The 137,556-nt window shown below is 34.3% G+C and overlaps 7 protein-coding genes across 9 annotated transcripts in view; 4 read left to right on the top strand and 3 right to left on the bottom strand.

Annotated features, from left to right (window-relative positions):
- The window catches only part of LOC134258431 (sodium/calcium exchanger 3-like), a 55,758-nt gene extending 41,582 nt beyond the window's left edge, over positions 1-14,176 (top strand). The window contains exons 4-9 of one of the 2 annotated variants that reach the window (XM_062740978.1): positions 380-409; positions 1,324-1,439; positions 1,650-1,749; positions 8,095-8,202; positions 11,307-11,465; positions 12,840-14,176. In XM_062740978.1, coding sequence (XP_062596962.1) covers positions 380-409; positions 1,324-1,439; positions 1,650-1,749; positions 8,095-8,202; positions 11,307-11,465; positions 12,840-13,210 — 884 coding nt within the window. In that variant the 3' untranslated portion in view covers positions 13,211-14,176. The remainder of the gene's footprint in view (positions 1-379; positions 410-1,323; positions 1,440-1,649; positions 1,750-8,094; positions 8,203-11,306; positions 11,466-12,839) is intronic. The other variant, XM_062740979.1, reaches the window with a different exon arrangement.
- A 13,122-nt stretch (positions 14,177-27,298) lies between these two features.
- Positions 27,299-30,306, bottom strand: LOC134258436 (trans-L-3-hydroxyproline dehydratase-like). The gene is made up of 4 exons (XM_062740985.1): positions 29,801-30,306; positions 28,961-29,113; positions 28,481-28,620; positions 27,299-28,107 (listed from the first exon to the last, which is right to left on the bottom strand). Exons 1-4 carry the CDS (start codon positions 30,264-30,266, stop codon positions 27,847-27,849), a joined length of 1,020 nt encoding a protein of 339 aa, XP_062596969.1. The 5' UTR covers positions 30,267-30,306; the 3' UTR covers positions 27,299-27,846.
- A 9,307-nt stretch (positions 30,307-39,613) lies between these two features.
- Positions 39,614-46,821, bottom strand: LOC134258435 (trans-L-3-hydroxyproline dehydratase-like). Its single transcript, XM_062740984.1, has 4 exons — positions 46,356-46,821; positions 42,078-42,230; positions 41,601-41,740; positions 39,614-40,123 (listed from the first exon to the last, which is right to left on the bottom strand). The coding sequence occupies exons 1-4, from the start codon at positions 46,819-46,821 to the stop codon at positions 39,863-39,865; spliced, it is 1,020 nt and encodes a 339-aa protein (XP_062596968.1). The 3' UTR covers positions 39,614-39,862.
- Positions 46,822-50,169: 3,348 nt separating this feature from the next.
- Positions 50,170-81,612, top strand: LOC134258349 (uncharacterized). The gene is made up of 7 exons (XM_062740874.1): positions 50,170-50,736; positions 58,863-59,148; positions 68,971-69,038; positions 72,964-73,507; positions 74,527-74,785; positions 76,288-76,410; positions 77,619-81,612. The coding sequence occupies exons 1-7, from the start codon at positions 50,558-50,560 to the stop codon at positions 77,804-77,806; spliced, it is 1,647 nt and encodes a 548-aa protein (XP_062596858.1). The 5' UTR covers positions 50,170-50,557; the 3' UTR covers positions 77,807-81,612.
- Positions 81,613-86,027: 4,415 nt separating this feature from the next.
- Positions 86,028-94,309, bottom strand: LOC134258424 (tight junction-associated protein 1-like). Its single transcript, XM_062740970.1, has 8 exons — positions 94,159-94,309; positions 93,923-94,014; positions 93,118-93,158; positions 92,722-92,886; positions 92,307-92,373; positions 88,313-88,420; positions 87,988-88,071; positions 86,028-87,861 (listed from the first exon to the last, which is right to left on the bottom strand). Exons 2-8 carry the CDS (start codon positions 93,974-93,976, stop codon positions 87,424-87,426), a joined length of 957 nt encoding a protein of 318 aa, XP_062596954.1. The 5' UTR covers positions 93,977-94,014; positions 94,159-94,309; the 3' UTR covers positions 86,028-87,423.
- Positions 94,310-94,435: 126 nt separating this feature from the next.
- LOC134258348 (F-box/WD repeat-containing protein 7-like) lies at positions 94,436-114,655 on the top strand. Its single transcript, XM_062740873.1, has 13 exons — positions 94,436-94,535; positions 95,571-95,748; positions 96,913-97,037; positions 97,323-97,475; positions 102,367-102,485; positions 102,681-102,832; positions 104,901-104,973; positions 105,268-105,379; positions 106,202-106,243; positions 106,376-106,410; positions 108,989-109,064; positions 110,248-110,363; positions 113,013-114,655. The coding sequence occupies exons 2-13, from the start codon at positions 95,588-95,590 to the stop codon at positions 113,139-113,141; spliced, it is 1,293 nt and encodes a 430-aa protein (XP_062596857.1). The 5' UTR covers positions 94,436-94,535; positions 95,571-95,587; the 3' UTR covers positions 113,142-114,655.
- Positions 114,656-123,495: 8,840 nt separating this feature from the next.
- LOC134258432 (extracellular tyrosine-protein kinase PKDCC-like) lies at positions 123,496-135,936 on the top strand. Of its 2 annotated transcripts, XM_062740981.1 has the most exons (8): positions 123,496-123,711; positions 124,277-124,475; positions 126,495-127,267; positions 128,589-128,711; positions 132,486-132,694; positions 132,968-133,221; positions 134,456-134,632; positions 134,913-135,936. In XM_062740981.1, the coding sequence occupies exons 3-8, from the start codon at positions 126,728-126,730 to the stop codon at positions 134,993-134,995; spliced, it is 1,386 nt and encodes a 461-aa protein (XP_062596965.1). In that variant the 5' UTR covers positions 123,496-123,711; positions 124,277-124,475; positions 126,495-126,727; the 3' UTR covers positions 134,996-135,936. The 2 variants fall into 2 exon arrangements, with proteins under 2 accessions (XP_062596965.1, XP_062596964.1); XM_062740980.1 differs by lacking the exon at positions 123,496-123,711 and having other exon boundaries at positions 124,028-124,475.
- Positions 135,937-137,556: the final 1,620 nt, after the last annotated feature.

Genomic DNA, 137,556 nt, shown 5'->3' with positions numbered 1-137,556 from the left:
CAAATGCACTTTAACAAAAGCACATCTTTTCTTTGGAATTAGTTCTATCATGCATCATGTTAGTTGATTTTTAAGAGAGTACTTAATTGGTAATTCCTGAATACATCATTCATACCATTGCAGACTCTGAATGCGATTAGGCACTGCCTCTGTCAATCATTTGTATACAGTATTCAAACTTTGTTCTAATTCTTAATTTCTTTGTTTAATAATAATGCTTTCAGGAATAAAAATCAAACTGTGAACCTATAAAACTTATTAGTAGTAAATTAATTAATATGTTAATTGGGCTAACTACTTACTAGTATAAATAAAAAGATCTTATCATTAGCAGTAGAAATGAAGCATGATGATTTTACAAACACTAATTAAATTTTAGAGAATGAGGATGACTTAGAACCAGAGAGAGATAAGTATTCAGTGTATTTCTGTGTTTGTATGTACATTTATTTTAATCAAGTCTACATGTAAAGGCCATACGGCGGTTTCCACTAGTTTTTGCAGCAGCTGAATCGACAGAGAAATTTGTTTGCCTTGCATGTCTGCAGTACTAATGGTAGCATAATTTTAGCCATGGCTAATTTACAACACTAATTTTATTAAAGAAGCAAGTCATGAACAAGTTTTTATTTTCATGTTGTTATTTATTTTTTATCTGAGAGATGTATTTTTACACACATTTTAGTTAAATGGGGAATGATGTGTATTTTCTAAATCTAGTTGTTTTTTGGTACATTCTGTGTGTATGTATTTCATACAGTTAGTGGGTTTGATACCTTTTCATCCAGCTTTTTGAATAATTTGGAAAATGAATTGTATGTGGACAATGTGTTTCCTTTTTTAGTACAGTTTCCATAGATTTTGGAGCTTATAAGGATAACAGCAACTGGCAGAACCCAGAGTGATTTAGAATAACAAATTTTACTGGCTTTTTGTCCTCCATAAATATTATTTGTATTTCATAAAGTGAATTAGATTTAGATAGAATGTTTTCCTTCAGAAGCAACATGTGTGATTCATATAGATCCCCAAAAGACCTGTATGATTTAGATAGAAAATAACAGGGATTGTGATAAAAGCTGACAAAGATAATCAAGTCAAAGAAAAATATTGATTCTCTGGTTTATGACTGGAATTCAATTTATTTTCATTCCCTTATACAATTTTCCTTGCCATTAGATGGCTACAAAATAAATGGAAGATTTTTTTTTGGTTTATGGGGGAACACTTTCAATTTTATGAAGCAAATTAAATTTTCATTAAAACTGGAAAGTCATGTGTATGTTTGAATTGATATTCACTGTCACTGTGATGCTTGGTTACTAGGGAGACGTGAGTCTGAGGCCCAAGAAGAGGAGCACTTGTCAGAGTTAGCCAAACCACGTCTAGGGGATATCCAGACTCTCTGTGTGCACATCCAAGAAAGCTATGAGTTCAAGGTCAGGTAGTTTACTGATAATTAACAAATCTATTAAAGTCCCAGAAGTAAATGGACAGGCTGGAAATACTTAAATTGGCTTTTATCAAGTAAGGATTGTCTGAAAGTTGAACAAATAAAATTGGCCATATGCTCATCAGACATTATTCTTTCATTCATCTTGCCATAAAGAATTCAATATGACAATGTCTTGGGGTTTTATTGTTTACAGAATGTGGTAGACAAGTTATTGAAGAAGGCCAATGTCTCCCTGGTGGTGGGTACCTCCTCTTGGAGGGAACAGTTCCTGGAAGCCATCACTGTTAGTGCAGGTAGGTTAACTGTCTCGGATCAAGCACTGGAAAGCCCCTCCCCTGTTCCTCCAAGTTTTAAGTTAAATTTTCTCAATGAAATGTTAATATTGAATAGAAAACAAAGGCAAAATGTTCCAGATATTTCTACAGCAGTGTTTGGTTGAACTCAAATGGTGCATACAATGATTTTTTTTTCATTTCTTTTTTTACAGCAACATTCTGACAAATGTTGCTTTATATTCTGTTATGTGGAGATAGTTCGAAATTTTCAGTTGCTCCTTTGTCCCAGAACCTTTAATTGACTGTCAGATATGTCTGTTAGACTATATTAATTTAAACTTTAGATTCTCATCTTTCTTTTTTAAAAATTGGGGCAGGTGAGCAGATTTTGTCACTAAGGATGAGAAATATCAACATGATGTTCTTAAAAATTTTACATTGTTATTGCCAATATAAATATGTTATATTGTGATTTTTTAAAAATATCTACAGAAGATTCTTTTAAAAAAAATATTCACATCGTTAATGAGTACCAGTACACATATGACACATGCCATACACACGTCAGCCAGCTATAATGCCAGTAAATGGTAAAGTTGTTGCTATTGTGACAAAGCTTATTATAACTCTTAGTTTTGCTTTTGCTGAATTTTCCATACTGGCCTTCATTTAAATGGCTTATTTCCCTTTAACACATCCCCTGTGCTATATCAAATAGTACCAATGAACTTTAAGTAAAGGGGGAGTTAGTCTGAGTTACTCTTAAACTACCCCGGTACAGTGATTGATGCCGAATGTTTTCAGCTCATTTGAGCCAAAGGCTCAAATGTGCGTTTTTTCATGAAAATTTGTTTGATGCTGTTGTTATTAACTTTTTATATTTTCAACTTCTCCAGAGCAATAGGGTTAATTTCAACCAAACTTGATACAGAATTGATAACCGGGTTCACAAGTGCATAAAAGTCAGTCAGTATATCAGGTCTCAATAGCTTTGTGGTTGCTGGGTTTGATTCCCAATTGAGACTTGATTGTTTACCACCTGTGACACAGAGTATCTTTGGATAAAGGGGAATCAAGATTGTTCAATTGGAGGGCCACAACCTCATCAAAGGGGAATAAGTAAAAAAAATTGTGAAAATTGCATTGGATCATTCAAAAAATCTATAGAAACCACTGGGCTAGAATAGATGAACACTATGTGAAAAATTCCTGACATAATTAAGATTCAACTTTGTTAAAATCACGACCTGTATGGGATAGGTGGACATAACAGGGGAGGAAATTTTTATGTAGGACTACTTAGGAAAAATCTCCTCCTAGAATATCTTCTCTTAGAATATCAAATCCATGATAAGTCATGTTTGGTTGAATGTATCCTCTAGTAATGTAGATTCAGACTGGTTGAAATCATGATTCCATTAAGACAAAGGAGGTGACAGAATATGTTATCAAAGTTTTACAAAGGAATATGTAGAGAAAAAATCTGCAGATGTAGAAAAGAATGGGTATTAGTGACTCAGGTGAGCTTTGTGTGCCCATGGACCTTGAGTAGAATGTACTTTTAATTCTTGTAGCCAAAAAAAATTATTAATAAAGAATGAGATTGGGGACTTGGAGAGGGACAAAAGATTGATGATGAGAATCTAAAATTTAATTTGATCTGGCCTTAACCTAGTGTGTATGATCATTTCATTGTTGCAGTGTGTTGACTGACTTGTTATTTGCTTTACATTTGCCTGCAGACAAAGAATCAGGTAATGTTTTGTGTCCATAACATGGTCTGTCTGTCTGTCAGTGTGTCTAACCCATCTACTGTAGGATCTAACCATTGTGTGCATTTAAGTAGAGTTTTTATGTTCTAACAAACCACATTTGTGCTTCAGTACTGTTTGGTAGCTCATATATTCTGTTTTCTTTATAACTGATTACATTAGATTCCAATTAAAGCAGTTGGTCATTCTGGAGATCTTAGATGTAAACCCAAGTGTCAAATCAGGAACTTAACAGTCACTCAGTTTCATGTGTGTGGGTACACAAACAATAATTACATGCATTAGAGATTAAGGGTGTAATATATTAAATCCAATATTGATATACTTATATATACTTGGATTACTAAATGTTGATCAAAGTTTATATTTTAAAAATTACATATATTTTGCTCATATATCCCTCTCCCCGTTTAGCTGGATCTTAATATAACAATTCATAAAATATATAGAACCCTGATTTATTCCAAGGTTTAAGATACTATGAACCCCCTTTCAGATACCGCATAGTGGGTTTTCTTGGCGGGTGTAATATTTGGCATAGTTGCCTGCTCAAAGGTATGCCTATAATTTTGGCATTATTTATTTTAGCACACTAAGAAGAGTACTGAATAATTTTAGCGATTAAAATTTTAGCAGGCTACCATCAAAACGCCAAAATACGCCAAAATTAGCACCCCCACTAAAATAACCCCCTATACGATATTATGCCATTAAATAGTGAACACCCTTTCCAATTCCTTTACTTTTTGCTATTCTCACAGTAATTATAGTTATCTATGTAATATATATGTATAGAAATCAAACTTTGGAAGGGAGACAAGTACCAAATCTTGCTTGAAAGTATAGACTAAGACCGAAATAGTAATGCGTTGAGTGCACAACACTGATGAATCTGACTAAAATACAATTAAATCTGACTGACACACGAATGCGAAATCCAACAAAGAATCTAATTGGTGCATTTTTAATATCCGCCCGAACCGAGCCAAGTACTTTCCTCTGGTGAAAAATTAGGATGATGCAAATCTGATGTATGTTTCACTTTGTTTTTTTTACCAGCTTTTTTTTTTTGAAATACTAGTACTCAATATAATAACTCATTTGTGACTTTGAGTGCACTGAAAAGTGGCACAGACTGTTTGATTTAATGAACACCCGAAAATTAAAAATGCCCTACAGAGGAAACTGGCAGAAATACATTTAGGATGAAATTAAAATGTGTGCCATTGAGCAGTATACATGTACTGTCTGTGATAGGAATATTACTTGCTGAAATGTGATTTCTTATTTTTTTAGTTCAAAAAGTCAACAGTAAGTTTCGACCATCAAATGTAGCTATTCTCTGGGTCATTGGACACTTTCCAACTATATATTGGCAAAGGCTATCACACAAGTGGGTGGGTCCTAATCAACCAATTAAAACACGTTTTATAGAATGTAACCTGTGTTTCAAATTGTTCAGATGTCAAATCCAATAGTGTCAACTCTCAATGTAACATTTTTTCAGTGGAAGTGTATACTTTCAAGCGAGATCTGCGATAAAGTGTACAGATTAATACATGTGTGTATAATATACAAATACCTATCATAATGCAGGTTTTTTCTGTGTTTGTTTTGTGGTACTCTCCTAACACAAGATACAGAATATAAGAATACCTCAGAATTTTTCTTTACAAATTATAGATATGCTTGTTTGTCTCTATTCATAAAAGCATTCATGATAGCAATATTTTGTAAATTTTGTTCATTCATTAGAAACATGGCCATTCACAAAAGCCCCCAGTTCTCTGACAATATAAAGGACTGCAGCATTAAGTTGTATTGATTTACGTTTGTTATCCATTATAAAATGAGACTTGTCCATTCAACTCAGTAATAACCAGTTTTTTCTAATGTTTAATATCAGGCAACTAACAACTGGGCATCCAAACTCTGCCAAATCTTCAGATGGATCACTTTATACCACAGATAGACCAAGAGGGCTGGCAGTTTTCTCTGTTCTCCCATTGCAGACTGAAAATTTCATTATTTAATTAAATTCTAAGATAAATTTTGATTTTTACTGACATTTAAGACTGAACTCTAATGAAATATTTAAAAATCAATGAGAAAAAAAATAGTTTAATCATGTTCTATTAAAATTGATGTTTCTAGCTGTCCCCGAGGGTATAGAGTGTAATTAGTCCAATTCCTTTGAAATAAGTAAAAGAAAATTCAAAATAAAAAAGATATATGAACAGAAATTTTAACAAGAATTCGATTTTTGCATTATTAGGTTGAGTTCTGAAATCACTAAAATTGAACACTGCTAACAACTATTCTATATGGGTTGTTATAGCTGTCTTTCTTAACATCATGAAATTGCTAAACTTACTTCTCACTTAAAATATATACTGATTTTTAGCTCAACTGAACCAAAGGCTCAAACTTTTCACATTTCATCTTCTTCTAAAGAACCACTGGCCCAATTTTAACCAAACTTGGTACAAAGTATCCTGGGTGAAGGGGATTCAAATTTGTTCAAATGAAGGGCCATGTCCTCTTGCAAGGGGGGATAATTATGAATTATTGAAAAATTAATGGCATTTTTTATTTTTTAAATCTTCTTCTCAAGAACCACTGGGCCAGGAACCCCATTCAACAAGTTGCAGGAGGTATTATGTTTTTGAACCCATCAGTCAGTTCTGTTATTTTTGTCAGCGCAACTCTTCATAAACTGCTGCACAGAATTTCGCCAAACTTTGCAGATATTTAAGACACAATGTGTAGATGTGTATATTACCAGGAAATTCCAGTTCCTTTATTATTTCTGAGAAATTTGGCACTTTTCAACTTAGATTTTTTGCCATACCTTAAATATAGAGATGAACAGTTTGTCAGCGCACAGAATTTTGTCAAACTTTGCAGACATTTAGGACACAACTTGTAGATGTGCAAATTATCAGGAAATTCCAATTCCATTATTTTTGTGCCATTCATTACGTGTTGCATTGTCGAGTTTAAGGTATGTGAGCTTTCTCACTTTTTCTTTCATCACTAATTGAATCTGTAAAAAAAAAAAAAGTAAAATTTTATGGATTTCTATGATGATGATACATGTACTGTATAAGTTGAGAATTTTTAGCAAAACCAATACTTTGTGATTTAGTCTTTAAAAAAATCTAGAAGTAATTTTATCAATTTTATAATATCTTGTTGATAACTTCTACCTTTTTAGTATTGAATGAATTGTTAGTGATATTCAATTTTTCAATCTCAACACCTGGATGTATTGATAATATTTCCAAAATTGAATCCTTGCTAAAATTATGGTATGTTCATTGAATAGATGTTTTTTCTGAATATATTCTCCAATAATAAATACTTACGGCTCGAGTGAGCTTTTCTGATTAATTTGTCCATTGTTTGCTGTTATAGTTGTCATACACTTTTCACATTTTCTTCTTCATCTCCAGAACCACTGGGCCAATTTCAACCGAACTTTGCAGTGAGTTTTCTTTGGTAGAGGGGATTCAGGTTTTTTCAAATGAAGGACCACACCTTCTTCTATAATTAAGAAATAGTGAGAATAGGATGGTGGTATTTAGAAATCTTCTTAATAATCTGTATTATGCCATTAAAGATAAATCTACTTGAAAGCTTTCTGCTGAAATGTAGATTCAAGTGAGTTCAAATCATGAAAAAATCTGTTGATAAAATGGGCCAAAGTTACTCAGGTGATCTTAGTGGCCCATGGGCCTCTTGTTTATGAGAAGTTCAATATTTTGAATAAGATAATAATTTAGTTAGAACACATTTGTACAAATAAAAAAATGGCTGAAGAAAAGTAACAGCACTGTTTATTTCTCAAATTGTTACTATATACAACTTTTATTATTCATAAAACTGTGTTAAAAATTTTGTTTAACTCCAATCTTCAGTAGCCACAACATATTAAAACTAGGAACAATGCTAGTGGTCCCACCAAAAAAAAAGCTAAAATACAGTTGACACTATAGGCAACTCCAATATACATAAGATCACTTCAAAAAATAAAGATGATGTATATTTAGATAGGGCAGGTGTTTAAAACATTATAAATGTGTTTTAGTGAACATGATTCTGCTCAAATTCTTACTTGCCCACCTCCAATTGATGAAAGAAGGCAATGAACTAGGTCTAGTTTAAATTGAATAGGTATAAATTTATTTTACTAAACTGTCATCTCTTAAAATATATATTTTAATTTCTGGGGAAAATGTCCTTATTAAGTGTCCACTTTTCCTTCTAAAACATGTTGAATGCTAAAATATCCAGAAGAAATGGGCAGCACTAAGGATAATTATATTGTGTAGAGGTTAATTTCATTGTTTAGAGGTTATTTACTACATGTAGAGGTTAATAACTACATGTAGAGGTTAATAAGTTAATAACTATGCAAAAAGGTTAATAACTACATGTAGAGGTTATTAAATACTTGTAGAGGTTAATAACTACGTGTAGAGGTTATTAACTACTTGTAGAGGTTAATAACTATGTGTAGAGGTTAATAATTACATGTAGAAGTTAATAACTACATGCATAGGTTAATTACGACGATATTTTGTTTTAGGTGATGAGGAGGACGAAGAAGAAGAGAAGCTTCCGTCCTGTATGGACTACGTCATGCACTTCCTGACGCTCTTCTGGAAAGTTCTCTTTGCCTGTGTCCCCCCTACTGGTAGGTGCTTTTGTCTACACATATGTCCTGTAATATGGACATTGTGATTTTCATTTTATTAAAACTTCTAGCTTGTGATCATTTTGGCAATTAAGGAAAATCAGATTCATCATATGTAATATTAGATAGGGTAAGAATATTTCACTTTGATGTGACTTTTGCAAAGCCAATGGTTTGCCTATCACCACATTCGCAAAAAATGAGCCCCCACCCCCTAAAAATGAATATTTCCACTACCCATTACCTCTTTATCAGGGGTGTACAACCATTGCCTGTGTTAGAAAGACAGACTGAGGGTTACACACAAGACCAAAATGGGAAAAAGCAAATATGATGCGAGGTCAAATGAAAATGCTCAAGGTGATTTGAAAAGAAACATACCATAGTTTTCTTGGGTCTTTTAAAAAAAAAAAGATTCTTGTGTCAAAAAAAGCAATATGAGTCTGTATATGTCAAAGCCAAAGGTGTACAGATAATTATGTCTGGAAAACCATGGCGATATATTATTTATTCCAAGCTTAGACCCTTGGCACTATAGACAAGACAGCTGTCATGTTGCATTATGTCCTATAAAAAAGTAAGGGACAAACATTCCGACTATTGGCCTCTCTATATTTACTCACACATTATATCCCCACTTCATCTCCATTCTCTTCCTTTACTTTTTTGTTCATATTATTTATTTCTTGTTTAATGGATACTGAGCTGCTGTTTGAAAGCTTTTGACCTTCAGGGATTTAATTTCACTTAACATCAGCAGTGGAGGTGTGAATATACTGGGGGGAGTGGAGGAGCATGTCCTTGTGGAAAATTTAAATAAATGTGGCAAATACTGCATTCTGAAAGCTTATGTGGGGATTATAGAACTTGCATAAATTAAAACACATATTTAAAATCCTGCATGTATAATATAGCAATAAGTGGATACTTCAATAATAAATACAGTATTAAATGGATACAGTACAGCATTAAATGGTTGCATTTATAATACAGCATTAAGTGGATATCTGTATAACTGTAATACAGCATTAAGTGGATACCTGTATAACTGTAATACAGCATTAAGTGGATACCTATATAACTGTAATACAGCATTAAGTGAATATCTGTATAACTGTAATACAGCATTAAGTGGATACCTGTATAACTGTAATACAGCATTATGTGGATACCCATGTAACTGTAATACAGCATTAAGTGGATACCTATATAGCTGTAATAGATGTGCAGCATTAAGTGGATACGAGTATGACTGTAATACAGCATTAAGTGGAACCTGTATAACTGTAATACAGCATTAAGTGGATACCGTTATGACTGTAATACAGCATTAAGTGGATACCTGTATAACTGTAATACAGCATTAAGTGGATACCTGTATAAAACAGCATAATAATATAGCATTAAGTGGATACAGGTATAATATAGCATTAAGTGGATACCTGCATTACTATAATACAGCATTAAGTGGATACCGGTATAACTGTAATACAGCATTAAGTAGATACCTGTATAATACAACATTAAGTGGATACCTGTATATACAGCATTAAGTGGATACCTTTATAATACAACATTAAGTGGATACCTGTATATACAGCATTAAGTGGATACCTGTATAATACAACATTAAGTGGATACCTGTATAATGCAGCATTAAGTGGATACCTGTATAATGCAGCATTAAGTGGATACCTGTATAATATAGCATTAAGTGGAAACCTGTATAATATAGCATTTAGCAGTTACCTGTATTATATGTATAGAGCCACGACCTAAGTGGATACCTGTATAATATAGCATTTAGCGGTTACCTGTATTATATGTATAGAGCCACGATGTAAGTGGATGCCTGCTAGAATTGGCTGAGACAATAACTATAATTAACTGTAAACAACAGGTGTGCTAGGGCTGCTGAATCTATTGATGTGACACGAGACGTAAATGATAGGTTTAATCGGCATAAGAACCATAGAACCATTACCGTTCTATAATTCTCAAACAGACTGGAAGCTTCAGGGGATAGCTTTTATTATGATGCTAATAATAGCCTACATCTGAAGGACTGCTGTACATATTTTGTCTCTCCCCTGATATTCAATATAGAGCAATATCAAGACTAACCCCCAGGGTGCCACTATTTTCTCTGGCAAAATCAATCACAGTAAATGCTGTGCCTATGGACACAAGATATATTGATACATCTGAAAGCTAGAATGTCATATTTTGTGCCACGTTTTAATCTAATATTGTAGTACAATGACACGTGTAAAAAATGGGTGGGCATGCTAGACTGATATTGAATAACCGCTTACTGGGCAGCATCTACATAGAAAAAACTGGTTTACATGCATCTTCTCCAATGCCTTTATGTGTTTTGACAAACGTGTTTCAGGATATTTTAGTACTATTGTACAAACATATAGGGTTACTTTTGCCATATATCACACTTGCGTCTGGTTTAATTAGAAACAGTCATGATAAAAGAAGGATAACTCCATCCATTTATATTTGCCCACTGACAATGGTAGCAAAAGTAAAACCGGGATCAAGTCCCTGTGAACAGTTAGGAAGACGTATTAAACAAAAACCCTGCTGATACTGCAAACTTCTTTTATATTAACATATACTTGGTTATAAAGTACCAGTATATCTCCACATGCAAAGTAGCCATTCCGAAGTCCCGGCAAAGTGTTTATATATTTCATTGTAAAAACACCGCTTACAACATATTTGTAGATAACGTAGTAGCACTTATAAAGTATTAAAAATTTGGTCCCGTGATATAATTCCACCTCATAACATATTCTGACACCTGGGTTCACAGCTTTTCTCTCTATCAACTTGGTGATTGCAGATTAGTCACGGATTGGTGTTGGACCGAGAATTGTCAAACTTGGTCAACTAATGCATCTTAGTTTAAGTCTTTTATAAATTTTGAACATTTTGCTGCCATTTATGAGTACGAATCCTCCTCTATCACAGAGATGATGAAGATTATCTTTGTCATAGAGATGTTTGTTACATTGTAGATTATTTTGGTCACCGAGATGTTTGTTACATTGTAGATTATCTTGGTCACAGAGATGTTTGTTATATTGTAGATTATCTTGGTGGTTGGGCCTGCTTTACTGTCAGCATTATTATGATTGGTGTGCTGACTATGTTTATCCAGGACTTGGCTACAGAATTTGGTTGTACTATAGGACTGAAGGATGCAGTGACTGCCATCTCTGTGGTAGCTCTCGGTACAAGTGTACCAGGTAAGCCAAGAAAAACAACCGAACAGCATCGAATAGCAAAAGATACAAAGAAAATGTTGAAATAACAGGCGCAAATGTACACCTGTATATGAAATACAGTAAAACGTATTTATAGTGTACACTCTTATAATGATTTGGAACTTAGTGATTTCTCTCCCAGTGGCTTAAAGACGTACTGTCAGTGAACTTAATTTACTATATTTACATTCAGTGTAATTTTTTTATGAAATCCATCAGAAATGCACTGCATTCAAATCTCTATAACACACGCAAAACCTTGTCACCGCGCGTTAGAATACACAGAAAGGACTATATGCATTTTCAATACTTTAGGAACACCAAAATGTACATTGTTTTGACACAATTTTATAAAACAAATTAACTTTGTTAAATTAACATAAAAATACAACAAATGTGCATTTAAAATTAATTTGTCACTTTTTTCCTCACAATGTACGTTTGAGTTATTTAACTTTGCAACATCACAAACGGCTCTTACATCTATAAAGCACACCAGGTCTGAAGGGCGTTAAATTTTAATACCTGAAAGATTACTGAAATAAACAATTATGAAAAGAAAAATTAGAGAATGTAAATATAGCTTAGAATTCATATTTTGGGATGTCTTCGGTCCTATAACACACCTGGTCGTGCCGACAAATTATCATACCGTGCTCGGCAATGCCAGGTGTGTTATAGGACCGAAGACATCCCAAAATATGAATTCCAAGCTTAAACATTATTTTATAGTGATTGTCTGTGCCATGCACTTTTATATACCGGTAAGCATGATTTACTGTACACTAAATTTAAGGACTGAACAGGAGGGCCAATTTTGAAATTCAAATTGCAGTTTTTTAATTTTAGGTCATCAGAGGCAATGGTTTAAGTAAGCTTTTCTGAGACAGCTTATATGGGGACATTACATTGTCTACACTTAATGTATATAAATCAAAACCAATTTACATTTCTTGGGTAAAAAAATGGAACACAGATATAAATTTATTTTGAACAGGGGTCATATGACACACACATGTGTTTACGCATATATACATTCAGCAAGTTTCACCCATCAAGTATTTGTCAGGCAGTTGTCTACAACTCAAAATTAAAATCGTTGCAATTTTATACCATAAAATATGAAACCAAACGTTTTTCAGCATACCTGTTTCAAAGATATGTATTGAACTTCTTTGGTGGTTAGTGTTTCTTGAATTGAAAATTTAAGATATTCTTTGTCTTTGTTCAATATTAATTAGTTACTATAGAACAAATTTTCAATACCTTGACTCATGACTTTGAGGTTACTTTAAAAAATGACAAAATTATTAACAGACATATGATTAAAGGTGTAACCCTTTGTTGTTCTTGCAGATACATTTGCCAGTAAAGTAGCAGCTATCAATGACAGGTACGCTGACTCCTCCATCGGGAACGTCACAGGAAGTAATGCGGTCAATGTTTTCCTGGGTATTGGGTTAGCGTGGACAATTGCTGCTGTATACCATGCAGCGAATGGTCAGCCTTTTGAAGTGGATCCAGGAGCACTAGCTTTCTCGGTCACCATCTTCTGTATCGAGGCTGTTATTTGCTGTACGATTATTGTGGTGCGTAGGAAATTTGGAGGAGAACTGGGTGGTCCAACTAAGCTTCGGATTCCAACCGTTATTTTCTTTGTTTCGTTATGGTTGTTTTACATCATAATGTCATCACTGGTTAGCTATTGTATCATTCCGTCATTCTAATCAGACTCTGTAGTTATATTGAGCACTCTCTGCTGCTCCATACCAGCTATTTATTTATGCAGGACAGGCAGAGTCATGGCAGATTTTGTTGCAGGTAGAAATGCTCAAAGTTCTCTTGTTGTCTATGCAATCTTTTGTTATAATCCAAAGATTATGTGACCAGCAATGAAATGGAAATACCGGATCTGATGTTAACTGCAACTCCCAAACCCTGAACGAGAGAACTGTGCAGTCTTGTCCTTAAAAAATTGAATTTTTCAGGGTAGATTTTGTTTTTAAGGATGTTTTTTCCTTGCCTAATATGAAGGATATTTGTAAAGACCAAAAAAAAAAAATTGAAAGGTATTCAAAATTTTAAAATTTCCCAGAAATAACTAGTTGAAAGAAAATCTTTCATTACAATGTTTCTTCTTCTTTGAAAGAAAGTAATATGTATAAATTAAGATATAAAGGTGAATAAGCCTTGAACTAAAACAGAAATATATACTTGAACTTTGTTATCGCAAACATCAGTATCTTCAATACCAAGAAAATGTTAAAGTGATTTGGCAGTTCTGACAATTTTTCTTTACATAATTTAATCTGATTTGTGACATTTTACCCTAATTTTATCTCAAATCCTTGGTCATCTCAAAGATTAATCTCTGTCTCATTGAGATTGAGACATGGAGCTCTGACTGAACAGGTGTATCTATATATTTGTTATGTAGTTATCTGCAATTATTGCAATTCTCTAATGAAAATTACATGGCAAATGTAATATAATAAAAAAAGAACATTTCAGGCAGGGGAAAATTTGAGATATATCAGAAAGGGAAAAGTTAGAAATAGTGACAGATATAAATAATTTCAGTGTTATTTCTCCTTGGTCTGGCTTTTAATATCGGGTAATAGGTTTATTTATTTACTTGATCCTCTTTTTGTATTGTATTTTAAAAGCCCCTGAATGAAAAATGGTGCATCTTGTTTTTGTTTTCAGTGGAATTATCCCTTAATTCGATTTATTTCTTTTTTTTTTACATTTTTTTTAACCATCCAATCTCATGAATTAAAGAGTAGTTTTCATTTTACAAGTGTGTATAGTGAACAGGTACATGACAAACCTACCTCTTTTGTGCGTGTTACATTTGTGTTTTGCTTTCAAAGCAAGTTAATTGAAATGGCCACATGACCTAGAAATAGGCATTCTATCTCTGTTAGGGTGGGTTATACCAGGTTGTTTTGCTTACCGTAAGAATCACGAGCATGCACAGTTTTGCATCGTAGTGATACATGCATTTCACCTATACCTCAGAGCTTGGGCAGTAAAGCATGTGTCATTGTCTTTTTTGGCTGGCGGAATCAAAGATAATTTTTTAAATGCCTTCGGCGTTTTCTTTTTAAATTTTTTATGGGTGAAAAATTATTATTTATGAATAAGTAATACTCATTTGCAAACAAGTGTAAAACCTTCCCAAATATTTATATTTTATGGGGAAGGGGGGATGTCAGGATACAATTTATTTAAAGATATCACTGATTAAACAAGATAAAAACATACGCGACATGCTAATTGAAACATCTCACCTTTCTATTCATATTTTTCGTGTTTTTTTTTGTTTTTTTTTTTTTTGTGAAAGATCATGCAGAACTATATTGTCACTATAAGGGGATTTCTTTTGTTTTATTTCTATGTTTTGTTTGTTGTTATTTTATTATTTATTTATTTTTTAAGTTTTTTATGTGTTACCCGTTTGGTATCTCATTTATACACGACTGTACATTTACATTGCGTGAATGTGAAATATGCAAGCATACGTTAAATCAAAGTCTGCACTGCCAGTAAGATCAAACAGGACCCATTAGATCAAACAACAGATTTACAGGCTAATTTTACAAAGAACGTTAATCCTACATGTATGGATTAGTGGATCAGAACTGGCCATATAAACTTTCTATGCATTTACATGCATTTAATGGACTGTGTTTGATTTTAGTTGAGGAAAAATTACTTGATTTTATTTTGTGTATAAAAATATTCTTTTTTTTTAACACGGTCTGTTTTGACTATCTAAAAGTATACACATGTTGTATTTAGTACCCATTTTGTTCAGTACAGTACCTTCATAGTCGTACATTACAAAATGACCTCCAACTCAGTCAATTCTCATTCTCATGAAAAGTATTTTCATTGCTAGGAACCGACAATTAAAAAAAAATATTTTAAAAAAATGGATGTATGAAACAGTTATATAACTCGGTTATTGTTAATGATTTTGCAAGTGTTATGGGCTATAAATGGTACGTCATATGTAGACCATGGGAATCTGAAGACCTCACAAGCATTGTAGCTTGGTTGTACATTATTCCCCCTCATTCTGACATATCCATGCACTCGTACAAAATCAGAGATTATGTGTGTGATTTGAATGTCCAGTAAGTAACCACATATTATCTATTAGAAATCCTTGAATTATTGAAGAATTGTCTCATTGTATATTGACTATTAATCCTCCCAGTTTGATTAACAGGAGGCATGTATTTTAGTTATATGCAGATTTTCTTTTATACTATGTACCATCTGATATATTGTCTCCTGTCTCAACATCTTTTTCCCATGCTTTGTAAATACATCATTATTCCAAATCTGACCTACATTCCCATCACCGCTGGTTACCATCAGTCCTTGACATGTTACCGTGGTAACCAGGACTCCAAGGATTTTTGGTGGTGATCCTTGAAATGGAGTTTATAGAATCTCCAATGATGTCACTTTGGTCAAGATGTAAATCAGAGATTGAATTTAAATGTCATCAATTGAGGTTTTAAGTTATATAAATTATTCTTTGTATCAGTTTTTTGTTAAGGTATGTATGAAATCTGTTACAATATAGAACCCATTTTTCTGTGATACTAACATGTAAATAGGCATAATATATTTATGAAAGGCATTGCAAAGTCATTCAACTGTTTTTGCATACACTACAGTAGTTGTGAATAAGTTGTTGATTAGTTTTTGTTTTGCACATGGACATGTAGTATTTATTTAAATTTGAATGAAAAATACAAATATATAGCATCAGCTTTCTACATTTCTTGTAAACCACCACCAAATGGTTATGACTTTTTAGTGTGATAAACCCTATCAAAACAATCCCTGGCAGTATAGCTCTGGTTTTGTGTTAGTTATTTCCTCAGTGTAAATGAGCAATGAAACAGGTTGCTTCCTTGTTGAACCCCATTCCAGTTATTTAATTTCCATGTTTAGATATTGTGTTGTTTTTGCATTCAATAGATATATTGTTTCAAAGTTTGGTTGTCATTTGAATAAAGGGTTGAATAAGATAGGACATTGAGTGTTGTTTTTTATTATACTCTAAACATGTACTAGTATATTGTCATTGATAATTTGCCATCCTTCTATCTATTGGTCCATCAACTTTCCATTAATTTAGCCAAAGAAAAGGGATATGCACAAGCTGTCTTCAGTGTGGCTTTGCCTCATTGTCTATGAGATTATTAATATATCCCTATTATTATATAGTAACAAAACATAATAAGTGATTTATTTTGTTAAGGACCATTATATGAGAGGCAAACCCATGAACATGTGACGTTTTAGTTGATGGAAAACGATGTTTACTTAAGATAGAAGTTAACTCTTACATCAATTTGACAAGTCTTTTATTTAAAAAAAAAACAGATTTTTTCCATGATTTCATACACAGATATGATTAAGAGAAAAAAAATTGTGAAATTATGGACCACAGAATTCTGGTGAGCCTCTAAGAGAAGTAGTCCTGTTAGCTATTAATCATAGTAAATAATGTAAATGGATAATTGATAAGTCAATTAAATTAGTAAACAAAATTTTTTACTGTATAATGCAAAAAGCATTATTGTAGTTTTTATGGTCATGTGCCTTTGTGATTAATTGCAGACCTGCAAGCAATATGAAATGAACAAGATGTGTTTGTAAAACACTATGCGCCTGGCAGCAACAAAGTTAAAAAAGACTATTTTTATGCCCCGCCATGAATATGGCCAGGGCAGATAGTGTTTGGCATTTCCGTCTTCCATCCTTCCGTCTGTCCTTCTGTCACATTTTGCATTTAGCTCTGTTCAAAGCTAAGTTTCAAAGAAACTATCCAAGATATTTTCATCAAACTTCATATGCTGATAGATATTGATGAGAGCTATGCAACTGCATCAACATTTTTGACCATGACCTTTCCTTTGACCTTGACCACACTTTTCTTATATTAGTGTTTAGCTCAATTTTAAACATACCATTCAATAGGGCTGTGCAATATTACCGGTATATCGGTATATTGCGGTATTGTCCACCACGATAATATATCGCGATATGAAAATCAGATACCGGTATTTCACGATATTTATAAAAATATATAAAAACCTCCTTTATTGTAGAAACTGCTGAAATAATACTTGTAACTTCCCCAGGCCTTTTCAATCTAGTTTAAAAAAATACTTCGTCAGCTTTCAGAGGCAGATAGAGAGAAAAGAGAGAGAGATCGAGGAAGCTTTTCATTCACCGTCGCAATTTTAAATATCTTACTTTAAAATAAAATTAATAATTAATTAAAAGACTTTTAAATAAAATTATTAAGAAAGAAAATATATAAAACATTTCTACAGGGATTATACCATGTGTACTGTGGTTCTCAAAATCTCACGGAATCTACATGATCGACGATGAATGTTAACATGGTTAAGTTCAAGATACATATTACAAATAAATGGCCATCCATGTTTTCACTTGATAAAGTGTTGCTTTTTATTATTTTTTAACAAGTTTCATGCCATTTTAAACACCTTCACGCTATACTAGGAGCATGTATATTAAAACAATTCCCCATTTTCAAAAGTGAGTTATCTCCCCTCAAAATCGGAACTCTTCTACACTAGCACAACTTCCGCGGACTACACCAACAAAATAGTGATCAACTTACACGCTGCATTAAAAATTTTAAAAGAAGGAAACGGTTTGCAATTTTTTTTTAGATAATAAGCGATTTTATAAAGGGTCTGTTGCCCCCCCCCTTTCTAGAAAGCTATACGAATTAGCCAGGCACGTATCATCGTCTTTAAAAGTGGGGGGGGGGGGGGAGCAGCCAAAGAAATATGTTTTTTCTTACCTGGAAAAGTTGACAAGCAAAGAAAAACCTTGCCCAAAGTCGAAAAGCTACTTATATCAGTACCAGTTCCTTGGCATACAATACTACATTTCCCTTCTATAACTTTACTGTAGTATAAACTGTGTGTGTGTTGGGGGGGGGGGGGGGGGTTGGCAGCTTTCAATGAACATTTTCAATAGAAAAAGTAAAACATGAATAACACTTGAGAAAAGAATGTTTTCCGTTAATTAACAAGAAATACGCTAGGAAATTATTGTATCAATTTCGTGTTTCTGCTGTCAATTCTCTGATCTAAAACAAAATGTGTATTTTCCTCGGGAATATGCATGTACATGTATATGCTTAGATCCTGCACTAAAACTTTGATTAAATGCAGCTCAGACTTTATACGACATATGTAACACGAATTTAGGTCGATGCTATTTTAATTAGTCTTTCTTCGTTACATGAGCACATGAGATTAAATTATTCATTTAGAATTCCATTCAAAGTTTTTAATACTATGCATGCAGTGAATCAATTATTTTACAAATAAAAAATTCTGGAAACACGGTTAATTCAAATGAAATAGGCCTTTAATTGTCACCAAATGTGTTCTTGTAAGTAAAAGTTCTATTTTATGACATACAATCGAGCAAAAACGCAGTTTCTTGGTATCGGTCGCGGAAGACGAACTACTGCTGTATATGCAACAATTTCAGGGGTAAAACTGTAAATGGACATGTCATCAGTCTCCAAAAAATTCCTAGAGATGCAGAGAAGAAAATATGGCTGCAGCATGCTAGATTATTCGTAAAAACTAAAAATTCTTACATTTGTTCTGCACATTTTGTAAATAGTGATGATCCGTCTGCAGAACATCCACTACCGAAAATTTGTTTTTTATTTTATTTATTTATTTTTATTTATTTTTTCTTTTAAATAGGTCTATTCGAATATGCATCAGCATTTTATCAGTAATTTGTTTCTTTTCTGTTTTTTGTAAGAGGAGGGGGGGGGGGCTCACACAGCGCCTTATTATACTACTATACAGATTAATACAAATCCAGAAAGAGACAATGAGTGGGCAATTTAAAAAAATACGAATCATTTAAGATTTCTTTTTATTCACAAACACAATAACATTTTTCCATATGACAGAGGCATTACACCATGTTTACATCAAGAACGTCCGCGGAAGTGACTTTATTTATAGCGCATGCGTATTAAACACAGTAAAAGAGTTCCCTTCAGGGGAAATAACTCACCTTTTGAAAATGGGGAATAGAAACAGGCCAACGCAGTTCCTGATCGTATGTCATAATGTGAAATTAGGTCGGGTCAGACTAAAACACCAAACGCCCGAAAATAGGTCACAATTTCTTTCTGGCTTTAATTTTGTTCTGTGACCAGATAAAATTTCCATATAGTATGTATTGTTTTAATCATCAAGTTACATTTTATGCTATTTCAATCAAACACCCCCCACCCCCCAAAAAAAAAAAACGTATAAAGAATATACTATGCATAAACTTTTTTTTCAATTTGAAAATACATCGTATGAGTACATTTTGTTTTAATATTTTACCTGATATAGTTACTATAATTATGTGTGCGATTAATGTCTTATTCCCCGCCCCCTTTAAAATCATAGATAAATTCAAATAGTCTTTTGAACTTGACAGCATTTTAAACTTCACACGTTGATACATATTGATGAGAGCTATTCAACTGCATCAAAATTTTTTACCTTGACTTTCCTTTGACCTTGACCTCGCTTATCTTTAATTAGTGTTTTTGCTCAGTTTTAAAGATACCATTCAAGATATTTTTATCAAAGTTCACATATTGATCCATATTGATGAGAGCAATTCAACTGCATGAACACTTTTTACCCTGACCTTTTCTTTGACCTTGCCCCCATTTTTCCTAAATCAGTGTCTTCATAAACTTCATATGCTGATACATACTGATGTAAGCAATTCAACTGCATCAACATTTTTAGCTCTTCTGAGCCAAAGGCTCAAAGAGCTAATGCTATGGCCATTTGTGCGGTGTGCGTCGTGCGGTGTGCGGTGTGCGTTAACTTTTTAGAATATGGGCCATAACTCAAGAACCCCTTGGCCAATCCGTGTCAAATTTGTCACAGGGTATCCTTGGCCTAAGGGCTACCATTTATACTAAAATAAGGGTTGGGACCCTGAAACAAGGGGAGATAATCAGGAAAACAAAACCAAAAGTACTGGTTGCTAAAAAATCTTCTTCTCCAGAACCACCAGGCAGATTTTCACCAAATTTACATACAAGGATCAGGATATGTTGAAGATTAAAAATTGTTCAAGGCATGACCCTGGGGCAAAGGGCGTGGCTTCAAGGTCACTTTAAAGTTGACCTAAATTTACAATTAATAAAAATGTTCATATTTTGCTTACTATAAAGGACTAGGATCATCAAATCTTGTAAGTTGATGCATCTTAGGACTTCACATCATGTTAACTCAAAAGTAGGTCACGGTGACCTACTTTTTAAATTTTGCGGGCATTTGTTTTCAAATTGATTTAAAGGCATATTTTGGATACTTTAAGGCCTATGATCATCAAACTTAGTCAGTTGATGCATCTTGGGTCCTTGAACAACGTCAACTTAAAAGTAGGTCACCGTGACCTACTTTTTGAACTTTATGACTTATCCTTTTTAAAACATTTAATCCCATTATTTCAGGCACTGAAAGGGTTAGAATCATCAAATCTTGTAAGTTGCTGCATCATGGGACCTTAAAACATATTTAAGAAAAAGTAGGTCACTGTGACCTACTTTTAGAATTTTGCAGGCATTTGTTTTCAAATTGTTTAAAAGCCATATTTTGATTACCTTCAAACCTACGATCATCAAACTTGGTCAGGAGATGCATCTTGGGACTCTGAAAAATGTCGACCAAAATGTAGGTCACGGTGACCTACTTTTGACATTTTATGGCTATATTTAAGTATCTTAGGTATTTATTGGCTTAGAATCATCAAACTTTGTGTGTTGATGCATCTTGGGTTTTCGGAGAATGTCGACCAAAAAGTAGGTCACGGTGACCTACTTTTGACATTTTATGGCTATATTTATGTATCTCCAGTACTTATTGGCTTAGAATCATCAAACTTTGTCAGTTGATGCATCTTGGGTTTTCGGAGAATTTCAACCAAAAAGTAGGTCATGGTGACCTACTTTTGAATATCTCAGGTATTTATTGACTTAGAATTATCAAACTTGGTCAGCAGATGCATCTTGGGACTCTAAAAAATGTCAACCAAAATGTAGGTCACAATGACCTACTTTCAACATTTTATAGCTATATTTAAGTATTCTCCGGTACTTATTGGCTTAGAATCATCAAACTTTGTCAGTTGATGCATCTTGGTTTCTTTTCGGAGAATGTTGACCAAAAAGTAGGTCACGGTGACCTACTTTTGACATTTTATGGCTATTTTTATGTATCTCTAGTACTTATCGATTTAGAATCATCATACTTTGTCAGTTGATGCATCTTTGGTTTTCGGAGAATGTCGACCTAAGAGTAGGTCATGGTGACCTACTTTTGAATATATCAGGTATTTAATGGCTTAGAATTATCAAACTTGGTCAGCAGATGCATCTTGGGACTCTAAAAAATGTCAACCAAAATGTAGGTCACAATGACCTACTTTCGACATTTTATGGCTATATTTAAGTATCCCTGGTACTTATTGATTAAGAATCATCATACTTTGTCAGTTGATGCATCTTGAGTTTTCTGAGAATGTTGACTAAAGAGTAGGTCACAGTGACCTACTTTTGAATATCTCAGGTATTTATTGGCTTAGAATTATCAAACTTAGTCAGCAGATGCATCTTGGGACTCTGAAAAATGTTGACTAAAATGTAGACATTTTATGGCTATATTTAAGTATTTTAGGTATTTATTGGCTTAGAATAATCAAACTTTGTCACTTGATGCATTTTGTGATTTCCAAGAATGTAGACCAAAAAGTAGTTCTAATTGGCTAAGAATCATCAAACTTTGTCAGGTGATGCAACTTGGGTCTTTAATAGGATACTTAGGGTTAGAGGCTTCAAATACAAGTGATAGGTTGTACAATTTATCAGAAGAGCGATTCAAGGCCCTTGGGCCTCTTGTTGACCTTGACCTTTTATTTGACCTTGACCTTTCCCTTTACTTTACTCATCTTTAATTTGTGTTTAGATCAGTTTTAAAGATACCATTCAAGATATTTTTATCAAACTTCATATGCTGTTACATACTGATGAGATCAATATTCAACTGCATCGACATTTTTGACCTTGACCTCTGACCTCACTTTTCCTAATTAAGTGTAAAATTCATATTCTGATACATATTGGTGTAAGCAATTCAACTGCATTAACATTATTCACCTTGACCTTTTATTTGACCTTTACCTCACTTTTATCAAATTGTGTTTAAGTCAGTTTTAATTCAAGAAATCATTCATGATATTTTTATCAAACTAAGTATGCTGATACACACCAAAGAGAAATATGCAACTGCACCAACATTTTTGACCTTGACCTTTCCTTTGACCTTGACCTCACTTTTCTTAAATCATTGCCAAACTTTATGTGATGATACATACTGATGTAAGCAATTCAACTGTATTAACATTTTAGACGTTAACCTTTCATTTGACCTTGACCTCACTGTTATCAAATTGTTTTTAAGTCTGTTGTAAAGAAACCATTTATAATATATTCATATGCTGAAACATACTGATGAGAGCTTTTTAACTGCATCAACATTTTTTGACCTTGGCATTTCCTTTGACATTGACCTCATTTTTAGGAAATTGGTGTCAAACTTCATATGCTGATGTATAAAGATGTAAGCAATTCAATTGAATCACTATTCAAGATATTCTGATCATATTTCTTACACTAATAATCAGAAGCCTGGAAGGCTTCAATGGCGTCGAAAAAGAAAAACAATTTCAAAAGATGTGAAGATAGGTCAAGTGAGTGACTCTGGTAACATAATAATAAAATATTTAATACAGTTACAGTGAAGGGCCTCATGTCCTGGTCTGAATGATTAGCAGAAATGTTCATGCTCAATATCAAACTATTTTATAATTTCTTTTCAGTCAATCGAAGACATATGAAGGGTTACATAAATTCATATATTATTTTTTCTAATTGCCATTGTCAGAGCGTTGTTCTACAGTGTAGTGATTGCATTTAAACCATGACTCTAAATGTTACAAGTATGATTGAGTTACGATAGGGCGCGGTAAACAAATAGAGGAAATGGATAAATATATAACAGTAATACTACAGAGGCCTGTTCAGCAGAGCGAACGTTCGCGAGCGATCGCCAAAATTAATATTGGAAATATAAGGAATTTTGGCGTGCGCTCGCGAATTCGCTCTGCTGAACAGGCCTCTGGTCAATATCAGCGGTTGTTCGGATAAAGTTGGATTTAAGATTGTTAAAGTAAAGCTAAGATTAAGAAATTCAATCTTTATAATCTTATAGTATTCGTGTTTATTTTGTAATTATTTTACAGTCTTGAAGGTTGTTTGTATTACAGTAATCAGTCCCAAAATGTCATTCATGTCAATGTCACCCTCTCTGTACTCTGTAGAAATTCATCCACAACAACCATAACATTTTTCTTGCGTAAAAATTAAACACAATATCGTTGTTTTGTAGTAGATTTAATGGACACAATTTGATGTAATTTTATATTCAAGCTATTATTCATTGTGAGCGTTTTCAAAGAAATTGGTTTATAGCTGTTGCTATTTTCTATTGCGGATGCATATGCAGCCACCGACACATTCGGTCGCGTAAATCTGACCGATCACTAGATGACGCTCGAGCTTCGCTCGACGCCATAAAAATGTTCATGTTGCATTACTAATATACCCTCGGCGGGGCATTTATGTCCTATGGACATATTTCTCGTTAGAATATAGATCACAGTTAAAGCCACAAGGTCACTGACCTTGGTGTCATTTAAAAGAACTTAATTAGTGGAGAATGCACACCAAATATGAAGTCTCTGTCTCCTATGGTTCAAAAGTTATGGGAAGGTTCAAAAAGACTATTTTTAGCTTATAGGTAACAGTCAAGGTAACAAGGTCATTGGCCTTGGTGTCATTTGGAAGAGTAATCAGTAGAGTATGCATACCAAATATGAAGTTTCTGTCTCTCATGGTTCAAAAGTTATGGCGAAGGTTAAAGTTGACAACAGACAGAAAGACAAACAGACGGACAGGACAAACACAATATGCGCCCCCATCTATCGATCCGGGCGCAAAAAATCGTAAAAATAGTAAGAGCTACAGATTCATCAGACTCGAGAAACACTGGGCTACTGAGTAATCATGGTACTGTAAATCACTTTTTATTCACGAGAACTTAATTTTCGCGTAATTACGTGAGACAATGCGTTCGCGAAAATTTAATTCTCGCGTATAAAAGTATTCCTTACGTTTGTATAGAGGAATAACAACTATTCGTGAAAATTATGTCTCGCTTACAAAGAGTCAATGACAATCTTGCGAAAATAAGGTGTCGTGAAAATTTAGTGATCTACAGTAATTAAGTTGAAACTTGTGTGAAAGCTTCCTAAGGTAGATTATGTTTTATTGGACTGTTTGTTTGTTGCCTGTGGTCACGGCGTCACGGCGTCAGGCTGTATAAGGATTGATATTTGCAAGATCCGAAACTAATAGATCATACCTAGAGAGCTAGATTTTGTACAAGCTGATTTACACTGGAAATCTTTACCTGCATTTTAAAAGAAACAGTTTTCAGAAAAAAGAATGATATTACTGATGCAAAATACTTAAGTGTTTACTTCCTTAATCTTTTTGCATGGAACAATTATTTCATGTGATTCGCCGTTTCAACATGTCCGTGTGTCCTTTTTTCTGCATTTCTAGACTACTGGATCAGTCCATTTATATTCTACGAAAGGGGTGAATCGCTCTTTTTGCGCCATATGTCAGTTAGTAAGCTCGTGACGTTTCCTTGGATTGTTCTATTGTGTGAATGGGTGTGCTAACTTTTATGGAATTAAATAAAGTTTGTCCTTTTAACCTCCTTTTAATACTTCAGAAATTCTATCTATAAATTTTATCTCAAAAACATATTGTATATATCAGTATATGAACAAGCAACACTAAATAATTGATTTTTTAGACGGGCTCACGTGACCCCGTCTATTAGTTTACTGTCAAAGCCCTCAAAACGTAAGCCGTGGTGATAACGCTCGGAACTACTCGGATGTCTCGCGCACTCGACAATAACCTCGGACGTAATACGATGGCATCCATTAAGGACTACTTTCAACCTCGTTTTAAAAATGGTTGGAAACATGTTTGAATGGAGCGAAGCGGAGTCAGCCGAGGATTGCCGATTGTGGTGATAACACATGAAGTAAATCTACGCTATATCAAAGAGTGCAGAAGTAGTTTTGATAAAAATATAAACATTCTGTATGAAACTGAAGGAAGTGATATAAACTTTCTAAATCAAATTATTGAAGCATTCTGTAAATGTAAACTCAAAATATTAATTGTAAACTCAAAATATTAATTGTAAAACACACTAGTAAACAAAGTACTCTTCTGCGTACGCATCATCCATTGCTTATTTCTAATTTGTTTCCCGATCCCGCAGTTGGACTAGTCCAGTAATACACAACACAGTTCAACAAGTCATGGTCTCCAGATGCATGAACATTTGTATCCCCGTTTCAGATGCACACAATAGATAAGAAACCAGTACAAAATCTTAGATTTTTCTTTCCACAAAGGCCTAAATATTGAATTTTCTTATTTCATTCTCAATATATGCATTAAAGTGGCACAACCCCCCTTCCTTTTTAAGAGAAAAAAATGAATAAACACATTGTTACTGTTTACTTCAGTGGAATAACTGACAAAATGTGTATTTTTAATTATATACATCTTTTAAAATTTCACAATGCATGAATTCATTACAGATATTATTGATATTATATATACATGTAATAATAGGTGTAATGTACAGTGTAGCTTTCAATTTACATCCAAGGGCAGAACACTCCAATTGCAGACCCCCCCCCCCCCCAACAGAATATATAACAACTCTTTAGTATGCAGTGTAGAGATTATTTTTTTGTAACAGTAAGTAAAATAAAATCAAGGATTTCATTAACACAAGGTTTTCAAAATATAAAGTAAGGACATATTTTAAACCCACAAAAGTATTACTCAAAAGGTTTATCACTCCTCATGCTGATATTTATGGATTTAGTCAGGCAAGCTTTTTAAAAAGCTGTTAGTTGTTACTTTTGGTATTGAAAAGTACAGGCAAGTAAATAAATCTTAGATAACTATATGCATCGTCATGGAGTACTAGATTATCTGTTGGTCTCTGTTCATCCTATAATTCTGTTGCTTTTGGGCAACATACATGTATCCTCGTCCATTAGTTTGTATTTGGTTTATTTTATTCCTTTGTGGGTCCTTAACCGTACTTTATTATACTCTGATGACCGTTAAGACCCTTGAGTTTTTTTTAAGAGTTTGAGGCACCAGATAAAGATTTAAAACATCATGTCTCACGAGTAAAATAATTTCCATTTTCAACTAAACATTTCATTTTATGGTTATTACTTTTTCTTTGTTTTTTTTTTTCTAACTCTTTTTCCTAATTAGCCATTTTTGCGTAATGGAGTGATGTGGTAGATAGGCAGCTGTGGTCAGTTTGAACATGGCTCTTCCTGGTCATCTTACCCTGCATGGAAAACTGTGTAGAATGTAATTAGTTAGGTTTTGACCTCAAATTGTCCTCAGCTTGCATTAATTAAGCTTAGGAATTTGGAATCAATAGACCCCTTTTTATAGATAGTAGTATCTTTATTGGCGTATACATTGCATATATTGCCACATATAACATTACTTTATATACATGTACATACATTGGTTAAAAGGTGTTGCACAGGTACTATTACAAATATGTAGAAAACTAAAAGAAAAAAAAAGTAGCAATGCAGGTGTCTTTTGTACTATTAATGCTGCTGAATGGTAGCGTTTTCCCTCTTTTTAAAAATTCAAACACATTTCCCAAGTATTTTAAGAAGAATTGGAATTAAGTAATTCAATAAATTTTGCCATACTAGGTCACCGTCTTACATAATAATATTTTTTAATATATTTTTACACATCTTTCGACTATGTGCCTCACCTAGTCTTGGCATTAATTTTTCTTATTTTGCAGATTTACACAAATATTATTGAGGTTTATATCTTTCACACAAATATTTCATAAGAACATTTAATGGTGCAGGAAACTTTTGATCCAGAATTGTGATGTTCATGATTTGTACATCTATAATAATTTATTTCACAAACATTACATCCATTCTTCCGGAAGCATTATAATAAAACTTAAAATTTACTGTTTTACTTTCCTAACAATTTGTGTAACGTTTATTGATTCAAGCCGTGGACAAGACACAGTAATTATTTTAATAAAAATCCTCTGCCTACAGCGTCACTTTCTTCCAGTGTAAATGTAGAATTTCCACAGAAATAACCTTGACCTTTCACCTCAGTGACCACGGCCTTGTGATTTCCACAGCTGACCTCCTTGGCGACTTTTGCCGTGAATACTTCACCAGAAGGTCCACGAAATGTCCTGGGCTGACCAAGCTTGATTTTATTTTTATAGTATTGAAGAGCGATTCTAGCAGATGTCCCTGACCCACACGGAGATCTATCTACCTGGAAAATTGACCAAAAAATCGTGGTTAAGAGGAATTAAAGTTAGTGCGTTAAAAAAGAAATTGAATCAGAATACTAGTATGAGAATTTTCACTACTAATGATAATGGCAAGATGATCTCCCCTTTTTAAAATTGTTACTGAGATTTTCCATCCCTTTGATTTATTAACCGATCTGGTGCATTATTTTCAACGTCGATTGTTTAATACAAATCTAACATATAACGTTTATGCATCAGTTTAAATATTTATCTTCTTGAAATTACATGCTTAGGATATCAACTGAATATAAAAATTATTTGGGCCAAGGAAAGGTGTAAACTAAATGGAATTTTATGGTGACCAGTGTCTAATCCACAGAACGCGATACTAACCGCTCTCTCAGCATACACACACATAGTGTCTGTTATTTCATCTGAATGGCCATCGTTTCCGTCCGTCAGAATCGTACCATACAGAAAAGACACGCCTTCAGTCTCGGGGTGCTCCAGCAACAGCTGCCCTCTCAAAATGTCTTGAAAAAGAAATTTGCAATGTCAAAAAAAAAAAAAAAATAAAAAGACAGATAAATAAGAAAAAGTCGGCAATAAATAAAATAATATTCAATGTTAATTTAGTGAAAATCATGAAAATTCCAGGGACCTCCTCCCTCGATACCCCCCCTTTTAGTATATCCGCGCATGCAAAGGGGCTTTAAGTGGACAAAAAGCCACCAACAATGTATTCACTTCACTATGACGACACAAGTTGTTTTCCACCCTTTCAGTCTCAATACCTTGGTTCAATAATGTTTCCCCTCATTTCTACTACAGAACTCCGCCACTGTTCAAAGGTCTGCCCCCCCCCCCCCTTACCTGTCGTGGCTCCAGCCGCTGCCCTCAGCTCGGACACTCGTGAGTTTCTGACGTCCAGACCATATTGTCCAGCTGACAAAATGGCATAGAAAGCTCCTGCATACACAATGTCCACCGTTATTTTACCGTGGCCAGGAACATCCACGCTCAGATCTGGAAAATAATACGCCTTTCTTCCAACAGTGCATCGTGGAATCGGTTATAATGAATGATCCGGTTATAAAAAGTCCATAGCTTGTCTTCAAGGTCAGACGAGACGTTCCTCAATATCTGTTTGTGTATCTTCGTAATGTATGAAAAATATTCAAAATTTCAATAACATTCTGATTTTTTAAACCAGCTTCTAAACGTTTTTAAAAATCCAAACACTGAAACATTTGAAATTGGAAAATTATTTTTCTTCCCAAAAGGATTATATAAGAAAAACTACCCCTGGTATCTTTCAGAAATGCCTGGTAAGGTGCCTCAATTTTTTGTGAGTAAACAATGCAATGGAGACTAAGATGAAATTATAATGTTGAGAATGTCTTTCCTTGGTATGCAGGCAATTTGTTCAGAATCATTTATTTTCCGAGATTTTTTCAGTAATGAAGTTTTCGGACTTTGTCTAAAACAGCCCCAGGAAGGACCTAATGTATTTTCACCAAAAGGCATCATTCTATATTAAATACCATATCGATTCTTTATGTTAGATAATAGTACAGAAAAAATTAATTCGGTGTTGTTTCCAACGGCTTAAACAACTGCTAAAGGTTCAAGATTAGAAGGGGGAAATTCAGCCTCTATAGCTAAGTTTGCATAGTTAGTGCTGGAAAAGCTGAAAGTTTTATGTATGCCTACCTGGTTTAAAGACGAAGCAAGGCACACTTTGGAACCTCACAGCGCCGGTGTTCCTCCCATCATATGTCACGTAAGCAGCCACTGGCCCACAAGGACATTGAATATTTATCTGAGTCTCTGGAACAGTGACGTTTTTAACGAGCCCCTTTTCTATGGCATAACGTCCTAATGCAATCACAGCGTGCCCACACATGGTAGAGTATCCCTCGTTATGAATAAAGATTGAAGCAAAATCACACGTTTTTATATCTGAAGGCACGACCAGCGCTCCATACATGTCATAGTGTCCCCGCGGTTCCCACATTAACAATTTCCGGTACTCGTCCAAGTCACTTTTGAGATAGTTCATTTTGTCCAGAAGTGTTCGACCTTTGATTTCTGGGTATCCCTTTTCTATGATCCTTAAGGGTTCTCCACCAGTGTGCATTTCGGTTGTGGATATCGACACAGGATAAACAAGAGGCATGGTTGTCCTGTCCTTGTAAATGACCCAGAAAAAGTTTAAAAAGTTTATCTTGCCTTTAAAAGAAGCTCCTTCCCACGGAAGAGAATACAGATATGCACTACTTGTGAAAGCCAAAAATACCAAGGGGTGCCCAACGGGTAAACTTATCACCAGAAAAACAATCAAAAGTAACACGAGTTCAACAAGTATGCTAGAGATTGTTTTGCCCTCTACATGATCTGTAATGGCGATAGTTCATACATATCTGATGTGTTTGATAAATCTAAGCAAGATCATCCTAGCGAACGTCCGACGCAAGTGTTTATCGAACTACGATCGCTAACTCAATTCGTTAATGCAGAGAGTGACCGAACTTGAGAAAGTACAGTCCTCATATGTCAAGACCATAGAGTCTCTCAAAAATTCATTCAATGAGTTAAAATCAGAAAATGAACCGCTTTCCAATATAACCAACAAAATACAATCAGATTTTGTCTCACATGCAACTGGATGTGAAACTTCTCGCAAAAATACCAAAGCACATTTGAAAAAAAAAACTCGATTGTCTTGACTTCATTGAATATCAAGCTGTGAACAAGAAAATGAATGAAGAAATATCAAGAGTATCCAAAGTGTGTGTTAATTTACAAAAACAAATTTCTAACACAAAAACACAAAAATCATATGCTTCAGCTATTTCCCCGCAGAGGACCCCTTCTTCAGCCGAGGTGGAATTTAAAGGGAATTCACACCTGAGCGAACAAGCTATCTATTACTATACAGACAACGCTGATTGTTCCATTGCCCGTCCACCCACACACGTCGATAATATACCTGGCCCGTCTGCAGCGATCAGTCCAAATACACAAGAGTTAGCCGACCATTCACACAAAACGACCCTGTCGTTAGCAAAAATACTAGTTGTAGCAAAACTACATATGCCGCAAATCAGTACACACCTTTGGGTAAGAAAGTTGTGCACGTCAATTCTTGTCAAAACAAGAGTAACACCATGCCTGACTCAGTTTCTATGTCGTCTAAGAGTGTTCGATCATCTGATCAACCTTTTAACAATGCAAATTCGGCAAACCAACAGTATAGTTACAAAGTGGATGCGAGTTACTCGACAACGGATGCTACAGCGCCTAACTAAACCTCACCTGAAATGTCTCCGCCCAACGAGGGTGATAATGACATCTTTGAAGGTGTAACGTACAAGCGCAATGCCAGATACTACATATCAGGAATCGGTAACAGGCCTCGGGGTGGCCATAAAACTTAGACGAGCTCACTTTTGATCTCAGTCTCACTTTTACTAAAGGAATTAATAGTGGAAAAGTGAGACTTAGATCAAAAGTGAGCTCGTCTAAGTTTTATGGCCCCCAGGCCTGATCAACGCAACCAGGCATGCTTAACTTCCTCAAACGTAAAGGAATATCTGTCTCACACTGTGTGTTTTTTAAACCGAAATACCCTGGGTCTCGTCGCAATGCAAAAATTAATGTAGCTCTGTCTGACGCCCATATCGTGGAAGCACCTGGATTTTGGCCTCACAGATCTCCTGTCGATTGTGGATAAGTGAAAAGGAGTGGGAATCAAAGATGGTGCAAAGCAGACCTACTGAAAATGGTACCTCAGAGGAAGAAGATGGGAGACCGAACACTCCTGAATCACTCGTTCTGCAATAAAAAGTATTTTTTATATCATTAAATGTCTAACTCCATAAATATCTTGACCTGGAATGTCCGTGGTGTCATATCGTCGTCACTTTGTTTATCAGAACTCTTACTAAAATCAAAGTGTGACATTGCAATAATAACAGAGCATAAATTAAAATCAAGCTGTGACAATTATCTGGACTCCATATGTTCAGACTACTGTAGTCTCACACGTATAGAAAAATTCACTAACGAAACTATCCGACATTTGTCGCTTTCTGGGCAAGGGTGGATTCTGTATAATGAGAAGAATATGGAGATAACGAACAGTATTCAATCTCAACGTCCATTAAACAATATACAAAATAAGAGCAGAGCAACCACGGACCTCCGAAACATCAGAGGTGGGATCAGGTGCCATGGAGGAGTGAGCATCCCCTGCCGACCGGTCACACCCGCCGTGTGCTCGTTGTCATGATCAGGAAATAACGGAAAAATCCGTCGGCAATTCAGTGTATAAATAATGGACTAACAATTGGTATGAAAAACGTCAGTCAGCATTTGACTCAATGATAAATTGTATTTGCTGACAAGGTCATTGTATCGACCATAGAATTTACGAAATGATGACTTTAAACGAGACTGTTGATATTCTTGTTTCATCAATTTGCTTGTCAATAATTTATCTCGTTTTAGAAATTGTTCATACGTAGAGCATGCTCTTGCGTATATCGAATCAACTGAGATACTCCGTATGCAGGTGATGAAGGTATATTGCTGCATAAGTAAGGGAAGTTGACGATAGAAAAGTTAAAGTCATCACGTTTATCATATAGCTTGGTTGTTAGATTACCATTAGTGTCTTTTTCAAGTAAAATATCCAAGTATGAAGCAGAAGTGTCGGACTCTGTGGTATCTTTTATCTCAAGCTCACCAGGATATATCGTATCGACGTAGGAATGGAAATTATCATTATTAATTGACAATACGTCGTCGATATATCTAAATGTCGAGTTGAAGGCCACAGCAAGTGTTTTCTTCTTTTCACGCATAAGATTTTGGATAAATTCTGCTTCATATGAATATAAAAATAAGTCTGCTAATAACGGAGCGCAATTTGTACCCATGGGAATTCCAATAGATTGTCGGAATACCTGGTCTATAATGTACAAGAAAGGTATCCAGTTCTCAGTTGTCGAAATCACTGACATTAGCTCTACTCGCATTATCGGCGTAGAGCTCAAGCGCTACAATCGAAAGTCGTTGTTTATTTTTGGTGTATATGAGTCATTTTCAAAATTTGTCCAAATTCCAACACCAGTATTTTGCAAAAATAAATGTGGCAATCTAAACTTTTTAAAGTTTTATTTTAGCATTCAAACATCATAGATGCATAAACAATGTTAAAGCACAAAGAATTCTATTAACATGTACTAAAAAAACATTATATGTACATGGACCCAACAATAAATGTCCATGGTGTTACTTAGTTAAAAGTCATAGTAAAATCATAATTTAAAAAAAAAAATTAAGGTTTTTAGAATAACAATCTCAACATAGTGATAAAATTATTCTATTGAATCAAACTGGAGCTTCATAACAGAAAATTATCAGATAAAGTATAGCTGGAAGTTGTAAGTGTTGTAACTTTTGTATATATCTTACACGTTTACTTAAGGCATACATCATTTACCTCAGCACAAAATACTTACTTTGCAAATAAACTTAGTATTAGAAAACGACAGTATTGTGTTGCAAGTTTCGATAAAATTGTATAAAGATTTAGAACATAAATATAGGAAAAATGTGTTAGTAACACCAAGGATATTTGCATAACACAAAGGACATAAAGGTTACACTAAGGATATTTTGTGTAATACTTAGAAAGAAATAATAAAGTTGTTCTCCTTCCTTCCGAAAAGGATAGTAATGAAATTACCCTAGAGGTGAATATAAGAGTATATGGTTTTAACATAAAAAATTGGCGGGGGATTTCTTTCATTATACATTTTGAGTCTGACTAGTAACACCAAGGATAAAACAGTAACGACATAGACATAACTATCCAATCATAAAATATATGACAGTAGAAAAATGAAATCAAATTGTTATGCCCGAATAATAAATAATTACTATCACATGACTTTGAATCAATGATCAGTACTTGTTAGTGTATTTACATATCCAAGCAGAAGCTGTAACACCAATGACAAAAAATAACACAAAGGACACCTTTAAAAGATTCAAAGGTTTACATAGATGAGTCTTAGATCAGCTAGAACTAATTTTTAATGATGAAATAATTGTGAAACTAGAACATGTACATGTATTTGTAAATGACCAGATTTCAAATAAATAGAATGCATTAAGCTTTTTATGGATTTTACATTTTCATTTCATTTATATACAGCTAGCCTCTTTCCACAATGAGCTCTCTACATAATACACATCTACAATATATGATGGTGACAATATTATTAAAACATTAGCAATGCTATACCAGCTTTTCTCTTTTACAGTTTTTGGCCTGTTAAAAAGGAACATGGTTTTAGGTTCTGTCTAATCCCGTGCATACATTTAAGTACATTTTTTCTGTATCTTTATCCGGTCTCTCTTCCAAAGGATCTGATTTCTCTTCATCTGTAGTCTGATGTTCATTATTGACTCCAATTCTTTCTCTTCCAGGGTGTCAGTCTTTTCAGTTTCTTTAGTCGGATTTCCTATCAGGAACTCTTGACCTTTTTTAATCTGTACTCTTTTTCATTTTTTTCATTGATATTTTCTGCCCTTTTGCTCTTGCATCCACTGATCGTTTGCCAAACCTTCATTGACAGTTCTTCAGGGTAACAATCCAACAAAGTGGCTTGAAATATAGTGGTCTGCCACCACATCTGGCCTTGTTGTTGTCCAATGCTGCCTTGACTATATAATCTTCACCACCACTTTCCAAAAGCTTATGTACATCCAAGGTTAAAAACTTCTTTCAGCACCAACTTTTACAGGATGTAGAACAGTCATGAAGGATTTCAGTTGGACAAATCTGAAGAACATCCTCAACTAAATGCAAAACTGTATTCTAGGGTAATGACTGGTACATTGTCTCCTTAAAAAATCTTTTGAAATCCTTTTAGAACAGTTATGAACAATTTGTGACTTTTTCATCTAAGGGTTTACATGATTAAAGGACTTTAAATGCATTTGCAAAGAAATGTTCCGTATCTGATATAACTTTAAAGGTATTTTCAATCCAATGATATAAATCTATCTTTTACGTCTTGGATTCTATTGGCTTCATTGCAACTTTTTAATGTGTCTTGTTTACATCATCTTCATCAAGAGAACATAACTAGAATCCTCAGACTAAAGAAAACAAATCATATTCTGCCTTATTTCACATTCCCTTGTGTTACCTAAAACTTCCTTTGTGTTACCATTTTTAACCATCATATATTTTTAGCCCTTCATTATTTATTGTTACTTGAATTGCAATATCCCACCACATTTGTTTTCTGCAATACAATGAACACAATTACCACTCCATATGCAATACGCTTGTTTCATTTTTCTATCTTTAATCCTTGCTGTGTCCCTTGAGTAACTGAATTTGTCTATGGTGTTACCATAGGTTACTTTAAAGAGCATAAAAGGGGATATGATTGCATTACATAATGAATTTTTATATTTCAATTTATTCAAAAGAAATAAAAGTTGTATATTTTCCTACAGAAACAAAAGAACATGCAAGAGTATATTAATAACATAAATATTTAATCGTTTTTACATCCATTGTGTTACCAAACATTGTCCTTTGTGTTACTCAAATTATTTATTGAATTAATTTATAGCTCATGGAAACATAATATGAATAAAGTGCCCCGCCACAGCATGATACGCCCGTCAAATATATTGTTCAATAATCATAAATTGGTTAAGGTGCAAGAAAATCAGATAACCTTGATTAACAGATTGACACAGATTTCAATGATCTAATTTCCATTTCTTATCATGTTTAAAATATTGTACATACATAAGTGACTTACAGTGTAGGGATTAATTATAACAAATAATACATCATATAATTCTAAACTGGCTGTGTTAGAACTTAAGAAATATCCATCTGCAGCTTAAATTGTTTATTGCATATTTAATGGAATAATGGAAATGCTACAGTTTAATAAAAAAAATCAAAAATAAATTATTCTTTAGACTGTAAAATTGTGAGGCATGGTGACTGCAATTTGTTGCAAATATATAAAAATTGAAATGTACCCCGGTAATTTTATTTCAATGAACACATGTATAATTAGTTTCCATAATATTATACAATACTAATTTAGTTTTAATCATACATTAAACATCAATATGTTTTAATTACGTTACACCAATTGAAAGATCTTTATCTTGACTATAGCCATCAAGAACTCTTAATTAACACAAGCAACTATGAGGTCATTTCTTTTTGCCCAACTCCCAAAAGATAAATTAAGATGACAGCTGCTAATCAGAGATGTTCTTAGACTACCAGTTAGGTCCTGACAATAAAGTCATTAATTTCTCTCTAATTTGACATGTAAATTTCTGCTATCAAAATTCTTCTTGACCAATGCTTGATAATTATGCCCATGGGACAAACTGAATTCCTCCTCTCAAAACATTAACATTTGTTACAGATTGGTGTTAAAGTATATGATGAAAAAATTAGTTTTTACTTAATTTAACATCTTTTCATAAGGATTAGTTTTAATTATATTATACAATATTATATTAGTTTTTATCATACACTGTATTTTAAAGCATCAATTTGTTTTAATTACATTACACCAATTGAAAGATTTTTTTCTGAACTAGCCATCAAGAACTCTTAATTAACACAAACAACTATGAGGCCATTTCTTTTTGCCCAACTCCCAAGAGATTAAAGATAAAGATGACAGCTGCATTTTCAGAGATCTGCACTACCACTTAGCGCCTGACAATAAACTCATTAATTTCTCTCTATTTCTGCTATCAAAATTCTTCTTGACCAGTGCTTGATAATTATGCCCATGGGACAAACTGAATTCCTCTCAAAACATTAACATTTGTTACAGATTGCTGTAAAGCATATAATGAAAAAATAAGTTTTTACTTGATTTAACATTTTTAAACAAGGATACAACTATATATTTACATTTTTTAGGATTATGAAATTTAAAATTTAAAAGACTTAGTTTTTTTTTAAAAATTCACTTAAATTAAAGGTCACAGTGACCTTGAAATAGGCCACGACACACCTTCTACCTAAGATGCATAAACTGGCCAAGTTTGATGACTCTGAGTCTAATAGTTTTCTAGTTATGGGCCGGAAAGGATTTTTCCATATTTGGCTATAACTTCTTAATTAAAGGTCAGAGCGACCTACTTTTTGTGCCCGACACACCTTCTACCCAAGACGCATCAGATGACAAAGTTTGACAATCCTAGGCCTAATAGTATTAAAGTTATGAGCCGGAAACGAAAAAGCTAACAGACGGACAGACACGAAGCCTATAACATAATACGTCCCGTCTGAAGACGGGCGTATAAAAATAAATGCCAATTTGATAAAAATATTTCTGTTATTTTATATTGTAATAAACTTTACACAAATGTTGTATTAAAATTGGGAATTTAAAGGGTTTTTTTTCAATTGGTCCGCGGAGTTACCCAATTCTGTCCTTTGCATAACCAAGACTGCAAAATCATATGATTTTCAAATGGTAAAAACATTTAGTAAATAATTTGGCATTTTAAAACAAAATTAGTTACTGGATAGTTTTAAATAAGGGAGGAAAATAAAACATATGACTCCAACTTTCATTCTTTTTAATTATTTTCTATGTAAATTGTCCATGGAGTAACTAGATACATCCTTAGAGTAACTTTTCTTGCAGTAACAAAATGGACAGTAACACCAGGGAATTATTATATAAATAATTGGAAGTATAAAAGCAATAACTGACTTATGAACATAAAGCACACTCCTAGATGATAGGTATTTTGTTATAAACTTGCTCAATGCATCAAAGAAATGGCAAATTAATTTATCATCACAATATCGAAGTAACTCATAGGACTCAAAAATAAATTACTATTGCAATCAAACTTGCCTTCAACCACATATTGTGCCTATGGTATAAAAGATCTGTGTAAAGTGTCTCATGATATTTTGGCGGGAACAAGACCAAAAGAAGGAGGCTGATAGTGAAGAGTTTCTTTAGGAAAGATAACTGTTACAGATAACTTTTATGTCCTGGTAACTCCAAGGACACGGCCAAAATAACACACACTTAACTTTAAAAAAATCATATTCTTACTCTTTTTCAATCACATTTTAGCATGCATTTAGACAGTATCAAACATGTACAACACAATAAAGGTCATTTTACACTGCTTAATTATATTTACTACATCAATAATCAGAGCTGAAGTCAAACATCCGGCCAAATCACAAGCAATTCTCTTTAATTTTACTCAGGTTGAAGGACTTTTTTCAGTATTCAAGTCAATTTTTAATCGCACTTAATTTTTTTCTACACTTGTAGATTGTTGTTAAATTCATCGGGTAAAACAAATTTGATTTTTATTGCAAAATTTTCAAAAAAAGCTTGTATAACAGGAATTTGGACATTTTTTGAAAATGACCCTTATATCTTCCGTCGGAGAGCAATACACAATCTTATGTTGATGAGATAAACTTACTTGAAGCACCATATAACCTCTACTCTTCATATGGTGATGTGCTTATTGGGGTGATTTCAATGTTAGTCTTTATACCAAAGACTACTCGCACTGCAATTTGCAGAAATCAAAAATCATGAATGTACCACTCGAAGCAACCTGGCATGCCCGAACATAGACTTTAAAACAAGTGGATCAAACTACACGTTTAATACGACACGAACTACATTAGACTACATATTATGCAGCAAAACTGTGCAATTATGTCGTAAACTATCATGTCTATGAAGAGGGATCCTTCAGCTCTACTTCCGACCATCTGCCAATCTGCATGGAACTACAAACCGACATCAAAACATGTTCTATGCAAACCATCTGCCTCGCTTCCAGCCTGACATAAAGCCAAACTAGACCAAATAAAGGAATACGAAAAATATATCCATAATCATGCAAACTTCCAAAGCATAAGTCTGAAAACTATAGATGATAGATTATTAATCCAAACAGTAAGTCAGAAGTTGTTTTGTTATAAAATTTCAGAGAATAACTTGAATGAAATCAACAAGATTTTTTTCCGTGTTGGTTACTTATCATAGTTATGTACATTCTGCATGTAAATTAAAGTAAATATAGTAAGAGAATGCCATTTTTATTACATTGGAAATATTGCAATACATATCGCAATACATTTAAAAATATCGCAATACGAATTCTCGGGCCAATACCCAGCCCTAATTACAAATATGTAGTAAACTGAAAGAAAAAAAAGTACCAATGCAGGTGTCTTTTGTTCTACTAATGCTGCTGAATTGTAGCGTTTTCCCTCTTTTTAAAACATTCAAACACAAACTTCCCAAGTTTTTTTAAGTATACTTTCAGAATTGGAATTAGGTAATTCAATAAATTTTGCCATACTAGGTCATACAAAATAATATTTTTAATATATTTTTATACATCTTTCGACTATATGCCTCACCCAGTCTTGGCCTTAAATTTTCTTATTTTGCAGATTTACACAAATATTGTTGAGGGTTATATCTTTCACACAAATATTTCATAAGAACATTTAATGGTGCAGGAAACTTTTGGTCCAGAATGGTTATATTCATGATTTGTACTTCTATAATCATTTATTTCACAAACATTACATCCATTCTTCCGAAAGCAGTTTATAATAAAACCTTTAAAATTTACTGTTTTACTTTCCTTACAATTTGTGTAACCTTCCAATTGATTCAAGCCGTGGACAAGACACGGTGATTATTTTAATAAAAATCCTCTGCCCACAGCGTCACTTTCTTCCAGTGTAAATGTAGAGTTTCCACAGAAGTAACCTTGACCTTTCACCTCAGTGACCACGGCCTTGTGATTTCCACAGCTGACCTCCTTGACGACTTTTGCCGTGAATACCTCTCCAGAAGGTCCACGAAATGTCCTGGGTTGACCAAGCTTGATTTTATTTTTATAGTATTGAAGAGCGACTCTAGCAGATGTCCCTGACCCACACGGGGATCTATCTACCTGGAAAATTGACCAAAAATTCGTGGTTAAGGACCCTCTCTACACGACTAGTATGAAAATGTTCACTAGTAATGATAATGACAAGATGATCTCCCCTTTTTAGCTCACCTGAGCCAAAGGCTCAAGTGAGCTTTTCTGATCAAAATTTGTCTGTTGTCTGTCGTTGTCGTTGTTGGTGTTGTCGTCGTTGTTGTCGTCGTTGTCGTTGTTGTAAACTTTTCACATTTTCATCTTCTTCTCAGGAACCACTGGGCCAATTTCAACCAAACTTGCTACAAAGTATCCTTGGGTAAATGGGATTCAAATTTGTTCAAATAAAGGACCACGCTCTTTTCCAAGGGGAGATAATTATGAATTAGAAAAAAAATAATGGCATTTTTAAAAAATCTTCTCAAGAACCACTGGGCCAGGAAAGATGAAACTCATAGTGGAATCATCCTCAGGTAGTATAGATTCAAGTTTGTTCAAATCATGACCCCAGTGGGTAGGGTGGGGACGAAATGGCCGATCAAAGTTTTACATAGGAATATATAGGAAAAATCTTTAAAAATCTTCTTCTCAAGAACCACAGGGCCAGGAAAGATGAAACATATGTGGCATCATCCTCAGGTAGTGTAGATTCAAGTTTGTTCAAATCATGACGCTCAGGGGTAGGGTGGGGCCAAAATGGCTGATCAAAGTTTTACATAGGAATATATAGGAAAAAATCTTTAAAAATCTTCTTCTCAAGAACCATTGAGACAGGAAAGATGAAACTCCTGTGGAATCATCCCCAGGTAGTGTAGATTCAAGTTTTTTTCAAATCATGACCCCCGGGGGTATGGTGGGGCCAAAATGACCGATCAAAGTTTTACATAGGAATATGAAGGAAAAATCTTCTTCTGAAGAACCATTGAGACAGGGAAGATGAAACTCCTGTGGAATCATCCCCAGGTAGTGTAGATTCAAGTTTGTTCAAATCATTACCCCCCAGGGGTAGGGTGGGGCCAAATGGCCGATCAAAGTTTTACATAGGAATATATAGGGAAACCTTTTAAAATCTTCTTTTCAAGTACTTTAAAGCCATTCTTAGTGATATTTATAGGGAATCATCCTCAGGTAGTGTATTATGACCCCTGGGAGGTTAAAATTCAAGCCCCCCCCCCCCTCAGTAAACTTTCAGTTCTGATCTGATATGTGCTTTTTCCTAGCCAATTGCTCAGGTGAGCGATGTGGCCCCTGGGCCTCTTGTTAAAATTGTAACTGAGATTTTCCACCCCTTTGATTTATTAACCGATCCTGGTGCAGTATTTTCAACGTCGATTGTGTGATACAAATCTAACATCTAACGTTTATACATCAGTTTAAATATTTATCTTCTTGAAATTACACGCTTAGGATATCAACTGGATATATAAATTATTTGGACCAAGGAAAGGTGTAAACTAAATGAAATTTTATGGTGACCAGTGTCTAATCCACATAACGCGATACTAACCTCTCTCTCGGCGAAAACACACATAGTGTCTGTTATTTCATCTGAATGGTCATCATTTCCGTCCGTTAGAATCGTACCATACAGAAAAGACACGCCTTCAGTCTCGGGGTGATCCAGCAACAGCTGCCCTCTCAAAATTTCTTGAAAAGAAATTTGCAATGTCAACAAAAACTTAATAGATAAATAAATAAGAAAAATTTGGCAATGAATAAACAAATATTCAATGTAATGAAGTGAAAATCATGAAAATTCCAGGGACCTCCTCCCTCGACCCCCCCCCCCTTTTAGTAAATCCGCGCACGCAGAGGGACTTTATTATAAGTGGACAAAAAGCCACCAACAATGTATTCACTTCGCTATGACGACACAAGTTGTGTTTTACCCTTTCAGTCTCAATACCTTGGTTTAATAATGTTTCCCCTCATTACTACTACAGAACTCCGTTGTTCAAAGGTCCGACAACCCCCCCCCCCGTACCTGTCGTGGCTCCAGCCGCTGCCCTCAGCTCGGACACTCGTGAGTTCCTGACGTCCAGACCATATTGTCCAGCTGACAAAATAGCATAGAAAGCTCCTCCATACACAATGTCCACCGTTATTTTACCGAAGCCAGGAACATCCACGCTCAGATCTGAAAAATAATACGTCTTTCTTCCAACAGTGCATCGTGGAATCAGTTATAATGATCGGTTATAAAAATTCCATAGATTGCTTTTAACGGTCAGGCGAGACGTTCCTCAATATCTGCTTTGTATATCTTCGTAATGTATGAAACATATTCAAAATTTCAATAACATTCTGATTTTTAAACCAGTTTCTAAACGTTTTTAAAATATCCAAATACTTAAACATTTGAAATTGGAAAATTATTTTTCTTCCCATAAGGATTAATTAAGAAAAACTACCCCTGGTACCTTGCAGAAATGCCTGGTAAGGTACCTCAATTTTTTGTGAGTAAACATGTTTAAGGGACTCCGACCCTCAGCTAGGAAGGACAACTCTTTAATCTATAATTTAATTCAAAAAGTCTTTAAATGAAGCTTGAGAATTAAATCTTTTCATGCAACAATTTTCATTATATGCCTCTCAATGTGCTTCAAGGTTCTTTGAACTTCTCAGAAAGGTCTAATTAAATTAAAAAGTTGTCCTTCCTGGCTGAGGGTCGGAGTCCCTTAAGTAGCAATACTTCAATGACATAGTCTTGGAAAAATTTATCTATTATTAAGGAACGTCTCGTCTGTCATTAAATAAATGAAGGGGAAAAGAAGAACTGTTTTTAAAAAATACATTTATAGCTATTTTTTACTTGCCCTTTCTCCTTCTTCAATGGCATAATGCAATGGAGACTAAGATCAAATTATAATTTTGAGAATATCTTTCCTTGGTATGCAGGCAATTTGTTCAGATTTAATCATCTATATTCCGAGATTGTTTTCAGTAATGAAGTTTTCGGTCTTTGTCTAAAACAGCCACACGAAGGACCTAATGTATTTTCACAAAAAGGCATATGGAATCATCCTTTATTAAAGACCGTATCGATTCTTATGCTAGACAAGTAGAGCTTTTCAAAAAAGCTTACCGTCTTTAGCAACAATTTTAAACAGTAAACAGATCTATACTTAATTAACAGGCCGTATAATTCTTTTGAATTTCTTGATTTTGTATTTCTAAATTAGCTTTTTACGGGCATTAGCCCTACCATGGTTGTCGCTCGGTCATCTCCGTAAACTTTGACTGGCCGAGAGCTTTCGGCAAACCTCGGCTGATTCCCATTCACTCTTCAAACAAGAAAGGGGAAAAGAATAATAACAAATTGTAAAACCTGCAAGCAATAACTATCAAATTTTATTTAAAATGAAATTAAAGAGACCTTTTTATTTATTGCTATAAAAAATATCCTGTTATTAAGAAATAATTACTGATGATTTTGTTGTTCGTTTTGTCATTTTTTTAAGATTGGAAATCTTGCAAAATTGTTAAGTCGTACGAAAAATAGATCATCAGAAAGTTATTTCCCTTGCCTTGAACAGCATTTCAACCAATGAAATAATTGAAAATTTTCTCATCATACAATTTCTACCAATCACAAAAGAGAGGAAGTGCATAGTCCGAAGACTGTAAAAAACTTCAACTATACAATACCGTCTTCCAAGGAAGACGGTAATAATAGTAGAGAAAAAATATGAACGCCTTATTATGTGTCATTTAGAAATTATCACCAAAGTTGATTTTTAGCTCTACTGGTCAGAGACCAGAAGAGCTTATGCGATAGTAATGCGTCCGGCGTCCGTCCGTCTGTCTGTCTGTCTGTCTGTCTGTCCGTCTGTCTGTCCGTCTGTCTGTAAACAATTTTTCAAAACGCTACTCCTCCTACAATTTTAGTCTGATTTCAATATTACTTGGCACACAAGTAGACTACATTAAGATACATAGAATAGTGCATCGGTTTTTGATTTCAAGGAACGGTGTTGCCATGGTTACTAAAAATAGAATTTTCTGTGAAATTCCTTTAAAACGCTACTCCTTCTACAGTTTTGGTCTGATTTCAATATAACTTGGCACACAAGTAGACTACACTAAGATACATAGAATAGTGCATCGGTTTCTGATTTCGATGAATGGTGTTGCCATGGTTACTAAAAATAGAATTTTCTGTGAAATTCCTTAAAAACGCTACTCCTTCTACAGTTTTGGTCTGATTTCAATATAACTTGGCACACAAGTAGACTACACAAAGATACATAGAATAGTGCATCGGTTTTTAATTTTGATGAACGGTGTTGCCATGGTTACTAAAAATAGAATTTTCTGTGAAATTCCTTAAAAACGCTACTCCTTCTACAGTTTTGGTCTGATTTCAATATAACTTGGCTCACAAGTAGACTACACTAAGATACATAGAATAGTGCATCGGTTTCTGATTTCGATTAACGGTATTACCATGGTTACTAAAAATAGAATTTTCTGTGAAATTCCTTAAAAACGCTACTCCTTCTACAGTTCTAGTTTGATTTCAAAATAAGTTGGCACACAAGTAGACTACACAAAGATACATAAAATAGTGCAATGGTTTTTGATAAGTACAAACCAGTAGAGCTACAGTCTCGACAGAGACTTCTGGTTCTTTTTAAAAATATAAGGTTAATCGTGAAGGCCAAGGCATATGAAAGCCCTATCTCTTCTCAATCAAAAGTTAAAAGGAACAAAATGCGTTTGTGAAACACTGATGATCCCGTATTGCAACATAGCGAAGATTAAACTTTCCTTAAACGCACACATCGTCGAAAACCCACGGTCGCTCTCGCTTCTCTTACCTTTGAGGTAAGAGAAGCGAGACCGACCGTGGGATTCCGACGATGAAACGCACATTGAATATATTGGTACCCGAATTTTAAAAAGTAGGTCAAACTCCAATGTCAAGGTAAAAGGGTCAAAGTTCTTGGTATCCAATGAAGGTCTTCTCACAAGGATTAATTATGTAAAGTATGAAAGCCCTACCCTTACCATTCAAAAGTTATGGCCAAAGTTAATGTTTTTAAAAAATAAAGTCAAACCCCAAGTTCCAGGTCAAAGGGTGTAAGTGCTAGATATCCAATGAAAGGACTTGTCACGAGGATTTAATATTTGAAGCACGAAAGCCCCAGCCCTAACCCTTCAAAAGTTACGGCCAAGGTGAAAGTTTTTAAAAAATGGGCCAAACTCCAAGGTCAGAAGGTCAAAGTCCAATGAAAGTTCTTCTCACAAGGATTACATATGTGAAAGTATGAAAGCCCTAGCCTTTACCGTTTTAAAGTTATGGTCAAGGTTAAAGTTTTTTTATAAGTACAAAATCTCCAAGGTCAAAAGGTCAAAGTTGTTGATATCCCATGAAAGGTCTTACTACAAAAAATACATATGTGAAATAAAAAAAAGCCCTAGTATCTACCTTTCAAAAGTTATAAAAGTAAAAACATTTTTGTGTAAAAGTGGGCCAAACTCCCAGGTCAAGGTCAAAAGGTCAAATTTGGTGGTACCCAAAGACAGGTCTTGTCACAAGGAATGCACATGTGAAATATGAAAGTCATAGCTCCACTAAATCCACGAAAGCGGGGGGCAAAAAGTAATGCGGTGTTGTTTCCAACGGCTTAAACAACTGTTAAAGGTTCAAGATTAGAAGGGGGGAAATTCAGCCTCTATAGCTAAGTTTGCATACAATGAAGCGCATTGAAGTGGTAAAATTTTTCGTTCGAATGGAACGTTTTGAGCTATCTTTAGAACGTTTATTGTCATCTTATGACACGCCCATTTCTTTAGAAATGGATAAAACGGTCAATTTGTTTATTCGGATACCCGTAGAACAGGTTTTCCATAAATATAATAGCCAATCAAATTGACGGTCTAAATAAACACCGAGTAAACACGTGTTCGACCGAAACATGTGTTGTGGTAACTTTAATAGACATGATAAGTTCAAAAATATGTACATATTTGTTGCAATTTGAGTTTTACAGAAGCGGGGAGTCTCTAATTCTTTCTTCTAATTTTTTTAAAGCTCCATTTCGGTGTAACTCATGTTGCTTGTCACGAAGAGCGGGGTGTCCTTGGACATTACCACGAATATTTCTTTTTCGTTTCTAAAGAAATGGGCGTGTCATTATGTTATAATTGACGTTCAAAACATGACTCAGAACGTTTCATCCAAACAGAAAATTTTACCACTTCAATGCGGTTCATTGTAGTTAGTGCTGGAAAAGCTGAAAGTTTTATGTATGCCTACCTGGTTTAAAGACGAAGCAAGGCACACTTTGGAACCTCACAGCGCCCGTATTCCTCCCATCATATGTGACGTAAGCAGCCACCGGCCCACAAGGACATTGAATATTTATCTGAGTCTCTGGAACAGTGACGTTTTTTACGAGCCCCTTTTCTATGGCATAACGTCCTAGTGCAATCACAGCGTGCCCACACATTGTGGAGTATCCCTCGTTATGAATAAAGATTGAAGCAAAATCACACCTTTCTGTATCCGAAGGCACGAGCAGCGCTCCATACATGTCATAGTGTCCCCGAGGTTCCCACATTACCAATTTCCGGTACTCGTCCAAGTCGCTTTTCAGATAGTTAATTTTGTCCAGAAGTGTTCGACCTTTGATTTCTGGGTATCCTTTTTCTATGATTCTTAAAGGTTCTCCACCAGTGTGCATGTCGGTTGTGGATATCGACACAGGATAAACAAGAGGCATGGCGATTGTCCTGTCCTTTGTAAATGACCCAGAAAAGTATACCAAAAGAAAAGTTTATCTTGCCTTTAAAAGAAGCTCCTCCCACATAGTTTAATTTCTATCCCGACCTTTTATATTATATATTATATTCCCGCTTGAAATGTGAAAGGGTATAGATAAGATAAGATTTATTAACACGATTTGGAGCCCATCAGGAGAACTATAATAGAGGTATTGTGAGCAATTAATTAATAATAACACACTCCTCCCCCGCCTCCCATATGATTATAATGACAAAGTCCATGTTTTGTTCTGAGAGACCCGAGATAAGCGTCAGATAAAAAGGTAAAGTAGAAGGTGCACAATGTAATAAAGAATCTGTGAAAGTATCGTGAAATTTTATTCAGTGGTAAAGGAGGAGTGCGGATAAGAAAAGGATAGTTCTCTAACAAGCAAATTCAAAGAATTGCGGTCCCCCGCTTCCGGTGTCTTTGTGGGAGAGATGTTATTTTTTTATGACATATTTGGCCGGTTGCGTATCTATGTCTCAGATAAGTACAGCTCAGTGGTTGATCCGTGGATCACGTAAGTCTGGTTTAAACCTCAGTTGAGTCGGGATTACCTGAGTCGCATTTCTGTTGCACGCTATAAAACTGAGTAAGGTTTACCTAATCTTGACTTACTCATATAAGATGTTGAAGGATAATAGGTTTCCTCATATTACAGCACTTCAAAACAAGTTTTAATACTAATAACTGGTTGAAAATTAAAAGGATATATTTAAAAACAAAGATATATATTGATTTAAAATTGTAAATTTAAAATTCCGAAAAAATGCAATACAATTTAATTCAAATAAAAAAAAACATATAAGACATTATTTTTGAGAAAACACATATTAGCTATTTTTCTAGAGAATTTTTTACAGCGGCAAAATGATAGGGGACGAACATGCCCTCCCTCCCCCGGTTCCTACGGCCATGTAGATAGCCTGATTAATCAAAACTGAAAGACTTTTTATCCTTAGGAAATTCGGCATTATTAGAAATTATTGGAATGTGTATCATCATCAATTCGTTAATTTGATTTAATTTTTTTAAAAGAAGGTCAAACTACTCCAAGGTCAAGGTAAAAAAAAATCAAATTTCTTGGTATCCAATGAATATTCTTCTCACAAGGATCACATATTTGAAGTACAAAAGCCCTAGCCCTTACCGTTCAAAAGTTATGGTCAAGGTTAAAGTTTTTTCTTAAGTACGTAAATTTCCAAGGTCGAGGTCAAAAGGCCAAAGTTATTGGTATCCAAAGTCGGGCGTCATATTGCAAATGTACACATGTTTTTGTTCTCGGAGATGGCTGGGACAATCTTCCTGAGACTTTCCTCAAAGAAAGACCACTGGTTGTAGTTGTGCTGTGTGGTCAATCAGTTTCAAAATGGCTACCGTTACCGTTCTTTAACTCTGATTTTTAAATCAAAGTACTGATAGTACTGATACGAGTTGATGGTTGTCCAAGCTTAGCTACCTGGTATTGCCTGAATCAGGTCAGTTTAACTACCGATGTAATGGGATAATTTGCATCAAATGTATAACCGGAAATCAATCTCTTTTGATTGTTATACATAACTGCTGGTTATACAGACGATCGAGTAGCAGGTGTGGTAATGTTTCTGTCAGATGAATTGGATTTTCTATCTTTCAAAAATGCATCCTCACAATGTCAAAGGTGTGTGATGATTTCTCGAACTCCACACAAAGAAGTTTGTGTGGAGTTCGAGAAATCACAAACCCTTGACATTGTGAGGATGTCAAAAATGGTGTGTGAACGCTACCAATATAGTAAAAAATATAAGACACTGACAAAAATATTAATTTGTATGATGCTTGACAAAGTGCATACATTCATTGTTGCAGGCATATTTGAATATGATAAAGCCTGCTTAAAAATCTGCAATATTTGCTAGGAACTTTTGCGATTTATTTATTCGACAGGGTATGTGTGTCATCGTTACCTTAGCATTGATTTTGAATAAATGCGACATGATCTCAGAAAAGACTGCTTGTTCGAAAGTTCTACTGTGTCAGCGGATAAGAGAATGCAAAGAGGGATTCCGTAGGAATGAAACATTTGGTAAGTTTTTGTCCCTGCGTAAAAATTTCACTCACTTATCCAACGAAGCGATGGAAAATGGCGGATTCTTTTTACTGACGTTATCCTGGTGATGACGTAGATTAGCAATACAAATATGACCAATCATTTGCTATTTCTGAGAAAAAAAAACGAATTTTTCCTTTATATTTCCATGGAAAAATTTCATTGTCGATTGTGGTCGCGCCCTTTCCCTGGGGTTCATGAATTGAATAAGCTTGAACCTACACTACCTGGGGATCCTTAAATATAAATATGACTAATCCTGGCCTTGATGTTCTTGAGAAGATTTTTCAAGATTCTTCCTTTACTAGTATATTCCTATGCAAAACTTTGATCGTCCATTGTGGCCCCATCCTACCTTCGGGGGTCATGATTTGAACAAACCTGGAACTACACCACCTGAGGATGCTTCCATATTAATATGAGACCAATAATAGCTTTGCTGTTCTTAAGAAGAAAAGTTTTGACGATTTTTTCCTAACTCCGGGGGTCATGATTTCATCAAAGTTGAATCTACAATCCCTGCAGATGCTTCCATACAAATATACTCCAGTAACCAATCATTGCTTTTCTATTCTTGAAAAAAAGATTTTTGAAGATTTTTCATATATTCCTATGTAAAACGTTGATCGTCCATTGTGGCCCCACCCTATCCCCTGGGGTCGTAATTTAAACAAACTTGAATCTACACTATCTGACGATGTTTCTATATAAAAATGACCAATCATGAATTTTGCTGTTCTTGAGAAGATTTTTGAAGTTTTTTACCTATGTATTTCTATGTTAATCTTTGATCCCCCTGATTGGCCTCACTCTACCCCCTTCCCGGGGGTCATGATTTGAACAAACTTGAATTTTTACCATCTGAGGATGATCCCACAAGAGTTTCATCTTTCCGTGCCCAGTGGTTCTTGAGAAGATTTTTGAAAGATGCCATTAATTTTTTACTTATTCATAATTATCTTCTCTTTTAAGAGGACATGGCTCTTTATTTCAACAAACTTGAATCCCCTTTAATTAAGGATACGTTGTGCCAAGTTTGGTTGTTATTGTTCAAGTGGTTTTTGAAAAGAAGATGAAAATGTGAAAAAAAGTTTAGGACGACAGCAACAACAACGACGGCGACGACAGACAACGGACAAATTTCGATCAGAAAAGCTCACTTCAGCCTTCGGCTCAGGTGAGCTAATAAATTTTTCAACCCGGAAGAGATTTTGTTTCAACACGAAGACAGTGTCAGAACAGTGAAAGAGAATCGAAACCGCAGCAAACATAATCTGACAAAATGAAAGAGTCTTCAGGGATATTTGGATTGATCACTTGTGTTTATTTGCTCTTTTGTTTTCTTGTTGTACACTCAGAAAGACATAAAGGAACGTGGTCGTCAAGGAATTTTCTTCTGTCTGTGTCAAAATTTGGTGTCCAGAAAACCGACTTGAAAAATGAAGACGCGACACAAGGATTCTTTTACGGAAATATAACAACGAACAGTAATTCACCAAACTCGTTAACACTAGTTGTTGTTGATAGTGAATACTTCTCTCATATTTTTAGAACTGTTACATTAAATTGAAACAAACAACATAAAACCAACATTTGTAAATCTATGTTTAAAACAATTGATGTAGTGGAATATGATAAAGACTGCAAACCAGATGGGACAAAAGACTACCTTCGTAGAGTTCCCTGTCCTAAAAATAAACTCTGTCTTGATGAAGATACTCCATCAAATGTAGTTCCAAACTATCAATTTACATACAAAATAATGGATAAACAAATACCAAGGTATGTCATTTTTAGCTCACCTGAGCCGAAGGCTCAAGTGAGCTTTTCTAATCACATTTTGTCCGTCCGTCTGTTAACTTTTCACATTTTCGACTACTTCTCAAGAACCACTGGGCCAAATTTAACCAAACTTGGTACAAAGCATCCTTTGGTAAAGGTTTAAATTGTTAAAACTAAGGGCAAAGTCCCCTCACAAAGAGAGATAATCAAGAAAAGACAAAAATAGGGATGGGTCATTAGAAAATCCTCTCAAGAATCAATTCTTCTCAAGAAAAATTTTGAACGGAAACGGCCTACGCGCATTGATAACGGTTTTCCGTCCAAAGAGCTATATGCGGTATATATTGCATATCTTTGCCCCCACAAAATTCAAATTTTGAAAAATTCTTGAAATGTGCTGAATTCTATAAATTCTATGAGAAATATAAATTTAAAAAAAAACATATTATAGTTTCAAAGTAGTTTATTGACAGTTTTTGATTTTATGACGTCACAAAATAGTCTGATTTTATATCATTTTTTAGAAAGAGGACAAAAATTCAACAATTTTATCTTCAAAATTTATAGAGCGCAAGTTTGCTCAGGAACAATATTTACGTATTCCATTGATATTATCATTTTACACATTATATCAAAATATTGAGCCTGATCAGAAATGCGCTCGGTGACTTTTACTCAAAATATCGACGTAATATATACATTTATCTGTAGAAATCATAGAAATGTTAAATTTACGTCTTTTTCGTAATGTCATTTCAAACATATGTCGTCATTGCTTATGAAAATATTTAGTGCTTTGAAGGCAGCATATATCCCCCTGTTTAAGAAATAATTAAATACTTCTCCGTCAAAGTTTGATTTTGGGGGCAAATATTGGTTATGTAATGTGTAATTGAGTTCTTTTTAGCTAACTTTGTTTAAAAATGATAAATGGCAAACAATTTTTCTCAATCACTTATTAGATTTATATTATTCATTAAATATCCCTTCTTTGGGTCGAAATCAAATACAACTAGCTAACTACAGCGAAGGTAAACCTAAACTTCTTATAAAATAGATCTATACACAAGTACCAAGGACAGGTCGGCTCTATTCGGGCCCCTAACCCTGATACCTGTGATCTTCCTGACAAATAGTCAGACCTTTGGCTTATGGCTTGCCAAACTATATCATACAATTGAGCAGCTTCGGCTCTATTCGGGCCACTGATCAATTGTATGAGTCCAGAAGTTTAAACTAGAAATAAATATTACCTATCTCCTTCTCCGCTGTAACAGGAATCACACTGTCTCTCAGCGTCTCTAACTTTTATACTAGTTAGACAGTCTATTAGAAAATGTTTCTTAGTAGGGTCTTCCATTATGTTTCTTATTAGGGTCACGCCTCTGGGTACATTCGTCCCAAATGAAAAAAAAATTATCTTTTTATTAAATGGTTTTATTTTCAATTAAACAATGAAACAAAGGACCAAAAGAACCATACTTTGGTTAACACTATCTGTGTTGGACATGGTTATATACTCTCTAACATAAAACAAATTTCTCAACAGTAGTTTCTTCAATATCAACTGGACCCTCTCTAAATTTCTTTACGGTTTTTACTGAAACTTCCTTACAAAACTCAGTTTGTGTGCCAATGTCAATCATAGTTTTCTTACTCTCAATCAGTTGTTTAGCATCATCATTGGATGGACGTTTCCCCGGAAGCATAGGAGATGTTTTCTTGCGAAAAACCCGCCCAACCATAATAACAGATTCTGGTCTCTTTACTGTTTCTGTAGATGCACTTTGACCACTGGCACATGCTGTATTGCTCTCATTGGATTCCGTCAAAAGTAAATCACCTGGGTCTTGTGACAATTATTCTTCTTTCTCTGAATCACTTTCACTTGACAAATTAGTGTTGTATTCTTTTTCTGGGTTTTCTGGTTTGCCTTCATTTGCTAGGTCAATCTTCTGTTTCAAAGTTACTGGACTTTCCAATAAACCTGCATGTGCTCTCTTCCTATGTCTCTTTACATTACATTCTTTTTGTGATGTAAAATCACAAAATTCACAAGAATGTTCTTTCATGGCACATTGTACAACATGCATGGAGAACTCGCTGTCTCCTTGAAACAGTTCGGCACACATTGTGCACTTCCTTGTCCCAATCCGTCTGGTTAACTTTGTTTTCACCATGGTTTTGCGTGATCTGAAATAGACAAAAGTATATGATACTCTAAAATACTTCTAGTACTCAGTTTCATAATCTTTTAACCAAATTGGAGGTCTTCTACTTCTAAACTGTCGTGTAGGTAACTCTTCATTACCAACAGAACCTATCTCATCAGTACTACCCTGATGTTCATCAATAACTGTATCTTTTGCAATTGCTTTCTCGTCATTTATGTCATCAGTCAGCGATTGGTTTTTGTCAAGAATTCTGTCGTCTCTCTGTTCTACAGCATCTGGAGTTTCTCCAAACAACGTTTGATGTCGTTTCAGTCTCATTCTGTCGACGTGTATGACCTGATTTGACCCATGCTCCGCAATTCACCATGTACGTTACATCAGACATGACCTTAATGACTTTGTATGGTCCACGCCAATAACTCGTGAATTTTTTGGGGTTTCCTGTCTTAGTTCTAGAAAAGTACATGTAAACCTCATCATTTTCCTTGAACTTTGCCCAATTTAATTTTCTGTCATGATAATCTTTCTGAACCATGGCTTGTTGTGTATTTATGCGTACAATTCTATGTGCATTTTCAAGCCTTTCGTGTAGTTCTCAAACCCATTTATTTTGAGGTACTGGTTTAATAGCAGAGAGAACATCATACACGATGTCTAAAGGAATGCAAACCTCCCTTCCAAGCATCAATGAATTTGGAGAAAATGGTTTCATGGATTGTGGTTCTGTATGCCATCATGACATAATGTAAATGCTCATCCCAATCCGTGTGATTGTCGTTAACAAAATTGCTGAGCATAGTTGTGAAAGTTCGATTGAAACGTTCCACCATACCATCCGATTGGAGATGATATGGCGGTGTGTGTGTCTTTCGATCTACACATTTCGGAGAACATTCTTTCAAACTGCAAAGTACATATCATTTATGCTATGAGAACAGTTGCAAAACTTTCAGCTTTCAAACTGTATTTGTTTCCATTCTTTGTGACTGGTAGCTCTCCTAAAATGTCTGTCGCTATTCTCTCAAAAGGATAACCAGAATGCACTACCTTCATGGGTGCACACTTGGTCACATGTCGCACATCACGCTGTAACCCAGGCCAGTAATATCTATTGCGAACTTTAGACAATGTCTTTTTAATACCAAGATGACCTGAAGTTTTCTTATCATGGTATTGTCTAAGAACATTACGGCGCTCAGAGTATGGGACTACATACTGATAAAGTATCTGCTTTGATGACAATTCTTCCCACTTTTGACAGATTAAATGATCTTTAATGCACAGTCTGTCAAACTGAGAAACCAATGATTTAAGAAAATAGTTTTCTGGTGCCACTTTCTTAGAACCAGGGGAGGAACCTTCCTCAATCCATTCACGTAGCTTCTGCAGATCATTGTCATTTTTCTGAGCTAACTGTAGTGATTGACATTGCTCGATCTGGTTACAAATATTAACATCGGAGTCCTCTTTTTCAAGTGTACTGTGATAACCACATTGCTTACATGGAAGCCTGCTCATTGCATCAGCATTTGTATGTAAACACCCTGGACGATGTTCAATTCTGAAATTGTAAGTTGACATAACATCTATCCAACGTGCAAACTGTCCCTCAGGGTTTTTAAATTGCATTAACCCCCTAAGAGAACTACATGTATGATCTGTCCTTACAAGGAATTCTTTGCCGTACAAGTAATGTTTGAAGTACTTGACAAAATGTATCACTGCTAAGAGTTTCTTTCTGGTAACGCAGTAACGCCGTTCAGATTTGGACAAGCACCTACTAGGATATATGCACAAACTCTCTCCTTGCCTTCAGTTACCTGCGAAAGTACAGCACCAATGGCTTTATCGCTCGCATCAGTGTCTAAGATAAACTCCATTTCAAAATCTGGATGTGCAAGAATTGGTTCCGAAGTCAGAATCTGTTTTAGCTTGTCAAATGCAATCTGACATTCCTCTGTCCATTTAAAGGGTTTCTCTTTGGACGTCAAGTCATGCAAAGGTTTTGCAATAGAGGCAAAATCCTTGACAAACTTCCTATAATAACTACATAGAACAATAAAGGATCTTACTTCTGTAATATTGGATGGCGTATTCCAATCTAGAATTGCTTTGGTCTTATCTGCACTTGTAGCTATCCCATTTGAAGATACAACATGGTCCAAAAACTCAACTTGTCTGGCAAAAAGAGTACACTTTTTCGGTCTCAGTTTCAGTCCTGCTTCTTCCAGACGGTCAAACACTTTTGAGAGATTTTCTATCATATCTTCAAAATTCTTTCCAAAGACTATAATGTCGTCAAGATAAATAAGACAGATTTCAAATTCCAAACCGCACAGCACTGTTTCCATAAGACGTTCAAATCTTGCTGGCGCATTGCAAAGGCCGAATGGCATCACTGAAAATTCATACAAGCCTTTTCTTGTTGTATAAGCTGTTTTCTGCTTGTCTTGAGAGTCAACGGCCACCTGCCAATACCCTGAACATAAATCTAACGTAGAAAACCAGGTGGCACACCTAAGCTGATCAAGAGAATCGTCTTTTGGCAAAGGATATGCATCATGCTTCCTAATTTTATTCAGCTTTCTGTAATCTGTACAAAATCTGGTGGTACTGTCTTTCTTCTTTACTAACACTATATTGGACGCCCATGGGCTATTTGAAGGCTCAATGATATTTCGATGTAGCATATCATTAACATGCATGTCCACCTCCTTTTGCATATGCTCAGGTATTCTCCTTGGAGACTGCTCAAAAGGCTGGTTGTCTCCAGTACTAATCTTGTGTTGAATAATATTGGTTCTCCCTAAATCTTGGTCAGACTTTGCAAAAGATGACTGGTAACGTATTAGTAACTGAAGTACAGCTGGCTTGTTCTCCGGTGACATACCTGTACTTGACCTTACATATAAATCTTGCAAATGATCTAAAAGTTCTAAATTTTCCTTGCAATCTGCCGCCCTTTTGCTCGTGGTCGCTGTCAAAACATTTTGAACCGAGTTCAATTCAGCAATGAATGTGCCTTTCTTACCTCATTCTGTACGTTCATAAGACGCACTGGCACTTTGCTCTCTTTGTTGCAGGTTACAAGTCTTCTTGCTACCAATGCTCTATCAGAATCATTAAATTGCTTACAAGGTTCTACTAAGCTTACTTCAGAGAATCTGGAATCACTTTGGTTATCCAGGTTATGGACATCGCAATAAGTCAAAACTTCACTCTTTGGAGGTATCCCCAGATCTTAACACAATGTTACTCGGAAACAAACAATTTTTCCCTTGTATTGACAAGCAACTGACTTTCTTATTTGACCAAATTCAGCATACAACTCTCCAGGTCAAGTGAACATTTATGAGCTCTTAAGAAATCTAAACCTAATATTCCATCAACGCTTAAGTCGGCAACTACCATAGCATGTTCAAAGAGCATACACTGTTTGGAAAACTTCATCTCATGTGTTCCATACACTTTCAATGGTGTGCTATCTGCTATTAAATTATCTGTACTTAATTAATTGTTTCAGTGGCTTGTTTGACAAAACATTGGCTTTCATGCCCTTTTACACAATGGAAACTTGCTCCTGTATCTATCAAGAATCTCAACGGTATATCATGAATTCTTACTTCAGTGAAAATACCTCATCCACCAGCTTTATTTATGTTCTCTGAAGCTCCACAGCTAAGTTATATAAGGTTTCCTCGAGTTTTATAACTAGTATCTGTACTGGAAAATTTACTCGGTCGACTAGCTTGTTTCTGGGTTTGTTTCTGCCCAGATTGAGAAGCCAAGTATTCTCTACACTGCTTTTTCGTATGACCTTGCCTGCCACAATAATAACATTTGAATGTTCTGTTTTGCAGTGCATTTGGATCAATCTTGTTAAACTTTGGTCGGAACGACCCTACATTGGGTTGCCTTTCTTTCAAAGATTGAACCAACTTCTTTTTGCAATGAGGATAGTGCATCTGTGATATCCTTTAATACCTTATCAGTTTTATTTCCTTTTGTAGTATTGATGTCCTTTTCCATCGCCCTTACGTATCTTTCATTTTCTTGCATCTTTCTGTCAGCACTCTGAAAAGCCTGTAACTCAAGTGCATGGCGAACCGCATTGTTCAAATCTACTGGACGCGCTTGCTTTATCCTAAACCTCATGTCAGGATCTCGCAATGTATCTATAAACTGCTCCTTTGCCAGTATTTCTTTGAGATCTTCTGTTGCGGTCGGGTATGCCAAATTGGTCAACCTTCGAATGTCTTGTCCTAGCTCTGGTAAAGACTCTACTGCTTTCTGTTTTCTTTCACGAAGTTGAGCCCTATAAAGTTCAGTTTGGTTTGTAGGCGCAAACCGTTGCTGAAGTGCTTTACACAACACATCATCATATGATCATAGTTCCGTTGATCATTCGATGGCAAATTACCTAAAACACCCTGTGTATTTCCTCTTAGGGACACCGCTAAATACATGCCTTTTTCATTTAATGACCAACCATTTAACTCTGCACAAACCTCAAAGTGAGACCGAAAATCACTCCAAGAAGTAGTACCTTCATAAGTTTATGGTTTTACAAAATTTCGTTTTTGGCTGACAATTAGAGACCTACCAGCATTATTTGATTCAACACCAGACACGTCACTTGCAATCGCATTGTCACCGTTGTGTGCCACAGTTCTACTAATACGTCTGTCCTGTGTTATTCGACGTCTGTCAGGCTGGTGTGTCATACTATTATAATGTTCCCCTTGGCGTGCCATACCTCTCTGACCTGCCAAATGTCCAGCCAAATTTGAATGGTCTGCCAAACGACTAGCCCCCTCCCTTTGGATTGCCGTCTTATATTCATACAGTCCGGTCATCACAATTTGGCGAGGCGTATGGTCTGCCAAATGTCTATGACTTGTATGACGTTGAACTAAAGGTGTTGAGTGCCTGTCCCTTGTCAATTCAAATTCTATTCTATTTATTTCCTCTTCGAGAAATTATATTTCATTTGCAATCAAATCATTCGCGCAAGACCCCATGTCAAACAATATACCCGTGGCATGCAATAAAGTCATATGAAGAATGTCAAACAATAAAATTGGTCAGCAAAAAACAAAACAAAGAAGCGCACACCGCTGCCACCAAATAATGTAATGTGTAATTGAGTTCTTTTTCGCTAACCTTGTTCAAAAATGATAAATGGCAAACAATTTTTCTCAATCACTAATTAGATTTATATCATTCATTAAATATCCCTTCTTTGGGTCGAAAAGAATCAAGTACAACTAGCTAACTACAGCGAAGGTAAACCTACACTTCTTATAAAAAAGATCTATACACAAGTACCAAGGACAGGTCGGGTCTATTCGGGCCACTAACCCTGGTACCTGTGATCTTCCTGACAAATAGTCAGACCTTTGGCTTATGCCTCGCCAAACTATATCATACAATTGAACAGCTTCGGCTCTATTCGGGCCACTGATCAATTGTACGAGTACAGAAGTTTAAACTAGAAATAAATATTACCTAACTCTTTATCCGCTGTAACAGGAACCAGAATGTCTCTCAGCGTCTCTTACTTTTATAATAGTGAGACAGTCTATTAGAAAGGGGTGTCAGGTTATTCCATTATGTTTATTATTATGGTCACTAAAACGTTTGAAGTAATAGATCAAAAATATCAAAGTTATTACCGAATAAAGTTCTTTTTTCTTTGATACTTCGATCAAAAGAAAAAAAATATTACATTCATTTCTTAAATCAAAAGATTTTTTTTCCAATTAGAATCAAGTATTGTATAGAAATTAAATGATTAGTCTTTCTAGTCAACGACTAGCTAATCTATAAAACCATAATGCTACAGTTCTACAGCTAGGTATACTGGTATATATGAGGATAATCATGCACCTGCTAGTTTTGGGGTATTTACATATTAAGAAATAACAAAAAGTTGTCTGCATCGTTTTCCAGGTTTTGGTATATGACTATAGTTGCCTGCTACAGAAATACGACCAATAAAAACTGTTCCTGGGTCAGTTCTGATGATGACATCACAATAGATTATGACATCTGGTTGGTTAACGGTGATGCCATTTACAAGAAATGGAACCCAGTGGAACGTCAGTTTTCGTATGAGGAACATGGTATTTTTGAAAGTATCGGCGGTCAACGCTCATTAACGCTTAATTGGTCTACAATGAAAAAAAGACCCCCCAAAAGACGGCCAACCTATAATCAACCTCCACGGAAGTTCAATGTTCTTTAATTTTTTCACATCACACGAGAACCAGTTGCTATATATGCATTTTACGTTTTATATGCCTGCACTTAGCATGTTTTTTTTTTGCATTTCACGTATAAACAAATATTCTTATTTGTAATTTTCAACCACTTTCACTCTCATTTAATGAATAAAATATGAGAAATTATCCGTGTAAGGCTTATTGTCATATGTTTGTATATCAAAACAGCATTGTTGTATATTGTATTATAACTTTGAATTATTATGTAATGTTATATTCAAAATTACATGTATTATATATAATTGTTTACTAGAAATGAGTGGAACTTTGGGACTGAAGAACACTTGACCTGCCCCCCCCCCCCCCATTTTAGACTCATTGAGAGTCATTGTTTTATATGTTTTATGTACTATTTGTAATTTTGTAAACTGATGAGCTGTATTGCCCAAAGTTATATTCTGAATAAACTATATTGTTATAATTACACTTTTTGGATTAAGCCTTGTACATTTCAAATGTGCTTATTTCAAAAAATTGTATGCTTAATCAAATTGAAGATGAAGAACATTTCCTTATTCGCTGTAGCAAATTTAAAAAGGAAAGGGAAGACCTATTCCTATTTAAGTTATTTAACCTGATCTCATCTTAAGTAAAACATTTTACAATATTGTCTGATAAACAAAAAATATTCTAGATTTCAATTGTGAAGAATTACCTAGTAAATATATTTGATTCTCTTGGAATATTTTTTTTTTTACAAAAATTGAGCATTACCGTAAGTTTTAGAAATGTGACATTTTTGATGAACTATGTAAAAGTATAGTACTTTCAAGTAAATATGATTTAGTAATGTAACAAGCAAATTCAAACAAATGTGGTCCCCAGCTTTCGGTGTCTTTGTGGGTGAGATATATGATATATTGTGTCAAAATAAACGTCCTATCATATGTCATTTAGAAATTATCATTGAAGTTGATTTTTTTTTAAATAAGGTCAATCGTGAAGGTCAAAGTCAAGGGGTCAGAAATCATAGCATGCTCGGAAATATCTTGTCACAGGTAATGCACATGTCAACTATTCTTAAATGCAAATTAAGTAGGTCAAGGTCAAGGTCATTCATGGTATCCAATGAAAGTTCCTGTCACAAGGATTAAATATGTGAAATATGAAAGCCTTAACCCTAACACTTCAAAAGTTATGGTCAATGTTTGTTTTTTCTTAAAGTAGGTTAAACGTCAAGGTCAAAGGGTCAAAGTTCTTGGTATCCAATGAAAGGCCTTCTTACACGGATTACATATTTGAAGTATGAAAGCCCTAACATGAGTTATGCGAGCGGATCTAACATCTAATTTTAATCAGATTTCACTACCTGAGGATGCTTTCATATAAATATCATCAATCCTGGCTTTGATGTTCTTGAGAAGACTATTTTTCTACGTATTCCTATGTAAAAATTGATCATTCCTTAAAATTGTGGTCCCACCATACCCCCGGGGGTCATGATTTGCACAAATTTGAATTTACACTATATCTGAGGATGCTTACATATAAATATTACCAATCTTGGCTTTCCTACTTTTGTGTAGAAGAATTTAAAATGATCTCCCCTTGAATGAGGGCTTGGCCCTAAATTCATTTGAACAAAATCCCCTTCACCCAAGAACACTCTGTGACAAGTTTACTTGGCCAATTTCAGCCAATTTGCTGAAATTGGCCCAGTTGTTCTTGAGAAGAAGATGAAAATATGAAAAGTTTACGACGACAACAACGACAGAAAACAGAAAAAATTTTGATCAGAAAAGCTCACTTCCAAGAACCTTCGGCTCAGGTGATCTAAAACTGCGGCGACATTTTTTGAACCTTAATGTATTGAGAATGAGTGAAAATACTTGTTTTTATTTTTTTTTTTTTTTAAAAAGGTAAATCTAAGATTTAATTCTTATTTTCAACAAGCAAATTCAAACAACTGTGGTCCCCCGCTTTCGGTGTCTTTGTGCAATGTCATTTTTTTATGACATATTGTGTCAAATATAACGCCTTTCTAAATGGCGTTATTACGCCTCTCCGTTCTAAAAGGCGTTATTACGCCTTTTTAAAAGGCGTTATAACGCCTTTCCAAAAGGCATTATTACGCCTTTCTAAAAGGCGTTATTACGCCTTTCTTAAAAACGTTATTACGCCTTTCAAAAAGGCGTTATAACGCCTTTCCAAAAGGCGTTATTACGCCTTTATAAAAGGTGTTATTACGCCTTTTCAAAAAGCGTTATTACGCCTTTATAAAAGACGTTTTTACGCCTTTCCAAAAGGCGTTAATACGTCTTTATTTTGAATACATGACTGAACATATTTAGCCCAACTAAGGGGCGGAGTGTTGTGGGGGGGGGGGGGGGGGGGGGTCAGAAATCTTACCTTTGGGAAATGAATTTCACAATTTGATATATATGATGGCATATTTCTTCCCCCTACATGCAAGGTAAATTATGTTAACATGCAAGAAAATTATGTCAACATGCAAGAAAATTATGTTGACATGCAAGATAATTATGTTGACATGCAAGTTCCACATTTTTTAGGGGAATTTGATTTAAGTATGGGTAAAATCCTGTGCTGACGCCCTGACATCGAAGATGCAAGACGCAGCATAATTATGAGAAGATGCGATTTACTTAATATGTTAACATGCGATATAATTATCTTGACATGCAAGATATTTATGTCAACATGCGAGTAAATTATATAGACATGCAACTTATTTATGTCAACATGCAACATACTTGTGTTAACACGTGAGATACTTATGTTAACATGCGACTTATTTATGTTAACATGCAGAATATTTATGTTCACATGCAACTTATCTATGTCAACATGCAAGATAATAACTTGCATACAACTTACATATCTACGGAAACGTATAACCGCCTCGTGTTGTTGTTTTAGAACGCGATATCATGATATAAAAATGTTGCCAAATACAATTACTTAAAGGTTTGTCGATATAATTATGACAACAATCTCTGATGAATGCTACTTTTCTACTATGTTTTAGACGACTTATGAGCTTTGATGTATCCAAGTTAAATTCCTAAATGTCGCACATAAAATAATGTGTAAATATTATGTCGCTAAAACTAGATATCGCAGACATTAGTGCAATATAACTTAAATGAAGACTTTGCTTAGACGACTTGATTTAATCAAAGAGAAAAATTCAAAAAAATTCAAACGACTTATAACATCAGATTTATTGCCTGACGTCACGGCGTCAGGCTGTATAAGGATTGATAATTGCTTGATCCGAAACTAATAGATCATACCCTGAGAGCTAGATTTTGTGCAAGCTAATTTACATTGGAAATCTTTTACCTGCATTTTAAAAGAAACATTTTTCAGGGAAACAATGATTTTACTGATGCAAAATAATGCAGTATTTTCTTTGTTTACTCTGTTTGCATGAAACAGATTATTCCATGTGATTTACCATTTCAAAGTGTCCGTGTATCTTTTTTTCTCCATTTCTATACTACTGGATCAGTCCATTTATATTCTACAAAAGGGGTGAATCGCTCTTTTCGCGCCAAATGTCACGAGTAAGCGATCTTCGCGCCTTTTCTTGGATTGTTCTATTGTATGAATGGGGGTGCTAACTTCCATGGAATTAAATAAAGTTTGTTATTGTAACCTCCATCTTCTTATGATTCAGAAATTCTCTCTACAAATTTTATCTTATTCCTTAAAACAAAAGATGAATCATATGTATCAGAAAATGGACATGCAAAACAAATGATTTCTCCAATTTGTTTCCCCTCTGTTGGTTTATTCCAAATTTTAATGGACTAGTCCAATCACCACAAACGATCGACGCAGTTCAACCAGATTCCAGACGATTTGGCGAAAGAAATTACCTGTGCGAAATCTTGGATTTCTTTTCCACAAAGGCCTTAATGTTGGTTTTACCTATTTCGCTCAAAAAATTATAGTACCCACCTTTCAGAAAAAAAGATCAATGAACACAAACTACTACTTCATTGGAAAAAATACTTTCCTACATTAACATATGTATTTAACATGTAGTTATATCCATTCTCTAAAATGTTCACAATGAATGATTTGACAACAGATTTCAGAATAGATGTAGGTTTAAATTTAGATCCAGGGGTAGATCAATCTACTTGCACGGAAAAGTCAATCGCATCATCTCGGATCTTTTCGTCAGAGGTCAAAAAACAAACTCGAATATATCGACATCATCGGATGTTAAAAATTTCTACATTTCCTGTTCATAGTAAAAACGGAGTTAGAAGTCCCTTCTATAGTATATTTTAGATAATATCATTACATTGAATAAAGTTAACTCCATATTCCACAGATAATAGGTCTATATACATCATCCATGCTTTCATTTCAAAGTTTGTGAAAAGGGGGGGGGGGGGGTCATGGCGTATAAATTAACAATACATTTTTGGTCTTCTTCCCTCGATAAGGCCCGAGGAGTTGCGATTGGCAGAAAACCCACATACATTAACCATTCTGTTAACAACTCTTCAGAATGCAGCAAAGGCATCGTTCTTCTACAAAAAAAGACATATTTCAAACACAAAAAAGTATTGCTCAAAAGGTTTATCACTTCTCTTACAGATATTGATTGATTAAGTCAGGCAAGCTTTTTGAAAAGCTGTTACTTGTACAAGATACAAGATTTTATCAGTCCAATTTGGGCTCTTGGAGGAGCAAAAAGAAAAAATTACAAACAAAAGAAGGAGGAGGATCAAACTGATAGAACAAATATGATCTTACATATAATGAGAGCAGTTGATAAAAATGTACTAGTATATAAGAGATATACTGAATAAACATACATGAGTTGTATATATGTTACAATAACATTATAAAGTGATTTCAAGTGAAAAAAGTACATATTTGCATATCAAAATATCCTCAATTAAGGTAAATTATCAAGGAATCTAGCAATAGATATTAGGATGTCAGGGTCTTAATTAGTCATGAGCCAATAAAAATGATTATCATAATATAGAAACTGAAAATTTTAACATTTAATTTTACAAATATTTAAAAGTTCAAGTCTTTTTACATTAAGATGAGGACATACAAGGAGAAAATGATTTTCATCCTGAATATAACGTATTGCATTGAATTGATGCCTGATTTAAATAAAATAATTTAAATAGTTATAGGATATCTTGCAGGCTCTTCCCTAAAAATTAAATCTTATGAATGTTGCTTCAAAGGACAGTCACTATATTTGGTAATACTTATCCACTATTCAATGCAAACTATGATAACGATATCTTTAATCATGTTCTTAGCTTGGAGAACATATGCAAACATACAAGCATTTAATATTTTCGTCTGATGTAATGTCATCATTAAATATGCCTTCACATCTGCACTTACTCTATATATGTATTTTAAAATTATGTGTAGATTGATAAAATGAATGAAATAATTTGCATTTTGTCCTCTTTCTTTTTAAAATAACACACAAGCTCATTAGTTAGTGCTGTCACAGACACAATTTTCCCCCCAATCATGTTATGAATCATTTAGTAAATTCAGATTTATGTTATAATTTAAAAAAATCATATAATTTTATGAAGTTGATCTTTGAGAACATTTAAAAAAGCATATACATAAAGAATTATAACACTGTAAAAACTGCAAATGTCTTTTTGTTTATTCTGAGAAAAAAACATTGCAATTACTGACAGCATGAAATTTTAGATTTTTATTTTTAAAAATCATATATTTTTTAAATAATCAATTTCGGGGAATAAAAATCAGGCATGTAGCTACGGTTTTCAAAGAGTGTCCCGAGTCCTAAGAAAAGCACACATTTAGAAAAAGAGGAAAGTATTGTCTAGACATGTACTACGGGCCTGCAATTACTTTAGTGCTATAACAATTTAATTTGAATTATATTATTTTAATCAGAATCAATTCAATGCAATACGTCATATCAATAAATCTGATGCTACAAGTCGTTCGCATTTTGCTGAATTTCCTCTTTGATTAAATCTAGACGTCTTCGCGAAGTCGTCATATTTGTAACATTGCACTAATATCTGCGATATTTTAATTTTAGCGGCTTGATTTTTACACATCATTTTAGTGCGACCTTTAGAAACTCAACTTGGATACATCAAAGTGTATAAGTCGTCTAAAACATATCAGAATAGTATTCTTCGTCAGAGATTGTTGTCATAATTATATCGACAAACCTTGAAGTAATTGTATTTGACAACATTTTTATATCATAATATCGCGTTCTAAAACAACAACACGAGGCGGTTATACGTTTCCGTACATATCTTGTATGTTAACATTATTATCTTGCATGTTGACATAAATAAGTTGCATGTTAACATAATTATCTTGCATATTAACATAAATAAGTCGCATGTTGACATGATAATCTTGCATGTTGACATAAATAAGTCGCATGTTGACATAATTATCTTGCATATTGACATAAATAAGTCGCATGTTAACATAATTATCTTGCATGTTAACATAAATAAGTTGCATGTCTACATAATTATGTTGCATATTGCATCTAGAATGTCAGATACAGGCATAAATTTACCCATATTTAAATTATATTTTCTTATAAGATTTGTAACTTGCATGGCAACATAACTAGCATGTTGACATAAATATGTTTCATGTCTAAATAATTATGTTGCATGTTAACATAATTTATCTTGCATGTAGGGGGCAGAAATATGCCACCATAGATATAGGACTAATTTCTAAAACAATAATTTAAACAAATAACATTTAAGATTTCTAGGAAAAAAAGATTTTTAAATGCACATATATTTTCAATAACTAGAACCAACTATATAAGTCCTTCTTAAATACCAGACACACCTCTACCAAGGATCATCAACAAGATCAGTGAACAATTAAAGAACATTTCTAAATCAAATTCTGGGAAATTAACTTTTTATAGTAATATAATTGATTTAAATGAATATAAATTACAAACATATCTAGAATTACCATTGAAGAAATCTGAAAGGACAATCCTAACAAAACGAAGAATTAGTGCTCATACCCTACATATTGGAATGGGGAATAAAATAAGGCCACCTATTCCTAAAAAAACGTGTATGTCATTTTTGTAAATTTTTTATTGAAAATGAAAACCATTTTGTACTTTATTGTCCTAGTTATATCAATGTAGATTACAATATTACGATATATTCAATGCACAATGTTACATGAAGGAAAACCCTATTATTGACATTATCAATCCTACAAGTATTAGAACTGCTATGAGAGTTTGTAACTTTTTGAAAAAGTGCTTTGATATTAGGAAAGAAAACCTTCAACAAACCTGATATGCTTTCTTTGATATTTTATTTCATGTACATGTATGTTAATTGTTGTATTCATGACTATATGCCAATGTATGATGGTGTTGTCAATAAATGAATTGAAAATTGATTTCAATTGCTCATTATGATTATACCTATGCAAATAGTTTGCCTGCTTTTTTCCAAGAAGAGAGAAAAATTCTTCAAATGAAATGAATTTTAATACATAGCAAGCAAAGCTCCAAGATACATCTGCCTATATCGTATCTTCACAAGTAGAATAATCTCTTAATACGATTTTTTAAACAGTTTTCAGTGAGATTGCAATTTTAGAGAATTGCATAAATAAAGATGGTGTGAATGAACTCTTTCATATCTTTTTTAACATAAAATAACGCCTTTCCATTTTCCTTTTGATAGAAAAATAACTTGCACACAAGGGGCAGAAATATGCCACCATAGCTAAGGAAAACGATAGACAAAATAAGCACAGCCAAGACACACAAAATTACGAATAAAATTGTCTTTATAATGTTTATCTGAACAATTGCATCTTTTGATAAATATCTCAAAATTTACATGACTGAATCATTCATAATTTTGACATACACGATAGAAAATTTAATATTTATAAAATAACGGGGGTTTTCATTTACAGGCCTGTTAAATGCAAAATGATGGACTTTAAAAAGCGTTATATTTTTCCTTTTGGAAAGGCGTAATAACGCATTTTTTCTTTTCGTAATAACGCCTTTTTTATAGGCATAAAACGCCTTTTAGGAAATAATTGAAATTCCTTTACTGGAAAGGCGTAATAACAACCTTGTATAAAGGTGTAATAAAGCCTTTTGATTTTTTTTCTCTAGAAAGTTAATTTTATAGGCTTTATACTTCTGTCAAAAGTTAGAAGGAAAAAAATTTAAATTTAAAATATTTGACTGTCAAGGTCTTTTTCACAAGATAAAAAAGCATAGTGTATTTCCAAATTTCTTGTCACAACAATGCATTATTTTTAATATGAAAGCCCTGTGTCTTCTCATTCAAAAGTCATGACAAAGGTAATAGTTTTTGAAAAGTGGGCCAATCATTCAAGAGACAGAAAGTATCAAAAGAAAAAAAAAACGATACTTATGTGTTTAGCAAAAAAATTATACTTTAAGTAGATTCATAAAGGTAACTTTGAGAAATGCACATTTAAAACATCATTTAAAGTTTAATTTTCTCAGAACTTTAGAATTATTGAATATTTAAACATTTTTATAACCCTCTACTTCTTTTCAAAATAGATTTATGCACATGTCAAATATCATTATGTTTGCAAAAAAAACAAGTTTGACAAGACTAAAACAGCGATATTAATTACATGTAGAGCAAGCGAAGGAATTTGTAAAGAATTGCAACTTACAGGTGATATGGCGTCGTTCGATCAGATAAAAACGACTTGCTCATTGTGTTATAAATTATACATTATGCTGATCATAATGATAACAGTCCGATCAACAAATATTTTATGTTACACGTTATAAACATAGTATGAACGGATATCAATTTGAAAGGTAAGGTGTATTCAGCAGTTAGAAATTAACACATTTCAACTAAAGGCTTCCAAATTAAATGAATAAAGTAATATAATTTTATTAATACAAGAATTTTTACCTGTGTACCCGCCAAAAAATTCTCTTTAATATCTTTTATATGAAATAAGATTTTTAATAAATTTTTGTGTGAAATGAACATAAACCATATATAAGCACTTAAAAATGCAAAAATAACTTCAATGATCTGTGCAAAAGTTGACTGTCGTTTGGCATTCTTTCAATGTCATATTTTTTTACTTCGAACATACAGAAAAGAAAAATTGAATAAAATAAAATAAAACTTGCATATTATTTTGATTGATTAGACATTTCTCTGACCAAAAAGTAGCCATGACACATTTTTGGACAAAATTAATTAATTTTGCAACCTGTTAGTGATGATTTTGTTTCAACATTTGAGACGGTAAGAAAGAACAGTATACAAGAGATATCGAAACCGCAGCAAACATAATCTGACAAATATGAAAATTTCATAATATTTGGATTGATCAGTTGTGTTTATTTGCTCCTTTGTTTTCTTGTTGTACACTCAGAAAGACATAAAGGGACGTGGTATCATATATTTTCTAAAGTTTGTGTCAAAATTCGGTGTACAAGAAATTTTACCGACTTGAAAAATGAAGACTTTTCACAAGGATTCTTTTACGGAAATATAACAACGAATAGCAATTCATCAAACTCGTTAACACTAGTTGTTGTTGACAGTGAATACTTCTCTCATATTTTTGGAAATGTTATTTTAAAATTAAACAAACAACATAAAACCAACATTTGTAAATCTATGTTTAAAAAAATTGATGAAGTGGCATTTGATAAAGACTGCAAACCAAAAGGGACAGCAAATTACAAATTAAAGAGTTCCATGTCCTTTTAAAAATAAACTTTGTAAATTATGAAGACACTCCATCAATATGTATTTCCAAACTATCAATTTACATATAAAATAATGGATAAACAAATACCAAGGTATGTCATTTTTATACTTCTTTTGATTTTTTCTCTCTTGCAAAGAAAATTAGTAATATGTTTACAGTGTGACTGTTGGGGCAAAACTGTTGTAATAAAAACACTTAAAAATATAATAGCAACTAAAACATCAAAAAAACGATTTACATAGAAATTTACTCGCATATGATGTCACACGACATCACGTAGCTCGATATGAACTTTTTTTTTAAAAGACAGCCTAAAATCTGTTTGAAACTAGATAACTTTTATAGACCTAGTGCAAATTTGTCGATTTTTTTTTTTTGTTTCTTTTAAAGATTTCTACAAACTGAAAGCCTTGAATGCTTTACGTTATTATTTATTGATGCAAAGGACATATCGGTAGTAAAGGAATTATGGGAATGTTTCACACAAATATTTGCCTGACGTATGTACAGAAAATTCTGAATTAAAAGATCCTTCATTCTTACATGTTTGTCTACATTGAGCTTGCTGCGCTCGCTATAAGTATTTAATATTATTTCTTTCACATGTGAGTACATAAAATTTAAAAAATATATTGTTTTCATTGTTTTGCTTCTTTTGCACTTTCTATGGTTCTTAATCACCTCTGCTTTGTGCTAGTTGACTTCGTAACACATAAGTATGATTCCTTCATTTCTTTCATTTATATGAAGAAAGAAATTTTTAACCTGGAAAAGAATATTTTTGAATGCATTTTGTTAAAAGTATGTTACCTAAGATGGATTATGAATAATAAAAATTGACCATTGGAATTGGTAGCATTTTTGTCAACAATTCATGTTCTCAGATGAACGATACAACACTAGGTATTTCGATACAATATTTTTACAAATATCCCAGAAAAATTACATAATTGATGAAAAAGTGTGATTGAATAGCAAAATGAGGCTATTTTGAATAACTATTAATAAAATTTAAATCAAGCTATTTAGTTAATCAAGAGATTGTGCTGGTGACCTAGAGAAAGTAACAGCAACCATGATAAATCTGGTTCTACATGAAGTTTGTTGAGAAAATTGATTAAGACATACCGGTACACAATTATAAGTACTTTATGGTGAAATCTTTTAAAGAAAACATGAACTTCAAAGCATTTTCAATAAATGTGTATTTGCACTGCATCATGCACAATTTATCATACATGATGTAACAGAGTCCAAATATTGTTTATTAGTGAGGTCAAGTAGGAAGAAACCTCACGTTTATTAGGATCTTGATATTGTAACATTAAGCTAATAATGTTATATCATATTATATTATTGTCAGGCATGCATATGCTGAGGCATATACCTTCACCATGGACTATGTTCCTGCCTCTCTGACACAAACTGAAAAAAAATCTCCTAGAAGTGTAACTTCATCCAGTTATTTGTATTAGCAACAATGTATACCATTAAAACTAGTTGACAGTGTCACTTAGTAAGTTTTACAACTGTTGGTATTAAAGAAAGAAAAATGAAGGGCGTTCAGTCTTTGGTCAGATTTCCGTTTTACTCTATCAGACAATCTCCCATTTGAACCTTTCTACAAAAACCATTTATAATAGGCATTGGAATAACACCTATAAACACCCAATAAAACTCCTTCAAACAGATTTGAATGCTTTGGCAGAGATGTGCAGAATTTCCTCTTGTGGAATCAGGGTGTCATTTTTTTTTAGGTATTGTAATAGATGTTATATTATATTCATGAGACCATGGTCCTGATGATTTTAAGAAAATTGCCAGGGAAGTTTAGCCATATTCTGGCAAAGTGTGCCACATACAATCTAAAATGTTTTCATCTCAACAGGAAATGTTCACTGACCCACATGGCACAAACTCCTATTCTTTAAATTTACACCCACTTGAAATTTAAACTTTTGCAACCTTTCTTTCTTTTAAATTGTTGTCAAGATGGATGGTGATAAAGTACTAATTGATATAAACAGCAGTATTTCTTTTCCACCTGTTGGTTTCTGCAGTCGGGCATAAAAATCCTTACCTGGAGTTGTTGTCTTCTGGTTTTGACTATGTTAGTGAAAATCTTAATGACATAGGAAAGGTCGAGTTACATTTTTGATTTTTATGAACCCATATTCAAACATTTTGGGACATGTATATAGATATTTGTCAATTTATCCATCTGTCTGTCTGTTTAAAGTTTTTTTGCAAAAACTTTAACCTTGCCCATAATGTTTGAATGTTTGAAACAATGGCTTTCATATTTCACATATGTTCTCCTTAAAACAAGATTTTTCTGTGATAAAAACACATTTGACCTCTTTAACATTGATCTTTGAGTTGCACCTACTTTCCAAATTTTAACTTTGGCAACATCTTTTCAATGCTTTGACTAGGGCTTCTGTGTTTATCATGACATATACATGTATTTTTTTTTTGCGCTAAAAAGGGCTTCTCCATTAATCATGTTAATACAGACTTCTTGACTGAAAAAAAATTTTGAATATCTCTATTTTTTGTGACCTTTGTCAGAATGACTTACTCTGGAAAATGACACATCATCTAGCCATTACCTGCCTATTGTCATTACCGTAAATGATTCTTGTGCATATTAATGAAAATCATGGGCCCAACAATTAAATAGCATTTCTAATTCCCATGACCTTGATCTTATCCAAATAAACTTGGTTAGATTCTTGACAAACCCCATGACCTTGATCTTATCCTGATTCTTAAGCTAGGAACTTGTGTGAAGTATGAATTATAATTAAAAATTTGCTTAATAAATTCAGAAATTGAAAAATTAAAAATATCTTTGTAGGTTTTCAACAAAATGACAGACATATAAAAACAAGATGTTATTGTTAGCTACAGTACTTCCTTCTTTATACTTGTTGAGTGTTAACTACATGTATCAAGTCAATAATAAACCGAATAACTGAAGAGGACCACAGATGTGTACCCCTCGTGATCCACAGTGATTCAACTGTTACGTGCAAACATGTTTCCAACCCTATTATTATTCTCCTGAGCACCATTTTATCATATTTTTAGGGAAAGTGATATTGAACAAAATGAACTTTAAGCTTCTGAGCAGAGTCACAGATGTGCAAATCTACAATGAATGAAAGTAAAATGTTGGATTTCCTATCAATAAGTTTCCATTTGTACAAATCATCAATCAAAAATTAGTGACAAAATTATTCAATTAATGGAAACAAGCCATAAAAAGATGATAGTCATTGGTGACTCAGATATCTTGATTTCTGAAGTGATCGATACTTAATATAAAAAGTTTGTGGAAGTTAAAGAAAAACTTAAATACTTGAAATGATTTTTGAATTATTTGAAAGAACTAATTATTTGAACTACCAGTACTTTAAAGTAGTTTTTTCAAAGATTTTTTTTTTTAAAGAGACAGAAAAAAATAATAGAAACAGACATTAATAATTTAAAAATCATTTCAAGTATTTTAGTTTTTCTTCCAAGTCCACAAACATACATGGCTTTAATGAACAAAGGTCGGCACCCTAAAAACAATGTATTTTTCACCACAAAGAATGACCAATAATTTCATTGGGCACCTTATAACTGACCTGGTTTAAGATCAAATTACCAGGTACACGACTTTCTGGGGTCTATTTTTTGTATCAGTGAAAAATCAGAAAATTCAAATAAAAGTATTTCAATGAGAGATTGCAGTTTCCTGTGATCAAACTTATTTCCAGAGGCAAAGCCAATAAGTGCATGCTAATTTAATGTTTTATTTGTAAGCATACTAGTGGTTGTTTGTATTAGTATGACATGAAATATGTCCAAAATTTACAATTCAATACTTAATTGTCACTGTAACTTTTGAAATTTTATGTCCTATTTACATGATGATGTAAGTTGTATGAGTATAATTAACTGCTAGTTTTTAGGTGTTTACAGAGAATATATGAAATAACAAAAAGTTGCTTGCATTGTATTTACAGATTTTGGTATATGAGTATAGTTGCCTGCTACAGAAATACGACCAATAAAAACTGTTCCTGGGTCAGTTCTGATGATGACATCACAATAGATTATGACATCTGGTTGGTTAACGGTGACCCAATTTACAAGAAATGGAACCCAGTGGAACATCAGTTTTCGTTTGAGGAACATGATATTTTTGAAACCTTTTTGGGTTTCCTCGGTGTGTACGTCATCATAGTACCCTTCTGGTTTTATGTTTATTCCAAACAGAGGCATTCTCTCACAAAGTTTTTGCTGCTCATCACATGCACAGAAGCATTTGGAATATTTTGTAACTTTATTCATGTAGCCGTATTTGCCTCCAATGGAGTAGGGGTGTATTGGATTGCCGTTTTAGGTAATGCTATAGACACGGTGGCTCAGTGTTTGTTTATGCTGAGTCTGTTACTTCTTGCCAAGGGTTGGATGATCACCCAGCCCACCATTCGGGGGAAGAAGACCGTCTTCTCTCTGTGGGGGATCTACACGCTGCTCAACTGTGTCCTGTTCCTGTGGAACCTGGTAAGTCACAAAAATACAGTCCAACCTCCTTAACTGGAACTTGATGGGACTAAAAAAATTTTGTTTTGAGAAATCTGAGGCCTTGAAATATTGAGGGTAAAATATATCCAGGAAAAGTGGTAGGGACTTCCATATAACATTAACATATCTGTGGTATTCAAAATAGGATTGTGATAATGAAGTTCAGCTGTATTTCAAACACCTTTGAACATGTTGAAAATGTATCCTTTTTTTGTTGATGGTTAATTGATTATGTTGAAGTGAGTTGGAAGTCTTCCAGTTACTTTTCCATAAGAATGTTTATCTCAATTAATATTTTAAATTCTCAGATACAAGTTTTTCCCGTGGTCCAATTGACCATGATTGAGTTTGAGTTTATTGTATATAGCACATTTACATTTCTTATCATGAATCACTTTAAATACGTGTACCACTTTTGAAGGAGTTGTGGAATCTTATCAAGGTAGTAGGTACTTGACAGGTAGAATTGCAAACCTATAAATATGGGAAGAGGAGAGTAGTATGACTGAACAAATACACAGAGATACTGGAGTTATCTGTACTAGGGATGTCACAGTGTTGTCCTGTTATCTCTTGTAGCGTTCTGTTACTCGAAAATATGATAAAGGTTACTCTCTGTCCCACTATCTGTATACTAGTACCCCTCTCACTGGTTGTTTAATGAAGGTAAACATCTTTTTTAAACTGCAGACCAATGCCAATTTTTTTTATTAGCTTTGGGGTACCCATCTCTTATCTGCTACTCCTCTTATACCACTGAATGAAATTTGATGAGACTTTCAGAGAATCTTTATTACATAATGCCATTATGCATCTCCTATTTTACTTTTTGATCCAACACATATTTTGGGTTTCCCATAGCAAAACATGGACACTGTCATTATATTCATATGGGAGGTGGGGGCATCATTTAGTGAGCTCATTGCTCTCTAGTTTCTAACAAGGTACATGTACCTGAATGAATTCATTGACATTTACATGTAAGTATCTATTTATAGTTTGAGGTGGATGTCATTTCTAACAAGGATGAGTGGCAGACCTGGCCGGGGTACCTGATCTGTGGATTCCGGATTGTTATTATGATCTGGTTTATCGTAGAACTAAGACACACCTTCCTGTCCAGCCGGTGTCCGGAGACTAGACTACAGTTCCTCCAGCAGTTTGGAGCCTACTTCTTAGTCTGGTTTATCTATCTTCCAGTTTTAGTTATCCTCAATACACAGTTCTCCGCTCTGTGGAAGAAAAAAATAATGCTTTGTAAGTGTACCATGGGTAAAAACTCTTCATCACGTTCATATGCCATAAATATGTTTTATTGAATAATTTTGATAATTGATATGAGAGGAGACTATATATTGTTATTTTTTATGTATTGTTAGCTCACCTGAGCCGAAGGCTCAAGTGAGCTTTTCTGATCACATTTTGTCGTCGTCCGTCCGTCTAGCTGTCCGTCTGTCTGTCCGTCTGTAAACTTTTCACATTTTCGACTTCTTCTCAAGAACCACTGGGCCAATTTTGACCAAACTTGGTACAAATTATCCATGAATGAAGCGGAATTTAAATTGTTAAAATAAAGGGCCAAGTCCCCTCACAAGGGGAGATAATCAAGAAAAGACAAAAATAGGGTGGGGTCATTAAAAAATCTTCTTCTCAAGAACCACTGGGCTAGAAAAGCTGAAACTTATGTGGAAGCATCCTGGGGTAGTGTAGATTCTAAATTGTTCAAATCGTGACCCCCGGGGGAAGGGCGGGGCCACAATGGGAAATCAAAGTTTTACATAGAAATATATAGGAAAAATCTTTGAAAATCTTCTTCTCAAGAACCACTGGGCCAGAAAAGCTGAAACTTATATGGAAGCATCCTGGGGAAGTGTAGATTCTAAATTGTTCAAATCATGAGCCCCGGGGGAAGGGCAGGGCCACAATGGGGAATCAAAGTTTTACATAGAAATATATAGGAAAAATCTTTGAAAATCTTCTTCTCAAGAACCACTGGGCCAGAAAAGCTGAAACTTATGTGGAAGCATCCTGGGGTAGTGTAGATTCTAAATTGTTCAAATCATGAGCCCCGGGGGAAGGGCGGGGCCACAATGGGGAATCAAAGTTTTACATAGAAATATATAGGAAAAATCTTTGAAAATCTTCTTCTCAAGAACCACTGGGCCAGAAAAGCTGAAACTTATGTGGAAGCATCCTGGGGTAGTGTAGATTCTAAATTGTTCAAATCATGAGCCCCGGGGGAAGGGCGGGGCCACAATGGGGAATCAAAGTTTTACATAGAAATATATAGGAAAAATCTTTGAAAATCTTCTTCTCAAGAACCACTGGGCCAGAAAAGCTGAAACTTATGTGCACTTGGAAGGATCCTGGAGTAGTGTTGATTTTTAATGTCTTAATTATGATCAGTGGGGTAGGGTGGGGATGCATTATGTATTACAAGGAGGAAATCTGGTAAAGAACAGAATGGTCAAAGCTTCTCAGGTGAGCGATGTGGCCCATGGGTCTCTTGTTTTATTTGTATTATTTTATTGTTAGAACTACTGATCTGCTAGCTTAAAATATTGAAGTTGGAATTCAAATGTATAGTTGAAAGGCTAAATGATACTAGTTCATGTAGTTTGCTGGTTATGTATTTTAGGCAAAACAAATGCAGCAGATCTTCCCTCCTTCCTGATTCTGTTTTACTTGTGTATTTTACTTATTAGGTATAAAAATTCAGTTCACTTCTACTCCTAGCTAATTCTACATATGTATTTTAGGTATAACAAATGGAGCAGACCTCCTGTCTTACTTAATTCTTCTTCACTTATTGTGGCCATCACGGTCCATTCTATACCTCCTCAAAGGAGAGGATCCGATACCATACGACCTTCTAATCACAGGTAAGCAGCGTTAGAGCCGATACCATACGACCTTCTAATCACAGGTAAGCAGCGTTAGAGCCGATACCATACGACCTTCTAATCACAGGTAAGCAGTGTTAGATCCGATACCATACGACCTTCTAATCACAGGTAAGCAGCGTTAGATTCGATACCGTACGACCTTCTAATCACAGGTAAGCAGCGTTAGATTCGATACCGTACGACCTTCTAATCACAGGTAAGCAGCGTTAGATCCGATACCGTACGACCTTCTAATCACAGGTAAGCAGCGTTAGATCCGATACCGTACAACCTTCTAATCACAGGTAAGCAGCGTTAGATCCGATACCGTACGACCTTCTAATCACAGGTAAGCAGTGTTTGATCCGATACCGTACGACCTTCTAATCACAGGTAAGCAGTGTTAGATCCGATACCGTATGACCTTCTAATCATAGGTAAGTTAGATCCGATACCGTATGACCTTCTAATCATAGGTAAGCAGTGTTGTAAATCACGTCATGTATGCAGAGCAGATCCATTTGACATAATAGTCATATAGTGACTGTATAAATTTAGCGATTAACATAATTTTCCTTTATTTTTCAACCAAAGTAGCATAGATACATAAATCTAACAACTGATACGTGGCCTGTGACTAAATTCTGGCCTTACACATGCATCAATATTTAATTAGAATTAGCTTCAGATAGTGTTCACACGGAGCTACATGTATTATGAAATAATTTAATGCCCAATGAAAATCATTTGCCCAAGTGTCAATCTATTTTTATTAAACCGTACACATTAGTAAATTGAAAGGAATACAATGTATTTTCAAAAATAGATTATGAAAATATAACAAATATTGCTTCTGATTAATCTCCAATTCTGTTTTAAGAAATGTTAATGCACTTGTCCATAAAATTATTGCAAAGCTCTAGTACATGATTCTTTAGTTTTAATGACTAAAACCACTATTTATGTCTGGAAAACGTGAAATTTATGGAAATGTTGTTTCTAATTCTGCAAGTCTTGCCTTAGCATGTTGACATGAGATAAGCAAAGTCAGGTAGAACTCGACTGATCATTCTTAACTGGCTGTACAACACAAAAATAATTGTTATTGAGGGCTCTGCATCTTCAATGCTGTTCTTTATGAGAATTTTTTTAAATTCTAGTACAAATATAATATTACTTGTCTTACCTGGAGTTCTGTTTGACAGGTGTTTTAGATGAGGATCAAGATGATAAAACTATATTTAAAAGAAAAAAGAAAACTAAATTAAATGGTCAACTGAGAAGAGAGCCCAACCACAACACAATAAAGAATGGCTTCCATAAATCACCCAATTACACGGACGAGAAGCGGCTGGCCTTACTGCCTGAGGAAGAGGAAGAGGAGGAGTTATAACAACTGCAAATCATGCTGGGTAAAAGAGGTTATAATAATCTCTGAGGAAGAAGTTAAAACTGCAGCAAAGGATGCTGGGTAAAAGAGGCTGTGCGAGCAAGGCAGTTATAACTGGAGCAGGAGACACTTGGAATACATCGAATAACTAAACATTAAACAGTGGGTGATTCAGAGAGGAAAAGTCTTTCATTTTGATTCATTAACTTATTTTAAGTCTGTCTCTACCATAACAGGCCATCTAGATTGTGGACTTGAGGTTAGGTGGGTTTTATTTACTTGTAGAGTATAATCAGCAAAGCTGACATTAGACCCGTGTCGGATGAAGTGTTTATAACAATTTACATGAAATATTTCCTTCTCTTGCTGTCCCTGAGTGTTTTTGTCATAAAGAAATTACTTTTTATTTTCATGTCAAAACTGCTCATATTTATAGATCTCACATTCCACTGTGAATCATAGTTGACTTTTGTCTTGTCTATTTTTTAGGAGGACATTATTTCACATATCAGATTTAAATTGAAAATTTTCCATTATTGCATAATTGAAGAAAATCTCAGATTTTCATATATTTGTCTTGTTTTAATTCTGAGAAGTATGTACATCTGTATAACTTTTAGATGGTTTAATATGCATTTGATCTATGAACTGAATTTATTTAAGCTGCTTAAACCAAATTAAAAGGATCTAGAAAGGATACTGGTTTCAGTTACACTGTCAAATAAATATACATGTACATGTATATATATATATATATCTACTCTTTAGAATGAAGCCATCATACCTCTTCAAATTTTACACATGCAGGAAATTAGAATTTACAAAGAGCAATAAGCTTATTGTCAGTTATGAAAGCATTCCATTAACTTGTGTTAAGACTAGATCCTTAAAAAAATGCAATATGATTGCGAAGTTTTGCACATCAATTTCGACGCCTTTTTGAATTTCTCAGCAAGTATACATTATATATTTTACATGCATTGTATTCTTCGTTGTCCATGCAGTGACATATATATTATAGCAATGGATTAAAGTTTGATTGAAACAAGGTCCTTAAATCAGAGAAAAGGGTCTGTAATTTGAAATTTATTTCTCAGTTGATCATGTGGTTAGTCTTGTTCATTAACTTCTTGTTTTACAAGAGTTGCCTAACATTACTACCTGCAGTTTGTATGTTAGAGGTGTTTATGTTTATTAGCTTGCATTGTGATTTTAATTTTGTGCCAAAAGTCAAATTTAGAGATACAATTACAGATGCATTATATAAGTAGTGGTATTACGTTGATACAGATAGATCCTAGTATTAACTTGTATTTATACAAAGAACAGTTGTTATGTTACCTGACAGCACCTGTCATTTAGGGAGTAGACTATACTGACATTGAATCTGATATGAATGTGTCTCAAATTCATCAAGAACAAACAAGTTAGTCATCTTAGTATATAATAACAGAGTAAGTTTAATCTTTTTTTTGTAAATATATGATTTTTTATGATTTTAACATTATTTACATAGGGAAAGTTGTAAACCTGATAAACAGCATGGCCATACAGACCTATATAAGTTGAGCAATGTAGGCCATGGGCCTTTGTTTAGCTTTAACATAAATTGAAATTTACAATTATATCTGTGAACAAAATAAATGTGAACAACTTATTTAGTGTATGCGTAATGCATATAGCATTGTGATATATTGTACATATTAATGTGCAATTTTTTGGTGATCATATTATAAAAATATTAACACATCTCTTTGCTTTATAATTTTGCCAAAGACATAAAACAAATTGAATCAGTGATCAAGTGAACCCAGTTTTTGTGTAGCTTACTTTTATTTTCATTAAAGGCTTTGAAGGCCTTGGTAGACAATTTTGAGAGCTGTTATAATATACTTTGTAATTGAGAGAGTAGAAATTTACCAGAAATGTCATAGAGCTAATTATAACCAGCATGAACAATAATTACAAATACTGCCACTTCATTTCTATTTTCTTCATAATGGGTGAAGTACTGGTTTATGGTCAGTAATGAACAAAATTCCATCTGATTTTTTCATTTTTAGCTCTACTGGTCAGAGACCAGAAGAGCTTATGCGATAGTAATGTGTCCGTCGTCCGTCTGTCTGTCTGTCTGTCCGTCTGTAAACTCAAAACGCTACTCCTCCTACAGTTTTTGTCTGATTTCAATATAACTTGGCACACAAGCAGACTACACTAAGATACATAATTCTTTTTATCGGTTTTTGATTTCGACGACAGGTGTTGCCATGGTTACTAAAAATAGAAATTTTTGTGAAAATCATTTAAAATGCTACTTCTACAGTTTAAAGTCTGATTTCAATATAACTTGGCACAGAAGTAGACTTAACTAAGATACATAATTCTGTATATCGGTTTTTGATTTCGATGAACGGTGTTGCCGTGGTTACTAAAAATAGAAATTTTTGGGAAAATCATTCAAAATGCTACTCCTCCTACAGTTTTGGTCTGATTTCAATATAACTTGGTACACAAATAGACTATACTGAGATACATAATTCTGTGTATCGGTTTTCAATTTCGATGAATGGTGTTGCCTTGTTACTAAAAATTTGTGAAAATCATTCAAAATGCTACTCCTCCTACAGTTTTAATCTGATTTCAGTATAACTTGGCACACAAGTAGACTACACTAAGATACATAATTCTATTTATCAGTTTTTTATTTCAATGAACGGTGTTGTCATGGTTACTAAAAATAGAATTTTTTTGAAATCCATTCAAAATGCTACTCCTACTACAGTGTTGGTCTGATTTTAATATAACTTGACACACAAGCAAACTACACTGAGATACATAATTATCAGTTTTGTGTTTTGGATTTTCATGATTTATGTTGCCATAGTAATTTAAATTGAAAAATCTGTAAAATTTTATGAAAAGCTTCTCCTACAGTTGTAGTCTTATTGCAGTCTTGCCTCAAAAAGAGACTTAATCTATTTATTGCTGTAGCCTGTAAAGTTTTAAGTCCCACCTGCTACTTTTATATTTTTCTTTTTTATAAGTACAAACCAGTAGAGCTACAGTCTCGACAGAGACTTCTGGTTATATTCAAGCCTCAGTTACAAATATCCAGTTTGGTTGCAAAGAACATACTTTCTATATGTAGGAAAATTTTGATAAGGCCATCTTTGAAATGTTTGCTTGCCCTCTCCCGACTTAGGGTAAAATTATTGAGTCAGTAGGTAGGGGAGATCTTTTTCCACAAAATTTCAACATATTTGATTATGGGATGAAAGGAATAAAATGAAAAAAATATTGTAACCTGGAATGTAAAGTTTTGAGTCGCACCATTATTGGCCAGTTGGTTGGGAGAGGTCTTCCAAACTATTTTTCAAAAGGCCTAATTTGTGATATTTTTTCTTTCTGTACTTGTCATTAGTTGCATTCTCTGTTGATATGAATTGTCTTAATGGTTGAATAAATGAATGATGCCTAAATGTTGATTACACTTTTTTCAGAATGTAATGACACTCGAGAATTGAACATGATTTACAATGTTATTCTAGATTTTTTTGGATTTGCTTCATTGGTATGGTCATCATATGATATGAATGTGTCTAAGTATGGCAGCATCATTATATATATCTGTGTATTTGACTAAATGACCACCGTATTGTTAGCCACAGTCTTCTGTTTCACTTGAAGCTTACTTTGTGTATAAGTTACAGTGTATATTCAGTTTTTGAGGAACTATAAAGGCAAGCATAAGCTAACTGATCGATTTCTAAACAATTGCAAAATACTGTTTTATTTTATAATTTTAAAAAGACCTTGCACATTTTTAGGAATATGCTAATTTGGGGATTTACCTTTAGTTAATAAGGAGGTTTAGCAAACCAGTATTTATATGTATGTTAACTTACGAATGTATCAGGCAATTCCCCCCAAAATCTGTGGATTATGTCATTACATTTGTTGCCAATTTGTAATCACTTGGAAGTTAGATGACTACAGCAAAACTTGTTTAGTACGAACACGGATATTGCGAATTCACAGATATAGCGAAGTTGTCTTTGATCCCCAGCTATAGAAATTTAAGGAATTCCTTATTCGGATATAACAAATTATGGATATAGCCAAGTAATTTCACAGGCCCAAGTGACTTCGTTATAGCTGAGATTTACTGTACTCATTGAGTTTGAATATAAAAGATTGGGGGGGGGGGGAACAATTTAAGGAAACATAAATTAATTCTGTGTGTTAAAATGTTGAAAAGAAGTGAATAAACTTATAAATAATCTGTCCTCCACTGGACATTCAATATTTGTTCAATTTAATATTTACACTACCCCCTTCCACATAAGTTTCAGCCCCCCCCCCTGTGGTTCTTGAAAAAATTTTTAAGGATTTGATATATTTCTATGTAAATTTTTGTGGCAGGTTTCTGTCATTTTTATTTACACTCCCCCCCATTTTTTTTGGCCCAGTGGTTCTTGAAAGAAGATTTTTAAAGATTTTTTCTATATATTTCTAGAAAAAGGTTGCATTGATTTGTGATGTTGGAACAGAATATTTACTGTCCTGGAAGGTCATGAAAATATATATTTCTATGTAAAACTGCTCTTACTCCCCCGGGGGTCAATACAATAGTCTCTCTTTCCTCTTTTCAGAATCTATATATTTCTAGATGCACATGCATATAAAGCATTAAGAAGTACATGTTATAATTGCTAAACAATTAAAGTTATGTGAAGTATCAGTATATTAATGTGTATTTTTAATGAACTAAAGACACATTATACATGTATACATACATATATAAATACTTTGGTTTACTAAACCTCTCTATTACTTAGAAAAAAAAAAACAATGAAATTTTAGGATGTGTCTTCATGGGCAGTTTGCTATTTTTCTGAATGTTTTGCACTTAACTAGACGTATATGTGACTGCTCTTTACCTATGGCATCAGTGATGTCAAAATGGAATACATCCCTGCATGTTTATGAATAGAGGAAAAGTTGTATTTTTGATGTTGAAGATATGTACATGATTGTTGATGAGCATTTTAAAGTGTTTTTCTAAAGAGTTACAATGTAACTGTTTTACTCCAGATTAAATCATTCCAGCCATTTTGTATGTTTTTGTTGTATCTGCTCAGGTCTTCATTGGACTTTGATGATTCTCTTACCCCCACCTACCCCAATTTGCATAGACCTAATTGTTATATCTGTATAGGTCAGCTGATGCTCTGTAAAGCCTCTCCTACAAGAGAGAAAATGCATTGTGCCAGACAAGGATCCAAACTTGAGCCCCCTGGGGCCCAGACAGATGCTCCACTGGATGAGCTGCCTGGACTCTGGTAACCAAACCTGTCAGGAATGTGACTCATATTTGATGTGCACCTTTTTAAAAACAAGAGGCCCATGGGCCACATCGCTCACCTGAGCACCTTTGGTCGGCCATTGTGGCCCCGCCCTACCCCCAGGGTCATGATTTGAACAAGCTTGAATCTACACTACCTGAGAATGCTTCCATATAAATATGATCAATTATGGCTTGGCTGTTCTTGAGAAAAAGATTTTTAAAGAATTTCCATATAAATTTCTATGTAAAACTTTGGTCGGCCATTGTGGCCCCGCCCTACCCCTGGGGGTCATGATTTGAACAAACTTAAATCTACACTACCTGAGGATGCTTCTATATAAATATGATCATTTATGGCTTGGCTGTTCTTGAGAAGAAGATTTTTAAAGAATTTTCCTATACATTTCTATGTAAAACTTTGGTCGGCCATTGTGGCCCCGCCCTACCCCCGGGGGTCATGATTTGAACAAACTTGAATCTACACTATCTGAGGATGCTTCCATATGAATATGATCAATCATGTCTTGGCTATTCTTGAGAAGAAGATTTTTAAAGAATTTTCCTAGACATTTCTATGTAAAACTTTGGTCAGCCATTGTGGCCCCGCCCTACCCCCGGGGGTCATGATTTGAACAAATTTGAATCTACACTACCTGAGCATGCTTCCATATAAATATGATCAATCATGGCTTGGCTATTCTTGAGAAGAAGATTTTTAAAGAATTTTCCTAGACATTTCTATGTAAAACTTTGGTCAGCCATTGTGGCCCCGCCCTACCCCGGGGGTCATGATTTGAACAAACTTGAATCTACACTACTTGATCATGCTTCCATGTAAATATGATCAATGTTGGCTAGGCTATTCTTGAGAAGAAGATTTTTAAAGAATTTTCCTATACATTTCTATGTAAAACTTTGGTCGGCCATTGTGGCCCCGCCCTACCCCGGGAGTCATGATTTGAACAAAATTGAATCTACACTGCCTGAGGATGTTTCCCCATAAGTTTCATCTTTCCTGGCACAGTGGTTCTTGAGAAGAAGATTTTTAAAACATACCACCAAATTTTCATTAATTCCCAATTATCTCCCCTTGAATGAGGACGTAGCCCTTCATTTGAACAAACTTGAATCCCCTTTACCCAAGGATGCTTTGTGGCAAGTTTGGTTGAAATTGGCCCAGGGGTTCTTGAGAAGAAGTCGAAAATGTGAAAAGTTTACAGACAGACAGACGGACAGACAGACAGATGGACGCCGGACAAAATGTGATCAGAAAAGCTCACTTGAGCCTTCGGCTCAGGTGAACTAAAAAAAGAACATACATTTTGCTATGAAAGTTCTAAGTGAAAAACAGTAGAAACAATAGAAACATTTTTTTGATTTTCATGTTTTACCCAACCTTCGATGCTATATGGCTGAAAATCTTGATACAGAAAAGATGACAGTCATGTGATGGTGAGTCACCATCCTTACAAGTGGTCTAAGGGCCTTGAATCACTCTTCTGATAAATTGTACAATCAATCACTTCTGTTTGAAGCCTCTTAGTATCCTATATAAAGCCTTGAAAATCGAAAAGAAAGGTCATCATGACCTATATTTTGACACACTTTGACAAGTCTGCTTATTCTAAGCCACACAGTACTGTATCTGAAATGTTAAATCATAGCCATGGCGTTCTAAATGTAGGTTATGGTGACCTGCAGTTTGGTTGAAAAACTCCAAGGACCAAAATAACATTAACAAAGTTTGTTGATTCTAAGCCAGGTAATATCCAAAATATTTCAATATGGCCATAAAATTCCAAAAGTAGGTCACTGTGGCTTACTTTTCAGGTGACACATTCTGAGGAACCACTAATTAGCATTTGAAATATTTAAAAATAACCAAAAATTTCCCAATTTCGTTTAATTTTTCATGCATTCAACATGGACAATGTTTTTTTTCATAACATTTATTCAACAATTATAACAGTACTTATTCTAATCACTAGACAATACAATTTTGTCCTGCAAAAATTATCAGAGAACACATTGAATCTGGAGAGTCGGTCTCGTTAATTTTCCAGAACATTAGAGTCATGCTGTTTTGTCCATACAGAGAGCGAGTTATTGAAAACAAAATATACATGTGTGTATATGCCGAATTTTTCATATGTACATTTTGAGGCCCGTTAACAAATTTTACATATAGAATAGTATGAGGCATATATCTTTCTTAAAACATTGCCATTTAAATGTCCAAAAGTACCTGGAGGAGTGCGATAATAACACAATGGGAGTTTAGGTATCAATTTTTTTTTTTACCCGTCTAATAAGTAGACAAAAGAAATGAGACAGTAAAAACAGAGAGTGAACACTTGTTTCATTTCATTCATTCAATGACAGTCGATTAGCTAAGCAGGACAGGGGTCCGGTGGTGAATGATTGCCTTTTTAATTTGGAACATTTTAATCTATTTTGTGCTTAAATTGAAATCGATACAGATTTCATTTTTAGTGATATTATTACCATCACCATGGAAAGTAAAAACGGGGATTTTCATTCTGGAGTTTAGGTTTATATAATGGAAATTCTCGGGTTTTAAAAGTGCAGCCTCTTGGAAACAATCCTTATAAAATGAATAGATTTGCCGATTCTTTCTCAGAAATGGATTAAATTCGCTTATTCAAAGTGCTGTATCAAAAACACTTTTAAAAGGTGGGAAGTATTAATTTTGAGGAAGGTTTAAACTCGATTTATTCGTGGATTTGCTATTTTGTATAGCAACTTGATTTCTTGGCGATTGCTTTCCCTGCATTTTTTTCCTAACATTTTTTTTTTTAGGGGACGGGGGGGGGGGGGGGGGGGGGGGGGGGGGTTATATTTAACCTTTCTCTCTTCTTTTTTGTTTTTTAAATACCGTCCGATTTTGTTATCATTGCCGTCCGATAATATATTATCAGACTGGTAATTATTATTATCGGACGGCTACAGGTAAATTTTTAGACTGCAAGAACAAAGGCATGACGTCGCAGCAATGTTTTAATATATGATAACAAATACATGTCAATAGAATATAATTGAGCTATTAAATTAAAAATTATACTAGATAGTGCATTCCCTTTAACAAAGTTAATGCCCCAATTTTTATCCTCATCAATCTAGCTGCAGAACTATAGCTCTCAAAAAACATATATAGACAGACTGGAGAGCTACAGTGCCACCCTCTAAAAAAATTGTATATTTATTGCACACAAAAAAGTGCACTGTTTCTCGATTTATTTCTCCATGTATTTAAATCTGTCATCTCAAAATATTACTAACCGTGTGTTCCTAACATATTCTTTCACTGTTTCCACAACAAAACATGCCTTATAATTGTTTTTAATAGCCCTTCTGGCCCTGAAATTGAGATCATTGAAAATTTCGCCTATGTATACTGCCATTTTGGTTTGTAAGATATTTGGTCAAATGCACTTCGTGCAGATGTAAACTTAGAGAGTATGTGATAGAAGAGTAAGGAATTTTTTGAAATCTAGCTTTTTTTGTAGGTAAGAATTTGGAAGAATTAATCTAGAACAGTGCACACTTTTTTGTGCGCAATAAATATACAGTTTTTTCAATGAGTGGCACTGTAGCTCTCCGGTCTGTAAATATATATTTTTTCGGAGAGCTACAGTTCTGAAGCTATAATCAACCATGATGTACATACCAGGTACGTAACTCACAAATCCACTCACAATGACATTTAGAACTATGAACAGGATTTTTAATTTGGGGATCCAGAGGATAAAAGATGAATACACAATCACCTTAAAATAATACAAATCCCTATCCCTGACAGAAACAGTTCGGGAAAGAAAAAAATATCATTACAATATAAATTCTGTAAACAGTGAAAGAAGGTGATACATGAATGATCTGTGATTTCCATACAAACTACAGGTAATTATACTCTCAATAATATAACTTAAATTTACAGGGGTGAAATAAACAATTCTTTTCTCAAAACAACATGATAAAATATTTTGAGTATACTCTTAGAGATAAAATGCCTCCAGATGATTATGTGCAATTCAAATAAATATTTAAAATAATTAAAACCCATGAAATAGGTGATTTCACAGTACATGTACATGATTTTTGACCAAACTTGAGGTGCTGTGCAAAGAGAATGAGCATTTTCCATTGAGATAAATTTGAGTGAAGTTCTCAGTTTAAACTCATCAATACATCTCACTCTCTGATGAGAAAGACTGAGTTCTTCCACATGGTCTATGAACTCTGAGCTCACTCATCAATACATCTCGCTCTCTGATGAGAAAGACTGAGTTCTTCCACATGGTCTATGAACTCTGAGCTCACTCAGGTTGTCACAACTTCCTTGAGTTTCACGGCTCATGTTGACCTGTGTGTCTTTGTTATTACAGACCACGTCACGACGACACTTCAAACAAATATACGTCCGCCGCGATTTCTTGATTGGCTCTGGGTGGCTCAGGGCCTTAGTTATAACATCCATTGGGACTCCATCACTTGCCCCATTCCTCGTGTTAGCGGTCTCAGACTTGTTCATTGGTTTGTTAACAGAGTAAACCATGGCTGTAGGGGGGAAGGTGGCCATAGGGACGTGGATAAGTTTAGGAGTCTCGTTAGAATTAGGAGCGTCCTCACAGTTAATGATTTCTTCTCTTGTCATGTGCTTCTTTACCCTCTCTTGTAATTCAATTGGCAGCTACACAAACAGAATACTTACATGTAATACTTATGAAATCTGACAGGAAGCAAAGAAATGATATTTTCTGTTTTGAAATTGCAGACACTTCTTTGTATAGTTTTACAAATACTTACAAATACTTACTGAATTAAGCTTGTGAGACACAAATTCTGAAGGCCTGCACTGTAACAGCTGAACTGCTATGTTACAGTCATTTCTGTATCGTTCCTAGAAAGGCAAGATAGGAAGGTCAATTATTTATAAACAATTCTAAATGAATAAACAAATGAATAAACAATTGACTTACATGGAGGCACATTGCTAGTGACTCCTGGTTTTATCCATACAGAAATGCAGCATATCTTGTCCTTCAGCTGTACAATGTATTCATTAGGAGGTCAAGCTGTACTTACTACTAGCACTTGTTACTAGTATACAGGATACCATTTATAGAATATCAAATACTTACATTTTCCTCTTCCAGCTCACACACAGTTGCCTTGGCATCTACCAGTCTTGATGTGGTAGTGGCTAGTTCTCGTTGTAGATTTGTTTTCTCCTCTTCAAACCCACTAACCTAAAGTTAAGGTTCAAAGGTCAATATTAAAAGGTTGAAATCATCTGTCAGATGGATACCTTTCTGTTTAAACAAGAGGCCCAGGGGCCACAGCGCTCACCTGAGCACATCGGGCTTGAATTTATCCCCCCCTCCAGGCATTCATCATTTGAATCTACACTACCTGAGGATGATTCCATATAAATATCACTAATCATAGCTTTGAAGTACTTGAAAAGAAGATTTTAAAAGGTTTCCCTATATATCCCTATGTAAAACTTGGGTCGGCCATTTTGGCCCCACCCTAGCCCCGGGGGTCATGATTTGAACAAACTTGAATCTACACTACCTGAGGATGATTCCACATGAGTTTCATCTTTCCTGGCCCAGTGGTTCTGTTTTTAAAGATTTTTCTTATATATTCCTATGTAAAACTTGGGTCGGCCATTTTGGCCCCACCCTTGCCCCGGGGGTCATGATTTGAACAAACTTGAATCTACACTACCTGAGGATGCTTCCACATGAGTTTCATCTTTCCTGGCCCAGCGGTTCTGGAGAAGAAGATTTTTTAACCAGAAGTCTCTGTCGAGACTGTAGCTCTACTGGTTTATACTTAAAACAAAGGAAGAGAAAAGTAGCAGTTGGGACTTGAGACTTTAAATCAGCAATAAATAGAAAAATGATCCTTGCCACTCATCAAAATAAAAACCAATGCACAGAATTATGTATCTTAGTATAGTCTACTTGTGTGCCAAGTTATACTGAAATCAGACCAAAACTGCAGGAGGAGTAGCATTTTGAAAGAATTTCACAGAAATTTCTATTTTTAGTAACCATGGCAACATTGTTCATTGAAATCAAAAACCGATGCACAGAATTATTTATCTTAGTGTAGTCTACTTGTATGCCAAGTTATATCAAAATCAGACCAAAACTGTACGAGGAGTAGCATTTTGAAAGAATTTCACAGAAATTTCTATTTTTAGTAACCACGGCAACACCGTTTATCGAAATCAAAAACCGATGCACAGAATTATGTATCTTAGTGTAGTCTACTTGTGTGCCAAGTTATACTGAAATGGGACCAAAACTGTAGGAGGAGTAGCATTTTGAAAGAATTTCAAAGAAATTTCTATTTTTAGTAACCAAGGCAACACCATTCATCGAAATCAAAAACCGATGCACAGAATTATGTATCTTAGTGTAGTCTACTTGTGTGCCAAGTTATAATGAAATTGGACCAAAACTGTAGGAGGAGTAGCATTTTGAAAGAATTTCACAGAAATTTCTATTTTTAGTAACCACGGCAACACCGTTTATCCAAATCAAAAACCGATGCATAGAATTATGTATCTTAGTGTAGTCTACTTGTGTGCCAAGTTATACTGAAATTGGACCAAATCTGTAGGAGGAGTAGCATTTTGAAAGAATTTCAAAGAAATTTCTATTTTTAGTAACCACGGCAACACCGTTTATCGAAATCAAAAACCGATGCACAGAATTATGTATCTTAGTGTAGTCTACTTTTGTGCCAAGTTATATTGAAATCAGACCAAAACTGTAGGAGGAGTAGCATTTTGAAAGAATTTCACAGAAATTTCTATTTTTAGTAACCATGGCAACACCGTTCATCGAAATCAAAAACCGATGCACAAAATTATGTATCTTATTGTAGTCTACTTGTGTGCCAAGTTATATTGAAATCGGACCAAAACTGTAGGAGGAGTAGCATTTTGAAAAATTCTTTACAGACAGACAGACGGACGGACGACGGACGCATTACTATCGCATAAGCTCTTCTGGTCTCTGACCAGTAGAGCTAAAAATGCCATTAATTTTTAACAAATTCATGATTATCTCCCCTTGGAAAAGGGCGTGGCCCTTCATTTGAACAAACTTGAATCCCCTTCACCCAAGGATACTCTGTGCCAAGTTTTGTTGAAATTGGCCCAGTGGTTCTTGAGAAGAAGATGAAAATGTGAAAAGTTAACGACAACAACGACAACGACGACGACAGACAACGGACAAATTTTGATCAGAAAAGCTCACTTGAGCCTTCGGCTCAGGTGAGCTAAAAAGAGTAGAAGAAAAGGAGGAATCACGAAAATAACAATAAATGTTTGTAAAACACTTATGCCCCTCCCCCACATAAGTGGAATGTTTGCAAGTCCAAGGGGCATAACTCTGTCAAAAGAGGACAAAACTCTGTCCAAAATGGCCCATTGTACCCAAAACAGAATTTGACTTAGATATTCTTATGATAAATCTGCATACAAAATTTCATTTTAATATGTGCAACCTCTGGGAAAAAATGAAGGGAAACTGCAAATTATTGGAATTTTTCTAAGCCCAAGGGGCATAACTCTGTCCAAAATGACACAATTTTTGAAGGAGGGGGGCATAAAGTTATAAATCTGGACCATGTATCTAGCCCAATACCTCTCTGTCACTGTCAGGTGCTCTAGCCACTGAACTACTTTGGCCAATATCCACAGTTCATATAGCTCTAACTAAAATCTTTCCTTACACAGTGTTTGAACTCAAAGACACACAATAACACAGTTGACTATGTCAGGAAAAACTATATATACCTAAATAAGCCCCCCCCCCTGGAAACTGGCCACCAAATAAAATGCAGCAGAAAAGAAGGAATGAATACAGATGATATATGGCTGGATCCCTGTGTCAGATGCTACATACGAGGGTTGATCCAAAAGTAATGTCACAACTTCGATAAAATTGCTTCTAGTAGATGTAAATCAACGAAATTTTACATGATTAAAGCTATTTTTAGTAAAAATCAGTCCTGAAAACTTCAAATCTAAATGATTCATACTTTTCAAAATATTGAATTATATACAAAGTGCAATTAAGGTAGTCGCCGCATCTAACGTCATAATGTCATATGACGGATACACGCCGTCATACATCTGAGCGCTTCCCCTTCGTTTCATTAAAAGTATTTGAGATTCACGAACACATTCACATATATTTCTCTTTTCATAAGAATTGTTTGCATCCATTGTACACTCACTCTATACATAAATTAGTCCTCTGTCAAAATTCTTAGAATAGTACCATATGACAAACTTTCTATCGCTGTAACTGTATCTAACCGTCTCTCTTTTTGGACAACGTTAGGCACCATTGAACGTTTCCGCCCGACCTCCCTTTTTCAGTCTTTTTATCCTCTTCTAAATATTAAGTGATCCATGACCCGCTAAAAATCGCTGAAACCATCTATGAACAAGTGCCTTATTTACATTCTCTCCTCTGTGTGTCTGATTAATCATCGTTACTGTTTCTACAGGCGATTTCCTCATTTTGTAGCAAAAACGCATCACAGCTCGTTTCAGCAGTTTTTCTCCATTTTGACATTTCCTTTGTTCAATACAGCAGATAAAAACAACAATGTTTATGATCAAAAAGCAATGGCGTCATTTTATTTTCAACTTGAGACTAGAAAATGTCGAAAAAAAATTGTCTTTTAAAATATTGGACGATTAGACACTTTTTAGATGCTTTTTAATGTCTTTGTCTTTTTTCATTCTAACAATTTACACTTTAAAATGTGACGTTTAGTTGTGACGCAGCGACGCCCCTTATGTTTGATATTTTAAACGTCCACAAAATTAATTTAATTTAACATTATTCAATGAAACTTTTAACTTTGATTTGATTTATTTTTATGCATCTTTTGGTATATAATATTTGATAATATGACGCCAAATATTAAAGATATTGATACAGTGACATTACTTTTGGATCAACCCTCGTAGAAACTGTCCATGTCACCTAAACTGATGTTTATGTGTTGTCCGCTGACAATGTGGGATCATAAAAGAAGTATGAGTGAACGATGTTATCACGAATGAAAGCCATCAGTGAATAGGTTCGTGTAACTTACTATCTTTAAAATCTTATCCTCAAGTCCATGGTTAACTTTCTGAATTCTTTTGTGGCTTTCAAAAAGTCTGAAAATAAAAAAAAAAATCTAAATCTAAAATTCCAAATAAAGGCTCATGATACCAGAATTATCAATTCATTGATAACTTTGAATTTAAAAATATTTCCTCTTAACAAAACTATGTTTGTTTGAGTTAAAAAATGGGTTTAATTATCATTTGAAAGTGGGATAGGGTGAAAACAACATAGTCTAGAGCAAAAAGAAAAAAATAATTACAGTAATATTTTGTTCTAACAGTGTTTAAAGATAAAGCATTGCCATTAATATTAAAAAAGTTCCACATATCATGTTCATCAAAGAATTTTATTTACAAGACTAGGTGTCCATTTTGATGTTTTTCAGAGTCAGAACTGACCTGTCATATCTGTCCCGTAATTTATTCAGTTCCTCTCGCAGTTTGTGCACCTCATAGTCAGCAAGATGCTTGTTGTCCACTAACTCTCGACCAATTTTTGAAACATGCTCATTACTTTTACGCAGCTCACTTTCAAGTTCCACAATTTTCTGATGTAAATCCAAACTAACAAATACATGCATAGTACTTTATTACTATATTACTAATAATTTCACAATTTTTTTGTATGGGGGGATAATTAATAATATATGACAAACATCAAATTTCATTGTAAAACTATTCAGGACAAATATATTAGGCAAGATATGCACATTACCTGACTAGCAGTGTTCAATTACTGTAGCAAAAACAAATGTAGTATTATTTGACCATGTTTATATTTAGATGTAGGATTACCTTGACTTGTCCATGCATCCTGTACAAGGACATCCACACTCCTACAGGAAAAAAAAATATAATTCGATAAACAGGCATTGTACCAAGGTAAGAGGTGTCTATCTTCACAGTGTTACTATTTATTACAAGTTCTGTGCTTCTTTACAACAATCAATTATGCAAATTACCAGTAGAGTTTTCAGTAATATATAAAATATAACAGCCTACTAGCCAGCAGTTACATTGACTAATCTCCTATTATATGTTTCAATTGCACAATCAGGTCCTCTTATTCTATGGCAGTACGTAAATACAAGATATTCAAAATAAATTGATATCATCCGTGACAATTATCAATATAATATCATTAGCACTATATTTTCATGTTGGATTGATAAAATTAAACATTCATATTTTGTGTACATCTTGAATATTTAATCAAAGTTCTTGTTCATTGTACAATCCAATACAAACCGAGTATACTTCAATTTGCAAAACATTTGAACTTGTATAATGAACATATTTACTTTTGTCAGTGTTATTTTTGTACTTTATATTCAGTGCAGTAGACTTAATATTACTACATTATAATACTCTGACATTGTTTGAAAATTAAAAACTTAAAAGTCAGTACAGTAATTAATCTTTTGATGAGGATAATTAAGAAATTCATTGATCTGAAATCATGGAATTAAAAATCACGATGCAGCGGTAAATTTTCATATCCCTAATTTTACGTTATTTCATAGAGTTCTTTTAAATAAAACATTTAGCACGGAAAAGTTCAATATGAAAAAAGAAAGATTAAAAATTTATTTCTGTGTACCTGACAAACTTTTGCACCCTGTTGAAACATTCCCGGAGGTTGCCGTTTGGACATAGTAGGTAGTATCAGCAGTTATTTTTCTACGTGTACATCTAGAATAAATTAAGCAGATTATTAAACGTACAACAGTAACCACATAGCAGGATTTACTTCAAGAAAAGAGGAAATTCGAGATAGCAGAAGCAGCCTTACGAAGAACTGTTGAACTTCAAAGCGTTTAAAGATTTTCAACATACCACTATAGAATGATGTTGTTTTATTCATAATTACACTGAAACGGCTAACACGTGTGACAATCTTTTCTTTTACGGCTTACAGGCAATATTTAAATTAATGTCAAAACATGAACAGCTGCCACAACACAACATCCGGTTTGGAACTCTCTAGACAATGGAGGGAAAATTTAGAAGTTATAAAACTTTTTTGAGGAACCAGCCTGGAATGTCAAAAAAGGCCGATTGTTCTATATAATCAAATGCAGACTGTCAACAGTTACGAAGCAGTTGTAATTATACACATCTATTCTTATGATAGATCAGCGGTGATTAATCCCAAGATAGCTTTACTAAAAAATTCAAACATCAGCAAGACTTCTGTTGCCAGTGAAGTGTTGGTGAGCAGGTTTCTTCATACCATTGAAGTATTTCGAAAATTTTAAATAAAAATACTTCTTTTGAAAATTAATTGGGTCACCACAGGTCTTTTAAAAATGAAAATGCTTGTTAATATGATGTTCCGGCTCATTGTCTCAAGCCAATTGATTCAGAGTCCACATTTCGCTCTCTCCTACCAGAGACCAGCTGCTTATATAATCAGATAAACTGCCAAAAGTGTTTATGCATAAAATTATCACACAAGCCAATCGATTGATCATCGTCATGAAATAAAAAAAACCTGACAGTTATTCCTTATATTTACCAGGTCCAGTCCAAAGACTATTTCTATATACGTAGCTATTAATAGCTACCTAGGTATTTAAAGCTACCCAAAGTAGCTATTTTTACCTACTTTTTATATTTTCTGCATTTTGCGACCAAAAGACCAAACGGCGCAACATGGTGAATACCATATTTTTTTATACGGTCACACTAATGATGAATACGACAATATTTTGGCCAAAAAATGATTACTTCCTGAATCGGCAATTTTGCCTTAGTCTCTATGCAAAATTGATAATATAAGAAGTAAATCATTTTTTGGCCAAATTTTTGTCATATCCATCATCAGTGTGATTGTATTTATTAAATTGTTGTGCTCACCATGTTGCGCCGTCCGCATTTGGCCACAAAATGCAAGTTTAGTAGAAAGTAGGTAAAAATAGCTACTTTGGGTAGCTTTAAATACCTAGGTAGCTATTAATAGCTACGTAGGTAGAAATAGTCTTTGGACTGGACCTGTTTACATGATCTTGATTCCGTCAATCCACGTGCTACAAAGCCCGCTTCTTGTCTCTATTTGTCCCGCCCCGCACATGATTTTTTCTTAACCGTGCCTATCGATGAACCAGTACATTGATGGAGAAATAAATTACATTAACTATTTGCAATTTTATCTCAGACAAAGACATTGGAAATGTAAATATTTGTATTTAATTGTAACACATGTTGGTTTTATTATTATATTAAATGCTTATTTTTTTATCATACAGGCTATGCCAGCAGCACCATGTCTATCAAGGCAGACAGAGATGATGTCAAGAACAGCTTGTCCTCACTTCCTCCAGAACTGGTGGAAAAAATCTTTCTGTACCTGGATGTGGTGGACCTAGCAAGACTCTCCTGTGTTTGTGTGGCTTGGAGGGAAATAGCCAATGTTGACCACATATGGTAGGTACATGGAGGAAATAGCCAATGTTGCCCATATATGGTAGGTACATGGAGGAAATAGCCAATGATGACAATGTATGGTAGGTACATGGAAGAAATAGCCAATGTTGACCATATAAGGGGTGTTAAGAATGTTCGTTCCGGGATGAAATATTTTCAAAAATTTCGAAGTGGTGCTTAACTAAAGACATGAAATTTCAAGTCTGACAAAATCACAAGTGTGCTTAAGATTTATAGCAAATAATTTCTAGTGGGAAATTATAGGATTTTTCTTCCATATGAAAAAAATATATAACATCTTTAAAGCACCCGAATGATGGAAATGCTGGTCATTTTGAGTGAAAATAAAGGATGTTTACTTTTGTATCTTCATAGCTTATCTTGCACCAGACAAGCTGATGAGCGTAGGTATAAGAACGATATATCACTTTTCAAAAGAATAGGTTTTTCATTTTGAATATATATTTCACAGGTTTGATAATTTTCGCATAATATTTGAAAGGATGTTTTGACCTGCGTGCTTAATATATGTCACAAATATGTATCATCCGTAATTTTTCTGAACAGACATCATCTGTTTTAATACAGGTCCTACCCATATTGATTCAACAAAAGACATTAAAAACCTTATCAGTAGCAAGAATGGAGTCTGTAAACATGAAATATCACAAAATATCTTCTCATCGTATTTCTTTTTGAAAATAAAAGAAAAATGTGGAACGAACTTTCTTAACACCCTTTAGATCTACGGTAGGTACACAGAGGAAAATAGCCCATATTGACCATATACAGTTGAATTCGGTATCTCGAACCTTGATATCTCGAATACCATGGATACGTCGAAGTGATCTGGAAGTCCCAACCACATATTCTTTCAGTATCTCCAATCCTCAGATATCTTTTCTCAGCCCCATCAGGTTCGAGATAACAAAGTTCAACTGTATGGTTATGTATACAGAGTGAAATAGCCAATGTTGATCATAAATAGGGAGATGGTAAAATTGCCAATAATATGTTATGTTCATAGAGGACAATCTGTTCTTATAGGCAGTATGTTCTTATATTCTGTAATGTGTTTGAATTTATCTCTTAAATTAATTTTTGTGAAGAATTTGATCATCACTATTGGCAGTTGATTAATTTAAAGCTTTTAATCTTGTTTAGGCTTCACCACTGTATGAAGAGGAAGTGGATGAAATTTGGTCTCCATGACAACATCCTCCATGAATCTCCAATGCGTAAACCCCAGTCTAATATATCTGGAACCTCTCCTTACTTCCAGCTATTTGGTATTAGATTAGATAGTTAACTTCTACTCACTAAAATCTGTAATAATTTTCTGTATTCTAAATACTAATTTACGTGTCAAGTTTCATACTAAAATATTGGTTTGAGCTTTACATTATAAAAAATAATTTGAATGTAATTTGTCTATGAAGTTCACTTAAGAAGAATGTGACAAGCAATACACTGGCCAATTAATCTGTCACAACTCAAAGGAATACAGTCAGACAATATAGCAATCTCAAAGCATCCGTCTGCTGCACAGTGAGACCACATACATATTTTTTCAGTTCCTAAAGAAACTAGACTCTCTCCAATATGTCGCTGGAAGAATGTGTTTATACGAGTACTACACTTGTTCAAAAACTGGGAGAAAGGTCGATATACAATGCCAGTGACTCTAAGAGGACATCGAGACCAGGTCAAGGCCATTGACTGCAATAGTAAGTATGTCAAGGACAGATAGGGAAGTTTTATATAGATTTTTTTTTTTAAAAATGGGAGTAATTACTTACTTGTGATACAGTGTGCGAAACTAACTTCAAAGTCCTATAGACTTTCGGTCCATAGACATTTCATTTTCTATAGACCGCAGCAACTTCCTATGGACCGAAATTTAGAATACTACATTCAATGCTAAAATATTGAAATTAAAATAAATAATACATAATTTCTTCGTATTCTAACCAGGGCCGGCCATTTTTCCAATGCTCTTGAAAGCTTCTACTACGCTTTACTTTGTCATACTCAGCATCTTTTTCTGTCTTGCTAACTCGCTGTCTTCGCTACCTTCCGCTTAATAATAATTCCCGGGCGTGCACCCTCAACATACTTTAAACGGTCGAAGAAGGACATGTTTCTTCTGCACTGTTATGGTGTCCGCGGCCATTAAGTAATCACAACTTAACCTCCCCTCATGTTAAAAATAAAATATTCCGATTCGAATTATTTCTGCATACATCGTGGAACAAACTATTATAACTAAGGGGTGAACGGAATACATCAGTGTAGTACAGACGTTTTATTTAAACTGGTCCTCCTTTTTGTGGTTTGTTTATTGGGTGCAAAACACAGTTTTATGTATGACGTTATTAGGACGTTACTTGGTGAGGGACAAGCAAAACTGACCCCTATAAAAAAATAAAATGGAGGCTTGTTACATAGACTTCTGCATATCAATGGAAAGATAAAATTGTGAATTTTGTAAATATCCACCTATAATACATTCATCAATTACTACTAGGGGGTATTTGACACCTGAAATATGGGGGATATTGGGTTGTTTATGCATCCATTTTCAGTGCACCTATGCATTTTTAACCCCCCTGCTCAACAAAAACAGAAAAACTCAGACAAAATAAGTTGTATGCATTTCACAGAACAAGTCCTAAGGTTTTCTTTTAGTGTGCTTTCAGGGTACATTTTCCACCTCATGAAAGAGCTACATTACCTGCTAATTGACTCATGCAATTCTGCACATGTGAAAACCAGATGTTTTGGGAGTTATCTCCCCTTATTAAAAAGTCTCATAATTTTTTTTTCTAAAAATGAATGCACATTTTTTTCTTTAAATATTAAGATAAGATTCTACTTTATGTGAATAAAATCAAAAATGATTCAGTTTTCATCTAGACTCCTATAAATAGCGGGAAAATCCCTACCCAGCATGCTTCTCTCTGGGAAAAACCCCCTGGATTTTATACGAAACTGTGTTTAGCTACCATTAGAGACAAGCAGGGAACCAGTTTCTTACTCAGAATTCCTATAGACAAGTCGGTCTGTTAATATTTCGATCGGTATAGACCGACTAGATTTTCTATAGACATTGTCTACCGGTCCACCGTTAATTTCGCACACTGGTGATATCTACTTGACAGGGACTGTATTGTTTGTGATATCTACTTTACAGGGACTGTATTGTTTGTGATATCTACTTTACAGGGACTGTATTGTTTATGATATCTACTTTACAGAGACATGTAATGTTTGTGATATCTACTATACAGGGACTGTATTGTTTGTGATATCTACTTTACAGGGACTTGTATTGTTTGAGATATCTACTTTACAGGGACTGTATTGCTTGTGATATCTTATTTACATGGACTGTATTGTTTGTGATATCTACTTTACAGCAACTTGTATTTACAGGGACTGTATTGCTTGTTATATCTACTTTACAGGGACTGTATTGTTTGATATATCTACAGGGACTGTATTGTTTGATATATCTATTTTACAGGGACTGTATTGTTTGTGATATCTACTTTACAGGGACTGTATTGTTTGTGATATCTACTTTACAGGGACTGTATTGTTTGTGATATCTACTATACAGGGACTGTATTGTTTGTGATATCTACTTTACAGGGACTGTATTGTTTGTGATATCTACTTTACAGGTATTTTTATTGTTTGTGATATCTACTTTACAGGGACTGTGTTGTATATGATATTTGTTTTACGGGTCCTGTATTGTTTGTGATATCTACTTTACAGGGACCTGTATTGTTTGTGATGTCTACCTTACAGGGATTGTTTTTAGCTCACCTCAACGAAGTTGGGGGAGCTTATGTAATACCCTTGGCGTCAGCGTCGGTGTCGGCATCCCAGGTTAAGGTTAAGTTTTTTGGAGCAGTTTTCTTTTAAGTATTTCTATGTCCTATATTGATTAGACATGCATGGAAGATGCATCTAATGTGTTTCATTGTACAAGTCAAAGATTCAGAAGCTGCAATTTCAGCAAAGGAATGACCAGGTTAATGTTTTTGGAGCAGGTTAACATTTTTGGTGCAGTTTTTGGTGTAGGTCTCATTTCCAAGGAAATATAAGCCCTATGTTGACCAAACTTGCATGGATGGTACATCTAAGGATGTACACTACCAGACTTGCTTCAGATGCTGAATCTGACCTACATTTTCCGGTTGATTGAACAGGTTAATGTTTTTGGTGCAGGTCTCATTTCCGAGAACCTAGAAGTCCTATGTTGACCAAACTTGTGTTGATGATACATCTAAGGATGTACACTACCAGACTTGCTTCGGGTGCTGAATCTGACCTACATTTTCTGGTTGAGTGAACAGGTTAATGTTTCTGGTGCAGGTCTCATTTCCAAGGAACTATAAGTCCTATGTTGACCAAACTTGCATGGATGGTACATCTAAGGATGTACACTACCAGAATTGCTTCGGGTGCTGAATCTGACCTACATTTTCTGGTTGAGTGAACAGGTTAATGTTTCTGGTGCAGGTCTCATTTCCAAGGAACTATAAGTCCTATGTTGACCAAACTTGCATGGATGGTACATCTAAGGATGTACACTACCAGACTTGCTTCGGATGCAGAATCTGACCTACATTTTCCGGTTGAGTGAACAGGTTAATGTTTCTGGTGCAGGTCTCATTTCTGAGTAACTAGAAGTCCTATGTTGACCAAACTTGTGTTGATGATACATCTAAGGATGTACACTACCAGACTTGCTTTGGATGCTGAATCTGACCTACATTTTCCGGTTGAGTGAACAGGTTAATATTTCTGGTGCAGGTCTCATTTCCAAGGAACTATAAGTCCTATGTTGACCAAACTTGCATGGATGATACATCTTAGGATGCATACTTCCAGACTTGCTTCAGATGCTGAATCGGACCTACATTTTCTGGATGAGTGAACAGGTTAAAGTTTTTGTGGCATATCTATTTCCAGGGACAATGTATAATGACTAAACTTGCATGGATATACATTTTAGGATGATACTTCCAGTATTGTTTGGATGCTATCTGACCTACATTTTCAGGATGAGTGAACAGGTTAAAGTTTTTGATATCTATTTCCAAGTTACAATGTATTGACTTTGCATGGATATCATCTTTATGCAGGGACTGTATTGTTTGTGCATATCTACCTACATTTTCTGGATGGGACTAGTATTTTTGATGCATTCATTTCCAAGTAACTGTGAGCTCTTTAATGACCAAACTTGCATGGATGATACATCTATAAAGGTTGCATTCTACCAGGCTGGCTTCAGATGCTGAATCTGACCTACATTTTTTTCTGGATGAGTGAAGAGGTGAAATTTTTATGCAGCTAGGTTTCTTTCTAAGTAACTATTAGCTCTATGTTGTGCAAACTCGCATGGATGATACATCTTAGGATGCATACTAATGTACTTGCTAGGGATGCTTTTTCAAGATAATGGACTAGGTAAAGGTTATGGGTGCAGGTCTATCACCAAGAAACTATAAGGCTTAAATAAACCAAACTTGCCCAAATGATGCATTGTTTGTGAAATCTTAAACTTGCTTCAGATGCTGGATTTTGATCACATTTTCATGATGAAGAACTGTTTGAAGTTTTTATATAGGTCTATTCCAAAGTATCAGATCAAAATTGCATAAATTTTGCATTTTTGGATGTACACTTTTTGTTGGGTAATTGTGTGACTTTGCCTTACTTAAAGACAACATTCGTTGAGGTGAGCTCTGTATTCTCTGATTACCTATGTTTAGCTTATGCTATACCCTCGGCGTTAGCGTTGGCGTCCCAGGTTAAAGTTTTATGAGCAAGTCCATTCCCAAGTAACTATGAGCCCTACCTTGACCAAACTTGCATGGATGATGCATCTAGGGATGTACACTACAGACTGTATTCAGTGCTTCTGACCTATTTTCTAGATGAGTGACAAGGTTAAAGTTTTTGATATCTATTCCCAAGTAACTATAAGCCCTATCCGGACCAAACTTGCATGGATGATGCATCTAGGGATGGACAATACCAGACTTGCTTCAGATGCTGGATCTGACCTACATTGTCGTTCCCAAGTAACTATAAGACCTACCTGAACCATACTTGCATGGATGATGCATCGAGGGATGGACACTATATTACCAGACTTGCTTCGGATGCTGAATCTGACTATATTTTCAATACAAGAGACCAGATAAAGTTTTGGGAACAGATTAATCCCAATGAACTTGAAGTCCTTGATATCTGCAGTATTAACAAATTAATTTATGAATATTTGTTTACACTATACATGTTTTTTCACGCTACATGCATAGAAATGTGTATATGCCTGTAAGGGGTTAAACAAAACTTACAAGAATATTGTTGTTGGGATAAACTAGATATTAAGAAAATATGATGCGAGATTTGCATTACTTACACAGATAACATTCGTCGAGGTGAGCTTCGTAATCTTTGATTTAATACCTATGTTTTTTTTGTAATATCAACTCTACAGGAACTGAAGTGTTTCTGCATATGTACTTTTAAATTGCAGGTTTCTGCATTATTTCTTCATATATTCAGCTTTTGTTAATATCTACTTTACAGGAACCTGTATTGTCAGTGGATCAGAAGATCACAGTGTCATGGTCTGGAGCCTAGAGAACTGCACTAAATTACTTGAAATCAAAGTCCATTTGGATGCAGTTACAGCTGTAATATTAAAGGTAAGGTTTCTTTCTTTTTGTTAAGGATTTCTATAATGAATCATTTCAAATATTCTTCAACCTAGAGTGCCAGAAGGGATTATTGATGAAAATTCAGTTCTTGAAAGATAATTGGGTATAGTAGGTTGTACAGGTTGTACAAACAGTATAGGTCTCTGTTAACTGATGATTACAGCTGGATTCTTTCTATTTCAGGGCAATATGCTGGTGACAGGTTGTGCAGACAGTTCTGTTCGGGTGCTAGACTCCACAAATGGTGAGGTGGCCTTTACTTTACAAGGACATCAGGGAACTGTGGATCATCTAGCTATCATAGAGGACTTCATTGTTAGTGCAGGCACAGACAGGTACGGCTAACAGGACAGATGGTAACTGGAATTATCCTTTGTTTTTTGTTAACTGGAGTTATCCTTTGTTTGTTTTGTGTTAACTGGAGTTATCCTTCATTTGTTTTGTGTTAACAGGGATTTATCAAGGCTGTTTTTACTACAGGTAAACGGTACCTTTCCCCTCTTGAAAAAGGTGCAAAAATTCCCTTTTTTCAGTTAGAAAATTCTCCAATTAAATGGAGAATATTTAAAACATCGTTCTGAATTTTTCTGTTTTTGTCTGATTGAAATTTAACAGCATATCCTTATTTACCATCCTAGTCATTCAAACCCTTTTAGAATAAAGAATAGATTATATTCAAGCTTCTGTTTGATATTGATCGGTAAACATGTGCCTTGTCCATGGATGTCGTAAGATACGTATGCGATTGTTAAAAGAGTTAATAAGAAAAGTGGAGATTAGTAAGATGGAGCGTGTATCACTATGAATCGGAGTAACAACAAAAACAATGTTAGTAATGAAACATGAAAAACAGGAGAATTGATTTGTGATGAGATATTCAGAGAAAAAATTAAATAAAGTGTACTGACCTGGTTTATTTATTTATTTTTTTTTGTTATTTCATATTTTGTCTAAAAAGTGAAGTTTTTGTGGCCTTTGTAAAGGTCTAGAAATGACCCTCAGAAGCTCTAAGAATGCAGGATTTTGCTCCATTTATTTAAAAATTTTCCAGGGGGGCATGCCGGACCCCCCTAAAATACTCACGGCTCCGGTGCTCAGATTGAGCCTGCAGCTCTCATTTTTCCCCTTCATATATAAAACGGTAGTAAAACAAAATAGCTAGATGAATCCCTGGTTAACTGGAGCTATCCTTCATTAGGGCCCCGCAAGGATTTGCGGGTGCCCTATAGTAATCACTCTGTCCGTCCGTCTGTCTGTCTGTCCGTCTGTCACTCTTCCGTCCACAAATTTTATGTTTTTTTCTAATAACTTTTTTTAAGATTGCCCAATCAGGTTCAAATTTGGTATGGTAGTTCATAGGCAGAAATACATATTTTGATGCTAAGTTTGGTTCATATGTCTTCAGGTTTGGTGCTGGGGTGGTGGGGTAGATTCCTTAACTATGCATAAGAATGAATGGGCAAAGAGGGATAACTGCTGAGAATGTTACCATTGTAAACTGGGAAGGCTGTGCAATTTGTCCTTTGGGATTAATTAACCTTCCACATGAAGAAAATCCTAAGCATTATCTTTATCTGTCACACTGAGATTTATTACTGTACCGCCTCTGTCTGCAATGAACTTTGTTTTGAAATTAAGGTCAATTTTGAATGATGTGTACATTCTTTGAAATATGGATTTAAAATAATGTTCATACTTTATTTTGGTTAAAATACTGTACACAACGATTTATGATAATTTTATTGAATTCTAAAATCAAGATATATATATTAATATATCCTTTTTTATTATTACTATTTTATTTTTTTTTTTTTTTATTATTTAATTTAATTTTTTGCCTTAATGCTGTTAATTTTAACAGGTAATCAGATAATAACCCCATTCTGTCAAAAAAAAGTTCTTATTGTAAATTTATATAGAAGAAAAGGATGGGATTAATTATCTTGCTTGCTGCAGAAAATTTAGAGGCTTATCTTTATCTGTCACATGAAGATTAATGAACATGTTTGTCTGCAACTGATGTTTGTTTTGAAGTTGAGGTCAGCCCTGGGTGATATTTGCATTCAATGAAGGCATTTTATAAAACACCTGCTTAAATCTTTTTTAAATACACATTAAATTTAATTTCTTTTTAATAAGACATGAGGTTTTCCCTGTTTTATGTAAATACAAGGTAACTATTTACAGGTTTTTGGATATTTTTGGAATTATCTTGAAATTTTAAAAATACAGTTGTTACTTATAATCTTCATATATTAAAAAAAATGTAATCAAGTAAAACCCTCATTCAATGAGTTACCATCCTTCATTTGTTTTGTGTTAACTGGAGTTATCCTTTGTTTTGTGTTAACTGGAGTTATCCTTTATTTTGTGTTAACTGGAGTTATCCTTTGTTTGTTTTAGGAAAGTGATGGTGTGGTCTATTACTGAGAGGAAACTTGTACACATTTTACGTGGACATGTGGATGAAATTGAGGTAAAATTTTTTCTCTAAAGAAACTTGTAAACTACTGATCATGTGTTTGATTTAGAAAGAATATGGGAAGATACTATGGCATTCATTTTCAGAATAATACAATAAAAACACTTTTTTCGTGTTCAGAAAAAAACCAAAAAAAATCTAGTAATAGATTAATCTAAATTCAAATTCTTTTATAATCATAAGTCATACATTTATAAATGTAGGATAAAAAAATGTATGAAATGACACATGTTGGTGATTCAGTTGAGAGTATGGGGGTTTGAATTGACTTCATCTGTGTCTTTTTAGTGCATGGCTCACTGTGGACACACAGTAGTAACAGGGTCTTGGGATAAAGCTGTGTTGGTGTGGGATGTAAGGAAACAAGATGCAGTACAGATGTTACATGGACACAGAGAAGGTAAAAATGTACAGATGTTATACCAGAGATGTTTCCTCCTTGTTTTAGTTGTGACTCGTTACTGTAACGGAGACACTGTAGTCAGTGATTAGTTAGATAGTCCTCTGACTGGATTTTACCTTCTTGTTTTAGTTGTGACCTGTTGTTACTGTAACGGAGACACTGTAGTCAGTGGTAGTTAGATAGTCCTCTGACTGGATGTTACCTTCTTGTTTTAGTTGTGACCTGTTGTTACTGTAACGGAGACACTGTAGTCAGTGATTAGTTAGATAGTCCTCTGACTGGATGTTACCTTCTTGTTTTAGTTGTGACCTGTTGTTACTGTAACGGAGACACTGTAGTCAGTGATTAGTTAGATAGTCCTCTGACTGGATGTTACCTTCTTGTTTTAGTTGTGACCTGTTGTTACTGTAACGGAGACACTGTAGTCAGTGGTAGTTAGATAGTCCTCTGACTGGATGTTACCTTCTTGTTTTAGTTGTGACCTGTTGTTACTGTAACGGAGACACTGTAGTCAGTGGTAGTTAGATAGTCCTCTGACTGGATGTTACCTTCTTGTTTTAGTTGTGACCTGTTGTTACTGTAACGGAGACACTGTAGTCAGTGGTAGTTAGATAGTCCTCTGACTGGATGTTACCTTCTTGTTTTAGTTGTGACCTGTTGTTACTGTAACGGAGACACTGTAGTCAGTGGTAGTTAGATAGTCCTCTGACTTGATGTTACCCTCTTGTTTTAGTTGTGACCTGTTCTTACTGTAATGGAGACACTGTAGTCAGTGGTAGTTAGATAGTCCTCTGACTGGATGTTTCCTTCTTGTTTTAGTTGTGACTTGTTGTTACTGTAACGGAGACACTGTAGTCAGTGGTTAGTTAAATAGACCTCTGACTGGATGTTACCTTCTTGTTTTAGTTGTGACTTGTTATTACTGTAACGGAGACACTGTAGTCAGTGATTAGTTAGATAGTCCTCTGACTGGATGTTACCTTCTTGTTTTAGTTGTGACCTGTTCTTACTGTAACGGAGACACTGTAGTCAGTGGTAGTTAGATAGTCCTCTGACTGGATGTTACCTTCTTGTTTTAGTTGTGACTTGTTGTTACTTTGTAGTCAGTGGTAGTTAGATAGTGCTCTGACTGGATGTTACCTTCTTGTTTTAGTTGTGACTTGTTGTTACTGTAACGGAGACACTGTAGTCAGTGATTAGTTAAATAGTCCTCTGACTGGATGTTACCTTCTTGTTTTAGTTGTGACCTGTTGTTACTGTAATGGAGACACTGTAGTCAGTGGTAGTTAGATAGTCCTCTGACTGGATGTTACCCTCTTGTTTTAGTTGTGACTTGTTGTTACTGTAACGGAGACACTGTAGTCAGTGGTAGTTAGATAGTCCTCTGACTGGATGTTACCTTCTTGTTTTAGTTGTGACTCGTTACTGTAACGGAGACACTGTAGTCAGTGGTTAGTTAAATAGACCTCTGACTGGATGTTACCTTCTTGTTTTAGTTGTGACCTGTTGTTACTGTAACGGAGACACTGTAGTCAGTGATTAGTTAAATAGTCCTCTGACTGGATGTTACCTTCTTGTTTTAGTTGTGACCTGTTGTTATGCAAACACTGTAGCAGTGGTAGTTAGATAGTCCTCTGACTGGATGTTTACCTTCTTGTTTTAGTTGTGACCTGTTCTTACTGATAAACAAGGAGACACTGTAGTGAATGGTAGTTAGATAGTCCTCTGACTTGATGTTACCCTCTTGTTTTAGTTGTGACCTTTTTGTATAAATGGAGACACTGTAGTCAGTGGTAGTTAGACCCCTTCCTCTATGGATGTTAGTTGAATTTTAGTTGTGACCTGTTGTTACTGTAACGAGACACTGTAAAGTTAGATAGTCCTCTGACTGGATGTTATTCTTGTTTTAGATGTGACTTGTTGTTACTATATAACAAACTGTGCATGATTATTTTTGTTTTGCACTGGATGTTACCTTCTTTTTTAGTTGTGACTTGTTGTTACTGTATAGACACTAAATCACCATGGCAGTGATCAGACTCAGTCATGTGACATCACAAAAATGCTTTAAACAGTGCCTTCATGAAACTTTTATCCGCCCAATGGCAAGGTTAAACAAAAGCATTTACAATTAAAATCTAGCTCAAAATAAAATGTATATTTTTAAGGCATTTATAACGATCGCAAACTGATCATAATGCCTATTATGACGGTAACAACAGATGTTTGTGACCGTTAAATAGCATTAATGTTTCATACCAAAATATACTGCATTTAACTCTCAATTCATGTCTACATTTTGCAACCATTTAATTCAATATAAATGGCAATTTGGCCATAAATTCTTTGTTTAATACAAAAAAAGTTCAATGGAAATTGATGAATTGTCTTAATACCAGCGCTAAATAGTAAATTATGCGTAACTCCAGTTCTTGAAAAAAGGGGGGTAGACAATATTTTCCATTGAAATTGGACTGAAAAATAGTCTTTGATATGATTAAATGTTCCTGATATCTTGTCTTATGTTTTAGGCAAATAAATTAAACATAAATATATTAATAAAAAATAATGTTTCAGTTGTAAATGGCTTTGAAATTGGTAGAAAATAAGCATTTTTGTCATTTTTTGTCTATAAACATATGTTCCCCCCGTGACACACAAAAAGATTTGGCTATAAATTTGTGTGAAATAACAGTCCATATTACCTGTAAAAAGGAATTTTTGTGTCAAGGGGGGAAAGATGTTTTAAAAATATTTTCCGTTTTCCTTTGATTTCTACAGTTAAAAACACAAGTTTCACCAAAATTTTAGAGTTATCTCTCTTTGTTTTCCCAAATAAGTAATGTTGTATGAAAAGTCATAATTATCTATAAAAAATATTAAAAATTCATCGAATAAGTTAACTTTTGAAAATTGACTCAGAGGTCGGTGGGAGAACAATACTATCGTTCTCAGTTCTTTAAAGATAGTTATTCCCTTCTAATGCAATCAATGCATTTTGTTTGTTGTTTAAGTCTTATTTTGTTGAGTTTTCTTATATGAAATAAGTCACGAAGCATTGTGTTTTTGCGTCGCTCTATTATGAAATCACAATTAAAAGCTTTCACTCTCGTTAATGCTCGTTTTACTGCTTCAAACAAAGCTCATTAGCCAATCAAAACATTTTACAAAACAATTGCATTAGAATGTGAACTAAAAAGATTCTACTAAAGTTAATGCAAAGATCAAAGAGAAACGGCAGTCATTTTCTCCAATTAATCCCAAACTTCATGAACAAATTTAGCATTTTAATAATTAAATGTAGTGTTGAAGGGACCAGATTTGGAGTGAATTTTTTTCACAAAGTAATATGACTAAATATGTGTAAGAAAAAATCTTAATAAAAATCTTCTTTTCAAGAATGACAAAGGTATACTTGATGCTCTGTTGATATGGTGGAATTCTCAAGTAGTATAAAGTTCAAGTCCCTTCCCCCTCCACTATCCTGTTCGTACTAAATGAGTTTTACTGTATATAATAATATTACTATGTAGTTTTGTTTCCATAGAATATGCTATAAATGAATTTATGCATGAATTTTTGTTAACACATTAACCTCCTTTTCAGTACTGTCTGGCCTGTACCACAGATACTATAGCTTCAGGGTCATCAGACAGCAACATCATTGTGTGGAATTACGATGGTAAGATGTCATTATATTAACAACCTATAATATGATGACCCTAACAACTATCATATAGAACAGCCTCATAGAACAGCCACTGCTCAAGAAATCTGTAGGGGTGATATACTTAGCAGTGGTTAGTGATCTGTGGCACATCAAACTATCTCACGTCATGACTTCGATACCTCTGTGGGTTATGTTTTACTTAGCAGAGGTTGGATATATTGAAATGAAATTTGGTATACAGATTTATCATAAGAATATCTAGGCCAAGTTCTCTTTTGGGAACAATTGAGACATTTCATATAGAGTTATGCTCGTTGGACTTACACAAATTTCAATTATTTGGGGGAGGGGGCATAAGTGTTTAACAAACATTTCTTGTTTTACATAATGATGCTAGGTTGTAATTATTTTACACAATGATTGAAGGATTTCATTATTTTACAAAAATTTGACTTCTCTACCCATGAGCCAAGAACTCTGTAGTAAGAACTGCATTCAATCAAACAGGAAGATTCTTCTTTTTATCTTTGTCAGTATGAACCCACCATCACTTTAGTTGAATATTTTGGTCACAAAATAGATCAAAACAAAATTGTACATTATTGTTCTTTTAAACTTGCAGCTTTTAAAGTTCCACTGTCTTATTGAACTGAATTTTACAGCACTGCTTTTTTAATGAAAACATGAAAGTGATGAATTGCTTTCATCTGCCACAAATTAACTTGACAGAAACTCAACATTTTTCTAAATTTAAAGGAAGGAAAAACTACCAATGATGACAGGCAGTGATAAATGATAGGGAGGCAGCATTTTCTGTGGGTTATGTAATATCTTAGGCTGGCCTGATAAATAATAGAGAGGCTGCGGTTTCTGTGGGTTATGTAAAAACTTATGCTTGCCTCTTTACACAGTGAGTTCTGGAATGAGTTGCACCACATTACATCATTGGTAGTACATGTATTGTCAAATAGGTAGTGATTAAGATATTTAAAAGAAAATATATCCAGATATATAATGGATTGGTTATTAATGTACTTGTTAAACTAACATAAATTTGAGCTGAAAATAACTATATATACAGTAAGGTTACTGTGGACCACTTACTTTGGACCACTAACATACACTTACTGAACATGTTGGGATAGTTCTGTCTCTTTACATCAATGTCTAATGGATTATGTTTGTCTTCCTTAAGGTAACCACTTACATACACTAACTGGACATCTTGGGATAGTTCGGTGTCTATATATCAACGAGTTTCGATTGGTCAGTGGAGGGGACCAGAAAAAAATCAATGTCTGGGATTACAGGGTAAGTCTATACTACAAAGTAAGAGTGGAATCTAGACACAGGGTAAGTCCATACTACAAAGTAACAATGGAATCTAGATACAGGGTAAGTCTATACTACAAAGTAACAGTGGAATCTAGATACAGGGTAAGGTCATACTACAAAGTAACAGTGAAATCTAGAAACGGGTAAGTCAATACTACGAAGTTACAGTGGAATCTAGACACATGAGGTAAGTCCATTCTACAAAATTACAGTGGAATCTAGATACAGGGTAAGTCCATACTACAAAGTAACAGTGGAATCTAGATACAGGGTAAGTCCATACTATAAAGTAACAGTGGGATCTAGACACAGGGTAAGGTCATACTAGAAAGTAACAGTGGAATCTACATATAGGGTAAGTCCATACTACAATGTAACAGTGAAATCTAGAAACGGGTAAGTCCATACTACAAAGTAACAGTAGAATCTAGACACATGAGGTAAGTCCATACTACAAAATTACAGTGGAATCTAGAAGCAGGGTAAGTCCATACTACAAAGTAACTGTGGAATCTAGACACAGGGTAAGTTCATAGGGATGTGCAATTTTATTGGTATACCGGTATATCGCGATTTTTTGTTGCGTGATACGTATCGTGATACAGACACCTAAATACCGGTATTTAAGTACATATCATAAAGTCCAGAAATTATTCAGTTATTTGTTTAATCTTTTTAAATTACAATTACAGAAAGTATAAAAATGTTGTAAAACGTGAAAAGAATGGCATCTTATCGTCCAAACATAGTTGATTTTATATACATAAATATTTCAAGAAAATAAAATTTTGTTTTTCAAGCAATTTTTTTTAGAAAAATAATAACTTTTCATATAAAATCATTGTAAAAACTGCTTTTAAAAATATCATGATTTTATCGTGATATTGTGGGAAAAAATCGTGATATATCGCGATACGAAATTTTTGGCGATACCCATCCCTATAAGTTCATACTACAAAGTAACAGTGGAATCTAGACAAGGGGTAAGTCCATACTACAAAGTAACAGTGGAATCTAGACACAGGGTAAGGTCATACTTCAAAGTAACAGTGGAATCTAGACACAGGGTAAGTCCATACAACAAAGTAACTTGTAGGGTAAGTCCATACTACCAAGTAACAGTGGAATCTAGATACAGGGTAAGTCCATACTACAAAGTAACAGTGGAATCTAGATACAGGGTAAGTCCATACTACAAAGTAACAGTGGAATCTAGACACAGGGTAAGGTCATACTACAAAGTAACAGTGGAAACTAGACACAGGGTCAGTCTATACTACATGTACACAGTAACAGTGGAATGTAGATACAGGGTTAGTCCATACTACACAGTAACAGTGGAATCAATCTAGACATGGGGTAATGTCATACTACAAAGTAACAGTGGAATCTAGTCACTAAGTATGTCCATACTACAAAGTAACAGTGAAATCTAGACACAGAGCAACTTCATACTACAACGTAAAGTGGAATCTAGACACAGGCTAAGGTCATACTACAAAGTAACAGTGGAATCTAGACACAGGGTAAGTCCATACTACAAACAGAGGAATCTAGACACATGGGGTAAGTCCATACTATAAAGTAACAGTGGAATCTAGAAAAGGGGTAAGTCCATACTACAAAGTAACAGTGGAATCTAGACACAGTGTAAGGTCATACTTCAAAGTAACAGTGGAATCTACACACAGGGTAAGTCCATACTAGAAAGTGACAGTGGAATCTAGACACAGGGTAAGGTCATATATAAAGTAACAGTGGAATCAAAACACAGGGTAAGGTCATGTTACAAAGTAACAGTCAAATCTAGACACAGGGTAAGGTAATATACAAAGTAACAGTGGAATCTAGACACGGGGTAAGTCCATACTACAAAGTAACAATGGAATCTAGACACAGGTTAAGGTCATACTACAAAGTAACAGTGGAATCTAGACAAAGGGGTAAGGTCGTACTACAAAGTAACAGTGGAATCTAGACATGGGGTAAGTCCATACTACAAAGTAACAGTGGAATCTAGACACAAGGTAAGTCCATACTACAAAGTAACAGAGGAATCTAGACACAGGTTAAGGTCATACTACAAAGTAACTGTGGAATCAAGACACATATTAAGTCCATACTACAAAGTAACAATGGAATCTAGATACAGGGTAAGTCTATACTACAAAGTAACAGTGGAATCTAGATACAGGGTAAGTCCATAGTACAAAGTAACAGTGAAATCTAGACAGGGGGTAAGTCCATACTTCAAAGTAATAGTGGAATCAAAACGCAGGGTAAGTCCATACTACAAAGTAAAGTGGAATCTAGACATGAGGTCATACTACAAAGTAACAGTGAAATCTAGACTAGTACAGCACAAGTGTATGTCTTAAGAGGCTATCAAGTTATCTGAAATAATCATTTAATCAGATGTTTTTAGTCACAGTTTTAGGATAAAATTTGGAATCAATCAATATACAAACAGGAATTTGTAATAGGATTCATACATAATGAATAAATGCATCAAACAGCAGGGGCTATAACCATCAAAGAACAGTCATTGAAGGAACTCAGATCATTAGCATACAAATTATTTAGGATGTTTTATATATTTAATCTATACTTCTTATTTTTCTTCAGAGTGGAAAATTATTGAATACAGTTCATCGCAATCCAACACGGCTACACAAGATGTTGGTCACTGACACCAAACTTATCACGGCCTCTCCGGAGACCCCAGGGACCCTAACGGTCATCAGTTACTGGTGATACTGTTGTTAGTACTGACTGGTGACTAGGATAAGTACTGTGATACTTACTGTGGGATGGATTAGGTTAAACAAGATGTGACCATCTGAGTCTGTCATATAATTTAAAATGTTGATGATCCATAATGCAGTGCATAGATTAGCTTTGATTTATGCATTGATGTTAGATTTCAGTATTCCGTCCACTTGAATGCCAAAATTTTATAAATAATTCAAAATATACCTTAGTTATGGTTGTATGCATTCAACTGTATGTTAAATGTTTTGGTTATTTAGCAAATCTTGTCTCATCTTGTTGTGCATTTCAAAAATGCCCACTTTGATGAAAACTTGTGTCTGCTCGGTAAATCAATGGCTTAAAATGTAGTCTAATCAGGAGCCAGTGATGTCCAGATAAGACTGGTGTAAACTGGACGGTGAAGAAATTATATGAAGGTAGTCCTAATAACAGATGCTCTTTTTGTATTTAGTGGAAGATTTTCTTACGTTAAGAGTTGGAAGTGATGTCATTTGTTTTGGGCATCTTTGTTACAGAATAGTCATTTTTAAACAAATTAATCCACAAGTGACTATTTTTTTTAAGGGATAGTCATTAAAAGCAAATCTATCCATTAATGACTGTCTTTGTTACATAAATTAATGATCATTTTAACCACTTTTCCTACAACTGACAATATTTATTATGGAATAGTCATTGTTAACTTATCTATCCATAAGTGACTTTGTTTGTTATGGAATAGTCATACTGTTAAATTATCTATCCATAAGTGACAGTATTTGTTATAGATTAGTCACTATAATAATAATCCATCTATTAGTGACTTTGTTATGGACAGTATATTGTATCTTTATTGTGACTGCCTATTAATTTATCTTTGTAGTGGTTGTCTTTCATTAATTCCCTGTTGGGAAGGTCCTGGGGTCGAACCTCGGCTGCATCTGTCCTAAGTTGTTAAAAAAAAAAATAGGAAGCAACTGTTCTCTCACCAAACGCTACACATTTCGAATGGTTCTGATTAACTTCACTCTAGTAAGACCAAGGGGTATTAATTATAAACAGTAGACACCATCTTACTGTAAACCAGTTATTATTCACGACATCTTTTATTTGCGATTCTTTGGTTTGGAATCCATCTGGGACTACTTATTATTGCGAAAGATGCGACATTTTACATAAATAATTAAATACATAGGTGAATATTAAATTGATCACAGTGAGAATCACATGAGTAAGAGAAGGTTGTGAAACTGACAAATATTCATACATGTGAATTAGAGTTGGTTTACAGTATTTGAAAATTTTGAATCTTCAGGAGAGTGTAATGTCTTATTTGTGCCAAAGGAAGAATCCTGAGCTGTACATTCAGCTCATTACTGGAGATAATAATTATTATTTTAAGTTTATCTTTCAGGTTTATTCACGTGTTTCAGTATGAGTATTTTTCAGACATGTGGTATTTATTGTATTTTTTTAATTTTTATACTCAACAGCTCAATAAAGGAAATTCTAAACAATGGAAGTTTTTTTTTTATTTTAAAGCCGCTTGGTCCGATTCTAATAGCTAAAAAATATATATCGTTTTTCTTCTTGAAAAATAATAGTCCATAAATTATTTCAACTTTTGTCAAATTATATCCCCAAAGTCTTTTTCTTTTTAAAGATATTAAAATTCAAAAGTTAAAAAAGTAATTTTTGTTAGGTCACACAATAAATAATCCTTTGTTGACATTTGTTGACATTGCGTGAAGTCACCTTCGAAAAATTAAATTTATCGCTTATGTGTATAACTCATGAAGAACAAACCCGAGCATTTTTTCCACAACAAAGTGTACACGGGCAATATTCTAGCCCTCATTACTAAACCCCCTGTATATATGCATATTAATATAAAAATTACTATGGATTATATTCAATTAATTCCTTAATTTTTAAAAGATATATCATGACTTAGGATTCTACTAATCGAAAAAAAATAATCGGGTTTGAATTCTCTTCATAATTAGATACCGGTATATCCGATAAAAGTATTTTTTTCAAAGGTGACTTCAAAACAGATCTTAAAATCCCGTCAGGAACTGCTGTTTGTCAACAACGTTTTTGGTCTATGTTTTCCATGTAAGGATTGTTGTAATAAACTATTAAATCAATCTTATAATTAATTGTTATATATTATCTATGTAATGACATACTTTTATTGTTTAAGATAATATGTGCCTGTTCCGGATGAAGCGGCTTTAAGCAATTATTGACAAGGTTTTTATACTATCTTCCTCAAACTGATTTCCCTTCGATCAAATCAAACACATTTACTATATGTAAGTGGTCTACAGCTGTAACAAACAGACTCGTAGTTTAACACCAGAAATTTGGTTAGCCCGGTATACTCCGACGAGCACTTCTCTACTCATCAGAGTTCACGGAGAAAGTCGAGTGTCTGATTGTTCAACTAACAACCAGACATTTGGTTAGCCCGGTATACTCCGACGAGCACTTCTCTACTCATCGGAGTTCACGGAGACAGTCGAGTGTCTGACTGTTAAACTAACAACCAGACATTTGGTTAGCCCCGTATACTCTGACGAGCACTTCTCTACTCATCAGAGTTCACGGAGACAGTCGAGTGTCTGACTGTTAAACTAACAACCAGACATATGGTTAGCCCCGTATACTCCAACGAGCACTTCTCTACTCCTCGGAGTTCACGGAGACAGTCGAGTGTTAGACTAACAACCAGACATTTGGTTAGCCTGGTATACTCCGACGAGCACTTCTCTACTCCTCGGAGTTCACGGAGACAGTCGAGTGTCTGATTGTTAGACTATCATGGTAAACGAAACATGTCATTTCTTGTGAAAAACTCTACTTTCCCATTGTCATTAATTGGTACTTAACCCTAAATCATCTAAGGTTAACCCTTCCCTGCATATTTCATTTTTCTTGCGAGGAAAGTTAAGGTACCTACCTGTAGTACGCACTTAAACGCAAAATTTCCCAGTAATAAATTTTCTAGTTTTTAGCTCACCTGAGCCGAAGGCTCAAGTGAGCTTTTCTGATCACATTTTGTCTGTCGTCCGTCCGTCTGCCTGTCCGTCCGTAAACTTTTCACATTTTCAACTTCTTCTCAAGAACCAACAGGCCAAATTTAACCAAACTTGGTACAAATTATCCTTAGGTGAAGGGGAGTTTAAATTGTTAAAATGAAGGGCCAAATCCCCTTACAAGGGGAGATAATGAAGAAGAGACAAAAATAGGGTGGGGTCATTAAAAAATCTTCTTCTCAAGAACCACTGGGCCAGGAAAGCTGAAACTTAGGTGGAAGCATCCTTGGGTAGTGTAGATATTAAATTGTAAAAATCATGACCCCCGGGGGTAGGGCGGGGCCACAATAGGGAATCCAAGTTTTACATAGAAATACATAGAACAAATCTTTAAAAATCTTCTTTTCAAGAACCACTGGGCCAGGAAAGCTGAAACTTATGTGGAAGCCTCCTTGGGTAGTGTAGATATTAAATTGTTAAAATCATGACCCCTGGGGGTAGGGCGGGGCCACAATAGGGAATATATGTTTTACATAGAAATATATAGAACAAATCTTTAAAAATCTTCTCAGGAAGCACTGGGCCAGGAAAGCTGAAACTTATGTGGAAGCATCCTTGGGGAGTGTAGATATTAAAATGTTAAAATCATGACCCCCGGGGGTAGGGCGGGGCCACAATAAGGAATCCAAGTTTTACAAAGAAATGTATAGAACAAATCTTTAAAAATCTTCTTCTAAAGAAGCAATGGGCCAGGAAAGCTGAAACTTATGTGGAAGCATCCTTGGGGAGTGTAGATATTAAATTGTTAAAATCATGACCCCCCGGGGTAGGGCGAGGCCACAATAGGGAATACAAGTTTTACATAGAAATATATAGGAACAAACTTTAAAAATCTTCTTCTCAAGAACAACCGGGCCAGAAAAGCTGAAACTTATGTGGAAGCATCCTTGGGTACTGTAGATATTAAATTGTTAAAATCATGACCCCCGGGGGTAGGGCGGGGCCACAATGGGGAATCCAAGTTTTACATAGATATATTTAGGAAAAATCTTTTAAGAATCTTCTTCTCAAAAACCACTGGGCCAGGAAAGCTGAAACTTATGTGAAAGCATCCTGGGGTAGTGTAAATTCTAAAGTATTAAAATCATGAATGGGAGGGTGTAGGGGGGGGGGGCATGATAGGTATAGCAAGAAGGGAAATCTGGTAAAGAACTTCATCACCCAAGTTACTCAGGTGAGCGATGTGGCCCATGGGCCTCTTGTTTTTTTTTAACTCTGTCTTTCCATCAACCCACCGGGAGCCCATCCGATACACACCCCAGGAATTAAAGAAAAGAAACAATTTCTATAACTGACACTACAACCTGTAACCCTTTGCTTTGCCCTTTGAGCCTTTTCCCCACTAGAACTATAAAGTATTTGTTGGATGATTAATATTAAATTGGTCCAGAAATTTGAAGTTTCAATAACTTCGAGATGAAATTAGATTTTTATTATATTTTCGTGTGAAATGCTATCGTAATATATAAGTCGTTATCTATGCACCTTTAAATGAAATTTTTAAATGCATAAAAGATTTAATTTGTTGGGATGGGGCTGTTAGTTTTGAAAATTAAAATATCTTTTTTTTCAGTTAATAAATATATATTTTTTAATTCTTTAAGAAAGATTCTCATGCGGACAATAACCTTATTGTTACTTCACCTGGGCACGAGAATGCGTGATATATTTAAAAGCGCGCTTTATTAACGTTGACAATTGCACAAACCTTCCTCTCATTAGTAGAGAAATATTTGAGCCTCGTCGGATAGAAATCGACCTTATGGCAAAATTTATCGAATTTGAGATTTTTGTGTTTTTTAATGGTCCATGTTAAACCATTACAGAAACTGAAAACGGAATCAAAATATCTTCATTTATAACAAAGTTATTACATTTTGAAATTGGTATGTTTGCAAAATTAACTCTGAACATATCGTGGTTTTTCACGATTCAATTGTGACGTCATGGTTTATTCTCCGTTGTTCGGCAAGGCACCTGTCAACGCGTAGCAATCCAAGCGGTCATCATGTCTAAGTTAAAAGAATTGCTTAGTAAATGACAAAAACAGATGATCATGATGTACAATCCCAAAAACTGTGTTAACTGTATTTTAAATCCTTTAAAAAACGAATACTCCCCCCCCCCATCCCCCGATCTTTAATTTCTACTTTTCTGTCTTTCGTACCGACAGCTTTGTCTCTATGAATAACTGAACTTCCAATAAACAAAATATAGATTTACACTATACTGCTTTTAAGTTTGATAAAGCCTGTATCCTCAAAGCATGCAAGTTAGTTAACACACTACGTAATCACCATGTAAAGGAAAAGGGAACCAATGTAGATCGAGTCAAAATTTACAGCGATTCGAATTCGATCTCAGAATACCAAGTTTCTTACAGCAAAATACATGAACCATGCAGCCAATAAATTCACAACTTAAATCATGCTACTGAAACGTGAAGCGGTCACCCATCCAAGGGTTAAACAGGCTCGCTGTTGCTTAACTTGCCTGAAATAGAGAGAGACTCTACCGCATCACTAGAAAAGGTAGCTCACTAGCTAGGCAGTATAAGTTCCCTGTACAGGCACGTAGCATCGTTTTTGAAAGGGGGGGCAACCTTTTACTTACCTAAAAAAAGTTGACCAAAAAAAAAGGGAAATTAACAATTGCCCAAACTCGAAAATCCTATTTCGGGGGGGGGAGGGGGGGGGTAGAAGCCAACTTTTTTCAAGGCCAACTTCCTTTCACTTCCATTTTTTCCTATATTGCCTTATTATATATGTACTTTGGTAAAAAGTGGGGGGCCAACCGACCTGCCCCCCCCCCCCCCCCCCCCCCCCGGTTGCTACGTGCCTGCTGTATACTAGTATACTGTCCGCTACACTACAATAATTACTCTAAAGTTAAATTTAAAAAGTCACATCCATCTGTCTATACATAGTGATTACGTGAAATCAAACATGGTGTGATACTAGCCCTGTGTCTAAAAGTAAGCTCATTTTATTAGGATTTTTCTCCCTAGAACCGTTTCTACTGCAGCCACATTCACCTTCAAATACCTAGTTCATAAATATACACCCTGTTTTCCTCCACAACATTCTCGCTTGGTTGTAATTGGACGGATAGCTCGACAAAAATTTAGCCACTGTGTCTTTGTATTATTACCCCCCCCCCCTCCTAGTAAAAACCCAATCGTCTTTTCATCAGATGTCTATTATCCATAATGTAGAAAAATAAATAAGTAAATATACATGTACAAATAATTGATTGATTGAATTTTGCTTAACGCCGAGTCGGCAAGATTTCAGCAATTATCGGCGGGAAATTTTTATCTGTTGCATGCAAAATACATGTAGTTGATAACCTTAATACAGGGAACTATTTAACGTTTCATCTGACGGACTATAATCTCAAAAATATGTAAAGCGTTAAAAAAGATTTCTCTCTGTGTTCATCAACAAAATATCTCATAAAGTACAAAATTTTACTTTAAAAATCAATTTGATGTGAATAATCTAAAATTCATTGTTAAATAAAATTATAATCATGCATCGTTCGTACATTTTTAATTAACTTCGAACGTGAGAGACCTCACCTAATTTAGAAGAATAAGTTTTATAGTTACATGTAGCGGAAAGTCACGGGAAACATAATTGTTTGCACATTGGTAAGATGAAATTCTCGACTCAATAAGTATGCATGCATTATTTTTGGAAGATGATTTTTCATTTTTTTTTTGTTCTTTATAGCCTATAGTTTATCATCATCGGATACCCAAGGATGATCTCATCTTTTCTCATCACCGGGCGATAGGTAAAGACGAGATCACTCGTGGATTTCCGACGATGATAGTTTATTTGTAACGCAACATTCTAATGCATTTTCAAAAAGAGATTTTTCATTAAGTTTACAAAATATTTTTATCAACAGTAAAAAAATGAATGGATATCAATATGAATTTCAGAAATGCGAAAATTATCATTTCTTTGTTACATGTAACTGGAGTAATAGAAATGCATTAAAGGAAAGTAGAAGAAAAACACAAGATATATTGAATTACGATTTAAAACCATGTGCCAGAACATTTTCTTTCTTTTACAATTCAATTAACTGTAAACGAACTAAATGTTAAAAAGAGAATTGATTACGTATAGACTGTATGGATTCTAAAATAAATTATATCCTATTTAGCCGGCGAGATAGCTTTTTATACATGACATGTATGCTGACTTAAGAAGCCCCCCCCCCCCCCAAAAAAAAAAAAATTTACTCTCCTTTAGAGAAAAATATGTATGAAGGCACGCAGCGTACGGATCGACAGAATTCTGTAATCCCGTTCCTAACCCAGTCCAACACAACACTTATAAAATTATAGACATTTCATAATTGTTTGTTTTATGATTTTGTAAATAAGAAAAATCAAATTTAAAAAATGAGATTCATAATTAAGTCATCTGTTGTGGGTATCCACCCTCTCTTTAAAAAATAGAGAATTGTAGAAGAATTTTATAATGTAGATCTCGAACGTATTGATGTTATAATTTGAAAGTCTTAGTACAAAACGAAACCATATTCCAGTTATTCACGAACAGGTGAAATCCTGCTCAAGATGATTTTTGCGGAAGAGTTTGGTATTGACGGGGTTCGAAATACTTAACATTATGCTGAATATTTAAGAACACCTTTCACAAAACGTTTGTTTTTGACACCCGACTTTAGAGTAATTTTTTTTTTTTTTGGTTTACAACTCTTTAACATATTAATGACATAGAAGGATATGTTTTACAAACCGGGCCCATCTTACATTTTCGCCAGCCAAGTTAAAATCATAGGTGATCCATCGTCGGTATTTTTATAAAATTGCAAAATAAGGAGTGAAATATTTAAGAAAATTAACTTAAAATCTGGTAATGGAAGAGAGACAAAAGTTAAGATAGAGAGAAAAAACATCTTTTTTTAAGGAAATGATTCCCCGTGTTGAGCCTCTTTTTGCGTCAAAGGGAAGCAACTTGCACAATTTATCGTATCCAGTCGCTTCGGACAATACGTGTTTCCGTTTGAGAATTACTGATATATGAAGAAATTGCCTTAAACAATACCAGTATTACTTGTTTTTTGATATCTCTTTATATTGAAGTTAGAAAAATGCGTTTTTTAAAAAAGTTGTTGAATCGTGGCCTTTGTCCATTTTGTACTGAATCGATATGCCTATATACCTGTTTGTTTTGTTTTGGTTGGTTGGTTAATTCCTCTGATAAATTTGAAAATACACATAATTTCATTCAAAGACATCAAACGTTAAAGTATATCTAATATAATATTGCGAATTTAATCGACAATGAATGAATACACGTGCACACGATGATAGTAAATGAAGTTCACACACTAGGCTATTACTGCATCAGTACATGTGCGATTTTCTGTGATAGATTACGTCTCCTCTGGCTAAAATTTATACTCTAAACTACAATAAAAATATATTCTGTACTTCCTCAGTAATGCATCATGCCATTTTTTCTTCGCTATATGTCTAACAACTTATTATTTATCTGGTGTTAGATTTGGCCTAACGTCTTCTGCTGTTTGAAAAAAAATGATAAGTGTAGATCGGACTCGGCATTCCTCTGGTTTGTGTTTACATTGATCCATGGTAACAATAAAAAATTAGGCTCTACGAAGGGGAATACATTCAAAATTTGTTTATTTAATTAGTACATGTTTAAAATGATCCGTTTTTTTTTTTAAGAAAAATTCTTTGAACTGCAGTTGACGATGTCTAAAACATTCCTTAAAGTGAAAACCATGTGTAGTAAAAATACCGGGAAATCTTTCTCAACTTTATTCGCTTTTTTTCTCATTATGACGTTGCATACGATAAGGTCGATTTCTATCCGACGAGGCTCATTTGTTACGTGTCAAAATAAATAATGGATTTTTTTTACCTTGTATTGGTTGTGACAACATTGGTTTTTTTAAAAATATTATTTTAACAAAATAAAAAAAAAATTAAAGACTAGATAGTCAAAAGTGATTTTTTCTAATTGCAAATTGATCAAAATTATATTTAAGGTAAAAAACATAAGGTATTCAGAGAAATTGTCATGATTTTTATACTTATTTGGTATTCTATATCTTCTATTTCCCTCAAGTATTATATAATACATAGTGTAAAAGGCTTTTGCTATCATTGCAAGACATCACAAATCACTTAATTTCATATCATGTCAATAAACAATGGTATGCTATCTAAGGCTAGATTCAAGAAATTATTACTTCTCTAAAACTGTATTTATTTGTTTTCCTTTTATGAGGTACAAATGTCAACTTTTTATAAGGCCTTTTCGAAGAACTCCATAAACCTTGAATCATATAAAGATGAATAAAATGAAAATTTTTCATTTTCAAGCCTCATATTGATGCTTTTAAATTAAATATTAATTTTTGGAGTTATCCTTCCTGGCTGAGGATCAGATATCCTTAAGAGCAGGCAACTTTTTAAAGTGTAATAAAAAGATTATCAAAAGTATGTAAATAGGGGGGAAATTATTTTATTCAAAAACAAAATCGCATTAATCTTTGAGTTAATACGAGTTGATTCAGTAAGTTTTAATGATAAGAATGACTTTGAAGCATTTATATTTTGGGTATCCTATTTTAATTTACCTTATATCTATCATTTTTATTTAATTGTGTTTTCTTTTATCATTCTATGGTTTCTATGCCTTTGATCCAGTGTGGTGATGCACTTCTCAATGTCAAACTTAATCACAAGTTGTTATATCCTTAATATATTTAATCAATGTTATCATTTTGTAATAATTGTTCATGCCCCCTGTGGGCCCTTGATTGGTGAATAAACATACGTCAATATTTTACTTTCAGTTCTAAAAGTGAAATATTTAAAAACATTATTCTTAAGATTATATCACAGAACTTCAGGTCGCTTTAATTCGACTTTCAAAAATTGAGGATTAAAATAAATGAATACAGGTATGGAACTCCCTACATAAAGCAACCTTTATGCTCGCCAATGAAAATCTAACTCATTTCATCTAAAATCATATCAATAATCTACATGTACATTATTTAATACCTATGTTTATTCCAACATTTCCTACACTACTCAAATGCTGAGGTCAATTCCAAATTTGTAACGTTAACTCTCTCTCTCTCTCTCTCTGAGACTATATTTCAACTTTAAGCACCAAATTACACGCCTTAATCATGTAGCTTATTAGTGTTATGCTCTGCCGTCAGTGACATCGCACAGGAGTAACAATCAATATATACACCGCGACTTACATTTCTGTACTCGCTGTCTGTCACTGGGGACAATTATTGTGTCTTAGTAGTGGATCTAATACCCTTCTTTTTCCTTTCTTTTTTCCATCCCCGACAGTGTTTTCTACACAACTCTGGCTGGAGAATTGCATAAATCTGAAGGACAGCTAGACTGCCTGTGCCCACTCTGAATTATTGGATGCAAGGTAATTTAATGCAGGGATAGATAAATGATTTTTGCAGGGTGGTGTAGGGTTTTCTTCGAAATACATGTAACTATCACAAGAATGATAGAACGTACGCTGAGGCCCCTATACCATGTTAAAAGTGCACAGAAAAATCTCCTTCCATACCTTAATACTGGTATAAATATTGACGATTTTCACTAATATGCATAATGATTGACCTTTAGAGTCTGGCCTATGTCTAAACTCTGGTTTGTTTTATTTCCTTTTACGAGAATGTGACCCGACTTGACCCTCGATAAGGGGGGCGAACTACAGCGAGAGAGAGGGGTGCATTGTACTAAAAGCTGTAAACGAAAATAAGCAGCAAAGCCTCCAGTTTCACGATTGAAACTAATCACTCTGGATTTCTTATTCTTTAAATTAAACAGAGACCTCACTTTAATTTATTTCCTAGATCCTGGTCTTAATCAGGCCTTCAGAACACTAGACGGCTTTGTGATCTTTCTCATTCGTCAGTAATACAACACAGCGCTTTTTTTCCTCGGAAAACGGTATGGATTATATTTGCATTTCTATGTTGAAGGAAATCATTAATATTGTGTAAGCTGAGACACGAGGTTGGAAGTTTTGCTGGCCTCCTTGTAGCAGGGGTCTGTTGGTAGAACAGAGGAATGCGGGCCGCTAGCTGACAGTGTCACCGATCGCAGGCAGATAAATTTATCAGTCTTACCGCCAGAAGTTAAGACACACGTGGGATTGCCAGCTTATTTGTAATCGTATAAGTAAGTAATTTTACTTTCTCAAGTTTGTGAATGTTGGTAAGTGACAGTATATATATTGCCAAATATTATTTGCGTTTTTAGAGGGTACAATATGTGGTTGTGGTTGGCCGATATACCGGTATACTACAAAAATTCTACCACGAATCGGTACAAAATCATATACATTGTATCTGTGTATCAGAGTCATAACATTTTAAAGATTTTTTTTGTCTTTTTTGAAGTGACTTGCTGAGCTTAATAAATGTTACATATAGTGATGTGTTGTGAATTAGATGAAATAATCTACACTGTACATGTATCCCTTCATATTGTAAAATTGTCTTAATATATGAAATGTGAAATATGATACGTATCGTGATGCAGTCTACGTGTATCCTGATACCCCGAGATATACTTCAGTCGTATCTTTACATCCCCTACTGATGATAAATTTAAAAGTAAGTATTGTCTTTTAAATTATTAATTATATTAAACAATAGTGAGATAAAAATATTTCAGATGTTTATAATTTGTCAGTATATATCAGAAGCTTAAGTTAGAATAAGGCCTCTCCGTCCAAACTCCACCCATCTTTTATCTTTTTAAATTAAATTTTCATAATATAAAAAAGAGCATAAATATGTGTTTAAATTTTTAAAGGGATATATTGGCAGTTTTTAGAATACAACAGCGAAGACAAATTTAGTGCCTATATCCTTTTAGTACATTTTGCCATAAGACACCTTGTATACTATTCCCATTATAGAAATAGAGAAGTCAGAGGAAGCCGTTCAGCTTGCTCAAGTTTCATTATTTTTAACCCTGGAATCAGATCCACCTCAAAATGTTGATAAAATGAAAGGTTTCATTTCATATCTGTAATTCTGCAACTGTCAGTGATTTTGTATTTGTATATAATCAACGATATTAAAATAAAAATTTTGTGTATTTTCTTGCAAATATTTTTTGTTCTTTTAACAAAGGCAAGGTTTCAAGGTTTACAAAAGTTTAAACTATATGTGTATAATGAACGAAACATTATTTTGGATAACTATGAATTTAGTTCTACTTAAACCATTTTCGTTTAAATTGCAATAAGGCGACAGTTCAGTTTGAAGAGAAAAATACTTGAATAGGACAGCTATTTTCCCAAGTCGCTCTAATTGGATTTTTCTCATTTTGTAAAAGGCAGTTGGAGTTGACGTGATGTTTTATACAAAGAATACATGATGGGAGAAGAATGGGGGTATTTTTTCGCTTGACATCTGTAATAGGAGTCGTGAAATCTCCTACAAAGGCGACAAAGCAGACGAGAGGACGCGCTTGGCGGGAAGTCTCCAGACAAAACATTCAGATATCGACTGACACGAGAGAGAGAGAGAGAGAGAGAAAGAGAGAGAGATCCTATTATTTTGATTTTTCACAGTTTTAACCTGTTTTTACACTGCTGGATCTTGTTAAAATGTCGAAGCAATGTGTTTTATTAGGTCTGATAAACTGAACAAGACGTTGATGCTAAAGATAAACTGACAAAGTCCGGTACACATGCAGTGTTTTTGAAAGATACTAGCAACAGCCTCAGGTGTTCTCCTACTAGTATCACTAAAGCACATAAATACACAATATCTCAGCATGCTTATAATCGTGTCAAGATGGCAATCAATAGTCTAGTCCACAAAACGTTAAAATATTCAACGATATTAAACCAAATGCATTAACTAATGCTATATCTTGATTAATTTGGGAGGTCTGGGGGTTAAATAACAATGTATTTCTTATTGGTGTATTTCGTTGGCATTACCGAATCGATTTGTTACACCGTACAGACGTAGGAATCAGGGAATACAGCAGAACAAACAGTCTGTCAGATGTCAGATTTTGTATATTTTTATTATCTTCAAACTATTTAAGATATTTATGTTTGAAACGGTTTAGTTAAAAACTACCACAGCCTAACCGGTGCGTGAATCCAGTGGCATGTGTTCGTGATATTTTATCTAGCCGACTTACCAGATCTCATGCTTCACTCTTGTTTTTCAGGTGCCAGGGTTTTTGTCTTGAACTATTCAATTCCCATTTCCAGACTGATGTATAATGTGCACTGAAAATTCAATGAAAAGTATATGGTCAAAGAAAATAACATAGAGAGTTAATAAATGTAATGGATTAGTGTACAAGATGCCTAAAAAGAAATCCAAAAGTTCCAGGAAGTCCTTCTCTAAGACTGTTTGGGGACTTTCCGGGCATGATCTTTTCCCGGGGTCTTAGTCTGAATGATGCTAAGAGTTTTTTGGCGGCGGATCTCGGTATGGAAGCTGTGCACCTTTTCTGTGATTGTTCTTCTGGGACTAAATGTGGCCCTCCATCGGCGGTTTGTGGGACTAGAAGCAGAGTCTTTGTGGAACATCAAAGACCCAAATGGTATGATATTAACTCCCTTCAGTCTCCATGGAACATTTGAAAACCGTCTGCGTAAGCTGATGGAGAAGTCTACAGGAAATGGACTAGATGTGATAAAAATTCAAAACGAGGCACCAATGTCCGTGACTTACTCGGAAAATCTTATCAAGTGCGAGGATTTTGTGGATATATTAAACAGGACCTACCTGGAATCGGGCTGGACCAAGGCTGTTTATAGGGGAAATTACAAAGGACTACCAGTGGCAATCAAAACAGTGGATGTCAAAGGTCAACATCTGAAGTCATGTGTGGCTAAAGGTCATCGTCATGGAGACTGTTACCATCGTGCAGCTCAGAAAATTGTCAAAGAGATTGTTGTTTTGCAAGCTATTGCTCATGAAAATGTTATTAAGGTATGGTGTGATATATCGCTCATTCATATAGTAATATGGTAGTAAAATTAAAAGGGAGTGAAAAATGGAAATATGAGAAAACATTCTTTTGATAGTTGTAAAACTATTTTCTGATAAAATTTTATTCAGGTACAAGGCTTAATATAAAGTTCACTTTGGTAAAACGATTTAATTTCTCTCAGGTTAACATAAGACCTATGTACATCATTTGTAGCAAACAAAAGGCATAGAATTTATGTAATTCGTCATATATGACCAAACTAAAGATTGTTCATATTTGACCAACATTGAATAAAACACTATTTTGAAAAAAGATACTGGTATTAAACATGACTCAGTAATTTTAAAAACCGAATCTAACGCTGGAGAATCTAGCACCCGGACATCTAGACAAACTTTTAATGTGTTGTCTATGTACTCAACACTTCACTTTTGTACAACAAAAACTGCGCACATGTTTGCGAACCTCTTCCAAACGTCACACACAATCAGACATGACTTCTGACGCTTGTCAAGGATAATCGGTCAAGTTTTTGGCAAATTCCTGACGAGCACCTGCCCGTATGTGTAAATCTGTGTAAAAAATTATCTATACCAATTAAAGTTGACGTTAATAAAATTCGTTGCATTTGTCTTACGACGTGGCAAGTCGAGGGTGTAGCATCAACATTAGCTTGTCTTTATCGTCTGTATATGAAAATACATGTACCATAACCAAGCAATAACCCTTCTTCTTTAAGTTTAAACTTTAATAATTCAATTGTTTTATCATTAGAACATTTGTCATGTTGAAACTAAACACATTACGTATGCACTTTATTTTTAGATGAAATAATAAACATGTATTATAGAGCTGTATTACTAAGACACATATAACATTAATTCTCTATAAAAGATAATATTTAATTAAGTTTTAAATCGCAAGCTAGGAAGTAAACTGACTACATTCAAAACAAGAAATTGCTTATGATACGTTTTCAATCTTTCCAAAAATAAATAAATAAAATAAATTAATTTAAAAAATTAAATAAAATGATTATATTATACGACTTACTAACAGATCAAGCTTTTTCTTTGTACCGATTAGTTAAATAAGTAGATTTTTTTAAATAGATATTTATATATGTTAGGATTCTGGTTACGAGGCATCTAACATTTAATAGGAGTTATTTTATATAACGATTAATAAACTTAAGGTGATTGGATTCTGAATTCCAGAAACCATTAAATTAAAAAGAAGTTGTTTGTTGTTGTTGTTAAGATCCTGTGTACACGGCACCATTAAATGGAGTAGGTCTATAGCTTGTGGATTTGATTTTAGGTGTTAGGATTCTGTGTGCCAGGCACCAATAGCAACATTCAAGGGGTCGCCATGGTAACAGAGTTAGGTGAAAGTGTGGACTTGATCAAAATCTTACAGATGTCGTGGGAGGACCGCTTCAAAGTAAGGCATCCCAATAAATAGATTTATAATCATTATTATTTGTAGATGAAATAAGGACATTGATACTATTGCTTCCAGGTAGGTAGATTAAAATAAGAAATTTAATTGTTTTTAAAACCCTCACTCTACACAGATAAATTAATTTATATTGTATGTATACTAGTGGACTTTTGCAAAGAGCGCTGACTTTCACAGTCGACAGCTTACCTTTACACTTGTCTGTTGAACAGAATACGGAAGCTCTTTTTGCAATAAAATTATTCATCCACATATAAATAAACGAAAATAACGGGCTGAAATGAATCATATAAATTGCCCATGAAAATACCTACAACTACCCTACCCTCAAATACCAGTGCCCCAAACATCCTACTTCTGACCACTAAAAGGGTTTCCTTGTCTATATAGTCAGTTCTGTACCTACACAGGTTTAAATGTCGAAGTAAACTGTCAACTGTAAAAGTCGGTGCTCTTCGCAAAAGTCCAGTAGAATATAAACAATATACATGTACAATGTGTATGTTTTTAATGGAGATGCTCTATAGTAACTATGAATATTGCAGAAAAATACACAATTTGCTTTATTTAAATTTGTTTACGTTATCTCTCAAGATCAAGGAATCGGGCTTTTATCAGGTTGAAACTTATCAATCTGCAAAACTGACAATTTAAATTCAGATGTGAGTGAAAATTCAATTTCTGAAATTTTGCTTGTATATTATTTTATGATTAGAGTACTTGGTAAACAATATTTCTGTTGTTTAAATTAAAAAAAAAGGTTATTTAAAAATTGATAAAATACCATATGCACTGAATCCTGACTTCTGCGGATGACATATTAAATAACATTGCTCTAAAGAAAATAGCAAATATTATTGAACCCCTCCCCTAAATCTTATTTAAAACATTTATGTATTTTATGTTCTTTTTTAATTTTTTAAGGTTTATTTTTTTCAATTTTTTTATTTTAATTTTTTAATAAAATTTAAAACTATTTGTTTACTCTAATTAAAACTATGTAGGGAGAGGGCTAAAATAGGCTTTGCCTACTGCCCAATCCCATTCACTTTTATCTGTGAATAAAATTTTATATGAATAAAAAAACCTAATAATTTTATGTGCTATTCAGTCAGTATAGACATTTATACTTCACAAATGTAGATTAGTATATCATCGTAATTGTATGTCCCGACCTGTAGGTACTGTCCGAATATTTGGGGAGAAAATAAGGAAAATATTGTTTTAGTTAATACCTCTCTGACAAAGGCAGGAAAAGGGAGATATATATATATCATCACAAAGGAACCGGCATGCTGAAATCTATTACATCTTGTGTAAATGTTATTGCAGCAGTTAATTATCAGAATGAACGAGGGCAGATGAATCCCCCACACAGCCTTCTTTCTTATCTTCGGAGTAAACTCAGCTCTAATTAAAATATATTAGGGAAACAGAAGAATTGTACCCAAAATCAAAGAATACTTATTATGATTTTGATACTTTGGGGATCTTGAAATCATAAGTGACAAAGAACTACGAACGTTAATTTTCGATTCCAGCCTACATTTTACACCTATCTAATTCAATATAACATGCACTCTTGCCATTAAAGCTTATTTAGATAGAAAGAATAGATCATTAGTAATTGATAAATTTATTATTTTAATTCATGTGTCAAAAAATTAATTGCTTCTTTTTACAACTCTTTTCATAAAGGGGGAAGATTTCTCCATTGAAATCAGACTTCAAAACATCAAACTTTCCGTATCTTAAGGTTATCCGATCCTCAGGTTCTGAAAATCAGGCATTGAGTAATTGAAAATGCTCACAAAGATGTCTCTAAATTCTCAAATTAAAATGTATTTACCCACGGTGTTTCTTTAAAATTCATCTTTAAATTTAATCATATTATGTAGGGAAAATTAAAAAAATAATTTTTCAGGAAATGCGATTTGAACTACCTACTGCATATTTTTTAATTGATAATTGATCAAGAAATACATTTTAAGAATAAAAATCATAGGTATCCAGGCTTTTAAAGAAAATTGCATGAATTTTACAATTATTTGGACTTTACTTTCTCCTACTTACTTCCATTGTTTCATAATGCATAGTGTATGAATTGTTTCCTTTCAAAGAAAACACTGTAAATCACTTCTAATTTCAAATCATGCATATAAACATTGGTAACTAAGGCTAAATTAATAGAAAATTGATTTTTTTAAATATGCAAGTTTTACTTCATTTTATGAGGTACAAATGTCAACTTTTTAAATAACGTTTGTTAAAACTTTAAAGAGCATTGAATCATACGTAGAGGCATAAAATGAAAATTGTTGCATGAAAAAATTTCAATTTCAAGCCTTATTTTGATACTTTTTGAATTAAATTATAAATTAAAGAGTTATCCTTCCTGGCTGAGGATCGTATATCCTTAAACATTGTAAAGTTCAATGTATAAGATTGATAAAATACATTTTAAAAATTCTATACCATGTGTGAAATCTTTAAAAATGCTCATATATTTTTTGTTGCTTATATACAAATATAAAATATTACCCAAATATGTAAACTTTTGAAAAATGGCTTGGAAGTAGGCATCGCAGAACAGTACTATCGTTCGCCGTTCTTTCGTGTGTGCAACTTACAGTAAACTTGGGAGAAAATAAGGGGATAGTAAAAACAAGTGATTTCTCTTCCTAACGACGTTCGATCCTTTTATTTAAAGTCTTAAACTTTTTTTGCCAAGTATATTTTTAGTTTCTACATACATAGCTTAATTAAAATTCAAATCAAAAAATGGGGGTCAATACGCTTCTTTTGGAGCTACAGTACATTAAATATGACCCTTTTGCACTGAAATTTGTGTCTTAATTAAAAATTATATTTTTGACGTTTTCCCTCCAATATTTTTATTCAACAAAAGCATAAAACAAAATGAACTCTAAGTTTGTTTTAAAAAAAGACACTTGAAAATTGTGACAAAGAAAACGTTTTAAATTGCTTGGCATAATCAATTATTTGACCTTTCTGCACTAATAAAAAGTGATTTTTCTGGCATTGAAAATTTAATAAGCAAGAAAACTATTTTAAAGTCTTAAACTTTTTCTGATTTTAAGCAAATATGCCAAATTTATCATAAATATTTAGAAAAGATCATCAAAAGCGGGAGTATGATATAAATTGGCTCAATTTTTTCCCGGATTTTCAGAATATATTTACTATATTTGTCACACTTTGTTGATAGAATTCATAAGAAATATTTTAATAGATATTTCAGAACCAGCATAACACATTTAACTGCAAAAACAGCTTTTTGTACAACCAGGAAGGAAAAATAGGAATCCAATATTAACAATACTGTTGTAGTTCAAAATGGAAAAACTGATCATTTTCGTCTAAAAAACCTTCCGCTACAAAATATAGTCCCTATCTTAATTCTACTTGAATGGAATTTAATCGCTGTTTTTTCATTGAATATAATTAAATTTGCACTGTAGAATTCAGATTTAATGTTAGAACATAAAAAAGATGCAAAATTTTATAAATAAAGGACCTGACTAAATTACGCTCAAAATCTCAGGATCGAACGTCCTTAAGCAATAAGGACGCACTCACAAAGAAAACACTTAACAAAAGTTCTAAATAAAGATAACCAAAAACAATTATAACAACTCCAAACTTTAATTGCTAGACAAATGACACTAGCGACAAAGGAAAAGTATATTTTTGGTATGTCACTCTTAAAGTGTGTGTACATGGCTTTGTTTACAGATTTCATTTGACGTTTCTTCCATCATTGAGTGGATGGCCTCCAGTTCATACGGCAGCCTCGCTATGAATGACTTCCGGCGGCAGCAGTTTGTTCTCGTGGATGGTTCCCTTAAGCTATCTGATGTTGATGACGTAGGATTTGGCGATCCCGGTTGTGTCAAGAATGAAGACTGTACAATTCACTTTTCTAGCTCCAACTTCACACAAAAGTTAGCGTGATTTTAATGTTAAAATAATGGGTACATCATGTCCGTATACATGTCTTTAATTTACAAAGCGTTTCCCCATTCTGTTTTTGCGCTATTTATGCATTCTTATGACAAAATTCTCACATTGATTCGGAATTAAATGATGGAATTGTAGAATTCCTTTAGTCTTTGGTCTTTGGCAATTTTGTAAAGCTTAAAGGGGTATATATATTTGGACTTCAAATGTCGGATTTTTTAATACAATATCCAGAAGTAAATTTTTCTTTTCATTAGAATTCCATGTAAAGAAGGCACGTGTTTAAATTACAATGAGAAGAAGAATCTTTACAATGGTGGTCGCCATTTTACAACGTTTTTATTGCCACACGGTGCTCCCGAGTCCCTGCGCCCTCTGGTGGACAAAGTCGTGGAGGGTTACAGCAATCTTACACTGAATTCTCACCAAATAGTTCAACTAATGAAAAAAATCAAAAGTCTTTACGTGTCTGGAAAATATTTAAAGAGACAGAAACAACAGTTTTCGAAAGGTACGTAAATAAAAGTTTTTATTTTATTAAAGAAAAAAATTTAAAAAACAAAAAGGGTACTCTCCTAAATAAAGTTTTGGAAATTTATATATCCACTAGTGGCTTCATTCTTGCGATAGCGTTTCAGACTGGTAAAGTATTCAAGCCTATTTATAAACTTTTATGAAAACTTTAAATATTTGGCGTTTCTGATTGATATATACATGTATGTATATTTTTCAAGTACTTCAACTTATTCCTCAAAATTCAAATTCAAGAAAAGTGTGGTGTTTAAAGTAACAATATACATTCAAAGAAAGTCAAATTAGAAATGGAGGAAATCAACAGTATTGTACGTTTGTGTTCAATGAAGTTGGTGTGTAGACAAATCAAACTCGCCCATAAGTGTTTTCAAGAAAGTTCAAATCAATAAAATTGAACTCATTTTTACCTTTGATGAATAAAAGATATACAGTGTAACCTGCCTAATTCGACATGCCCTGGCAGACGGAAAAGACAGTCTGCCGGATTTCAAAGTATAAATTAACATTAAAATTAGTAAAATAGGAAATAAATTTAACGTCGGAATTTACAGTGTGAGGGATTACACAGGTTTCGGATCAGACAGTTTTCACTGTATTCGGAATTTCACAAGTTTTCACCTTAGGAGAAAACAATTTTAAGGGAGAGGTCACAATGTAAAGCCAATCTTCATGAGAAATTTTAAGTAACTAATTTAGAAAGAGTCATGCTTTGAAAGGAAGAAAAAACGAACTAGTAGTATGAGTAGAGGCTTGCATATAGACCTAATCGAGCCTAAGATGTAAAGGTGTTTCCAAGAGCTTGATTCAGGGTCAATGTTATTTGATTTAGTAGTATAAAAAATTATTCTTGGCATATACATGTAATTCTCTTGACTGGAGTGAATTCAAACTTAGTATGTATAAGGAGGCATGTCATGACCCAGAATCGAGGTCATGTTCTAAGGGTATACTAGTAGTCACAGTTACCAGTGTGGACCTTGACTGTTGTATCAAACTCAAACAAGATGATGTTCTGGTTATTGTCAACATGTGCGTCATGATTGAGGCTCTCAACAGTTCTATATGTCAAATGTATTGAGAAACAGTCTAAAACACCCGCCCATTCTTGAAACGTCAGGGGGACTACATCTGTTCTATTTGTTGTGCATTCCTGATACACACAAGCTTTAAATGGCACCGTTATATATTGTTCCATCGATATTTTATTGCAGATTATCGGTTTTATCCTGGCAGTGATCTCCCTGGAAAGTTTGACTACAGATGTCGCCTCTCGCTGTCGGGGACAGGGTGCACACACTCAGCTTTTGATGTCCTAGAAGCGGCAGCACTCTGTGACGCGGACCCAGACTGTCGTGGATTCGTTGTATCCAAGCAAAGGACTTGGGCAGGTAACATAAACTGGCCGGAACAAGTCAATTTGAAGGGGAAAATATGAATTACATGTGTATAATAATTTCTGGCAAGCTGGTAAATAAATATATATGTATAGAGATGTACTTTTATTTACCAGTTAAGATGAGGAGTGCCTATAGCATAATTTTTCTTTGTGCAAGTTTTTGAAGCCATCCATACTCCAACCAACCCTAACTTGATTGAAGTAACTGCGATGGATTTAAGAGATTGTCCATTTTGATCTTTAATTAATTCAATTTTTTTTCTTTTGTACAGGTCGTATGTTGGTACATTTTAAGTATGGTTTTGATTATCCATCAAAGAACTCCAATACGTCACTATATGTAAGAATCACGTGACATTCATACTTGTGTTCCTGCATAGAAAATAGCTGGGTCACGTGATTGGATTGACTAGCTCATCTTTTACGAGGTATATGTGCGAAGAAATTCTTGAGCAAAATTCCCAACATCAGAAGTTTTGGAAATGAATTGTTAAAAGGGAATTCGAACTTAGACTGCGGAGATGCCTAGAAGACAGTTGATTTATTTTGCTCTCAAGAAATATTGTTCATCCAACGTTATCCCCGAAAGTGTTCGTGAAAATAATTCCTACGTCTTTGATTCGTTATCTTTGTTAAATTGATACGAAAAGGAAAATACACCATGTTCATGTTCGATGTGAATTATTTTAGCTTTAATTTGAACGTAGATAAGTTCTTAAAATTTGTTCGTTATCCAATGCACTGTTTTTACTTGGCTATCGTATACAACTTTTCTTTTATAGATGTAAATTATTTTCATTTTGCCCCCCCCCCCCCCTCTGAGGATTACAACGTGTTTTGTTTGTATTGTTGGAGGTTCCGTACAAGTGTTTCCGTGCAATAATCTTGATTTCAGAAGGTGCTCTATGTATACAGGGTAATATTGTTGAGAGATCTTAACAAGAGTTACACAAATCCTCAGCATTCCATGATACAATTCACATTTGTTGTTAATTTTGTTTAATTTTATTCAAGTTAAACTTTGTAATTCAAACAAAGCTTTGTTCCATAATGTTTCCATTTGTGTGGCATTTTGATATGAACTTGTGTGTTTAATATTTGGTTACATCTGATGCCTATACGAGCCATTGGTTTAACCATGGTTGATATTTATGTTCAGTAGTCTTCAGTAAAACTTTGTAACTGTTTTCTGTTTGTCGGCGTAATATTGCTTTGTTAAACGGTTGCTGGTATATGCTTATCAAATGAACATTATACCGCAATGTTGTTGTATATTAATAAAGACAATCCAATCTTTATTTTGTCTTAATATTTCAAAAACGTGTGTTATGGGTCAGAATTACCCTAAATGCCAGCAAAGATCAATAACACAATTTAAACTTAACAATAATTTATTTACAGTAATATATAATAAGTATATGAAACATAAAGTACAAACTTAGCAAGAATCTAAAAATACATACATCAGAGTGTCCGTTGCTGCACACAATGTCCCAGTGAAAATATATCCCAGTTATATCTCAATAGTGCTTATACGACCAAAGTCTTCACAATTATTGTATATCTACGCATTGAATTGACAGGGTATTTATACAGTATTATAAATCTAGAATATTCTAGAAAATGTTAAAACATGATATTACTGGAACAATCTGGACATACACAAAATTTAAGAATGTTCTAGATAAAATGACCAAACATGTTGACACTCTGGAATGTTCAAGAAACTTAATGTTACTAATTATATACATAGTAAAACAATACACATCTCACAACACCTCCCCCCTTAAAAAGTTTGAATGTCAATGAAAAACTTAAATTGTAAAAACATGTACATTAATACAAAATCTAGTATGTTTACGATACTCTTGACAAGGCGTCTGCAATAACATTGTCTTTGCCTTTGATATGCTTAATTGTTATGTTGTATTCTTGTAACAACAAACTCCATCTAGTCAGTCTTTGATTCTTGTTTGACAATTTATGCAAAAATGTCAGGGGGTTGTGATCAGTATACACAAGAATTGGATGCAAAGTAACATTCAAATAAACATCAAAATGCTGTAAAGCTAACAACAAAGCAAGGCATTCCTTTTCAATGGTGGAATACTTTTGTTGACATTTTGTAAGTTTCTTTGAAAAATAAGAAACAACTCTATCTACATTATCACTATGTTCTTGAAACAAAGCTGCCCCGATTCCAACATCACTAGCGTCAACAGTAAGCTTAAATTGCTTAGAAAAATCTGGAGTTAACAGAACTGGGTTGCTCATCAGGATAGATTTGATTTTATGAAAGGATTTTTCACAGTCCTTTGTCCATTCAAAGTTAACCCTCTTTTGTAAAAGATTTGTAAGTGGACTAACTGCTGAAGAAAAATTTGGACAAAATTTTCTGTAAAACCCAGCCATGCCCAAAAACCTCATTAATTCTTTCTTGTTTGTAGGAATCGGGAACTTTGCAATAGCTTCCACTTTAGCCATTATGGGTGTAACATAACCTTGACCTACTTTATGACCTAAATACTCTACATAAGCATGACAAAATTCGCTCTTCTTAAGATTCACAGTTAAGTTTGCTTTAGCTAAAATGTCAAATAAAGCACGCATGATTCGGAGATGTTCGTCCCATGTGTTGCTGTATATGACGACATCATCAATGTAGGCCTCGCATCCCTCAAGGTCTTGAAGAAGGGAGTGAATCATCCTTTGGAATGTTGCCGGTGCGTTTTTCATGCCAAAAGGCATTACTTTATACTGGTAAAGTCCATCTGGTGTAGCAAAAGCAGATATTTCTTTTGCTCTTTCTGTTAACGGCACTTGCCAGTAGCCTTTCAACAGGTCAAATTTACTGACAAATTTGGCTTTTCCAATGTTGTCAATACAGTCATCGATTCTAGGTATTGGGTATGAATC

Source organism: Saccostrea cucullata, unplaced genomic scaffold, assembly GCF_032062105.1.
Source record: "Saccostrea cucullata isolate Sc308-1 unplaced genomic scaffold, CSIRO_AGI_Scuc_v1 ctg4, whole genome shotgun sequence".
Taxonomy (NCBI): domain Eukaryota; kingdom Metazoa; phylum Mollusca; class Bivalvia; order Ostreida; family Ostreidae; genus Saccostrea; species Saccostrea cuccullata.
Note: the sequence above shows the minus strand (reverse complement) of the source record. Positions and strands in the feature narration are given on the sequence as shown.

Bases quoted from the DNA above. Each gene is read 5' to 3' on its own strand.
- LOC134258436 (XM_062740985.1), bottom strand. From the start codon at position 30,266: ATGCCTCTTGTTTATCCTGTGTCGATATCCACAACCGAAATGCACACT. The intron at 29,114-29,800 runs GTAGGCATACAT...ATTATTTTCCAG, and splicing joins TTGCTTCGTCTTTAAACCAG to ATCTGAGCGTGGATGTTCCT. The intron at 28,108-28,480 runs GTTAGTATCGCG...TCAATTTTCCAG, and splicing joins GTGTGTATGCTGAGAGAGCG to GTAGATAGATCTCCGTGTGG.
- LOC134258435 (XM_062740984.1), bottom strand. From the start codon at position 46,821: ATGCCTCTTGTTTATCCTGTGTCGATATCCACAACCGACATGCACACT. The intron at 41,741-42,077 runs GTACGGGGGGGG...TTTCTTTTCAAG, and splicing joins AGCGGCTGGAGCCACGACAG to AAATTTTGAGAGGGCAGCTG. The intron at 40,124-41,600 runs GTTAGTATCGCG...TCAATTTTCCAG, and splicing joins GTGTTTTCGCCGAGAGAGAG to GTAGATAGATCCCCGTGTGG.
- LOC134258349 (XM_062740874.1), top strand. From the start codon at position 50,558: ATGTTTAAAACAATTGATGTAGTGGAATATGATAAAGACTGCAAACCA. The intron at 73,508-74,526 runs GTAAGTCACAAA...ATCTATTTATAG, and splicing joins TCCTGTTCCTGTGGAACCTG to TTTGAGGTGGATGTCATTTC. The intron at 76,411-77,618 runs GTAAGCAGCGTT...TCTGTTTGACAG, and splicing joins ATACGACCTTCTAATCACAG to GTGTTTTAGATGAGGATCAA.
- LOC134258424 (XM_062740970.1), bottom strand. From the start codon at position 93,976: ATGTCCAAACGGCAACCTCCGGGAATGTTTCAACAGGGTGCAAAAGTT. The intron at 93,159-93,922 runs GTACACAGAAAT...TTTTTCCTGTAG, and splicing joins AGGGTGCAAAAGTTTGTCAG to GAGTGTGGATGTCCTTGTAC. The intron at 88,072-88,312 runs GTAAGTATTTGA...TTGCCTTTCTAG, and splicing joins GTGAGCTGGAAGAGGAAAAT to GAACGATACAGAAATGACTG.
- LOC134258348 (XM_062740873.1), top strand. From the start codon at position 95,588: ATGTCTATCAAGGCAGACAGAGATGATGTCAAGAACAGCTTGTCCTCA. The intron at 102,486-102,680 runs GTAAGGTTTCTT...TTTCTATTTCAG, and splicing joins TTACAGCTGTAATATTAAAG to GGCAATATGCTGGTGACAGG. The intron at 105,380-106,201 runs GTAAAAATGTAC...TTCTTGTTTTAG, and splicing joins GTTACATGGACACAGAGAAG to TTGTGACTTGTTGTTACTGT.
- LOC134258432 (XM_062740981.1), top strand. From the start codon at position 126,728: ATGATGCTAAGAGTTTTTTGGCGGCGGATCTCGGTATGGAAGCTGTGC. The intron at 127,268-128,588 runs GTATGGTGTGAT...ATTTGATTTTAG, and splicing joins CTCATGAAAATGTTATTAAG to GTGTTAGGATTCTGTGTGCC. The intron at 132,695-132,967 runs GTTAGCGTGATT...TCTTTTCATTAG, and splicing joins AGCTCCAACTTCACACAAAA to AATTCCATGTAAAGAAGGCA.